The 138476-nt window shown below is 40.3% G+C and overlaps 14 protein-coding genes across 16 annotated transcripts; 7 read left to right on the forward strand and 7 right to left on the reverse strand.

Moving 5' to 3' along the window:
* Positions 1 to 4741: 4741 nt before the first annotated feature.
* Positions 4742 to 13335, forward strand: gprc5bb (G protein-coupled receptor, class C, group 5, member Bb). The gene is made up of 4 exons (XM_074665459.1): positions 4742 to 5450; positions 6183 to 7290; positions 11370 to 11482; positions 11568 to 13335. Exons 2-4 carry the CDS (start codon positions 6183 to 6185, stop codon positions 11610 to 11612), a joined length of 1266 nt encoding a protein of 421 aa, XP_074521560.1. The 5' UTR covers positions 4742 to 5450; the 3' UTR covers positions 11613 to 13335.
* A 1411-nt stretch (positions 13336 to 14746) lies between these two features.
* knop1 (lysine-rich nucleolar protein 1) lies at positions 14747 to 19070 on the forward strand. The gene is made up of 5 exons (XM_074683752.1): positions 14747 to 14841; positions 15984 to 17144; positions 17241 to 17312; positions 17758 to 17826; positions 18144 to 19070. Exons 2-5 carry the CDS (start codon positions 16032 to 16034, stop codon positions 18447 to 18449), a joined length of 1560 nt encoding a protein of 519 aa, XP_074539853.1. The 5' UTR covers positions 14747 to 14841; positions 15984 to 16031; the 3' UTR covers positions 18450 to 19070.
* A 367-nt stretch (positions 19071 to 19437) lies between these two features.
* On the reverse strand, positions 19438 to 23507 carry LOC141786878 (forkhead box protein M1-like). Its single transcript, XM_074665297.1, has 8 exons — positions 23454 to 23507; positions 22231 to 22710; positions 21989 to 22141; positions 21494 to 21663; positions 21284 to 21412; positions 20598 to 20643; positions 20330 to 20499; positions 19438 to 20052 (listed from the first exon to the last, which is right to left on the reverse strand). Exons 2-8 carry the CDS (start codon positions 22670 to 22672, stop codon positions 19438 to 19440), a joined length of 1725 nt encoding a protein of 574 aa, XP_074521398.1. The 5' UTR covers positions 22673 to 22710; positions 23454 to 23507.
* A 1311-nt stretch (positions 23508 to 24818) lies between these two features.
* Positions 24819 to 30743, reverse strand: exosc1 (exosome component 1). Its single transcript, XM_074665535.1, has 8 exons — positions 30660 to 30743; positions 29795 to 29910; positions 29476 to 29550; positions 29281 to 29369; positions 29157 to 29190; positions 26598 to 26648; positions 26155 to 26239; positions 24819 to 25712 (listed from the first exon to the last, which is right to left on the reverse strand). Exons 1-8 carry the CDS (start codon positions 30685 to 30687, stop codon positions 25606 to 25608), a joined length of 585 nt encoding a protein of 194 aa, XP_074521636.1. The 5' UTR covers positions 30688 to 30743; the 3' UTR covers positions 24819 to 25605.
* A 952-nt stretch (positions 30744 to 31695) lies between these two features.
* On the reverse strand, positions 31696 to 34856 carry pgam1b (phosphoglycerate mutase 1b). Its single transcript, XM_074665549.1, has 4 exons — positions 34454 to 34856; positions 32907 to 33181; positions 32617 to 32797; positions 31696 to 32393 (listed from the first exon to the last, which is right to left on the reverse strand). Exons 1-4 carry the CDS (start codon positions 34590 to 34592, stop codon positions 32224 to 32226), a joined length of 765 nt encoding a protein of 254 aa, XP_074521650.1. The 5' UTR covers positions 34593 to 34856; the 3' UTR covers positions 31696 to 32223.
* Positions 34857 to 36427: 1571 nt separating this feature from the next.
* Positions 36428 to 43786, forward strand: pi4k2a (phosphatidylinositol 4-kinase type 2 alpha). Its single transcript, XM_074665408.1, has 9 exons — positions 36428 to 36793; positions 38430 to 38630; positions 38720 to 38851; positions 40660 to 40813; positions 40893 to 40954; positions 41043 to 41142; positions 41347 to 41480; positions 41673 to 41732; positions 41843 to 43786. Exons 1-9 carry the CDS (start codon positions 36455 to 36457, stop codon positions 42002 to 42004), a joined length of 1344 nt encoding a protein of 447 aa, XP_074521509.1. The 5' UTR covers positions 36428 to 36454; the 3' UTR covers positions 42005 to 43786.
* Positions 43787 to 47486: 3700 nt separating this feature from the next.
* LOC141787195 (uncharacterized) lies at positions 47487 to 52988 on the forward strand. Its single transcript, XM_074665484.1, has 3 exons — positions 47487 to 48254; positions 49198 to 49503; positions 49959 to 52988. Exons 1-3 carry the CDS (start codon positions 47768 to 47770, stop codon positions 50459 to 50461), a joined length of 1296 nt encoding a protein of 431 aa, XP_074521585.1. The 5' UTR covers positions 47487 to 47767; the 3' UTR covers positions 50462 to 52988.
* A 1882-nt stretch (positions 52989 to 54870) lies between these two features.
* Positions 54871 to 65724, forward strand: zfyve27 (zinc finger, FYVE domain containing 27). 3 transcript variants are annotated; one of them, XM_074697193.1, is made up of 14 exons: positions 54872 to 55257; positions 58337 to 58577; positions 58696 to 58766; positions 58868 to 59054; positions 60112 to 60207; positions 60356 to 60468; positions 60555 to 60673; positions 61134 to 61205; positions 61598 to 61618; positions 61821 to 61841; positions 63421 to 63562; positions 63699 to 63745; positions 63868 to 63949; positions 64068 to 65724. In XM_074697193.1, the coding sequence occupies exons 2-14, from the start codon at positions 58345 to 58347 to the stop codon at positions 64136 to 64138; spliced, it is 1275 nt and encodes a 424-aa protein (XP_074553294.1). In that variant the 5' UTR covers positions 54872 to 55257; positions 58337 to 58344; the 3' UTR covers positions 64139 to 65724. The 3 variants fall into 3 exon arrangements, with proteins under 3 accessions (XP_074553300.1, XP_074553308.1, XP_074553294.1); XM_074697199.1 differs by lacking the exon at positions 61821 to 61841 and having other exon boundaries at positions 54871 to 55257; XM_074697207.1 differs by lacking the exons at positions 61598 to 61618; positions 61821 to 61841 and having other exon boundaries at positions 54871 to 55257.
* Positions 65725 to 66921: 1197 nt separating this feature from the next.
* Positions 66922 to 71330, forward strand: golga7ba (golgin A7 family, member Ba). Its single transcript, XM_074694780.1, has 5 exons — positions 66922 to 66950; positions 68102 to 68227; positions 69623 to 69775; positions 69867 to 69968; positions 70080 to 71330. Exons 1-5 carry the CDS (start codon positions 66939 to 66941, stop codon positions 70161 to 70163), a joined length of 477 nt encoding a protein of 158 aa, XP_074550881.1. The 5' UTR covers positions 66922 to 66938; the 3' UTR covers positions 70164 to 71330.
* A 2965-nt stretch (positions 71331 to 74295) lies between these two features.
* crtac1a (cartilage acidic protein 1a) lies at positions 74296 to 79629 on the reverse strand. The gene is made up of 14 exons (XM_074694079.1): positions 79473 to 79629; positions 78788 to 78978; positions 78499 to 78695; positions 78272 to 78408; positions 78032 to 78188; positions 77826 to 77960; positions 77404 to 77540; positions 77168 to 77304; positions 76959 to 77041; positions 76500 to 76600; positions 75802 to 75970; positions 75048 to 75193; positions 74838 to 74877; positions 74296 to 74710 (listed from the first exon to the last, which is right to left on the reverse strand). Exons 2-14 carry the CDS (start codon positions 78967 to 78969, stop codon positions 74703 to 74705), a joined length of 1629 nt encoding a protein of 542 aa, XP_074550180.1. The 5' UTR covers positions 78970 to 78978; positions 79473 to 79629; the 3' UTR covers positions 74296 to 74702.
* Positions 79630 to 79728: 99 nt separating this feature from the next.
* On the forward strand, positions 79729 to 85813 carry r3hcc1l (R3H domain and coiled-coil containing 1-like). The gene is made up of 7 exons (XM_074694090.1): positions 79729 to 79999; positions 80331 to 80840; positions 80974 to 81167; positions 81330 to 81400; positions 81809 to 81904; positions 81996 to 82136; positions 84139 to 85813. Exons 2-7 carry the CDS (start codon positions 80352 to 80354, stop codon positions 84189 to 84191), a joined length of 1044 nt encoding a protein of 347 aa, XP_074550191.1. The 5' UTR covers positions 79729 to 79999; positions 80331 to 80351; the 3' UTR covers positions 84192 to 85813.
* A 5207-nt stretch (positions 85814 to 91020) lies between these two features.
* LOC141807592 (lysyl oxidase homolog 4-like) lies at positions 91021 to 115580 on the reverse strand. Its single transcript, XM_074693717.1, has 15 exons — positions 115521 to 115580; positions 114370 to 114638; positions 113686 to 114284; positions 112844 to 113055; positions 102370 to 102408; positions 102071 to 102278; positions 100476 to 100656; positions 98811 to 98965; positions 98549 to 98716; positions 97656 to 97818; positions 97328 to 97571; positions 95731 to 95846; positions 95194 to 95330; positions 91984 to 92095; positions 91021 to 91894 (listed from the first exon to the last, which is right to left on the reverse strand). Exons 2-15 carry the CDS (start codon positions 114635 to 114637, stop codon positions 91824 to 91826), a joined length of 2673 nt encoding a protein of 890 aa, XP_074549818.1. The 5' UTR covers position 114638; positions 115521 to 115580; the 3' UTR covers positions 91021 to 91823.
* A 6609-nt stretch (positions 115581 to 122189) lies between these two features.
* Positions 122190 to 125412, reverse strand: tekt4 (tektin 4). Its single transcript, XM_074698842.1, has 7 exons — positions 124764 to 125412; positions 123950 to 124020; positions 123707 to 123850; positions 123490 to 123576; positions 123276 to 123411; positions 123040 to 123194; positions 122190 to 122873 (listed from the first exon to the last, which is right to left on the reverse strand). The coding sequence occupies exons 1-7, from the start codon at positions 125289 to 125291 to the stop codon at positions 122660 to 122662; spliced, it is 1335 nt and encodes a 444-aa protein (XP_074554943.1). The 5' UTR covers positions 125292 to 125412; the 3' UTR covers positions 122190 to 122659.
* A 4789-nt stretch (positions 125413 to 130201) lies between these two features.
* LOC141784552 (polymeric immunoglobulin receptor-like) lies at positions 130202 to 135771 on the reverse strand. Its single transcript, XM_074662395.1, has 8 exons — positions 135719 to 135771; positions 135298 to 135624; positions 133111 to 133431; positions 132650 to 132946; positions 132489 to 132566; positions 132227 to 132343; positions 131974 to 132044; positions 130202 to 130694 (listed from the first exon to the last, which is right to left on the reverse strand). Exons 1-8 carry the CDS (start codon positions 135753 to 135755, stop codon positions 130533 to 130535), a joined length of 1410 nt encoding a protein of 469 aa, XP_074518496.1. The 5' UTR covers positions 135756 to 135771; the 3' UTR covers positions 130202 to 130532.
* Positions 135772 to 138476: the final 2705 nt, after the last annotated feature.

Raw genomic sequence — 138476 nt, forward strand, 5'->3', positions numbered from 1 at the left:
TTCTTAGCAGGTTAAGCCAGTGTCCTCTTTCAGTTGCATGTCTCCTACAAATCTTTAGTGAGGCTGGCTGTAGTTCTTCAAGCCGGCAGCAGAGGGAGCTAGTGGACTCTGCCACAGCCTTTCATATTGCACAGGCCAACACGTGTCTGACTAGTCGAACAAATAACTGCAAAACAGGCACAGTGTCACACTTTTGTCTCTTCGAGTGTAAAAGAACGACAAGAAATAAGTAAAATTCAGGTTAATGACTCAGCATGCTGACAGGCTCGACATGACATGATGCAGAAGCAGCGCGGAGCTTGGAATAAACAGACATGAAAGCTTGTCTGTGCAGGTAAATTTGTTGTTAAGACAGTCTGATGAAGCTGATTCTGGAGTGAGGACGCATAGGCAACAAAAGAGCAATCACCTTTGATTTTAAATTAAAGTTAGAGCTGAGGATGGAAAAAAGATCCAGGTTAGATGATCTGAGTGGACGAGGAATGAGATAATGAAGGAGAAGCAAGTTAGTACGTAGAGGGATGCAAGAACCAAGGAGATACCGACGGGTTAATAATCTTGGAACTGCTTTTTTAAGTAACAGTAAAAAATATAAAAATATTTGACTCAAAACGGGAAGCATGATATTCTAAATGGGGGGAAAAGCAACAAAATTCTGTTCTTGAGCTTAAGGTCCAAAAATGAAAAGCATTGATTTGATTTAAGTAGATTTCCTGTGAAACAAGATTTAAAAAGTTGTGTGATGCGATAAGGTCATATGTCGGTCAAAGATTATATTTAGATTTTTTGATTTGGCTGATGTTTAATTATAACTAGCCAATAAGCTGTTGGGCTGATGTGGTAGCTATTACCTATAATAATAGTCCTAATGATAAGGCTTTAAATGGAAGATTTAATGACATCCACTCATAGAAAGCAGTGAGACAGTTATGGCAGGGCAAACTGAATTGAGATATTGTTTTTAACAGAGAAATAGATCTGTGTATCATCAGCATAACAGTGATATGAACAGGAAAACAAGATGGTTTCAGAGAACCAAATCCTGGTGAACCTCCCACAATAAAGAAGCAGAGGATGATGTGAGTCTTGATACAGACCTTCAAGTATCTGCCTCCCCAGTGTTAACTGACACAAGTTTAAGTTTCACCAGGAATTTCAACCTAGTTGTGAACTCCATTCAGTAAAGTAGCAAGCCAAAAGGGGATGACATTCCCAAATACTGATAAATACTACTGCCTCCATGTCACATGACTTAAATTGTTGCTGTTATTTGCTTCCCAAGTTGTGAGCGAGATTAATTCACAACTTTGTTCCCGCACCAAACAAGGTGGTTGTGAGTTCCCTAGTGTTTAATTTTAACTCACCAAGACACCAAAGAATGCGTGAGGAGCAGGTGAATGCAGGGTTAATCCAGGTCTCCACTCGCAGGGAAATAGACCCTCGAGTTAATCCAATTTAACGTCATCTATTTGTATAAAGGAGTGGCTTCAATGATGAAGTAAACACACACACTGCAGAGTTTATACTTGATACCTTCAGTTACACTTTCTCTGCTTAATGCCCAATAAATAAGAGAGGAACTGCACATCTGCAGCAGCGGTGGATTTTATCAAACTGTGGACAAACCCAACACGTCCTCACACTGTGACCTGTCCTTGTGTGTGTGTGTGTGTGTGTGTGTGTGTGTGTGTGTGTGTGTGTGTGTGTGTGTGTGTGTGTGTGTGTGTGTGTGTGTGTGTGTGTTTGTGTGTGTGTGAGAGAAAGAGAGAGGGGGCAATGGTAATATCAAGCTGAAGCTGGGATTATGGGATGGGCCATTCTTAACAAAGTCTCGTTAGAGAGTGACCATGGTAACCATTGGATTACCCAGATTAGGATTGATGTCCTCAGCTTGTTATTACTTCTCAGCCCTGTGGTCTCCCTCTCCTCACTTCTTTTTCAGAACAGAAGATGAACAGAAGATGAATTTACTCTATCAAACTCCAGGAAAGTGTCCTCAAGTTTAAGAAGCCAGGGAAACGTTACTAATGCTCTGCTTTATTTATACCCAAAGAAGATGAGGACATTAAAAAGTAATGTCTGTGAGAGGTTTGAGGTTGTTGGGTTTTTCCGGGGGATTCTGAGGGATCAGCTCTGATGTAAAGCAATAAAAACTGCAGACCCTTTGACATGGATCTGCATTATCTGTGATGATAGTGGTGGATGAAGAAAGAGCACAACTGCAGCTAACAATTTTTTTTATAAGTGCTTCAGCGACAAGACTGATGGTGTCTACACTGAAAAACTGAGATTACAACCATTGAGTACAACAGAAAATAACCCTTGCTTATATCTTCAGGAGCTGATGGGGCAGCTGTGGCTCAGTGGCAGAGTCTTTTTTCTCCAGTAAAGGTCAGAGGTTTGATCCAATCCCCTGCAGTTAACTGTCAAAGTGTTTCTGTTCTGTCAGATGTATGAATGTGAAGAGCTAATGCTGATAGACGACAGCAGTCTTTGCCATCAGTGTGTGACTTTGAGTGGGAAACACTAGAAAGGCAAAAGACTATAAATACAAGTCTAGTTTAACACATTAGGGATTACGTACTAAAACTTAGGCTGATTGAGCAGGACTCTAGGGTAAGGTAGAGAGGTCTCATCTCATCCTACATTATTTTGCTCAAGACAAAAATTGGTTGACATTATATATTGATTTTGATAAGATTGTACTGAGAGGTTATAAAAAACGCCCCAATATATCACAGTAATTGTAATTTTAAACAGTTTTAATAGTAACTTGACATTTTCATTCTCAGTGAAGTCAAAACATCATTATGTTTCTGTGTTCAAAGTCACATTTTGGTTCACTGTGAAGCCAAGACACCAGTGTTTAACACTAGTGTTTTGAACGTTTCTTTGCTCCGTATCTGTTGTTCCCAACGTCCCTGACATCTCTCATTCAGGCCCTTGTGTCTTTGTCCCCACCTCCAGTTTCTGCTCTGTTTTCTCTCCTTGTCTTCACTTCATGGTGACTTATCAGCAAAAAGCCATAGATCTTAACAAATCCAGAATTGTTGGAAAATTTTCCTATGTTTGCAGATTTACAGAAGTGTTTTTGACTCAGCATTAAAGTGCAGCAAGCAGGAAACTCTATTCCAGTGATATATGTGTGGTCTTAGGCTGTTAACCTTCAGACTTAATCACTGTAACATTGTTATTGAGTTCTAACCAACACAGACTTGAAATAAAGAACAATGGCTGCTCAAAAAGATTGCAGTGAAAGATCACACAAGCGGCACTTTGTGTGAAGCACCTCACAGGATCTGTCATCTTTTGCTACATATTGTATTTAATTAACATCTGACCTATAAGCTTTAAATATAAAGCATTTTTTATTATAAAAAGTGAATTTCCATTTTTTTTAAACTGTATAAAAATCACCACATTACTTTCATGACTGTTCACAAAATACCAAACCAGGACCGGTTGTTGCACATTGCCCTGTTAATGTTTTTAGTGGGTTTTTGAGGTGCTGCTAGCAGATCACTGTGTTAATTAGGCATGTGTCTGGTTAAGCATCTTCAGTAACTAACCTCAAATACCCAGCAAGTAAAGACTTCAGTTTAAGGGGGGTTCTTCAGGTATTTGACTGGTGATTGGTAACTGGTTTGTTATTGGCTGTTTTGGTTTAGGGTTCATTGTTATAAACTATTGAGCAGCAGTGGTGAAGAACTCAGGTCTTAATTTCAGTATCAGGGTTTAAATGGAAGAAATCAGGTGCCATCCACTCATGGTTAGCAAGGAGAAATGTATGAAGGGAGGGAAATCTTTTCAAGAAATTTGTTTTAAAGGAGAAATAGATTAGTGAATCATCAGCATATGAAACTTCAGGTAACTGACTGAAAAGATTACCCAAAGGAAGTATGTAAAGGCAAAACAGCAAATATCCAAGGATCAAACCCTGGGGACCCTCACAGAGGAGGATACGTTGTAGTTGATACATACACATCACTCAAGTGGGGCTGAAACCAATTTAAACATGTACCTGACATTGCATCCCAGTCTGTTGAGTGGACTGGCAAGACAGAAAGTCTTACACAAGTGCTGTTGCTTACATGTTATTTGTGATGTTGCATTGAGTTGTTGATGTGTTTTTTGCCTCCCTGGTAGAGAGAGGTTAGTTCACTACTTGTCTGTTTTGTTTCAAAGTCCCTGAGGTGCATGCTGGTTCAGTCCCACTGTGTGAAAATATTGACAATAAACTCTATTGATTTTGGAGCGAAAGTTTGTGTGAGTTGTGTGATGAACTGTACATCAAAGCAGAGACACCTGCAGCTTCCTGGCAGGGAAGGACTGAGGACATGGATTAGACCTGTCTGACACAGCAGGATGCAAGTGTGCACTACTTTACTTACATCTTTGTCTGTGACATCATTTGTGTCTCACAAAGCTTTGGCTTCTCTTTTTTTGGCCCTATTTGAGCACATTACTGTACGTCAGCGTCAATCTCCCACACACTGAGTCAGTTGTGTCAAGGAACCGTTGATTCTTGCCTTGTTCGTCCTCACTTTGTTTAACCCTCCAACTGAACGTGCAGCCATCCCTGGGTGAGGAGATTACTCCACTCTAATGGGAGACTTGGCTGAATCATGTCTTCTTGGGGATTATGTAACAATCTCTGTCCACGTGGCTGCAGCGCTCACCTGTGTTTAGAATGACCATCTGCCCCTCCTCATCCAAAGCCCATCAGCACTCTTCACACACTCTGTGCACCGACTTCTCACTGAGAAGACCTCCAGTTGTTTTTGACTGATCTGCGAACAAAGATAAAGCAACATCTCTGCTCTGAGTGTGAGGAAGACGTGGGAGCCTGTGAGATGTGCAAAGGAATGACTAACGCTGGATATCTAGTGAATTATCCTGCTGATGTGCTCTTCTTACTTCCTGTTTCCTTCTTATTTAGCCAGGTGCATGAGGAAACCATGCTCCCTGTGTGTGGGCTGCATCTCTGTAGACACCTCCGCAGATTCAGCGAGAAGCAGGGAGAGAGAAGCACAGACAGCAGACAGTGAATAGAAAGCAGAGGACGGAGGGAGACAGTGAGAGAGGGGAGTGAAAGAGTGGCAGAAGATATATTTGACGATGTGGGTGTGTGAAGTACCCAGGCATGCATCATAATTGTGGATTTTTTTCATGAAGCAGTCGGTTGTGTCACTGCAGCAGCAGGACATTAATGATCCTACAAAGTGTTTTTTTGTTTTTTACTTTGAAACAGTCGGGCTTTGAGCAGTGAAAGCATCATAACAGACATTTTCTGAGACAAAATGGAAACTGCTTTGTTTCTGCAGCCTTCAGGATTTTATTTAGGGGGAATGTAAAGATATTTTTGAAATGGGAAAAGGAATGCTGAGTTAAACATGTTGATGCCTTTTAATTCTCAGTCATCAGGATATTAAGCCAAGAACTAATCTGAGGTAAGTTGGGGATGGTGGAAATTGTTGGATGACGTTACTTTCTGTATTTGTGTGTGGTAATGTCTATTTTTTTTGTTTTCCGTCACACTGTTATTGTTGCTACAGTGTGGATTTCAAACCTGTAAGAGCTACTGGGCTTTAAAAGCTGCTTGTGGATTATTATGTAGAAGGAGTGATTAATGGATAAATGTAGATGAAGGTCCCCACAAATGCGTAAAAAGAGTGTTTCTGTGTGTGTGTGTGTGTGTGTGTGTGTGTGTGTGTGTGTGTGTGTGTGTGTGTGTGTGTGTGTGTGTGTGTGTGTGTGTGTGTGTGTGTGCTTTTGGGTACTGAAACTCGACTTCTCAAAAGCCCAGTATGCCATGTAGTCAGCCCACGCTGTTTCTCGTTTCCATGGAAACCATCGCCCAGTGCTAAAAGCAGTTCTGTTCTGTGAGTGTGCATTTGAGTGTTTGTGAGTCTGAAAGAGAAAAAGAGAAAAGAATGTTGTGATGTATTTTCTGGATGGTTATATGTAGCCCGTGTCGATGCTGCAGAGCTCCCAGGTCCTGTGTAAACTAATGTTGAGTAATGAATCACGACTTCACCTTCCTGCCCCCCCACCCAGCATCCTCCTCCACAGTGTCACTCCACTTGTTTATCTCTCTGTACCTTTCTCCCTCTCTTCCTCTCCTTTAACCCTTTAGGTGCCTCCCCTCATCATTACGTATTTTCTGTCTCTGTTTCTCCAAGATGGCCGTCAGCTTCGTCATCATCTGCCTCCTGTCAGTGAGCGGCTTCAGCTGGTCCCACCCCTCTCCTCCTCCGCCCCGGGGGTGCAGTGTGAATGTGGACCCTCCGTACAGAGTGCTGTGTGACCTGGAGTCAGTCTGGGGTGTGGTTCTGGAGGCTGTGGCCTGCACCGGTGGCCTGAGCTCCCTGGTCCTCGTTGTGCTCCTGCTGGTCCGCCTGCGCTCCATCCCTGAGCCTTCCCGGCGATCTGGCTTTGGGCCTCTCCTGCTGCTCCTTGGCACGCTCCTGGGGCTCTTCTGCATCTCTCTGGCCTTCCTGGTCGGGAAGAACCAGGTGCTCTGTGTGGTTCGCAGGGCCTTCTGGGGGCCCCTTTTTGCCCTCTGCTTCTCCAGCTTGCTGGTGCAGGGTGTGAGGCTCAGGAAGCTGGTGGCTGGACAGACCAGCCCCACGGGGAGCTCTCTGGCAGCTCTGGGTCTGGCCTTGGCCCTTGTTCAGGGGATCATCTCTGCTGAATGGGTCCTGCTAACTGTGGTGAGAGAGGGTCACCCAGCCTGTGAATACCCACCTTTAGACTTTGCTTTGACATGCAGCTACACCCTGGGGCTGCTCCTCATAGCCATGGGGCTCTCTTTGGGGGTGGTGCTGTGTGGAGGAGAGATGGAGGCAGAGGGAGCAGGTGGCAATGAAGAAGAAGGAGAAGGAGAAATTGAGAAACAGAGCTGGAAATGTAATGCCGTCTGGCTTTTTCTCTCAAGTTTGGCATCAGCGCTGCTTTGGGTGGCCTGGCTGGGGTTTTATCTTTACGGCAGCCAGGCGCTCAGGGGCCGAGGGAAGGGGGAGAGGTTCGGAGGAGGAAAGAAGGAAGAAAAGGTGTTGGATGAGCCTGCACTGGCAGTGGCCTTGGTCATCCAGGGCTGGATCCTGCTGCTGTTCCACGCCATCCCAGAGACATACCTGTGTCTCCGGAAACCTCCTCAATCCAGCACACAGAACTTCTTTGACACCTCACACCCGGCCTCTCCGCCACCTTTTGGAGACGAGCATCCTGCGCACTCCCACAGACCCTTCCAAGAAAACCAGGCCTTTTCTATCGAGGAGCACGGCACAAGTAAGATTATGTAATGTGTGTTTCTGTGTGTGTGTGTGTGGTGTGTGTGTGTGTGTTTCCACTTGTGTATAAAAGAAACAGAATCAATCCCCTTTTAAAGCCATTGCTAAGTGCTGCCATTCAGTATAACTCATGAGGTCATAACAAAGAAATATCCACATAAGGTCAAAGCCATAAGGCATTTAATTACTGTCGATCACTGAAACACAGATGTTCTTTTATAAATGTATGTTGGTGGTGGTTGTGGAGAAATGATAGACAAAATAAGCAATGGACTTTCATGGTGGATGACGTTTTCCTGAATCTGACAAGTGTCTGTTAAAGACCAATCTGACGAACTACAGGAAGTGAACATGCTGTCATTACTACAGCACTGCCAAAACTTGAATATAAACAAGTGTTCATACCTTGTTCTTAGTAAAAATAAATGATTAGATTGATAGTGAAAAAGCTGCCTCTGGTGCAAGAAAAAAATTGCTTTTCAAGTTTCTTACTATGAGAATAATGTGTAAATAGAAGAAACTAAAAAGATCTCACACCCTTTGTTTTTTGTTTTTGTTGTTGTTGTTTTTTCAATTGAATCCAAGCGTTAATTTGTATCTTTAAATATTTTTTAAAACAACCTTTTTCTGAACTTGTAGGTTTTTATTGTAGTGTGGCTTCCTTAAAATATCTGCCTGTTTGGGTGCAAGCTGTGTTAAAATGTCATAATTGTTTTACTTTTACCTTTACTTTTAAGGCAACTTTACTGTTAACAACAATGTAGCTAGCATGTAGAAGCCTACAGTTTTCTTTAGAGACTATTTCTACCAAACCTTAGCTCTGTTAACTTTGCACTTGACACGGGACTTAACTCCAGGTTTCCCTGTATGAAAGCAAACACCTAACATAGAATCTTACATACCGCTATTCAGCTTATATGCTGCCTTCCACAAAGGGGGCATGGTTGGCTGTTGAAACGCAAACAAGACCAAGTTTAACCAAGCCAACCTGTACCAAACCGTACTGATCTGAACCAGGCTACTTGGTGGAAACTGGTCTTTAAAGACCATCCTTTAAAATGGATCAAGAAAATTAAAACTTTTGTGGTTTTGCCCCCATCACTGTGTTTTTACCATCTGCTCATTTTGTTGTTCAACACCAGTCAATGAAAAAATCCCACAATCACTACAGACCAACTAGCAACTGATTAATAAATAAGATGCATGTTTCACTTATATTTTAAAGAACTGTGATAATTCAATGAAAATGCTTCATCCATTAACATAGCCAGCATGGCAGACTAATATTATATTACACACAATGCCATCAAAAGTTTGAAGCTGATATGATCAAACTGGTTTCTCAGGAAGATTTCTTGATTGGATCCATCTCCACATGCAGCTGTCACTGCAGGCAGCAGCAGTGGGTTTGTCTCTAAGTTTTGTTGTGGCAGCTACATTTAAGTCATTTACAGCATTATTGGAATATAAATATGCCCATGTGGATATTATTACAATACACTGATACGATCCTGTTAAAAATAAATGAATCAAGAATGCAAAAGGGCTAAGGTTCACAGCTCAGCTCAATGACCCTCTTGATGTAGCAGCCAAAGAGTGTATCAGCTCTGAAACAGTGGTCCCTAGTGGCAGTGAGTGTTAGCTGTGCAAGCTGCCGTCTAAGAAAAGAAGCTCTGTAACTGGTTAGTTTATTTTCTTTTCAGATTGATGCTTTGATCAGTTGGATATCCAAAACTACATTTTTGGCTGCATCAAAATAGCTTTTAGGGGTTGCGTAGCTGATTATTGTCCTCTTTAAATTGAGAAAGACTGACATGTCACTTAAGTGCCATGAAGGTTTGTTATGAGCACACTGTCTCAATTTTAGCTACAGTGCTCAATCTAAAAATCCTATTAGACCTCATGAGAGCCCGATTATGCCTCAGGCTTGCAGGGATATGAATGAGTCATTTCACTGTGACTGCACTTCATATCTGAAGCCAAGTGCACAGCTGAAGGGATACAGCAGGATTACCAAAGATACACAAAGAATAGAGGCAGTGGGAGAAATAGACACGAGCAGAATCTTACTGAAATGAAGACTAATGATACTGATCCTAAATTTTCCTCTCAGGGGTGAAAACCTGAGCTGTAGAGGGACAAAACCATACACTGAGGAAAGTAACATACCACTGCAAAAGACATGCATGTTGTGTAAAATTCTTACTTGTTGACAATCATGCTGCTTTCATGACGGTGAAAAGCTTCAAGCTGTTGACTCCTGTCGGGGCATAAAAGGAAATTCTTTGTGTCTGTAATTTTCTCTTAAGGTCACAGTGGCACAGTATTTACAGTCTGCAGTGCTGTTCTTTCATTTCACTCTTCTTTTCTTCCTCAGACTCCCATGCCAGCTAACCACACAGTCATTACAAAATTGATAAAACGTCATCTGTGGGCGGCTGATGGCTAACTTGGGCCCCTTCTAATTGGAATAATATTTTAAATGCAATGCACATGTTGATTGGCAGCTATTTGTGATACTTTTCTACATGACCATATCAATGAAGCTGTAAATCATTGCCATAAGCCCTAAATCCCAAAATTCAGTGTTCCACATCTTTGTAGTGTGAAACTTACCATCATACTACAGTGCATAGGTAAATAAGATCATATCAACTATGATTTATAAGAATCAAATTGTCTAACTAATGCTCTCTATTTATTCAACCACTAGATGTAACGTGATGCTGGACATAATAATAATTCAAGTGTTCTTCACACTGAATCATATCTTTCTGAAATAAAATCTCAGAATAAAAAGCCTCTTTCCATTCGTCATGAGGCTTTAGTTGAGCAGTGCTGTCACATTAGAGCTCTGCCCACATGAGTGAGCACAACCTCTTTTTCCCAGGGTTTACAACTAAATTGAAGAAGTGACAACAGGGGCAGTTGATTCAGAAATCAAACATGGCCCCAAAGGTGCAGACTCCTTTCATAACTGAGCAGAAGTTAAACCTTATGACCTTCTGAAGCAGTGCACATTGTGGAGCTTTTTTTAAAGCTGCACATTATCCATTGACTTAATATTACCTGCACACACTGAAGACAATCCAACCCATAAAAATACTTCTTATTACTTCAGATTTTTTTTTTTTAACACATAATGAATGTGACTTTTACCACTGGAACTGTGGGCATAGAAAGTATTCCCTCCATGCTACAACTGTAATGCATGAGACCGTTATGTACCAACATGAGTGACACCGATGTGTTCTGGCAAGCTAAAGAAAGCTAACAGTCAGCGAGAAAATCACCATAGACTTTACAAAAAGACGCACAGAGCACGACACTGCCTGAAAGTGAAACCAAAAAATCTCAGGGCTGCTCAGGTTGCATGCTGCAGTACTGGCCTTTCAGCCAGCTTCTTGTATTGCAGTAGATTGAACATGCATCAAACTAGAAAATTAAAATACACATCAGATACAGTTTTTACTGATCTGGTTTCTATATTTGCAGTCAATAGTTTTCATGCTAATTTATGTGACTGTGTTTTTTTTTTTTTTGGAGAGTTTTACTTGTGAATAGTCATTTTATTCAAAATAGGGGGATTAAATACCTCTGTTGTAAGTTCCTATGTTCATTGTTATGTTTGGAAGATAAAAGAAAAGCAGCCAGGGTAAGAAAACACAAAAATATAATCATGAGAAAATTAAAACAGCACAATTGTTATTCAACTTTTTGTTTCCATTAGTGTCTTTGAATCAATTAGGCTGCACCATCCTGAGGTGTCTTTGAGGATGTATTGGTTGAGTTAATTGTGTCTTTGGCCTGCAGAAAGGGTGTCACATTAGTCTTACAGTGTAAGCCAGATCACTTTTTCCCAATACATACCACCATATCACAAGCCCAATATGTCAGTTCTCATCAAATTTGGCTTCTTTTTTTCAAGTACAGAAGATTTAGACACATATAGCCAATGGCCATCACCCACACAAACAACCCCAGAACGAACAACCACAGTGTTAGTGTTTGACCAACACAGCAGGTTTGAATGAAGAGCTGTTACATCATCGTGCTGTTCTTTGCTTTATCGCTCAGCTCTTCGATCTGGGACATATAACAGCAACCAGGGCGGCGTGCGTCCTGGCATCGCCTTCAGAGGTCATGTTTACCAACCCACTGAGATGGCACTGGTCATGAATGGGGGAACTGTAAGTATGGAGAGCAGACACACTTCACAAACCAGACAACAGAAGGGTTGTTCATCACTTATTTCTCTCTTGTGCTCTCTCGCAGATGCCCACAGCTCCAATTAACTACACTGGACGACGGTTGTGGTGATATGGGACAAGACTAAGATTCACTGCTGTATGAGGGTAGAATTTCCTGTTCAGACAGAAAAAGGAGGAGGTATTAAAGTCATCACGTCTCAAAACAGATGGATTTACTAGCAGCTAAATGTATCTAATATATTTGTGTTTCTGCAAATATGTATGGATTTAACATTTTTCAGAATCTGCGTGGATAGTATTTACGCTGAAGCTTTACAGATTTTTCTGGGTTGCAGCTCTGTGGTATAAGCAATCTCAGACAGGGAAGAAACAGTGACATGTTTTTTCAGTTGAGGCATACAGTGAGGGCATTTACAGTGCATTAATATGATCAAATCAACATGTGAAGTCTGAACTGTAACGTGTCAAACAACTGATGAGGAGGCTCAAAGATAATATATAGTTTGATATCAAAGAGCAGAAAAGAATTTAAGAGCTGGTGTTTATTCAAGAGGATGATTTAAATGTGAGTTCAACATTTTTCAGTTTTAAACCAAGCTGTTACTAACCAACAGGCAGCACTCCCTTTTATTTCTACTTGCTGAAATAAAAGCGCAACAATACTTTTATTATATTTATGTTAATTACTATGATACACCCACACTGCTTGCTTTGCTGCTGTTCTACATGCTGTAATAAGGATTCACAGTTTCTATGTCCGCTGATCTCCAATCCATTATCAGTGCTGCCAGGAAACTTGGCACGTTTCAGTGTCATACTTTTCACAGAGTTTTTCACAGGCAGGATTATTTCATGGTTAGGGTTAAAGTTGAGTCCGCAGCTCAAGGATAGCTTGTTAAAGACACAAGCATATTATTAAAAGCCATTTAATACTGCAGCTCCTATAATGCAGTATGAGGTTTACTTTTGAAAGTATCAATTTGCACTTTAATCACAGCTGATTTTTATGTCTAAGCATTGTGGTATTTGAATTGTGTTTGAGATCCTTTGAGATGCATGTAAAAGCAAAGTAAAGAGCTGGTGTTTCTTTGTCTGACTAATGTATTTTGAGTGTTTCAAGTATCCTCTGCAGATGGGCTCTGACTTGGCAAACACCATGTGCAGAGGGGGACCAAGTAATATGACTCAAAGCTTGGAACTCAACAGACTTTGATGTTTCTTTGGATTTATGACAGCTATTGATCATTATTTAAAATCCTGGTGAGATGAACACAGCATCTCATTATGTTCCAGCTTTCAGCATCCCTTTTCATTGAAATACAGAGAAAGCAGCCAGTCCTCGACCACTGTGAATTTTACTGTAACAGTTACAAACACATACACTTTTCATATGAGTGACAGTGCCTCTGTTCAGGCATCTTGCTGACAGCTGCTGTTCAGGTGAAATCTGAAAGAAACGACAATCAAGAAATGAAAACAAATCTGCTGGGTTCCAGTTTTTTTATCCTGAGGATTCAAATACAACTCAAAGAATAGCCCGCGGGTTCTTGGTGTGTCCATATCTTGCTTTGAGACTTAATAAGTTGTAACAACTTTGCTTTTGTGTGGGTGTTTGCCCTTATATTGTAATATGAAATATTGAAATCACATGGTTTTTATGTATTAACCCTATATAACAGAGTTTTAATAATGTAAACTAGCCAAATGTGAAAAGCTATGTAATTTTCCTTGAGATGCTTCTATGGTGATAGCACTGTCACTGTTCAATGGCAGCGTAACATGAATGTCTGTAACGTGATTTGCACAAAGTGGCTAATACATTAGTGCACATTTTCTGGTACTTGTTGTCCTGTTATTAATCAACCAATCATATCATTTTTTAGCCTCCTCACTTATACAGCATATATATAGATATATATACCCAAGGGGTTAAATGGATCAAAAAAGAAAGGAAAAACGAAACACTTCAATTTCTAAAGAACAGCAAGAAGAGCTTCAATCTGTTCCGAGTTATTTTTTCCAGTACCCGGGTTTAGCTGTTTTACTTGGACCAAGCGAAGGTCTGAATAATGTCTCCCTCTGTGCCATGTGTTCAATCGTCATGACTCAGTTCAACTCATATCAAAAATAGAACAGAGCTGTACTGCTCCTCTCAAATCCCTCAGTGCATGTGGGAGAATTTCAAAAGTAACCTGGGCTGACAAGGCACCTTCGAATTTTGGCTGTGAGGAGCTGCAGAAAAGGGTTTGTACTGAAGATGATAGCTACTGAAAGACTGATTTGAAGGCTTTGTGGCTTTATGACCTCCAGCCTTCCACCTGCAGTCAGAGGTTTACAGGAACCACCAACGACCCGAGTTTCCTACTGTTTTAGTTAAGATGTCAGGGTGAAGGCCGTCTGCAGATGGAGTCAGTAAAAGCAAGTACAGACTGAGTTTCAAGGTGGCTTCAAGTTTGCTGGAAACGCTCAATGTGTTAAGAGTATAGTAGCAAATGAGAGACAAAATATGCAAGGGCAGGATCTATCAGCTGGCAACCAAAAAGGATGATTTTTTGCAAAATGTTCTTTAATCTCTAAAACTTCGTTAGGATTTTAACAGCATCATCATATAAAGTGCAGGTAATGAATGATGGATAAAGGTGTACAGCTGGCTTTCAATATTCAAATACATGTTGTCACTCTTAGAGTAAAAACCATTAAAAAATGAAAGGTATCTGCGCCATTCAATGCAAAGAAAGATTCTGATTTAGGCTGTCTTAGGGTATCAGCTCTTTCTTTTACTATTAGTGAGATATTTGTTTTATGGTGGTACTTTCAAATACGACTTTGCATAATTGCTGATCAATTACTCACTTTTAGAGGTACTATCACATGGCGGTACGGCAAACAGTACTGAAGAACCTTACTCTTTAAAAAAAAAAAAGGAAAAAAAATCCGTTTCGAGCATTAAACATGGTTCTAAATTAATATCAATTTTTATTTTAAATGTCATAAACTCGTATAGTGCTATTCTGGGGCTGTGTATCGGTCCTGTCACTGACACAACAAATGAAAAAAAAAAAAGGAGAAGTAAAAAAACGTAAGCTCCGTCTTAGTTTTTTGTGCTTTACCTCTGAGACGCACTATGAAACAAATAAAACTCGGGACTTCAGTTCGGTGGACTTGGTTATTGGTTCGGAACAACTGGGAAGGATCCGGCAAGCTTCCGCTTCTGCGCTCGCTCGCAACCACGGGTAACTACAGACGCTTTTCTTGTTGCTAACAGGAACCGTGAGAAGTACTTCCGGGTCTTGAAAACGGCACCGATATCCACGTGAAAAAAAGCTACTGCAGACGAAGTGAGTAAACATATCATGTTTTTACTTCAGCAATCTTTTGCAGCTTCTTTGACACCATCATATTGTTTGTTTGTCTGACTAAGTGGTGCTTTGTCTTACTTTAATGGCCTAAAGTTAGTTAGCCAGCATTGTTTACCATCAGCGCTTTATTTACAAATCAGCTCATTCTGCATAAAACTTTTGTCCTAACACTCTTTCGTTTGAGTGTATGTGTCGTCTCCGCGGTAGCTCGTTTGTGAGTAGTGTAACCATGTATTAAAGCAGCAGGAAGCTTTCAATGACGACCTGGTCCCAATCTCTGAAAAGGACATATCCAGATCCAGTATGGTCACCCTGACCAGGTTCTTATGTGCCTCATCAGTCCGTTTGGGTTAATTTAATTTGAGCCGAGAAGAATTCGGGGAAGGGGTTCAAGTCCTGTTAACTATGTTAGGTTGTTACAAAGTATCTGTTCAGTGCAAGAGGCTGAGAATTTACTGTTTGTGTATGAATGTCAGGAAGAATAAGGATTTGTTATTCAGACTCTGGCCTCATCATGATCTATGTCTATTAGTAGTCTATGTTGGAGAGGTTACATTCAGAGGTATGATGTCAGCATGTTAATAAGCTATGAAGGTTATAGGAAGGAAATCCACCCCTCTGTCAAGTTTTAGGACTTAATTGGGGAAACTTCCATCTAAGTTGTATGTAATGATCTTTTGGGCTGTACAGGCTGTGCAGTAGCAACTCTTTGTCATTATCTTTAGCTTTTTAGTTAGTTGTTGTGTGCATATGATGTGGAATACAGGTAATATGTTATTATTGTTATTTTTTGTATCTTAACACAGGCAGACACATGAATAATTGTGAATCTTCATGGTCAACTGCTGTATCAAAGTTGAACACATGCAGCTTTTGAGTTGTCTCACACACAGTGTATTACTGTTAAATGTATGTGTGACAATAATGACAACAAGTAATTTCTTCAATATGCTTTGCTATTTGTTTTTCTGCTGTTCCAAACAGGAGAAGCTACTGGCACTGTAAATAAGAAATCAACAGTGTCTTTTGCTTTCAGAACCTGCATAAAATGCAAGAGCCTAATATCTGGATTTGATTTCAATTTAAAGTAACAGTAACAGTTTTTATTTTGTCCCCCTTAGAAAACCAAATGCCTGCTGCTGCCTCAAATAAATAGTGAAAACCTGAAAATGAAGCTGAAGGACGACAAGAGTGGAGAAAAAACTGTACATAAGAAAAACAAAAACAAACAAACATCTTTGCCTGAAGACAAAAATAGTACCGGTGATGACATGAAGCTACCAGAGATGAAAAAGAGAAAGAAGAAGAGTAAAGACGCTAATGCAGTTGTTACAGAGGTGGAGTCCTTTGATGGAGGTGTTGTAATTGAGGAGGAGAAGAAAAAGAAGAAAAGGAAATCTGATGCAGAATCTTTGAATGATGCTCATGGTATTGATGTTAACAACAGGAATGAAGAATTCTCTAAAAAGAAGAAGAAGAAGCTGGCCGATGATGAGAGTTCAGTGGAAACTGCAGAGAAATCAGAACAAGAAGAAATTGAAAAGAAACCAAAGAAGAAGAAGAAAGTAAAGAACAAATCTGTCCACTTGACACCAGAAAATGTAAATCTCCAAAAAGAAGAGGCTGAAGAACAAGATATGTTGCAAGAAACAGAAAGAGAAACTAAAAACGTTTCAGTTGAAGTTGCAGAGCTTGTGGAGAAAGTCAAAGGAAAGAAGAAGAAGAAAAAAAAGAAAGCCAACAGTGAAGAGAATATGAAATCTGAGGATGACACAAGAGTAGAGAAAAAGAAAAAGAAAGCTAAAACAGAAGTGTCTGAGAACGGAGTCGAATTAGAAACACTAGAGGAAGAGCGTACTGTGGTTCAGGAGGTCGAACTTAAAAAGAAGAAAAAGAAAACAGATGGAACTAAAGCTGAATCACCACAGCTTAAAGTGGATGCTGACAGTATACTTGAAAGCCGGGATGAATCCACAGAGGGCAAGACTGTTGTTTCAGAGGAGGGGAGAAGAAAGCAAAAGAAAAAAGAAAAAATAGAAAATAATGAACGAACTTCTCTCGAAGTCAGCGAAATAGAGGACACTGAGCCAAAGAAGAAGAAAAGGAAAAAGGGAGAGAAAAAGGAACATCCAGAGCTGAAATCTGATGAAGCTGAGGAGCAAAGTATGGAAACAAGCAAGAAAAAGAAAAAGAAGAAAAGCTCAACCAAGGAGGAAACACAGGATGAGAGCTCTGAAACTAGCACAAAAAAGAAGGTTAAAAAAAAGGAGAACGATGAACACGTGAGGGAATTTTTTACTGTGTTTATAGGCATTAAACAGTGTTTGTAAATGTTTTGTTTCTATGCAATGGGATTAAACCTTATATTTATGTTCCAGGAGTCAGCCCAAGGTGGTGTGGTGTCTTTGTCAAAGAACTCAGGAAACACTGACGAGGTCAGCATCAACCAAGTAACTGTCGTTGTTAGGCCATCACTGTTTGATACCTGTTGTAGTGTGTAAAGGCTATTCCAACACTCTAATTCTGGTGCTACTCAAACTGGCAAACCATAAATCTTCCCCACTTCTCTAAGGGAGATTGAAAACTTATGTGTAAACATATGATCATAAGATACAGTGAAACGTCAAGCAATGAAAACTACTGGCAGTGTTTTGCAGCCCAGCCTAAAAAGTAGGCCTTGGAAAAGTCTGTTTTGCCAAACATGGTGTCTCGTTTTGGGTGGACAATCTGATTGGGTATCGAGCAACTAGACCCAAGTGTGGGACTATCTCTGTAGCTCACTTATGTTTATGTTTAATCAGCTAAAGCTAATAGCGTTTCAGCAGCAGATTCGTGTCATGATCAAAAATAATGGTCGTATCCTTTCACTTATTTTATTTAATTTTTTGGTTGTAGGAGACAAAAATGGAATCACAGGTGGAGGTTGAATACATGTCTCCACCTCAGAAACCAGCCAAACCTACGGTCAGTATTTGTATTTTTATTTGAAAGAAATTCAAATGACCACTTTTCTCTCTGCCTTTTCCCCATAAAAGCCCCAAGTTTGTTTTCAATCCTGTAAAAGTACTTCACATTACCCAAGAGTCAGTTTAATGGTAGCTTTGTTCACCCAAATCTGTGTTTTTAAACTTCACTCCCTCTGTTTGTGATTTATGCGTTTTACTCCAGCTCACAATGTTCAAGGCTTAGCGTTTTCCTCAAATAAATCTTGATGTCATCCTCAGTGTGTTATACAACTGTTTGGTGCAAAGTTCAAATATTCTGACACCATGTCTCTTCAGGGTTTTGGTCAGTGGAGCACGGCTCAGTTCAGCAGCTCTGAACAGCAGCAGAAGTTCCTCCGGCTGATGGGTGGGTTCAAGAAGAGTTTCCAGGCGTCTTCAGAAAGCACTGGAGGAGCAAAAATGGCATTGGGGAAGGATGCACAGCAGCAGTTGCAGCAAGGACTTATGGGAGAGTTTGAGCGCGCTCAGTCCCGAAGACTGGACTTCAGTAACAGGGGTGCAGGTCTTGGGTTTACAGCACCGTCCAATAAGAAGTTTTCTATTGACATTAATGCTTCTCGGTCAGTCCGATTTGATGACTGAAGTGTGTTTATGTATGTTTTTTTTCCCACACTTTTGGCTTTTTTAAAATAAAATGTTGTTTTGAATGAGATCAAGGTTTTGGAAGTTTCCTGGTTATAGAGCCAAAATTTTGATGTGCTGTTCACCGAGCCACTTGGTTTTAACTTTTGCCTCACCAAACTGTTCTGGGATGGTTGGGAGAAGATGCCCACTGAGGGTGTTGTGGTAACATTCTTCATCCATTGCTGTGCTCTTTGGCACAACAGTGAGTGAGCCCACTCCCCTGGCTGAGACCCAACCCCACGCATGAAGGGTCTCACTGTGTTTTACTGTTGGCATGCCTGATGAGAGGGCTCACCTGTTCCTCTATCGACAAGATTCTTCCCAGAGCCCTAATCACTATTTTGGCCGTGACTGTATCACACATGCATACAAAACATATTTTATGTGGCATTTCTGAAAAAATAATTCACCCCTCGTTCTTTTCCTTAAAGATGGTGCAGCAGAAGTGTTCTGCAGACTGCACGTTTCCCTGTGATCGAACAGGCCTGAGAGATAACTAAAGTTATTAAAGAAGAAAAAATGTTCAGTATTCAGTTTCTGAAGTCTATTTAAATATGGTCACTGTGTGTGACAAAGAAAAAGTGGAAAAAGTCTGTATTGGCAGGTTCAAAGTGTCTTGATGACTATAAGTCACATAGAAAAGACAATTTTACAACAAAGTTCTAAAATAAAAATACAGACACAATCCTACTGTTGTAGTGCAACTTTTATTACCTTATTACTGAATAGAGCAAATAATCCTGTATTAAAATGTAAGATTTTAAAGTGTGACATTGGACACCAGTACACTGTTTTAAAGTCTTTTAAAGTCATCTTTCAATTTACGTATTTAAAAACTTAATGTGTTAAAAATCTGTCATTATGTATTAAACGTACATATCAACAATCAATATCATAAAATTCTATAATTCATATTACTTGAATTTTGTGTATTTGGAGCCTCGTGCTATTTAATCACAGAGAAGACCTCCGACAGACTAATGTTGCAGCTGCTCAGGTCTTCTTCATCCAAACAGGGGAAGCCGAGGTCCACCAGGATCTCACTCAGACTTTCGTTCATCGCGTCCAAACCCTCTCTGACGGAGATGCTTGCTGCTGTTGAGTCTCCAGCCAGCAGCAGCTCTCTGGGGCAGCTTCTCCGGAGGCTGACAACACGACAGCCCTTGGCATCTGTCCCTCTAGAGGAGGTGGATGTGAGCGGCTCCCTGGGGGGGGCCAACAGTGGCCAGTCTTTGACGGGGGTGCTGCTGAGGCTGAAGGTGATGTAGTTGTGCAGTGGCTTGACTGGGGTGCCTATGGGACTGAAGTCCATGTCTTGAAAAGAAGAGGCATCAGGGTCGCCGTCGGAGTCAGAGAAAGTGTTCGCAGTGCACAACAGGATGGGCTCATCTTTTACAGAGTCGACCAGGTTTTGTTTCCGCCTGGAGCTGCTGGACTGCCTCTTCGGGGGGAATTTAGGAGTTTCACATTTGATGGAAATAGGCTCATCATCCATCTCCATCTTAGGCACTTTGGTCCCCTGAGAACACATGGCTGATGGCGGGACGTCACTCTGGGACACCTATCATACATACAACAGTTAGGCATATAATTAAAAACAGTAAAAAATCAAATAAGTTTTTTATATAATTTATATGTAATTGCATAAACTGCACAAAATTAAGTAAATGTGTGTAAGATATTTCTTTGTTTTGCTTCTGAGCAAAAAACATAATGATGAATGATAAACACTTACATGCCCTTGCTTTTTGTGCTACGTTTGTTTTCCTTTCTTAGAATACCAGAAAAGATGGTGAAAACGTGCGTTTTGACTCAGTCATGCATGCTTAACTCTTTACCTTTGGAGCTATCCACACTCTTTTCACCCCTCTTGAAGGGATCTGCTTTTGAGACCATAATGGGTGAAACTGGTCATGAGGGGACAGCATGCACATGGGCGAGATGGCTGGAGGCTGGACTGAGATCAAGCTGGATTTTGTTCTCTGGGGAAAAGACTTCTGTGTTTTCTCTGAGTGAAGAAAAAACAGCATCGATGATTTTTTTTCCCCTGCCCTTACCCTTCTGTCTTTACGCCCTCATGATTTTACTCCAGGTTTCTAAACTCACCAGAGCTGGATGTTGTGTTTCTTATATCTGTAAGAATTTTCCGTTGCTGTAAAAAATAAAACAAGTATGAGTTAATAGTGAGCTCTCTTTACTTCCTTCACAGTTACTCTCGGTTTAGGCTGGTGCAAGTTTATCTAGAAAGAGTTCATGTTAGATCTCTAACTGCTTCCCACTGCTCAGAAGAAAGATATTTCTTTTGCAAGTTGATCTCAAAGCAGTTGAAAGTTTCTCATCCCCTCCTGTAAAAACAAAAAAGTTTCCTTACAGCTTAACCTTCCTGCTGCAGGTACACTGTTTGGCTCAGATGTTCAGGGAGCAGAATGAAAAGAAACAAGTGAAAGCAGACATCTCCTGATTGTTTTGTGTCTCTCTCAGCTCCCCTGTGTCTGACTGCAGAAATGATGACTGATCTTGAAAAAGCAAGAATAAGGTAAATCCATCTTACTTGGTTGGAAAATAAAAGCATTTGGGTCATAAACAGCTGCAGTCATTGGGCCTGTGGAAGAGAATTTGAAGTCAGAGAAGAAGAACAAGCATTAATTCTCTAGAGGACATGCTAACATAAAAAGTAGTGTTCATATCATTCTGCAGCTTTCTAGTGACACCAGATGAGTTTGAGGGACTCTCCTGTGATGTGATGACAGAATATACAAAGAACAATATTACTAAGAATTAGCTGTACTCACCCTGTTCACCTTATCCAGAGTGAGGTATCGGTTAACCTCAGGCCGGATCGTCCAAAGTGAGACTTTTCCAACAGGTGACATCTCACGAACGAACATGCTGTGCAGTGACAGGTTATGACGGATAGAATTCTGCAAAAGAATGACCAGACAAAAAAGTTTGGTCTGTTTTTGACTGTTCCACATTTATCCTTGATCAACAATCAACAGTACCTTCCATCCTGGTTTGGCCACCTCTCTGAAGTAAGGGAAGTGATCCTCAATCCACATGTAAATTTCCTTCAGCGACATCCTCCTGCTCATCTGGCTGTTGATGGCAAACTGGATCAAGTTCATGTAGGAGTAAGGGGGCCTCTCCCATGTTGAGCGCTGAGCTGATTCTGCTTCAGTTTTTCTATGTTTTGTCTGGAAAAGAAAAGGTAGAAAGAAGGGAAAAATACCTAGTGGAATAGTGGACAACATTAAATGCATCATTTCATCATCACTTCTGAAACAAATATTGACATGACTGTTTTTATAGGCTAATGTTTCAACTTAATTAAAGCCTGGTATTAGCCTTCAAGAAAACATGAAAATAAAAACTTTAAATTTATACTTTCCTTTAATGTGACTTTATCTCTGAAACACTATAATACACACTTCGGGGGACACATGTAGACACGTTTTTTCACATCGAAGGTACACAGTCACACTGAGATGACAACAAGCAGCTGACCTGATAATATGGACTGTCTGGGTTTTGGTTCTTCTTGTTAGCCATTTGCTCGGTAGGATCTGATTCAAAGTCACATGCGCTCATATTTCCCAGCCACTGAATATCAGTAAGGCTGTTGTCTAACAAACCACTCTCCAGATCATCAACTATGGAAAAAAGCAAGAATTGTGTGAAGGGTTAAAGAAAGCAGATGGAGTAGGAGGTCAGAATGAAAAACCTGATCTCATTCTCTTACATGGTTTGACTGCAGTAAAAGGTAGAACATCTGAGGTGTTGCTCACAAATTCTTCCTTCACTGGTTGCCCAGCTGTAGTCTCTGGAGATAATTCATTCATATGCTGACAACACAATCCTTTGCCACGACTTCCATTTTCACAAACAAGCATGAACTTGTTCCGTCCCTGAGCACCGCACGTTTTACTTTTATCACTGAGGGCATCAATAACACTCTGACAGTCTATTGTTTTGGGAATGAAGACCACCTGAGTGTCTGACATGGAGGGGTGATCCATAATGCGAATGCCGTCAGGGAAGCACTGACTGATTTCTGGTTTAGTGGGTTCTTTGGGGCGTGATGGAGCAGGTTGTGGCTCAGCTGTTGACAGGTCATTTTGCTGGAAAGGCAACTTTTTTCTTCTGAAGATGAGGGGTCTTGTTGGGCTGCGCGTCATAGTCATCAGATCACTGAAATAACTGCTTGGTTTTCACTTTGATTCTGTGCAAAAACATCACATGGAAAAACCAGACGGACAGCACGTTACATAGACACTCTTTAACCTGCAAACCATCAAAATACAACATGGCTGCATTAAATTACTGTTTTCAGTCTTGTCTTAGAGGGATTTTTTAAGGTTCACAGAACAAGTCTCATCCTATACTTTCATTTGATCAATAAATTTCTATTATAGTTGAAATTTTACTTTGGGAAACATTGTTCTTAACTTGCTCACTAATACAATATCTTAAGTTTTACTTAAATAAAACTCAGCCTGATTTGAGTTTGAAATCCTTTAACAAAATATGTATCCTGTATGCTTTCCCCAGCGTTTTCCCAGCCTGTTGCTGTCATCAAACTCAAAATGAGCAAACTAGATCGAAAATTTGTGTTTAATCATTTGAAATGTTGTCTCTAAATTTTGCATCTTCACGCTCGATTTCAGTGTCTTCAAATCGTCATCTGGTTTGTATATTATGACTTTTCTTTTTCTTTTAGCAAAGTAAACAGGGTTGGACACTCAAAAACATTACTGAAATTTGTGCATCACACTAACACACTGTGCTAACTGTAACCACCCGTAGATTAACGGTTTTTCTTAAGCTACAAGCCGCTTATCAAACTGTTTCATCATAGGCTGGTCGATTTTAAGCACTGAACAGCAAGAAATCAATTTATACCAAACTAAATTCAGAACAAACTGCACTGTTGATCTCTGAATGAACTGATAAACAAAAACACACCTTGAGCTCGTCCGTCTGACAAATGTTAAGCTGTGAGGTTGCTCGCTTTTTCTGTTTTCGATTATGTTTCTTAGTTACTAGCGTACTCTGGAACCACAGTCGTTAACTTTCGGGTCAACAGTTGACGTGTGTTTGTAACGTACGCGGCTGTTCCCCAAGGCCCAAGTATCCATCCATCTTCTGCCGCTCATCCGGGGTAGGGTCGCGGGGGCAGCAGCCTAAGCAGGGTAGCCCAGACTTCCCTCTCCCTTGCTACCTCTCCCCAAGCAGGCACCCCAATTTTGTGGAGTGTAATTATTCTAATAGTCAAAACAGTAAAGTATATAAATAAATATAATCAACATCGACTGAACAGTAGAAATTCTAGCAGTAAGCATCTCTACCATGACCTGGACGGACCCTTCATTGTAAACTGTGATGTGTCAGGAAAGCCCGAGACACACAGGGAGCGTCACGCCGCAGAGAGCCAGCACCATCAAAACCTGAACTTTATGGACCAGAGGACCAACTTTTTGAATTATTAGGATACACAATGTGTATTATTTGTGGCAAATAAATTATTCAAATCTTTGCACCCTGAAACAATCTACGCATAACATTAGGAAAAAAGTGTTTGGTGTGCCATCTTTCTCTTTCCAAAACGGTTTCAGTTCAGCAGTGTTCTTGGGATGTATGTGTCAATTGCTCACCTGAGGTCATGCCACAGCACCTCAAAGGAGAGGACTATGAGGGTTGCTCTTGACGGTGTATTTTCTTGATGACCTTGTTCTTGTTATGTGTTTTATACATTGTGGATTCTTTAACAGAGATGTTAGTGTCAGAGATTAAGTGTGTCATCTCTACAGGGTGACCACTCCATGGGAGAGTAGTGCTGAACTTCCTCCGTTAACTTCCTGTTACTGTAGACTGATGAACATCAAGGCTTTCAGAGGTACTTTTGTAACCCAGTTTCTATGCAACAATTCTTAACTGTAGGTTTTCTGGGAGCTCCAGGCTCCGGACTACAACCAGCGAATGGAGAAGTTATTAGCTGAGGGGTTCACATACTTTTCCACCTTGCAGCATAAATGTTTATGTAGGGTATTCAATTATTATAGCATAAACCATATATTTTGAATGGGTTTGTAGTCATACTCAGAGGTATGATGTGATGAGAGCTAATGGAAAATTTGTTGTTGTAATGCACAAAAAGAGAAGTCAAAATGTCTTTAAGTCATTTATTTTCTTGTGCAATGGCAATCTGCTGTAAGATGAAAGACAGATAAGGAGTATCAAAGTACACATTACTTCAGAAATAACATGGAGCATTTTCTCTGTCTTATTGTTGGCTCATGGTTGTGATCTACTTCAGTGCACCATGTGGTAGTTGTACTGTAATTCAGATTGAATAGAAAGCTCTTAGTCAGCCAATTTCCTTTAAAACTACTGTCTAGACAAGATTTGTCCTTCTGTTTAGCTCAAACAGGAAAATCCTGAAAAGAGAAAGGAGCATGAGAGAACAGGATGTTTCAACTAAAAGCTTTCATTACATTCATGGACAAAGTACAAAAAAACAAGTCAACCACAAAAATGACTTTCTGGTAGGACAATGCATTTCAACTAGACTCCTTATTTAAGACAAAACACCCACTGAATTTTGACTCAGCTTATAAAAAGTGTATTTCTGCCCCTACATGAGCACGACTGTGGGTCTTACTAAATCTCATGTCTGTGCACCCAGTAACGTACACCAACTGCCATCATTCAAGGGACCTAATCAGTCTTTATACTTCAGACTACATAAACCCTGCATCAGCGGCCCCTAAAAGTCTGACAGCTGCTGCTACAAAACAGCATCTTACTGTCACATGCAAAGGATTTGGTTCAAAATGTCTTTACATTTAGATGGTGTATAACATGTCCTCAAAGTTTACTTATTTGGTCTGCTTCTGTGTTTTCTGTGCACAACTAATGATGACATAACGTGCAAAGGGAAAGCGGTTTAAAAAAAACACTCAAGAAAGACTTGAATCAGAAGTAACCAACTTTCTGCATGTCTTCCAATCTCTCAGAAAGACCTGAAACAGAGTCAAGAGAGTGCCCGACAGCAGGTTGGGGAGAAGGGATGGGAAGCTGTGTGTTCCTTGTGGAAGAAAGAAGCTGCAGGGCTCTATCACGCCTGTAAATACTCAGGCTGAACGCGTGCCACTTTGCGGAACTCCTTGGCGTGTGTTCGTGGACACTGCATCTCGCACCAGCTGATGGGAACCATCTGAGCACCTGGTTCAGAGTAAAAAGAAAGAAAAGGTATAGCAGCAGTCAGCAGACTGTCATAACTTCTGTATTTATTTCTTTGTTTTCTACCAAGAACAGACTTCTACAAAGTGAAGAATGCTAGTTTACTAAGTGCTTGTCATGCATATTACTCATTTAAAGGAGCAAAAAACATCTGAAAAGTGCTTTTAAAATAAAATGTTGGAGGCCATGTTTCCTGTTGATGGAGACCATAAACCATTTAGACTATAATGCTGCCATACACTGCAACATGCCTCATCAGGTTTATAGAGCTCACTCCTGTCTCTATCCCCATGTGTAAGGTTACTCTTACACCACCCTGTGGTCAAACCAGACACTACCGAGCTGAGCAAAACATTGCAATAATCTACCAGTTTAATACTGTTGATATAACAGTAAAAAAATTGTTTTGAATCAGAGCACCAACCTGCTTCACTGTGGGCGACGACGACCCCCAGTTCATTTTCTGCTGTTGTCAACAGGTAATTTGACTGTACATCACCGAGAGAGATCTGACATCATGGGTCAAGGGTTGAAAACAAGTCATAAACATCAACAGTACCCACACAGAATCCACAATTCTGTGGATTCACCTATAGCCTACATCTATAGCCTACAATTCAATTCAAAAAATGAAAACAAGATTGCATCACAATCCCCACATTATTTTTAACTAAAACTTAACATTTCTTGACACAGTATGAAACTTCAGAGATCATTGTCTTCCTGATGTCAGCTACTATTCTGAGTTTTGAACAACTAAAACAGACACTGTAAAAAATATCACAATGCTACTTTCCATTTTTTATAGTTCTCATCCTTCCCTTTGAGAGGTTTTCTTTCAGAGCTGTAGCTGCAGCTGAAGGATACCACTTTTGCCAGGACGATGTCACCAGGTCTGAAGCTTTTGTACGTCTCCACCTGGGGACACACAAAAAAAGTGTTACTTCAAGCTTGTCTTTCCTCAGCAATGAAAATTGAGGAGCAAAATCCTGCTGGCAAAATCCTTGACTCGGTACTGACTGGTAACTGCTCCACAGCAGATGTGACAATTACTCCACGAAACCTTTCAGATCATTTCTTGGTCTCTTGTTTTATTTTTTACAGCAACAGAGGCTACAGAAACACTCTGTTCCTCTTTGGTTTTGGTACTGGACAAAATTTGCAGCGCCTGGTGTCAAAACCAGCTAAGAAGAACCCACCTAGTCCATGGCTCTCTGAAGTTATAAAAGAACAAAGACAAGGACTCAGGGCAGCAGAAAGAAAGTGGCATAAATCTCAAAAACCCACTGATTTGTCCTCCTAACAGCTAAAACTTGGATCATTCACTTCCTCCTCCGTGTGACAGAGAAAGCCTTTTATCAGGACAAGATCTGGGCTGCTACTGACACACAAAAAAACTGTGTATGGCATTTAACCCCTTACTCTCTCCTGCTACCACTCAGCCCCCCACTGAACTGACGCCGTACATGTTTGCTTCCTTTTTTACTGAGAAGGTTGCAAACATCAGCAATCAATTCTCTGAGCCTGACCAGCTCAGTCAGATCCAACCTGCTACCAATACCTCATAATGGCATTTTGCTCCTCTGAGTGAGGAGGTTTCTAGACTTCTCCTAAACTCCAAACCCACAACATGTCCTTTCAATTCTATACCTACAAGCATCCCGCAGACCATCTTATCCATAATCAAATCTGCGGTCACACACATCGACAATTACTCCTTGGAACCTGGGGTCTTCCCCACAGCTTTTTAAAAGCTGGGGTCATCCTGCTGCTCAAGAAACCAAACCTCAACCCAGCCCAGGTTGAAAATTACAGGCCTGTCTCACTTCTGCATTTCTTGTCAAAAATACTCAAGTACACCGCCTTTAACCAAGTCTCTGCACATCTGCAGAAAAACAACCTGATTGACTCCTATCAATCTGGCTTCAGGTGTGACCACTCCACTGAGACTGCACTCCCATCAGACACAAAATCCCTGCGACTGGCTCGAGCTGCTGGTCAGTCCTCTGTCCCACTGCTGCTGGACCCGTCTGCTGCTTTTGACACAGTAAACCATCAAATTCTCCTCTCCACTCTCTCTGAACTACAGATCTGTGCTGTCATGGCTCAGGTCCTACCTCACAGGTAGATCCTTCAGAGTGTCATGGCGAGGAGGAGTGTCTAAATCACATGGCTTATCAACAGGGGTCAGTGCTTGGCCCCCTACTCTTCTCCTTGTACACCACCTCACTTGGTGCAGTGATCTGCTCTCATGGCTTCTCCTGCCACTGCTATGCTGATGACACTCAGCTCTTCCTGTATTTTCCACCTTGACGACTAGAGGTAGACCGATATATCGGCCGGCCGATATATATATCGGCCGGTCGATATATCGGGCCGATATTTGGACATTTGTCTCTATCTGCTATCGGCCGTATTTTCTTTTAAAAAGCAGATTTTTGATCAGTTGTATAAAATGACGCAATTTTTGATAAGGCACATGTGCGGGCAGCTAAAGCTGCCCCTCAAGAAAGGACCCCTGTGGCACGCTGGATAACATTCATTTACGTCAGAGTGGAGTGTGCTCGGTGGAATCCAGGCTGTGGAAAAGCCTGCACCTGTTGCATCTACAATGAATAATGGAAAGATTTGTTGAACATTTTAACGATTTTGTGGCTCTATGGCTCTCCAGTCTGCAGCATGTTGTTAACTTCAAATGCTACTTTGTGATAAGTTTTAGCAGTAAGAGATTAGCGTGGTCTAAGTTGACTTTACTTGTACATGTTCAACCGTGTTGGTTGACACGACTTGTTGTAATAGATTTCTTTTAGTTGCTCAGAAATTGCTGTGTTTCACAAAAATGTGATAAATGTATATTTATTTAACAATCGGCCTGAATATCAAATTGGAAAAATCGGCTATGCATATCGGCATCTGCTGCCCAAATTTGGAAAGCATCGGCATCGGCATCAGCCCCCAAAAAACCCACATCGGTCGACCTCTATTGACGACACAACTGTCTCAGCTTGGATATCAGCGTGTCTGGCTGATATCTCCACATGGATGAAGGAACCTTCAGCTAAATCTGCCCAAAACTGAGCTCATTGTCCTTCCTGCTTGTCCCTCGGTTCAACCACAGATCAGTATCCTCCTAGATTCCAATCAACTTGTGCCACAAACTGGGTGTTATGATTGATGCTGACCTTCTTTCACTTAATGGCAGCACCTGCAGCCAAATAACGCAAAGCACTTTGTCGCACTAACTAAGGTTTCCCTTCTGTGTCGCTTTGGACTAAAGCTCCTCCTAAATGACATTGTAGAACTGTAGAACAAAAAAGTGTTACTTCAAGCTTCTCTTTCCTCAGCAATGAAAAGTGGGAGGCAAAAGAAGCTGATAATCCAATGGAATACACACTGTATATCCTAATGTCACAAATTTATAGATACCTTGTCCTTCTCAGTTGCTCGCACATCTTCTTTCCTGTTGATTGAGAGGGAGTGGAATCAATTTTGAAGTAACTGGATGCAAACAGGGTTTCCTTGAGAGGAGATCTTATTTTGGTGGTTTTACCTGATTGTACCTCTGAAGCGATCTTTCAGTGGTGTTGAGCCGACATAAAGGATGTGAACCTTTGCAAATCTGGGGTTTATACTTGTTACCTGCCAAAGCAAAGAATAGTCAAACTCAGAAAAAATCATCTCTTTACCAAGCTGATACTATTGGCTTGAAATAAAAAAAGAGTAGTATCCAATAGTATATGCATACCTTACAGGTAACTATTGCTCCTACATCTGGTAATAGTTGTGTTTCTGTTTCCCTCACCACTGAGATCACTGGTAACTACAAAGAGAGAGGAGAAAAACATGTGCAACATTACATCACAAAAACACAGTTCAGGTTTCATGACTGAAATTCAAAACAGCCTGAAGGTAAGACTTGTCACGTGGTGCACATTTCATCATTAACGCTGAACAGATCTATTTTTGTTCAGGTGTATTCTCAAGCATTGCGCAATTTGTTCACTCTGGCACTCCTTCTGCTGCTTTTCCCCACCTTCCTAACACACACACACCACACCTCTCACCTCCTCTCCCTCATTTTTCTTCAGCACATATCCTGCAAGTGAGGAGTATATGTAGCCATGCCGCAGGTATACTCCTGTGCCAGGAATACAGTCTTCTACACTGCACAGCCTGTCACCTGGAAAAAACAGGGAGGGGGAAAATGGATGAAGTGCTTCAGAAAAAAAATCGGTGTGCTGAACACATAGCCATCTCTTCAAGGCTCAGATTGGAATACCATCAAATCATAACAGAGACCTAGACCAATTTTAAATCACACCTCCAAGCAACAGGCTGACTGAGAAATGTCAATCTAGCACAATCTATTAGGACTAGAGTTAGTGCAGTGAAAGATGATGTTTGCAACGCAGAAGGTTATCAATTATCTGATGAATGGAACATTACTGGTGACATCTCCTACCCCCACCCACCGACTAAAAGTGAAGATTTCACATGGTTGAGTCAAAACAAGTGAGTGAAGGAATGCAGCTGCACGCCTCAGGCGATGGGCAGGGCAGATGAAACCTGTCGTGGAAAGTAAAAGTTACGGGCTAACAGCCCTACGTTTAAGACCTCACAACAACAAAAAGTAACATCCCTGTGTACATGCTAGTCATCCGATGAAACCTGCTACAAACAGATAAAAACATAAATAAATCACTAACGTCAAAAGTGAAAATGCTGGCCAAATGTTACCACGCGCATGGCAGCTGGAAATGATTAGCTGTGTAACGCTGTATTTGCGGCGCTTAACTTCGGTAAATTTGGATCTTCTAGTATTACAGCAACACTCACACGACCCACCGTACACACAAACGCAAATACAACACTAAAAAGACGTCCCAACCACGTCCAAAACTCTAGAAAGTACAAATTCATGAGGCTCACCTGGAACACACAGCTTCATCGGCGACATGTTTTCGAGAAGAGCAGATTGTTGGCTGATTGGCTGTGACGAAGAGCTGTAGTGGATTCTGATTGGTGATTCTTCACGGAGCGGAAATGAAAATGTGATCCAATATGTCCACCATGTTTGATGAGGCAAACTTCAGCACATGTCACAAAATAACGCACTACGATAACATTAATTTCAACAATTGGACGTATGTAGTTGTAAAAATCTTTTAGTCCGACAAAAGCAACAACAATAACTAGATAAAAGCACATTGTGATAACCATAACAGACATGAGACGCCAAATAATATTTAGAATTTAACAGCTAGTTTTGGAAAATCTGCTTCTTAAACTTTTAAGTTTAACCCCTAGAATTAAAAGTTTCACACATGCAGATAATGTCAAAATAAAAATGGTGACCAAAGAGTTTGAGGCTTGTAATGTACAATGTGGATGTTACCAAGCACTTTGTGAGTACATATTATCTTACATGTTAGCTAGCTTATACTTACTCTGGGTAAAGCAAGAGGGAGAAAAAAATGGAGTACAACTGCCTCTTCCTTAAAATGAAATAAGTTTCCAACAATTGTTGATGCCATAGCTTTTCTGTGTCTTGAATATTGCAATTTACAACAGCTTTTGCTTTCTTTTGGAGAATTAGGAAAAAGTAATGCCGAAGAAACTCTAAAAATTGTTTGCTAAACTTAAGTCATGAGTCATAAGATGAATGGAGGTGGTCTTACCAAGTTTTTTCTAAGGGTGATATGAGTTTACTTTTGTTGCCTGTCTACTGAAACTTAACTATTTTCCAAATCATTGTATTATATTTCTGAATCCCATGGAAAAAGATGATTGTCCCAAGGATCCCGTATATTTTCCATACCTAGTGGGATCCTTGTAAAACAAGGTGTTTCTCATTTTTGATATTTATCATGAGGAGCTGAGGACTGATTTCTTCCTTAACATATGATTCATGAGAACACATTTGACAGTTATGTTGGAAAAACTACACTAGACATTGACAAAAAGATTTAATCACATAGAAGCTTGCAATATTTATTTTATTTTCTTACAGTGCCACAACAAACAAATACCAGCAGTGCAGAGCACATCAGCCTACTCTTCTAACAACAACCAGTGATAACACTTTACAGGGTTTACTGATCCCACAGAGCTTCACCTACACTTGGATCTTAAAGAGGAAAGAATACTTGGAATAACTCAGCTGGGTTTGCTATGTTTCTCCCCTTTTGGCTGGTCCCTTGTTTTGCATTTTGGTCAGAGCTTAAATCATAACACAGCAGATATCAATAATTTAACCATGAATGTTGCAGAATGTCACAAAGTTAAGGACAATCAAATCAAAGGCTTCACTTTATGTGTATCTGAGAGCTGCATAATAAGAAAATAAAAGTGCACATTGTGTGTCTGTTTGCCCAACCCTGTGGTAAATGTAACAGTAAATGACCCTGAAATGACTCGATAACTAAACAGCACGTGGTTCATCCATAAAGGGGAGATGGAACATGTATGTATGTTTGTGTGCGTATGGAGGCATCTATTTCTTGGCTTTGCCCTGAGCAGCCACAGCTGCCATGGCTTTCTTCACGGTCTCCTCATCTCCCAGGAACTGCATGGGTCCTGTAGGCTTCAGGTTCTTGTCCAGTTCATACACAATGGGGATCCCTGTGGGCAGGTTTAGCTCCATGATGGCTTCCTCTGACATCCCTGGAGTAAAGCATCAGACACAGAGTTTTTCATTATTTCTATTATTTCTTTTCTGCATCAGAGCAGAGCAAAAAGGAAAGTTTTGTCAATTCCCAAAGAACGCTGCCTGCTCTGAGGCCCTCATTTGTTTAGAATAGAAAAATCAGTCAACGGAAAATCTAACTTTAAAAGGTTAAATACTTTTTCACTTTGCAGTGCTGACAGTCTCTGCTCTGTCTCTTACCCTCAAGGTGCTTGACGATGCCTCGAAGACTGTTACCATGGGCAGCAATCAGAACCCTCTTTCCTTCTTTAATCTGAGGAACAATCTCTTCATTCCAGAAAGGCAGAGCCCTGGCGATTGTGTCCTTGAGACTCTCACAGCTGGGCAGCTGGTCCTCTGTTAAGTCGGCATAACGCCGGTCCTATTAAAGAAGTCACAGTCAAAAAAGCAGACTCTGTTTTAGCCGTTTGGGCTAAAAATAAAGTTTGCACTTGTTTAGGAGAATTATAAAACAACTTCTGTGGTCTTACCTTGCTGATGTTCTGATAGTAGTCATGGTTCTCATCCATGACTGGAGGAGGAATGTCAAAAGAGCGCCTCCAGATCTTGACCTGTGCCTCTCCATGTTTAGCTGCTGTCTCAGCTTTGTTAAGACCAGTCAGGCCACCATAGTGACGCTCATTGAGACGCCAGGTCCTGTGGACTGGCAGCCACATCTGGTCAATACTGTCCAGGACAAACCACAGGGTGCGAATGGCCCTCTTAAGGACAGAGGTGTAGCAGACATCGAATTCATAACCAGCATCTGAATTCAGTGAAAGATGAGACAGAAGACAGGTGTTAATGACTCCGTGACTGCAGAGCTGGTTAACTTCCATTCTAACATGTATACAGTTATTTTTGCTTCGTCAGGGGCAGCAGGCTCTGCAGGATGTGCTTGCAGAGGATTTTTGGGTCACAGAGAACCAAAAGGGGCGTGTGCTAGACACATTGTAATGTGAAGGACTGAAAGGAGTGTCAAGCTTTGGTTTTTTCCCTTTCTCCTCTGTATAGCCTATTGAAATCCACTCAACACATATAAAAGGGGCATGTGTACCCAGTCTTGGAATGAATTAACTTATATTTACATTTCATCATCTCTGAAAATTGTCTTGAAGTACTTTTATACTAAAAACATTTTCTTTAAAATATCCTAGAGATAATTTACTTTTAATAAAGTCATCTGACTGAAACATTTAGTTATTATCTGAATAATTAAATGTTTCTCAATTAGCTCAATCAGCTAATTCGTTTACTGTATTACTCAGTGTTGCGTTCATTTTACTGAGACACAAGTACCTAATTCTCTCCCCTGTCATGCACTAACATGTCTTGGCATGAGAAATAAACATTCCTGAATCCTTGAAGAGATTAATCTAAAGTAGCATGCGAGTACAGGTACAAAAAATTTACATGTCAGTCAGATCTCCATGTGTATTAAGATGATAGCTTTATTCTTACTGTTTTTAACCCCAGGGTTGAGTGCACATGCTTTAAGTTCCTTACATGATGTGTTTAGCCAAATACCTGAGTTACACTGCTATACGTCAAAGAATAAATTACCTTCCACTTAGAGGTCTGATTCCTAGCCTCTTTAGACAAAAAAAATGCTCTTTTTAGAGCATACGATTCAGATAACAAACATACTTCTCTTTTACATTGATGATGTAAGAAAAATCGGATATAAGAAGTCAGTCAACCATGAGGACTGGTGTGTGGGATCATTGAGGGCTTAAGGGGAAAAACCGTCCAGCAGGGCTGTATGAACCCTGCCAAACTGTGTTAACACAGTCGAGTCATCCGCTCCCCCCATTCTGTTACTAACACCCAGCCACTGATGACTCATGGAAAGTATTAAGCCGTATAAAGACAATGATTGAATCACATCTAACCCTGTTCTCTTTCTGCATGCTGCTGGCTCATCTTGTGTCGCAGAAGGCCAACTACCTGTTTCTCCTCGCCGGCGCGGTTGCATAAGCACTGGCTTAATCCAATGACAGAGAGAAGCTCGGTATGACAATGTGACATTATCTGGTACCTTTCAGGGCCTGTCCTCCTCTCTTCGCCTCCTGCTCCCCAGTTTCACTTAGGTCGGCGTCGAACCAGCCGCAAAAACGGTTCTCCTGGTTCCAGCAGCTCTCTCCGTGGCGGATCAAGACCAGTTTGTACGCAGCCATCCTCACACCAATGCCCTCTGCGCTGTATTTCCGGGAAACTTGTTGTAAGCGTGCCTTCCTGAAATGCGGCAACAACGTCCGCAGAGTCGTCCGGATTTCGCCGCAAACACAAATACGGCAACGAAGGAGCGGCCGCAGAATTTTTATTGATCTGAATGTGGAGCTCGAGGGAGCTGTAGGTTCGTAGAGTTGGCTGGTCAGTCCGAACTTGACAGATCTCACCACCCGAGCTTTCTTCCTGCTGGTTTCTACCAATCAGAGAGCGAGATGTGAGCGCTGGAGGAGGAGGGAGGCAGGAGGATGCGCACAGCAGCACGTCCACACAACCAGCAGTACACTTTGTGGGCTGCTGGGCTTATGCAAAAGCATCAAGGGCTGACAAATGACTATATCAATTACAAACCATCAGAATTGTGAAACAAAGATACATATAAATAAATATAAAAATACCCCCATTCTTCTACTTCCACTTCTCAAAAAAGAAAAGAAAAGAAAAGAAAACAAGAAAAAAAATAATAAAACAAAACAAAAATAGCTTTACTCTCACAAAGCAAAAAAGTATCAGAACAAACGCATCATTTTACTTTTTTATTATTTTTTCCCAGATCTAACAATCACAATAGAGTCACAGCAGCAGCAGCAATCTGCACTGATCGCTACCATTATGCCTGTTTTCAATGACCATATAGATATTTAAGTGTAATACACACTACCTAGTTATAAAGCAATGCAGATAAGTGGGGACTGACTGGATTTAAAAACGATTTCTCCACCAATAGAGAAAAAAAAAACGTTTGAGACAGACCAGATGCTCAAATAAGAATAGCAATAAGTTTATTCATAGGCCCAAACGCCATGACAAAGAAAAAACTTTGAAACAAAAATAGAAGAAAATGAAGACACAAAAGTGATCTTATTGAACAGTTACATTAGCAATCTGAGATAGCAGCTTCTCAAAGTGAAGTTGGGATTAATGATGGATTAAAGGTCTTGTGGGGAATTCTCATCCACACATGACACATGTCACTGTATGACTGGATATTTTAAGCTCCTTGGTTTATTTTGAGGTGCTATGGTCACGTGATCAGGATATTGTTCATTAACCTTCTTTCTATCTGCAATCTGTCTGACTCACTGCAGCAAGGTTTTGGTGTGGCATTCAAAGAGAGCACTTACGACCTTTGACCTTACTAGTGAGGTAAAAAAAGAAGAAGAAGCATATTACTCCAATATGTATATTACTCCAAAGAAAATCATGTTCAGCTACTAGTTGTGAATAAATCACTGTCAAAGATAATTAAAAATCTTTACTTTATAGTGGGAAAAAAATCTGAAAAGAACAGAAGGTACCACCTATTTTACAGCCCACATATCCAGGCCTTGGTTGAATAACTGAGTTCCTAGTATCCAGGACCTCCAATCAGATAATTTTTAGATTTAGTTTTGTCAAAATAATTAGGTGGGTTTTGAATGAGGATTTAAAGCTGCTTTAGAATGGAATTTTGTTCTAACCAGCTTACAGTTGCAAGTAAAAGGTTCAAATAGTTTTTATAAGGACTTAATTGATTGGGTTAACTACAGTGTCACATGTCTTCCGTGGGCGGGACTAAAGTATCATCAGCATCAGGGATTTGATCGTTGACAAGAGAAAATGAACGCTGATTGGTTACAGAACAAAACTCTCACCAGGTCCCGCCTCTTTCCGGAAGCTGACAGTCATCTGATTTCCCTACTGTGTTAGCCAGCGTCAGAGCTAGCCAACAAAACAACCGTCCCACTTTCTACACATCAACTGTCGATCTATTCTCTCGTCTTCCGTTTAATCAAGGAGTTAATATAACTCCTCACACACCACCAAAATAATGGACGAGACGAGTCCGCTTGTCTCTCCGCTGCGGGACTCTGGCGATTTCAGCTACTGTCCCACAGAGCCCACCAGCCCCCGGGGCGCGTTCGGAGGCACACCGGGCTCAGTGGTACGTATCCCGGCGGGCAGCCCTGGGCTCAGCCGGGAGAGACAGCCGCTTCTGGATCGGGACCGTGGCGGCTCACCACGAGAGCCACACAGGAACGAGTTCCCGGAGGATCCCGAGTTCAGAGAAATCATCCGAAAGGCCGAGAGGGCCATAGAGGAGGGTATCTACCCGGAGAGGATCTACCAGGGGTCCAGTGGAAGCTATTTTGTCAAAGACGCACAGGGGGTAAGAGGAGCTGTGTACTTTAACCTACTGGTTTCCAGTGTGTCAATGTCAGCTGTTTATGAACTGTCAGAGTGTGGAAATGACTTAAATGTTTTTACTTTGTTGTCTTACCGTTATAAAAATCAACAGTAAAGGGCCTCTACAAACTAGCCTGCGATGACTTAGCAATTGGGTTGATAGGCAAGCAATCACACCACGGATGTAGATTCTTAAGTCTAAAGTAAATCGTAATCAAAGCAACCAAATTGGCTGTTGATCACAATGAAGATTCATCTTTGGTCCACCTGGAAGTGAGAGATTAACACCCACAGGGCACTGAACAGTTGTGTTAATCGGGTGACAGCTCAGCTTTAGTTTGTGGTAGAGCGATACAAAACCACAGTCAAAACTAATTGATAAAATTCTTTCCCCATCCCCAACATACTGGACATTACATCGTCGTTGGATTAAACTAATTTCCCCAAACTTTTCTTTCCATCAGTGCACTTCGTCTGAAGTGCTTTCATCGTCAGATTGACTTTTGCTGTGCTGGCTGGCCTAGTGATCGTCTTGTCAGCTCTTCCTGCTGAGCAGGTAGTCTGTCAGTGAAAGGTAGTCTGTCAGTGAAAGGTAGTCTGTCAGTGAAAGGTAGTCTGTCGCTAAAAAGAGGTCGCAGTGACGTCAACAAAAACAACAGTCGCAGATAAGATGCATGGCAACCATTGTGTCAGGTTGTAACAGTAGTTTGAGCAAAGAGTAAGGTCTGAAGTACTAAATTTAAGATGTTACACTCTCAGAAGTTGCTTTTGTTTTCACTTTCCGTTTGGCATAGCGCTTCACAGGAAGAATCACAAGTAGCTCACGAACCATTTCAAAGCATTCATTTGTCACTTATGTAATTGCTCTTTATCGTCATGATCAGATAATTGACAGCAAACTTTGCACAGCAGTGCTGGAACCGGCCAGTCAAAGTCTCAAGCAAGCCAGAGTCACTGTCCAATCAATTTGTATTTATCCACAGTGTGTGCTGAGCTCTGGATCTTATTGAAATAAGGAAGTGTGTCTTCGGACCATTGGGCTTGTTCCTTCTAAATATCCCCTATGGTGTATTCAGTCCATTGAAGTAAAAGTGTGTCTTCCTCTAAATGACAATTGCACCACCCCTATAGAAGCAGAAATGAGTAAGTTTAAATGTGTGAGGCTATTATCCCCCACCTCAGCTTCACCAGTTTCCATGGTTAGTCACCAGTGTGCTTAGTGGTCATGTGCTACTTCTCTGTGAGTGTATAATTCTCTTCAAGGACCAAGTTTCATGTTGTAATCAGTGTGTGAGTGTGTGTGTAAACTGGCGTAACGTAACATGTGATTTTCTATATGCAACTTTAAGTCACATGGAACCCAAATGTTATCTTTTTGTTATACTGATTCTCGACATGCTCTGAGATAGATTTAGATTCTAATGTTTCAACTAGTTGTTATTCATTTCATTTAAAGTGGGTCACATTTGTGGGTTTTTGTGTGATTACAAAGTAGTTTTAATCTTTTGTTTTTCTAAAATAAAGAATGTTGTAATTTGATGAAATAGGCTAAATTTCAAAAATCCAACTAAGCATTTCATCTCACCTCTCGATTTTCTCCAATCTGTATTTCTCCACAGAAAATCATTGGTGTGTTCAAACCTAAGAATGAAGAGCCCTATGGCCAGCTGAACCCAAAGTGGACTAAGTGGCTGCAGAAGCTGTGTTGTCCATGCTGTTTTGGACGTGACTGTTTGGTCTTAAACCAGGGCTATCTTTCAGAAGCCGGGGCCAGCCTGGTCGATCAGAAACTGGAGCTCAACATTGTTCCTAGGACCAAGGTACAGACATGCTCTACTGTCTACTACCTCTACATCATCAATAACAATTTCCAAAACCCTCTCTCTTAAAGTGTAATATTGTCCCTCAGGTGGTGTACTTAGCAAGTGAAACATTCAACTACAGTGCCATAGACCGGGTGAAGTCGCGAGGAAAGAGGCTTGCTCTGGAGAAGGTGCCGAAAGTGGGCCAGCGCTTCCACAGGATTGGGCTACCACCAAAGGTAATTCTGTGAATTGTATCTCACAGGTGATTGCATTTAGGGGTGAGGTCCTCTGTCCTTTAAAAGTATATTATTGAAACTAGGGATGCCCATTAGTGGTATTGGTTATCAGTGTATTGGATATCGGTTGTATCGGATATCGGTGTATCAATGTAGGCTCGATCACTATTGGTTACAAGAGATCGATGGTGCCGATCCAGGCAAACAACAGCTCTGCGCCTTTTCTTTTTTTCCAGCGCTCTTTGCTGCTTGATTTGAAATGTTGCCTCTGATGCACTTGCTTTGTTTTTAGCTGCATCACCAGTCGACAGGCCATAAAAGTTAACATTTGAAAAGAACCTGTGTACATTCTGAAGAACTGTTTTGGTGGTAAACATTTAGATATTGTATACTTCAAATAAAAATTAACTTCAGTAAGTAAGGATTAAACAACGAGGAAGCGTGCGTTAGAGCGTTCTAAGGCACGACGTTGAGTGGGAGGTTGAGTCTAACGCACGCTTCCGAGTTGTTTAATCCGCTCATACCTCAGTCCCACCAACTGTAATTTTTAAAAGAAATAATGAATAATTGCTGTAAACTTGCTAAATGTGCTCAAATATTTTTTGTTAGTCAACCAAAAAAGTTTTTTTGTCTTAGCAATCGTTGTCAAGATGAATAGAATGCCATGCACCATAAATGCTGCTTGTAACGTTGCCTAGCTTGTTCTATTTTTGTTTCCTCTTCTTCCCATTCATCACATGTTTTGTTTGGTCCAAAAATGTTGAAATTGACTTCAAAATCCATCTTTCAGCGCTCTTGTGTTATCCTCACCTGTTGAAATGTGTGTGATGCGTTGCTATGGTAACACGCACAGCGGAGTGATACAATGGTGATTTAACTTGCTGAACTGTCAACTGGCGTGCATTAGACCAATCTAAAGCACGCCAGTTGACATTGGAATTCTCACTGACCATGGTATAATTCCATATGATCATTTTTTGCCTTTTACCCAAAACATTACTAGTCTTATCCCACAGTAGGGCATGCAGGTTATTATTTAACGCTGGTATCTGTATCAGTATCGGAACCAGAAAAGCTGGATTGGTGCATCCCTGATTAGAACTGTTGGATGATGTTAGTTGTTAATTGTTCATTTCGCTCTTCGCCGAATCAGTATTTGGTTTTCCTTAAATAACTTTCAATATCCCCAGAAAAGCTGGAAAAACAGTCATAGACATGTAATTAGAAATAAGCATTTAATGCGACATTTACTGTTTTTAAAGATTTGGGTTAGCTGGAAAAACACAGAACTACTGTATAAAGCTCTTTTACTTAGGGTTTTCTGCAGCAGCTCATAAGAATACTCGATTGTTACTCTGGCTCTGTAGTTTTACTCCAAACCACCCAATGCCTTGATATTCATGTTCCAGTGTGTGATTCTTCAGTGGTGCAGAGTTTCAGAAGCACATGAAGTGCCATGTCTATCAAACAGTGCAAACCTCATGTATACACACTCAAAAACATACAGCCTTGTACTTTCCTCCTAGCTCACACAGACACTGTTTTGTCTCTGTTAGATCTTTGTTTCTATCTTTGATGACAACTACCATTGTTCCTCCATTCTAAGTCCAATAGTCTCACCTTAAACAGGCAATTAAAAAAAGGTTTATCTTTGATGGACTCACTATAAAGTCCAAGAAACAAAAAGGCCAAGTCACTTTATGTCAGGGCACAAAGAGCAATCTCATTAGCAGAGCAATATCATTACACTATCCTGAGGAAAGTACTGCATCTAACATGATGAGTCTGATCTGTTGCTTGATATCCAGGTTGGTTCCTTCCAGCTCTTTGTGGATGGATATAAAGATGCAGATTTCTGGCTGCGGAGGTTTGAAGCAGAGCCTCTGCCTGAAAACACCAACCGTCAGCTGCAGCTTCAGTTTGAGCGACTTGTAGTCCTCGATTACATCATCAGAAACACAGGTATCTGCTTTCCCAGCTCACTAGTGTGTAACTGATCTGAATGGGGTGGAGTATTGAACTCTTTTGTTTGGTGCTCTAGACCGAGGAAACGACAACTGGTTGCTGAAGTACGACTGTCCAATGGACCCTGTCAGCAATAGGGTAAGGACACAAAACTGAAATCCAATTGGATGTGATTTTTTTTTAACACAAATCAGCTCATGTTTCTGTTACACCTGTATCTTTGTAGGACGCAGACTGGGTGGTAGTAAAGGATCCTATCATCAAGCTGGCAGCTATAGACAACGGCCTCGCCTTTCCCCTCAAACACCCTGATTCCTGGAGAGCCTGTGAGCACCTACTCTGTCTTATTACCAAATTTAATCAATCAGCCCTCACTGCAAGCTTTTAAGAAACCAATTCCCTGTTGTTTCTTCTACCCATGTCTCTAGATACAAAAGATCACATATTCCATCACCTCATTATTAACTCTCCACCCCTTCCCAAGATATGTATTTGATTTGTAAGCCTTGGTTTCTTTCTTGGATCAACAGATCCCTTCTACTGGGCGTGGCTGTCCCAGGCCAAAGTCCCTTTTTCCCAGGAAATCCGGGAACTGGTCCTGCCCAAACTCTCCGACCCAAACTTCATCAAAGACCTGGAAGAAGACTTGTATGAATTATTCAAGGTACAGAGTGTCTCTGGTTGTGTTTGTCATGCTGCTTAAATGGCAATCATGTTAGCATGTGCAGTGTGAGAATCTGGATGAGAAATGATGCAAAATTAAGTGAAAAACAAACAAAAGGAATGAAAGTAAAGACTTATATCTGTGTATTCAAACATGACACGAATAACTTGGTCTTTTCCTCATGCTTCACAGAAAGATCCTGGTTTTGACAGAGGACAGTTTCATAAACAAGTCGCTGTCATGAGGGGACAGGTAAGTCTCCTCTTTCCTTGCTTAACAAAAAACATCTTAATGGATCTCTATTATCTTTTTTAAAAGTTCAATACTGAGTATGTTTTTGTGTCCCTTTTTTTAATTCCAAGATCCTGAACTTGTGCCAAGCCTTGAAGGACAGTAAAACTCCCCTGCAGCTGGTCCAGATGCCCCCAGTAATAGTTGAAACAGCCAGAGCACCTCAAAGAGCCAACAGTGAGTCTTACACACAGAGTTTCCAGAGCAGAAGACCCTTCTTCACCTGGTGGTAGGAACACCACAGTGAAGAGGAGGAACAGCAGGAAGCAGGAGCAAGGACAGAAGCAAGGAGTGCGATGTACTGTGAGATGAAAGGATGCTATCTAAGAGCGCATGAGTCTGCTCTGGAAATGGAAATAATTCATCACCCGTCCTGTGTAGAAACTTTGTTTGAGAGACTGAGTTCATGGGTGGAGAGATGAGGCCAAAAGAGAGGAATCTCAGAGCATATCTTCTCTGTTCGCCTCTGTGCCTTGTGTGTGGATGTCAGTGAAATACAAACTTAAAGATGAAGATTCAGTACCTTCCTGTCAGAAAGAGAGATTTCCATAAGAGGTCAGACTTTTCTTTCAGACTTCCTGGGGTGCACGTAATGTTTGCTCACACAAAAGCCTCTCGTTCTTCCTTTTTGGATGGAAGGTGTTTGCATTCCGTGTTTTTTGTTTTCTTCATACCTCTTTGCCTTTTAATATTTGCCTGCATATTCCCTCCTGTGCAGTTACAAGCCCTGGGCTGGTGAGAGCATTAATGCAACTACTGAAGATCAACATTTTGTTCCACAGAGAAACAAAGAGAAGTGTTTGATGTGGGAAACTTTTGAGGATTTAGGTACTGGTAAACTTAATGAATACAAGAATTGTGAACTGGTTTCACAGTAACTTACTGCTCCTCCTAACGGTTTAGATCGGGATCTATGAGTCCACAGGGTGATTTGATAAAGTGGAGGCACAGTGGAGGTTGAAAACACAAGCTGTTTGTTAAGCTACGTGGCTCACATAATTGTCCTTCTGTCACTAATGAGTTAAACCACTGGTGAAGAAAAAAAAAATCAAGTCATCTGCAATCAGGCTGAGGACAGGTCAGCTGTCCTCAGCCCACATGCTCCTGTTTGTCTCGACCATGTTGATTTTCGTTCATTTCCTGCCTGACGTGGGGTAGGCTGAAGCAAACAACAAAGTAACTTCCTGCTGTACTGACTGACATGAAATGTATTGTGGCAATGCACTGTATAATTTGTATGTAATATTTAATGATAGATTATAATTAAAACATATTCCATTAACACAGAATGTGTGTTTGTGATAAAGAGTTTACAGTAATGATCACAAATAACTAAAACAAAGAAAGTCTAACAACATGTCTAAAGTTCCTATGATACTTTTTCATATTAAAAATGAAACCGCATATTTATAATATGGTGACTGTTTCAGGGGTAAACTATGAAACTTTTTCTACTGTGCATTTATCTTTTCTGCTCTGTTTCAGTTGATGTTCATTAACCTTCTAATATTTTTTTATTGGTTCAGTTTTTCCACTCACTTCAGTATTATTTTCACATAGAACAAGCAAATGTTTCCAGTGCTCTAAAAAGAAATGCATATACAGCATCAAACAGCAGAGCTAGTATCTAGCTCATGAAATGTATGGAGCTGCTCATAAGATGGTTATTTCCCACAGGATTTGGTTGACACCAAAGTTAAGCCAAAAAGAAACAGACTATTAGATTTACTGTTGTCAGGTGGCCAGAGATGTGACTTTACTCTATATGAATATTGATGTTGCTATTCACATACTGGATGTTGTTTGATTTGCAAACATAAAAGTTGGTACAAGCATTGTGTTAGCTGTTTGTTTGTGTTGCCTAAAGTGATCAGAGATGGTTGCACTGCTTTAGCAGAATGTGAGAATACTTTAAGTTATTGTGAGACAATGAGAACTCCAAGCATCCTTTGTTTGAAAACCTATGGCATTGAGCATAAAATAAATTACATCAACACAGGACTTTAAAAACCTCATCTGCTACACAATGACAAAGAGTTGAAATCAGATGCTTTGTTTATACATACTTAATTATCTGTCTCAACTTTGCAGTACACTCCGTCAACGGATACCCATCTAGATTTTGGGTAAACAATCGCTAACGAAGGATTACTTTATTTCTGTAGGATTAAGTTCAACATGTTGAGTGTATGGTAGCACACATTTTCCACAGTGGTAACACAGTTTTCCTTTTCCTGTAAAATCATTTATGAATTATGATTTAAGTTTCATTGACTCCATCACGAAGCGACAATCCAAACCCCAGTCTGCTTTTAATGAAGGATGCAGTGTAGGTAGAGCTCAGACTGTCTGGCATACTCCTCTCTTGACAGATCCAGACTCCATGAGCTGGCTTTGAATTCCCTGATATGTCTTGATGAGTATCCAACAGACAGTTCTCTTTCAGGTTACAGTTGGATAGTAGCTCCACAAACCTGAGAGACAGATAATTTAACTCTGGATCAAAACTACAAATAGTGAAGGTGTAAATCCTTTAGTGTAATTCACAACAAAACTGTTGGTTTTGTTAATGTGTATTAGGATTGTGAAAAGTGTAAAACCACTGACTTAATATATACAGAAATACAATGTAACTTAAGTTAATAGGTATAGTGTTTCCAATGTTCACCATCTTAGTTCAAGAATTTTAACATAATTTTTTTAATTAGCTTTAAAATACACCTATATTTATGTCCTTGGTTGGAGGGTTTTTGTGCTTAATGAATCTAATGTTTTACAGTGCTATGAGGAAATAACCAACTAGTTATGAATAAAGTCACTCCTTGAAAAAACATTAATATCCTAACCTAAAGTATTGAAATTATTTCAGGCTCTGTCGAAATGACAAACTGAACGTCATCAATGCTAGCCTTGCTGAAAAAAAATGACTACACCATTTTGTCATGACTCCACAGCCCTGTAAACCCACACCAGCACTTGACTATTCTGTGACACGTCTTTACTTCTGCAACTAATCTAATTTAGTATCAGTGAGGAATGTCGACAGCAAACTATAACAATTTGTGTGTGTGTGTGTGTGTGTGTGTGTGTGTGTGTGTGTGTGTGTGTGTGTGTGTGTGTGTGTGTGTGTGTGTGTGTGTGTGTGTGTGTGTGTACGTGCAGAGACAGGAGGACAGTCTTGTGAGGTCATGCTGAGTTTGTTAAGCACATGATAATTTACACACCCCATTTCAGACGCAGAGGGAGTCTGGAATCAAGTCAGACAGGATCGGGACTTGTGATTTATAAAATGAATACATGCATTCTATAGTTTTATATCATTTTTCTGACTGTATCGTCTTTATTTTATGTTATATACTCATCTGTGCATAACTTTTCCCCTCCTCTTTTTACTTTTTGCAGGCCTCTTGACATTTGACACAATCACTAACCTGAGATATCCTGATCCTATGAACCACCGTGGAGATCCACCTTTCCTCCCCTTTCTTCCTTCTCTGATACCTCTGTATCTCTGTCCATCTGCCTCTACACCAGCGTCTCTGTCTCATGCTGTTCTGAACAGTCTGTGCAGCTAGTGTAGGTTCCCAGCATGATTTCCTTCTGTGATTGGAAAGTTTCCCCTGCACAGGCAGACTAGTCTCAGAGGAGAGGAATAATTGGGCCTCCAATATGATGCTTATAGTGGGGTTGTGTTAAGGATGGGAAGTGCTGGCAGGTGATGAAGTGGGAGAGTAGGACAAAGAAAGAATAAAACAGTTACAATACAGTGGACTATCCAGAAGACTCCTGTAGAGGAAGTAGGTTGCCTAGCTGTCAGCCCCATACACTGTTTCAGTGAGTTCCTGGATTACAGTTAGTAGGGGAGAACGGGGTAAGTTGAGCCTGTGGGTAAATTGACCCACCCCCTGTATCTGGCAAACAGTACACATCAGTGGTCACATGACTCTGGATTTAGGTAGCCCGCCTCATTTCAAGCTCTCTGTGGTGAACAGAAACACAAGTTGAAGTGTTAAGTAACTTTTATTCTCCAAAAATCATTTTTTGCACGTCAAAGTAAATTTTCAACATATCGCGAATAATGAATATAAACTCAAAATAATTTTAACTATATTTAAAACATGCATCAAATGTGTACCTGAACTATCAATGTATAAAACCATGTGAATCGTGTAGCTAGGTATTAGGTATTAGTCTGAATTGCTAGGCTAGGTTGTTTTTAACAAAATGATTGCTGTGGGGTAAAGTGAGCCAAACTGCTTGGGGTAAATTGACCCAGTGATTTAACTTACCCTGCAATTAGGGGAGTGTCAGAGGTAAAACATGTTGATTTTTTTTTTTTTTTTTTTTAAATATGTGTAACATTGTAGACAAGCTAGAATGCCGAGGAAATACAGCAGGAAGACAAACTGGGGCTCAACACCCCTTGATGCAGAGAGCAGCAACCAAAGTCCGGGGAGGAAAATCCACAAGAAAAGTGGCCACAGAGAGAAATATCGACAGGTCAACCTTACGAAGATTGCTAAAAAAGAAAGAGGGAGAGGAAGTGACAGTGGCAGGCTACACAGGGACAGCAAACGCAAAGAGATAATGGAGGAAGACCTTGCAAACCATGTGAAAAAACTGGCTGACCAGTCCATGGTTTCATGGCAAAGAAATCCCATGATCTAGCCAAGGAAATGGCAGAGAAAAACAATATCCCTGTCCCCGAGAGCTGGAACGCTAACGGTTCAGCAGGTAGTGTAGAAGAGATTGCAAATTAACTCAGGTAAACAGTTGGTCTTGTAGCTAAACAGATTCTTAATGACGTCCCTATTCTTTTAGGTTGAGATTGGTTCATCAACTTCAAGGAACACTACCAAAAAGTCAAAAGGTCAACTCACCGCCATGTGGTTCAATTTACCCCTTAGCTGGAGCAAGTTGAGCCACAAAAACCATGGTCAAACAATGTAAAAAGTGGCTCAGTTTACCCCGCTCTCCCTTATGTACAGTTTCTGGAAATTCTCTAGCAAAAGAATACTGAAACAGAAAAAAGGCATCAATGTCAAGTCATTCAGCAGTAAAACGCACAAAGTATCAGAAAATTATTTGATTTCTGAATTTATGTGAAAAACAAGTAAGAGTTAGTCAGGGGTTTACTTTTGCAACTTTTCTTTTAACAAATAGTAACTGAAAGCACTACTCACCCAAAAGCTGCGGGGTTTCCCATAGACCCTGAAGCCAGCCTAATTGAACCTCTACACTGACAGGTGTGTCACAGCACGGCTGTGATTAAGCACGCGCGGACGCAGCCTCAATTCTTGACAGTCTACGTCGTGTCTGAAAGAGATTTCCAGGGCTTCTTCATCCATAAACGGACATGTGTGGGCTTTTCACCGGACTACTTCGGTCTCGTCGGGCTCTTGCTCCCCGGGCAAGTGGACTGATTCAACAACGAGCAGGTTACATTAATAGTAAACCGCCTAAAGACAATATTGGTGTATTGGTGAGTCCAGCCTTCTCACTTCGACAGTTTCCGTAAGAACTGGAAATAATTTAGAATTTAAATATTAATGTGTTTGTGTAGAGTTTCTGGCAAGCTAAATACTTTTACCAAATTAACAAGACCATACCCTGCAGGAATCTGCCTTTGTGATGACTGTGATGACTATGGCCGTCCTCGGACCCTCTGGTTGGATCCTCTCCCACCTTGAAGAGTACAAAAGTCGTGACTGATGGATCAGGCCCCGAAGACCTCACTGACTCTTTTTTTTAAAGTGCTTTCTGAACTTAATTTGATGCCATAATAAACTTCCTCTTCTCAATGCACCTGTAAGTGTCTCACTATTTGCTTAACGGCTGCAGTTCAGCGACTTCGCCAGTAGATGTCAGGAGCTGTTGCCGGAAGTAAAACCTTCGGCGTGGCTCACAAACAGTGTCGCTACCAAAGCGTCCATAACAGAGAAAGTGGGGAGGAATATTTTAAAAGGGAATCGTAGCATATTATTTTTGATTGAACCATGAAGACACACTTGACTGGGGCTAGAAAGCGGCCTTCTGAGACTAAAGCGGGCGGGACCGAAGCCGCTGTGTCTCTGCAAGAGGAGCTCATCGCTGCAATCCATGGAGCCTTTGAGGTCGCGGTGGAGATCGCAGTGCGGGAGGTGTCGAAGCTCGTTTGTCAGGCAACAGGAGTCATCTGTGAGGAGATGCGACAAGAGAACGAGTCCCTCAAACAAAGACTGCAGGAAGCTGAAGCATTGCTGGACTCAAATGAGCTCCTGAATGCAGCCAAACAAAAGGATCAGCCCACATGCTCTAAAGACGTAGTGCAGAGCCCAGTCCTCACTGTGGGCAATGGGGTCAGAGGTGTCAGCAGAGCAGACCACCCCACTCCTGACCGGAAAAAGGAGCGCAGATCAAGCGATGAGGTGGACACACAACATGTCAGTGTTGCTTCAGAGAACGATTATGGATGTGCTGTCCCTTGTGAACCAATGGCTGCAGGTGTGTAACAGCTTTCTGATCCCACCATCATGATCAGTTAATATGAAAACTGTATGATTACACACACTGCTGGCCATGCTTTGATTAACACTTTTGGTCCAAGACAAAAGCCTAATCCTATACAGAAATGCAATTCTAGTTGTTTAGGTTAGTCAGCATTTCAGTTCCAGTATTTTTCTTTTCATTTCTGACTTCACTGAATTTTTCTTGGTTCTCAAAAGCTGTTAATAAATGTCAGAGCTGAGTGGTGAAAATTAGCAGTACTTCAAGATTACCATCATGTGATTTCAGTCCCAAAATTTTCTTCTGGTATACTAAATACTAGGGATGCACAATATTATCGGCACAATATTGGTATCGGCTGATAAAAGCTTAAAAACACGTTTATCGGTATCGGCAAATATGAAAATTTCTGCCGATATGCACAGCCGATAAGGTGCTATTCAGTTAGGATTATTATTATTTTCCATCTGAAAAATAAGCTCCTTAAATAAAATGTAGCACTTCATTTATTTGCACTGCAGAGCTCTGTGTCTGTCACCAGGTTGTTACAGTAGCTCTAAAATAATCAAATGCAACTTGGTTATGTTTAAAAATGCATTGTACATTTAAAGTTCATGTGATCTAAAGAAATTATATTTCTGTATTTCAATACTGAATGTCTTGAGTTTGAAAAAATAATACATTACTTTTTTATGGTAAAATCAAATGTTTTTGTCTTGTTTCATGTGTGTTTCTTAAACAAATAAGACCGTCACAATTAGAGTAACATATAAATTTCAGTACAGGATAGACTTAGCTTTCTTTACAGTGAAAAAAACAAACAAACTTGTGATTATCGGTATCAGCCAAAAGGGGTTTTGATATATCGGATATCGGTAAAAATCCAATATTGTGCATCCCTACTAAATACGTTATATGTCCATGATGTTTCCTTTTACAGAAGCCAGTGAGGAGACATCTGGTGTGTATGCATTGAGAGCAGACAGCAATGAGCCAGCATCTCAAGACCACCACTACTCCCCTCCACATCCCTGTAGGGATCACAAGTCCACTGTGGAGCAGATAAGGATTAAGCAGGAGACATCAGAAGAGGAAAGAGATGGTTCCAGTTGTATTTTAGACTCAATTAAGGTGGAGGACTTCAGCCCTGAGTGCATGTCAGTGGTTCAGAGTAAAATGCTGGAGGAGTGGAAACCAGAAGTGCCACATAACCAGAGTGAAGACTCGGATGCGGGACTAACTCGGGGTAAGACAGATGAACAAAACACCACCAATTTTCCTTTTTAATAAAAAAAAAAACCCATTGATTTAACTTTTAAGATCAAGGAGGAGATGTTTGTTTATATATCAAGCTCATAACAGTATGTGACACTATTCAAGTATCAAAAAAGGAACATAACTGACATCTTTGATAACGGATGTCGCTGTGCAACAGAATATTTTACCACTGATTACAAATATAATGGTTAAATCTCATATACTTTTGTCTGGAATGACATTTCATGCATTTGAATATATGTGCCATTCATTGCTGATTTTACTCTGCAAAACTCAGCCTTGTCCAAAGTTAATTGCTTTGTGAAATGTTTGAGATTTTCCCTCTGAATGACGTCTATACTGAACAATTTTTTTACTGTATTTCCTCAACACGTAATTCTTTAAATTTTCTTTTCTTTTTTACACCTCCACCCCTCTCTACAGAGTTTCCAAACATCTTCCAGGCAGCAGAGCCCATCCCCATCCCAGGAGCCCCCTCACAGATTTATGGAGTTCGGGATCGAACCAGCCGTAACCTCAGCAACCTGTATACCTGCAAGTACTGCAGTCAGACTTTCCACCTGCCCAGCTTGCTGCGAAAGCACTATGGCCAGTGCCAGCTGAGGCGCCAGTGTTTCCAGCAGCCTATAGCAGGAAGCAAGAGGGCCAAGCTACAGCTTTACCCACCAGGCTGCAGTCCTTTCCGCTGCATTGAGTGCGACAGAGAGTTCAATCGCATGGAGAACCTCAAGACTCACCTTCGCATCCACACAGGAGAGCGGCCATACACCTGTTCAGTCTGCTCAAAGTGCTTCCGACACTCTGGCGCATTAACCAGACACTTCCGAATTCACACAGGGGAGAAGCCTTATGTCTGTGGACAGTGTGGAAAGTCTTTCAGGAACTGTGGGGGACTTAAATTCCATCAACGAACACACAATCAGTAGCATCGGTAGAGTGGGACTGATTTCAGAGATAATGCTGATATCTGATTTTACACAATGTTTAATTTATAACTTGTTTAAGGAATAAAATGTTTGCTGGGGCTTTTCAGGCTGCAAACCACGGAGCTCATGAATGTTGCTTCTCAATTCTATACAGAAATACAACACCATTTGCTATTTGTCTTTTACAATGATGGAAAATCTTGATTATCAGATAGTTTGGACATTTGGGATCACAGACATACCTCAAATTAGAGTACGGTGAAAGTTGGAAAGGTAAAACTCATATGGGTTCAGTACACATAGAGAGAAGTATTTCAAGCATCTATTTCTTAGCTGTCATCATAATGGTTAACAGTTAATAAAATCCCCCAATTCACTATCTTAACAAATTAGAATATAGAAGACCAATAAAAAATATTTTAATTACAGAAATATTAGCCGTCTGAAAAGTGTGTTTGTTGATATGCATTCAGTACTTGTTTGGGGATCCTTTTGCATAGATTGCTACATCACTGTGGTGTGTCATGGAGGCGATCAGCCTGTGGCTCTGCTGAGGTGCAATGAAAGCCCAGGATGCTTTTAAAGTAGCTTTCAGCTTTGTCTGTGTTACTGGGTCTTGTCTGGTGTGTCTTGTCTTTCTCTAGACATCATCCCATATGTTTTCTCTATGATGTTCAGGGCCAGCAAGTTTTCCAGCCAGTCAAGCATTGTAATATCGTGGTCATTAAACCATCCCTTGGTACTTTTGGCAGTGTAGGCAGGTGCCAAATCCTGCTGGAATATGAAATCAGAATCTCTGTGAAGCTTGTCAGCACAACGAAGCATGAAGTGCTCTCAAGTTAACTGGTTAATAGTTGCATTGACTCTTGACTTCAGAAAACGCAGTGAACCAACACCAGCAGATGACATGGCACCCTAAACCATCACTGACTGTGCAAACGTGGATTTGGTGCCTCTTTGCTCTTCCTCCAAAGTCTGGGTCCTTGATTCCCAAATGTAATGATAACGTATATTCTAAAAGGAGGACTTTGGACATCTGAGCATTTGGTCATTTTTCTCCTTAGTGTAGCTGTAGTTCTGACTCTGTCTCTGGTTCAGGAACATTTCAACACGAGGGCTGTGACAGTTGCAGCCAAATTCCGTCAACTGTGTGCAGTGGCTCTTGGTGCTCTCAGTCCAGCCTCAGTCCACTCCTTTTGAAGGTCACCCAAACTCTTAAATGGGCTTTGCTTGACAATCCTCTCAAAGCTGCAGTTACCCACCTTGCTCATGCATCTCTTGCTTCGATTACTTTTCCTTCCACTCAACTTTCTGTTAATGTGTTTGGATACAGGACTCTTATAGATAACCTTCTGTACCCTCCTTGTGGAAGGTGCCAACGACTGTCTTCTGGACAACTGTCAGTCAGCAGTCTTCCTCATGATTGTGTAGCTGACTGAACCAGACCAAGAGACCATTTTAAGGCTGATGAAACTTTTGCAGGTGTTTCCAGTCACTTAGCTGATAAGAGTGTGACAACATTATTTTACAATTTTCAACTCTATGAGATACTGAATTTGGGGTTTTCATTAACTATAGACAATATCACCACAATAAAATAACTGGATGCTTGAATTATTTCACTCTGCGAGTAGTGAATCTTTTGAGTTGAAATAAATTAACTTTTCCACCACATTCTGATTTATTTAGATGAACCTGTATGCCATACTCACCCTGAAGTTAACCATACTGTTTTACCTCCCCTCAGGTTTGCACATTGAGGTACAGAGTATTGTTTTTAAGCTCTCATCCAGAGAGCAGTTCTTCCTCAAGTCACCAAGTGTTATCACTTTACTCTTACCAAACCAAAATTCATTATTCTTTGAGTTATCTGTAAATCATCATCCTCCTTTAATTATACAATGATGAAGAAAGTAAATATAATATAACAATGTGATAAGTATAAAGCCTAATGAGTGTGTTTATGAGGGTATACTAACCCCATTCACTGAAATGTTTTCTGTGTATGTACCTTTCATAACTTATTATGAGCACAGCGTTTAAAGTTAACTTCTTTGAATTAAAGTATTGGAAATGCTCAAAAAGTGGTCGTACTATATCCATTTTGTTTGACTTTGCCAATCTCAGTACTTTCTACATTGAGAGTCCTAAATATAAGATCTAGTGGTAAATCTGGTTAGGGGTGGGTTGATTTCCCCTTGGTGGTCCCTGGTATAAGCAACAATGTTACAAAAGGGCATTTACCGATACTCAAGACAAAGCAGATTTTCATTCGGGGGTGAAAAATATCATTGCAAATGTAGTATTTTTGATAACTGCAGCTTCCTTTGTAATTATTTAAGTGTCCCAGAAGGTAACATACCCACCTGTCACCTTGCCTGATTGGGTTTCTGAACCTGAACAGGATCTCTGAACTTCAAAGAACTGCTCGCTCAAGTCCTCAAAGACTTATCTGTTGAATGTTAGTACCCTGACACTTTGTATGACTTGTGTCTGTCTCAATCAAAGTACCATCTTTTTACATCCTCTTTGTATTGATTTTAACACTGTTTAAACTCAGTTTGATTCACTCAGCCAGAGTGTGCTCTGTTGTGAAGCTCCAGGTGTTTCTGCAGAAACAGCTGTTATCAAATTATTTAAGCAGCCCAAGAGCAAACCTTTTCTGCTTTGAAAGATGAATGACTTTAACCAATGTTTCACTCAAATCTCATGACACAGCAAACAAAGCTCATGGTTAGACTATTTGTGTTCACTTGATGGGAATCACTTCCTCTTTCGCTGATAACACTGACTGTTTGTCCTTTTGTCTGCAAAGTCCTGAGTAAAAGGATTCCTGCCTCCTACTAAAAAAAAATGTATTACGAAACCTAATTTCATAAAATCAGCTTATCCATCTAGTATCACTCTCAGCAGTCTGCAGTTATCTAAACTTAAAAAATCCCCAAAGATAACTTGACAGTCAATGTCCTATCATGAGAAAACAAATCTTTATCTATTTCTTTTTATTTCTGTTGACGATCGTCAGAAAGCAGGCGCTCTATTGTGAAGCAGCACTGAAAGGTGACAACTGTTGCCCCTTAATTTAAAGAAAACCCATCACTGATCTCTTTACCTTAGGCTACTGTACTTCAGTGAGGGTTTTCCAGGCTACTATCATGACGAATAGCCAAGGTGTGTTAAATGAACCACACACTCATTATGGAGGTCCAAAGGCGATGATATGACAGCTTCTTTAGTAGATGTATCACTCTGCCTCAGTCAGATGTTTGAATTACACAGAAGACAGTGTTTTTCAAACTTAGTTGGCACTGCTCAATCTTACAACGAAATGGTTGTTAAATTATCAGTATAATATCACAATCTCTGGTGAGATATCGCATAAAAGGTTATGAAATGCACACTGTTGTTTCATATCTTTTTAGGTTTATTTTTTTTAAATCTTATTTTAATTTTAAGAATCACTGACAGCGGCAGACTGTTTTGACTGGGTGAGGCCAAACTAGAGCACTAACTTTTACAGTTCTGTGAGAAACATTCGGGGCTCACTCTAAAACAAACAGAGCTATTTTTAGCTTTTAATATGAAAAAAAAAACAGATGTTGTTGACTATGTTTCAGCTTAAGGGATTTCAAAGAAGATGTTTGTTCAAAGCTACCATTTGAAGTTCAAACACAATACAATGTTCCACATAAATATAGAAAGAAGCTATGCTGCCTGTTGTATGCTGCCCATAGCTGTAAACCCTATCTTTTTTTTTTTTTTTTTTTTTTTCAGGACAAAATTATTTAATTTATTTTTTGAATGAGCTTTCAGCTTTCCAAAATGTGTAAGCCAGATAAAAAATTAAAAGGAAACATATAAATGTTATACAAAAAGAAAAGGAAAAATAATTTTAATGATAAAAATGGTAAGCCGTTTTTTTCTTAGTATATTGTGATAATGACAAAGTATTTTATGATTATTAATTAGTATCCTATTTATGACATACCATCTTAAATCATAATTATAACGTAGCTTCTCATAATTATAGCTAAGCATCTCAAAATTATGACTTGGTATATAATAATCATGACATGCTTTCTCAAAATATGACTTAGAATTTCATTATTTTGACTTGGAAACCTGTTATTATGACGGTATTTCATAATCATGACCCATTATCTCGCTATTATAAGAAAGTATGCCATTTATGTGACTAACCAAATTAAGCAATTTATTAATTTGTAACGTTTTATGTTTTTACCGGTGGAAATTGGTGCCTTAGTTAAAAATCATACACAAAAAAAGAAAAAAAAAATCAGTCCCTGCTTTGCACTTTCTTACATAAGCCAAGTCAATGTATTTACCTATTTAAATAATTGACAAAATAGCTCTGTACATTGTCCCTGCTGGTTCAAATCATCCTGCTCTGTGATCGACTGCATCACACGTAATCCTATTTTTCTGCTTTCGATTATACTGCCTGGATCAAAGGAGGAAGCGGACGTTCCCAGAATAACACGGAGCTAAGGAGGCCAACAAGAACAACACAAACCTACACATCCAAAAACTGTTTTTAGTCGTTTTTTTCTTCATGTAACTTCACAGTTTGACTAACGACATACTTTTCACTCGTCCACACTAAGGCAGCAGTGCAGGCTAATGTCATGTTAGACAGGCCGGCAGGATTTGGAGGCTGTTCCTTCCTCCAGGCTGAAGATGTCGGTGAGACTCGTTAGTTACGCCTGAGCTCATCTCAGCTCCTCTGCTGCTACAGCTTCTCCTCAAGTCTGCTGGGGTGGTTCACTCAGCTCGGGGTAGGTTCCCTCACCTCTGTACACAAATGTCACTTATTGTTGTGCAGAATTAGCATCATGTCTGTAGTGCTCCTTTTTAGCAAGTCCGGTTAACTTTCCTGTCTGACAGCTTCTCACAGGCCAAAGCACTGGACACTGATTTCAGGAGGTACTGATCCTCTCTGTAGTTGCTCACAGTTAAAAATGATGAAATTTCACACGCTAGATGAGGGTGGTCAGATGGAGAGCAGTCGAAATGACTTCCAGTGTATTTATTTATTCTCTCTTTGAATATGATTGCTCGTGATGAACACAGAACACTTTCTTCGAGGAGAAAAAAGTACAAGTAGCACTTTCGAGGACGTGGTTAGATCCCATGTTGGCCAAAAAACAAAACAAAAAACGAATATACTTAACATAAACAAAATATGATAACCTATTGTCAATCTGACCCCTGTTAGACCATGACCATATTGCAGTGAAAGTTACCTTGACATTCCCTCTCCCTTTTTCAAAGCTTTTCTTTAATCCCAATCCCTGTAAATAATAATTATAATAATAAATAATACCACTGTTTCCACAATTCTTTGTTAGAAGTACAATCATTCTACAGCACCTAGGCCTGGGATCTGCTGGTAAAAAAAGTGTCACAATTCAATGTCCCTCATGTTTTCTATTATTTGATATTAGTAATTGCTGGTAGTCAACACCAGACTAATAAACTGCACCATCTGGTTCAGCTTCAAAGTGTGCTGCACTCATTGGGTGTGTTTAGAAATGTGCTATGGGTGTGATTCAAAAACCTGAACAGCTCATTATAACAAAAACAGACACATTCCTTGTGCACTCATGTGAACTTTGATACCTTGTTGTGTGTACTGGACATTGGTATTTCAACCAAAATACTATCATATAGACACTGCTAGATATTTGGATGATTAATTGATGGGCACTTCAAACAGCAGCAATCTTGTCTTGAACAAAGTAAATTTGTTCCTAAACAAACACATGCCTGGCTGAAAGTCACATTTGTACGACAGTGTGTGAGACTCCAGGCCAGAAAATGGCCAGGCAGTCCAATTAAAACAGATCCTCCTCATAGCATCTTTAAGTTAAATGGAATTTTATGGGTTTTTCTTTCTGTTATTAAATAGCAAAAATTGAACAGCTTGTGATACCCTCAAGAAGCAACATAAGATTTAAAAGTATTATACTCATGTGGAAGTGCTAAAAACTGCAGTGCACAAAGAATCCACCTAAGGATGAGTGCAAAAAAGACCAGCAACCACACACCAAGCTAAAAGAAAAAAACACTCAACTTACCTTTACAGCATTTAAAAAGAATTACTGCTGGGTTCAAAAATAGCTTGGGTCTGAATAGCTAATTTTTCTATCGGCACACTGTACAGAGCGGTTTAAAAGATATTAAGACCACGAGTTTAACTAATAACTAACTAATACAGCCTACAGGCACCCAATAATAGCTGCCTGCCAGGGCCAGGCATGAGTAAAAACAAATGAAACTCCTAGATTTTTATTTATTAAAAAAACATTCACATTCAAAATCCATACTCTACCACAGGGCGACAATGTCATACAGAATGCAGCATGATGAAAATAGATTTTAAAATATGATATCTGAAACCCAAATCTATTTCATTTATGATGTAAATGATGAAGAATGAAATGCTCTTTCAGTCTTATTAGTCAGCGGATTACCAGACAGTTCTGTTCATTTGCTTTCAAATGACTCAGTAAAAGGTGTCAGCTTCCCTGCCTGACATGCACTTGTCTCAGGGGCAGGGTCTTATAATCCCACTATGGTTCAGTTAAACATTACATTCATGTGGTGTCAGACAAATCAGAAAAAAAAGGATATGAATTAAAAAGGCTCATTAAGACCTCAGAAAAACTCTGAAACAATGTAAGAAATTTGGTGCCAACTTACTGACTGGATCATCAACACAGTGGGCAAACTATGGTTGTTTTATGACATGAAACTTTTTTTCACGAATTGAACTGAACATCAACTTAACTCTCTTTATAGGTCACACATCATCCTTATGGCATCCGTGCATGTCAATACAACACTCTGACTTTCCAAGTTGAAAGCACGTGAACTCACCAAAGTTGGAAGAAGGACTACCTAACTAGGAATCTGGGACCACTCAAAGAGCACATACATGCAGAATAATATACATGACCCAGAATAACGATAGTATCACAGCACAGTAATTCTGCAAAGCTTGAAATGCTGCACGGGGATCAAATGAAGAAACATCACAATATCTGATCAACTGAAGAATGCAAAATGCCCTTAAAAGGTAAAGTGCAGGATTAAGGGCATTAGCCTCAACATGGGACTTCTTTGAAGTTGTTTCACAGTGTTGTATAAGTTGTAGAAACCATCTTTCAATTTTAAATGTTGATCTGAAGCTCCAGCAATGGGATCTCATTGGTCTTTATACAATACAAGTTGTTATGACCTATGAGAGGGATTGTTTCATGAAACTGCTCTACAAAAACCTGATATATTATGGGGTCCAGATGAGTAAAAACTAAAATGACAACTAAAGCTTAAAGAAGCTGTGAGAAGTTTGAAAGTGATCTTGAAAAAGTCCTCCTTCTACATGTATGCCTGATCATAATCCATACTTTAAATTGAGATTATCAGTGCCAATATTGCTGGTTACAGGTTATTTTAGATTAAAACCTCCTAGCATCCAGGTTGGGTTGACCAGGACTGGATTGATTTATGGCATATCTAGGTCTCTATGACAACACCATGCAGGCTGACGAAGTTAAGTAGAGAGAAGAGTTAAAACACAGAGATCTGTGTTTTTCTCTTCTAAAAACGATTTCTGTGATTAATTTTGTACTGATGGTGGACACAGTAGTCTTACTGTTGGACAGAAAAAGGCAGAAGAGCAGAAGAAAGCTAAACGAGAGAGTGATACAGCCCGAGCTAAGGGCTAATTAGCCTTTAGCCTGGGCTGTTATTACCACAACAATGAGTAACTAGAATAATCCCATCACTCAGGGATCTCCAGCCTTTTCACCATTTGAATCCTGCCTGTCCTCCTTCCCTCTCTCTGTACAGGACTGACGATGCACAGCCCTGCTTTGTCCCAGGAGTCCTCCCACAGTGCAGTGGACAGTGCTGAATTAGTGCACACTTTATCCAAGGAGACCCCCGGGTCACCAGATGCCTCTGAGCTGGGGAGCCCGCGGTGCACGCCGCCACACTTTGACCTTCTGAATATGGTTGTGTCATACAAGCGAATGGCTCTGTTTCTGGAACCTGTCACAGACACAGTGGAGCTGATGCGCTTCCTCCTCGGGTGTGTATTTTTATCTGTGGCTGGCTTAACACATCATATCATTGCTTCTGGTAGTGAGCAGAAAGGTCAAAGCCACATTTAAAGTTAATTTAATTATGCCTCCTTTTTAATCCCTCAGATGGAAGATGCCTGTGTGCTCTGTGCTCGTCTGTTTATTCCTTAACGTCTTCTTCTGCACTGTCACTGAAGGTAACATGAGACATTAGTATGGATTCAGCTTTTGTGTGGGGTTATTAGAAACACCTTAATAATTGAGTATTTTGTTGCTATGTCTGCCTCTCTTGCACCAGTGGGTTGGTTTACAGTGGGTCTGGTGGCACTGTCGGCTCCAGCTGCCCTGGGTTACCTGCAGGACAGGTGTGGGGGCAGAGCCTCAGAAGCAGAGCTCCAAAAAAGACGCTTCCATGCAGTGCACCGCAGAGACCTGCAGACTGTGCATCTCACCAAACAGGAGGCCATGCTGGAAGTCAAAGACTTGTAAGGATGAATGCATGTTCTGCAGGGCTGGAGCCAGGGTCACACTGTTCCACACTGAAATCTGCTTCCAGATTTTGATCGTTTTTGTTAAGCTTATGTTTATTACTCACAATTCTGAAGCAGGGATTGTTCCCCAGCCTCACATTTTAAGTAGGGATGCACCGCTCCATCTTTTTTGGCTCTGATACTGATACCGATATTGATACCAGTGTTAAGTTATAACCCACATGCTCTGACTGGTAATTTTGGGGGTAAAAGGCAAAAAATGGGTACAGAAAATTACTGAAAATAATTCTTATTTAAACAATGAAATATTTAAATGTTTACCAACAAAACAGTTCTTCAGACTGTTAACAAGTTCTTTTCAATTGTAAACTTTTGTACCCTGTAAGAATGGTAATGCAGCAAAAAACAAAGAAAGTACATCAGAGGTAACATTTCCAATCAAGTTGCCCAGAGTGCCAGTAAAAAAAAGGCATACAGCTGGTTACCTGGATCGGCACCATGGATCAGTCCCTTCCGATTGATACCGATCCAGCTCTGAGGGGCACCGATACCGAAACCCAATACCACCGATCAGTATCGCTGCATCCCTTATTTTAAGTACTACAAATATAAGAATGTAAGAATGAGATCCAGTTTTTTAAACAAAATATTAGCACACCTCACATTGCAAAATCTGGTTTTGTGCATCCAAAACATATTTTCTTATATAACATGTAGGTTTTTATTATTCCTTATCCCAGAAAATGTTTGGAAAGCCATTAAATATTAAACCATGTACACATTACCCTTGAGCTTGGCTTGTGGCATAATATCAACAGGATAGAGTAAAGATAAACAAGCTCAATAAATAAACAATTGACTGTTATTTCACACTAAAGGTAAAGAATGAACCTACTAATGAAGGGGGATATCTCAACAGGAAAAAAAACAGTGTGTTTCTACTTGTCATATGTTTTTATGTGATATTTGTACAGAGTGTTTGACCATGTGTGGGTTGGAGTGTGTCTTTGTTCTCACACTGTTTGTGGGTGTGCTTCTGTTTCTTTGGCAGGTTGAAGCACCTAGATGACATGCTTTCATCTGCCTGCCTGTCAGCTGAAGCTATTTACAAGGTCCTGTACTGGGATAATCACACCAAGTCATCAAGGTCTACACACACACACACACACAAACACAAACACAAACACAAACACGCACACGCACACGCACACGCACACGCACACAAGCAGGTATCTTTAGGTGCACAAGTTGTTACAATAAGCTAAAACTGTCTTTTTTTTAATCCATCTCCCCAGGTTTTATGGCGGGGTGCTGATATTAGTTAGTCTGCTCTATGTCGCTCCTGTGGGCTGGGTGCTCGCTCTGCTAAACAGCACCATCTTCCTGTGGAATAGAGACTTCTTTAGAGGTTAGTTTAACCTCTTCCAAAGGAGAACATGTTGACACTGAATCAAAGTAATGAAACAAAGTAACTTTCTAAATCTTACACCCCAGTTCTGTTGGACCTTCGGAAGCTGACCCACATGGGCCAGACTGAGGCCTTGGAGGGGACAGTGGAAGACCAGGAACTGAGTAACTTGTTGGATAGGACGCCTACACCAACAAGTCTGGAGGTTAGAGAACAGAGCATGGTGGAGAAAAGTGCATGCTGGTGTTTGTACAGATAGATTATTAAGCATCTTATCCATTTTATGCAATGCTCTCTCAGTATTTATTTAACATTAACAATGCAAATCCAGACACACTGTTGCACAGATTTAATCTGTCATGTATGGAGTGGCCTGTATCTGCTACAGCACAACAGTGGAGACATTTTGTATTTACCCATAATCTGTTAAATAACAAACTGTTACAGTTTTGAAAAGCACCATGTAACATGAATTTAGAAAACTCCTATGTGAATTGAGATATGATAATAATAATAATAATAATAATAATAATAATAATAACAACAACAACAACAACAACAACAACAATAATAATAATTATTATTATTATTATGTGTAAAATGTAACCAATACCCTTGTACTGAAGTACTAGTTTCATTGTGTTTCTGTATATGTTCAATGACAGGACCTGTCTCCTGGCAGTGTGGAGGAGGCTGAGGAAGCAGAGCCTGATGATGAATTTAAAGATGCCATTGAGGTGAATACGACTTTTTCTTTTACATTTTTCTGTTACGCCATTTTTTTCTTTTTTCTGTAGATCTCTTTTCCTTTCTAGAACAAAATACGTTTTTATCATGATATCAGATCACATAAATGATCTACTTTGAAGATTTGCAAGTTTCTTTGGATTATCGTATTTTGTTGCTGCGAACAGACTGAGCGCTACATTATCATTTTGGTTTAACTAAAATCCTTAGCAGAGGTGTAACAACAGACAGGGTAAATACCAAAGTCTTTGTTAAACCTGTCTGGAAGAACTGTGATTTTTCTTATTCCAATGAAAGTTGTAGCTGCCACCACTAAGCTAGAAACTTCCCTCTCTCAACACCCTACATCCTCTCTTTTTTTCCTGCTCACCTCTGAACTCAGGAGCAATCATTGTCCCTGCAGGTAAGTGTCGCTCCCTCTGTTATAACCCCCCCATGAACTAGCTCTGTAGAACCACCCAACGCATGAACGATACGTCATGTGTTATAACCTTCAGTCCTGTAATAACAAAGCATGGTTCGGGTAGACTCTTGTCAGCACTGACACTTTAAAAATCTGTGTTTGTGTAACATTGTTCTCATGTCTTGTACTGCTTCCTGGTTAGGAAACCCCTTTGGTCTTAGTGGTAAGTGAATTTCATACATGTATCCATTCATCTGTGAGGTTATGTGTTTGACATATAAGCATTACTAAGGTGACGGTGATGATAGTTAGCGCATCATTCATTTCTAGTCTGCATCAGTCATGACACATACTGCGTAAGTGGAATCAGTTTATTAGTGTTTATACAGCAGTTGCTACTGAATTAATATTTTTTTTTTTTTTCGGGCTCAAAAAATTCAGCTCTCAAGCACAATGACTGTGTTTTCATTTAGCTCTTCTGCTGCAAACAAGGCTTGAGGTATGACACCAGAGGGCCAGCATGTGCTGATTGCTTGGCTAACGTGCTGATCCATTCATCTAGGTCAGAGGTCTCAAACTCAGATTACTTAAGGGCCGCCAGGCATCCAATCCTGTCACAAATGGGCGACTTCAGGTGTACAACTGTACTTCTCAACATGAATTACTTTACTGTCATATTTGGCTTTTCTTGCTGAATTCCTGCTGTGAGACATCTCTAACAGCTGGGCCACCTTTGCTCTGGGGGAGGCGGCAGGTGAAGCACTCAGTATGGCTTGAAGATGACATCACTAACATCACTGGACCTACTCTTTGATTTGCCTCCTTTCTTGCTCTCTGGAATAGATTTTGTTGTGTTGCTGGCTCTTTCTTTGGCTGTGCAGCTTGTTGTGTCTGCTCATCTCCCTGCAGAATGCTTCACATGTTGGGTTTACTTAAGAACGGCAACTTTTTCTGTGCATATGTAACGGGTGTAATTCCCCTTAAGCTCTTCAGAAATATACATTCTTTTACTTCTCCTGAAACACTCTCTAAAACATTTCTTTTGGCCTTTGAAACAGACATCTTGATTAAACAATGTTTTTAAGGACGCTGGCAGCATGCCAAGTTGTTTTTTTTTCTACACACTTGGGTTCACGCAGTGATAAGTCTGCATTCAGAAATCAGATGTTTCTTCCACACCATGAACTCGGCAGGCCATAGTTTAAAAAAGTATTTTGAAGTTTTTATTCAAGGTGGAGATTTCAGTAATGTAATGTGTTGTACTACTCAAGAAATGTGTTGTACCACAAAAGAAATCTGCAACTCCAGGTGCTTGTAGCATGAGCTGCTCATCTACCAGCACATGATGTGGATTTCCATTTTTTCCCTCCAGTCTAGCTGTTACTCCCAGAGAGGAAAAAGAAAAAAACATTTGCTGTTTCTTCCTCTTTGGCTCCTAGCTCTGTGGTCCTACATTCTATAAAAGTGTTGTTGTGCCTTTAGTTTACATTAACCTTTAAATACTTCATGTTCCAGAAATATAAAACCCATAAACTTGTCCCACCACCTCAGGGGCATTGGTTTCATTACTTTTGTTAATGTGGCTGTAATTTCATTTCACCCCTTCTCGTCATTATCATGCTTATTTATGTGCCACAGATCTCTGAGTCAAACAGATTAAAATCACCTCCAGGTGTGTGATTATTTTACCCTTCTGCTGGGTTGGGCTCTGCAGGGCCAGGTCTGAATACTCCTGAGAACCAGCTTGTGTTACTGTTGCTCCTGCTGTATCTGACTCCCTTCTTCCTTTCTCCCTCTCTCAGGAGGATGATGATGGGCCTCTTGGTGCACCGGAGTATGACACCATCTCTGAAAATGGTCTCTTGAGCCGCAACGAGCCAATACGGGCTAAGGTGTCCAAACTGACGGAGAAGTTACGCAAACGCTACCCCACCACCAGCACAGGTCAGTGTGCTCTGAGTCATTCTGCGGTTTACTTCCTCTTAGCCAATCACAGTTTGGGAAAAAAAGACGAGGATAGTCTCATATCTTGGATCTCAAAAGATGGGTTTCATAATATCTTGTCTTTTTTTTCCCACAGGCAACTGTTCACACTGCAGCGCCGTGTTCTCCGTGCTGAAGAAAAGGGTGAGACTGAAAACTTGTCAGAAGAGCTGGGGATATATTTGGGCAGCATGTCATCATGCATTTAATTTTATCTCAGTGTTGGCTTGGCCTGTGCTTCAAAACAGTGTTTCTTTGCCTTACAGAGGAACTGCAGTAACTGTGGCAACAGCTTCTGCTCTAGATGCTGCTCTTACAAGGTGCTGAGATCCAGCATGGGTGCTACAGGTGAGAGTAGAGATTGATTGTTACAGTTATGTTTCGTCACACTGCGATACACTGACCCTATCACTCCTGCTCTTCCTCTGAAATAACCTGATTCTCTCATACTTTGTTTGTTCTTCAGCTCCAGAGGCTCAGAGAGAGACTGTGTTTGTTTGTGCTGCCTGTAATTCCTCTCTCAGTAAGTTACAGTGAGCTGGCACATCTCCAGCTGGAGATGATTCACCGTTTGCCCCCAAGGCCTACTCCAAGTCACTGAAGCCCTCTCATGCCTATGTGGTCGAGCTAAGGCTCTTTTGCCCATCCTATGTTAAATTACACCCCCTTCTATCGACCTACACACATCTTACCTTAACCAGCTGCACCACCCTCAGGAGCTCCTTGTGTTGGTTGTTGGACTTTTACTGTTCAAAGTCCGTCATATCCTCTTTCATCTCTCATATGAAGAACTGGACCTTATGAATCAAGACTTTTTGCAGAGCATAACAGCTCCAGAATCAAAGGAGCTTTTCTCTTTGCTGAGCAGAGGGAAGCCTGCCAGGAGGAGACCAGAGCTTAGCTGGTGGTGTCCATTGTTACACATAAGGTTATGGGCTTTCTGCTCTTTCACGCTTTGCCGTGCCACAAAGCTGATTCCACTTGAATGTTGATATCTATCAACCCTGTGTAGCAGATGAACTGTACTGTAATGCTGAGGGGACTTTCTGTGCAGACAACACTGTACATTTTCCATGTGACAGTCTGAGCAAAGGCTGGCAGGCTTGTTCTGATGAAAAACACTTCTTTATGTGTAAACAAAGGGTCTCTACATGTGTCTTAGCACCCCATTGTTCAATGGCCTTCAAGCCAAATTGATCAGAGTTTTAGCTCGGCTTCCTTACCATCACTACAATCACAAATTAACTCGTCAACAATATCATGTGATTAGTTGTAGGTTTGTCTGAGGCTTTCAGTGCAGTGTTATCCTTCAACCCCTGGTTCCCCTGCTGTCAGCTACCCAGACTATTCCTCTTACTGTGCACATCTTTTACCAGGTCTCATGTTGGTAAGTCAAAGGGCATTTGCTCAGAGAGCTACATTCAAGAGCACAAAGCAGTTTTAAACTGATCTTTTTGAGGTTTGTTTCTTAACTGGTGTTTTCGCTGGTTAGAGAAGCTTGTAAGACATGAAGGGAGTAGATAAAGCTATGATAAATATCATTTATGGATAAATGAATGGACTACAAAGAATCACATTACATTTTTATAGATTGCCTCTTTCCTAGAGTACAATGAACAAGTGTTTGTTTTGTCGACCAACTGGGTCTGCTCACACTGATCAAATTTGTGCTTCAGTCTGGGTGTGATATTTCCTGTGATGACAGGTTAGACTTTTGAAATAATGATGCAGAATACACTGTAAGTAATGGAAAATGCTAGGACCCTGCACCTCTAACTGGATCAAAGTCGACCTAACTGGACTGAAGTTGTTGACATTAGCCAGCTCAAGTTGTCGTAGGAGCCTCACACTCTTGCAAGCAGGACTTAAAAGAACTGATGTGGGGAAATTAAGTTGTTTTAATCATGATTCAGACACAGATGATTGTAACTGTTTGCTTTTATTGTAATCACACATAAACTGTTATTATAACATGTTCTACTATATCTAATATATTTAATTTAAAACTCCAGAAAGTGCAAATTATTGTTATTAGATCCTTTTCACTCTGTACATATTGTCCTTGTTTTATGGATGAGAAATGCCATTATCGAAATAAACTGGGATGGTTTGATTACCTTCAACCTAACAGTGTTCAGTTTATTTTATTTTGCTTTAAGCCCTCTGGTGGTAGAGGCCTAAGTAATGACACAAATAATGACATGCAAATCTAAAAAGCTTCTCTTCTTAAAACAGAATAGGAACTAAGAGGATGGAGGGTGATTTTTTTTGTTGTTGTTGTGGATTACCAATATGTCAACTGTACCCTGCTTTTGGGTCAAGATAACCACCAACTCAAAGTTCTACTACTTGAATGGTAGTTTTTCTGGACTTTATAAATTTATAATGAATGACTCTTGTTTCATTCTTTTTTGACAGCCAGCTCTGTGGCCAATAAAATAACCTGCTATTCAACTGAATCATTTTCAGTCTTTAAGACTATGTTTTTGTAAAACAGGATAATCAGCTTTCTTTAGACCTTAACTTAGGTTGTTTTCTGACAGCCAGCAAATGTTTAAAAGCTGAAAAAGATCTCTTTTTAACCATCTAGATACATTTTCTGTGTACAAAAGAGCCCACAAAAGCATCAGGTTGTTGGACAAAGCATTTAAGCTGAATCATCTCCTCATGTGATGAAACAGTAAAAGACATTCATCCTTTATATAAGTATGGAATCCCATTATTGCCAGAATAAAAGGCAAAAGTAAAAATAAGGTAAGTCATAATAATTACATTTTGGCTTACAATTATGACTTACTCGTAAGCTTAATTTAATTTTATTATTTATGCATTTCATTATTTATGTATTTATTTATTTATTATTTTATTTATTTATATATTTATCTTTTTTTTTCATAAAAAAATAATAATTCTAACGTTGGAAATTAACTTTACTACATAAATACAAAGTGGTTACAGGTACTATCCAAATAAATAAACTATCTCAAAAAATGGGAGACTTCAATTTTCTCCTACATGGACCGTCCTTATCCAGTAAAAATAACATCTATGATTTTTGTTTTAAAAAGTGGGCTTTACATTTTGTTTCTCTTAACCAACCATCAAGACTTACCAACATTAGTCACTATTATCGTATTGTATTTCAGGGGCAGTGTATGTTATGGACAGGATACAGTGGTCATTACAGTGCTCGTTTAAGCCCCGCCCCCTCTGCCTCCCTTGCCCCTCCCTCTCCTCTCCCGCCCTTCCCCCCTTCGCTCCTCCAATCCGTCCCCATGTCCCACTAAAGCGATTTCAGCGCATGCAGGGACTCGTCCCTGCAGCTACGGATGGCAACATGGCGACAGAGGTAAGCCTCTCGTGTTATCTGTCCTGTCTTTGACCGAAGCTTGTGTTCTGAGAGAAAACAAAATCACCAGCATTGGGAAAGAGCGGGCGCGGGGGCAGTGAAGACGGTCAGTGAGTGCAATGAGGCTGAACACGGTTTCTACTAAATCTTAACACTACCGGCGGCACTGTCCTACATTAACACGCCACTTCAGTCCGGGGCTGGCCGTTTTTTGTCTCCTTACTGTAAGCGTGCTCTGAACATTTGAAGGCTAAACGCGTAGGGCAATTCTGAAAGTCAGCTGTGCCTCATTAAAGCGGAATGAGGAAAAAAACGAAAAACGTTAAGCTGTTTTGGTGAAAGCAGAGCTGTTGTTGTCTGTTGAGACGCCCAGTTAATCCGGTGATGGGCCAGTGTATGGACACTGACCACACACACACACACACACACACACACACACACACACACACACACACACACACACACACACACACACACACACACACACACACACACACACACACACACTACGCAAAGACACAGTGACGGGAACACACACGTAGAGGAATCAGCACCATGGACAGCCGCCCTGACCTTCCTCACTGCATTTTTCTCTCGGCTCCATCTGTACTCTCACTTATGATTAAAAAAAAAAAAGTAATTTAGAAAAAAAATTATAACCCTGCCTGCTCTGTGATGCAATCAGCATAATATCCAGCATTAACACCAGATCACAGGAGCTTGTGTGTGGCTTTTATCCATTAGCCTCATCTTGTTCAGCTGAGATCGATCTGTTGTACTAAAATGTTGTCCATCTCCTGCAAGCTTTACTTCCCAGCAGGACCAGAGAAAGTGTGTGTGAGTGTGTGTGTGTTTGAAAGACAGTATAGTATGTCCAATACTGGGCTGTGCTCCAACAGAAGACATCAGCAGACACCGGGCCACACAGTGATTGATGACAACTCGTTTGCTTCTCCTCCATCATTCAATACCTTTGAATCAGCCTTTGTTTGTACACATTACAAGTGAACAGGTGCACCGAGAGCTGGAGCTCACTCTGAGGATTTACTGAATACACACTTTATCAAATTTACATTTTTTCCTCTGTGTGTGTGTGTGTGTGTGTGTGTGTGTGTGTGTGTGTGTGTGTGTGTGTGTTTCATCCTGCACAGTTCCATAATCTGCAGGAGTTGAGACACAGTGCATCTCTGGCAAATAAAGTCTTCATCCAGAGGGACTACAGTGAAGGGACCACCTGCAAGTTTCAGACCAAGTTCCCCTCTGAGCTGGAGAGCCGGGTGAGGACTCTGTATAAATAAAGTTAATCATGCATGGGAATGTGGGTTTGTAGCCTGCAGCATGTTATGCTGTGTGAGTGTGCATGCGCTTGTTGTTAACAGAACAAACAAGAACCAGCTGAACGCTTCATCGAGGCTATTTTAATTTATTGATGCTAAGAATGAATTTTTGTAAACTTAGCAACAAAACAAACTCAAAGCCTCTATATAAGGGTATTTGGTGTTGAGAGTATTTGGTAAACCTCTGCACCAAATCTACACCATATTAACTGTAGGCTCATGGAGCCCTTTGACGACATATAAACGGATGAATATAGCCTGATTTACCCCTCCTGAAAAGTGTAAGAAAATGTTACAATTGCAAACAGCAACATAGAATAAGTAGACTTAATGTGCACCGGTTTTGTTTCTCTTCAATGGCCAAAGATCAACCCTAACATTTGCAGATGACTTAAAGTTCATTTGTATTTTTAGGCATTTATTATCTTCCAGATCAAAACCAACAACTTCAATAATAAAAGCACTAGTTAGGCCTGTCACGATAACAAATTTTGCTAGACGATAATTTTCCAAAATATTATTGCTGATAAACGATATTATTGTCAATATTATTTTGATTTTTTTTTTCATTTTTTCATTGATGTAATTATGATAAATGGGATAACAAAGTGAGTACACCATTTCAAAAGCAAGAAACTTCAATTTCTTAAGAGTATTTAACTGTAATTAAAAGGTCAGGGTCTTTTAAATAAAATAAATTAAACAAAAAATATAATAAATTTAACAAACAAGAAAGAGAAAAAAATACAATGAAAATGAAATGGATTCTCTTTTAGAAAAAAATACATGTCAATGAAAATAATGAATACTAATCGAAAAACAATAAAACATAGACCCTGTCTCTAAAGAAAAAACGAAACTCCAAAAAAAACAAAAAAAAAACAATAAAAACTATAGCCTAAATAAAAGGGAGTTTATACAGTTCCTGAATTGTTTGTAACATGTACTTTTTCCCAGTCAATCCGTACTGTCTGTCAAACATTTGACACAATATTTTTGATGTAAACAATGTATGCAAAGACTGTTTCAGCAGCTTGCAGTAACTCACTTCCTCTGACACCTATCACGAAGAAGTTATCGATCCAATCACTGAAAGTCTTAGTTTATGTCACATGACCAGCTAATATCTCCACACAGGAGCTTTAAAATCTCAGTGTTGATCTGGGTCCTTGTGAAAAACTCATTTAACAATATAATGTGAACGATTGGTGTGGGCGTCTGACCCTAAAGCATGCCACCCCTGTCAGTACTTCAGCTCTAAGTATCAAATAACTACAAAAGATCAAATCACTGCCATTCATTACTTGGCTTCTCCTGCCTATATTTTGTCTCCAGATCGAGCGGACACTATTTGAAGACACTGTTAAAACGCTGAATAACTACTACGCAGAGGCAGAGAAAATAGGAGGCCAGTCGTACCTGGAGGGATGTCTGGCCTGTGCCTCAGCATATCTCATCTTCCTCTGCATGGAGACACGCTATGAAAAGGTAAGACTGGTCGAATGTTGAACGTTACAAACATGCTAGTTTTCCACATCATCATCATCATCTATCTTTTATCTCCTGTTTGTGGTTCAAGGTGCTGAAGAAGATAGCTAAGTACATCCAGGAGCAGAATGAGAAGATCTATGCTCCCCGAGGGCTGCTCATCACAGATCCAATAGAGAGGGGCATGCGTGTTGTATCCTTCATTCTGTTTTTACCTCAAGAAGACCAGAGCTTTGAAATTCATACCTTCAGTTTAATAATCTCTCTGCAGTGGGTTCTTGTTCCCTAACTCTGCTCCCATCAGATAGAGATTTCCATCTATGAAGACAGAGGCTCCAGTGGCTCCAGCTCAGGGAGCAGCTCTGTTTCTGGCAGCACGGCGCGATGACTGAGTGCTTCCTAACAACCCTGTCCGCCTGATCACTCACAGCCCTGGAGGAGAACTTAGGACAATAATACAACTCCTGTTTCCACACTTTGCTCACACATCCCAAAGCTACCCTCACACAAAGGATTCACTTCACCGTCAACAAACCCAGGCATGATGCTCCTGATGTGCCAACACGTGCTTAAATTGTTCAAGCTTTTCCCACAGTGAACGCTGAATTATGCACTTTGGTAGGCTTTTGTGAATACGCTGACACAATTTTGTTAATGTAGGATGCAATGTCTCCGTGAAAAGTTCTTTTAAATGGCTCTTTGTGTGATTGTAACTTTAACTCCTCTACCAAGTTACCACAGCTGCGTGTTATCTGGCGAGTGAGAAATGGACAGAAGGGTGTGGAAGGAGGAGAAAGTGCTGGGGCAGGAAAATGAACCACACACCACACCAAAACCTCTTACCTCAGCTGCCACAGTTGTGGCGTGTGGCTCATAGCCTGACCCCAACCAAGCCAGACCAATCAGGAAGCTGGAACTCATCACCCCCCACTCTGCACACCAAGCTCTGGCTTTATGGTTTAATCTGTAGCTTCTTCCAAGTGTCTAGCTTTAAGTTAATGTAAGTAGACTGACTAAGCATTAAAGTACTAAAGTAGTGCAGCAGGAAGTGCCACCTCCCTCTAACCTTCACCATCTATATAAAACATCTCCTCCTCCCTGCTGATGTATATTATACCATCTGGTAGCAGATGAATGTCAGCTGACCTGTCAGTGAATAATGTAGCAAATCTTCCATTTTCACATACAAAGCCTGTATTTAATTTTTTAGACATTCAAGCACAGCCACGTGCACAAATCTAATCCCATTGGTTTCAAAATATGAGACCAACGCTTCCTAAATTGTGATTATGCAAAACTATACTGTGCATTAGGAGCAGTAGACAAAGGATGGGTCAAAGAGTCTTCCTGTATCTTACCTGACTCTCACCTTAAATATAACCCTTCTCTGTGATTCCTACAAGCTTCCAAAGAACGAGGACTGCCAAAAACTGGCTCAGAAATGTGAATGTCTCTTCTTTTGGTGACATTTTGTGTAGGAATAAACTTTCATACTGCTTATTGTTTGATACATGTGGCCATGAGGTATATGACTGGTGTACAAATAAAAACTCTTCCATCAAAGCTGTACCAATCCAAATTTTTTCTTGATAAAATGTGAACAGGGTTTAGTTCTCCAGCTTGTCACAGGAGGTAGCATCTCTTTATAAAAACTCTAATCTTTGGATGGGCTTTATCAGGATTTAGCAGCAAACTGTTTGCAATCCAGCATGTAATGTAGCAAGGCTCAAGACTGATAAACCTACAGCAAACAGTCACCCCCAGCTCTTTTTGGTTCCATAGTGGGTAATGCTCATGAGACAACATTTATGTTTTCTACTGTGTATGGCGAGCACAGCGACTCTGTGCAGCAAAGAGAGACATTTTTTTCCTTAAGAAGGGATCAACAGTAGAGTGAAGAGAGAATCTGTCCCACAGCAAATAATTCTCAAATATATGATCCCACAGCATGTTCTGACAATTCACTCTGTAGTAGTAGCTGTTAGCAACCTTAGAACGTTATAAGACACATGACGAACTTCTGTTAACTCTACAGTTGCTGTGGTGCAGAAGGCTCAGCGGTCAGGTCACACCCCATGAGGTTTCTCCCTCAAACAGGTAGACTGGGTTCATATCCAACCTGTGGCCCCTTTCTCGCATGCCACTCCCCTCGCCTATATATACACAATATACATAATATATATACACTAGTATTCATATTAATTATCAAGTAAGTTTGTAAAATTGATATTCACATACATTTTTTGCTTTAAACTCAATGTGACTTTTAGGCTAGCTACACTGCCTTAAAAATGCTATCAGGCACTGGACTAGAAGAGAATAGAAAGTACTTTATTTATCCCTGAGGTGAAACAAACAAACAAACAAACAAAAAACAGATCATTGATTCAGCTTTACAGTGAATACCTATAAATTCTGGACCTAACTGTTTTTTAAACTGTATATGATGCATTTTGATTCAGTCGTATATGGACTAATACAACATTTGGATTCTTTTATGTCCAATGTTTTTCATTTGAGAAGACCATGGACCACTTTATGTTAGGACTGAATTTTGGAAAATAATCCAAATGCTTTTTTTGGACCAATATAGCAATTGCAATTTCGCATGCAATTTTTTTTTCTTTGAGTGTGTGTGTGTGTGTGTGTGTGTGTGTGGGGGGGAGGGGGGGGGGGGGGGGGGGTATCGTCTACATTATACACTTAACACAAATAATAAACAGTTCTGTGGAGTGACCAACACAAAAAGAATACTGTTAACATATAAAATAGTATTTCCTGTAGGCCAGGCCCACATGTTCATGTTAATAATAATAATAATAATAATAATAATAATAAAAATAATAATAATAATAATGCATTTTATTTGTCAAAGCGCTTTTCTGAACACTCAAAGACGCTTTACAATGGATAAAAACAGCATATAAAACAACACACAGTAATAAAACATGAATGAAAAGAAGCCAAGCAGAAAATAATGGGCATTTAAAAGACAATCAAACATTAAAAGCTTTTTTAAAAAGTTGGGTTTTGGTTGGTGTTTTGAAGGTGGGGAGGTCGGGACAGATACGGATGTGAGGTGGTAAGGCGTTCCAGAGAGTGGGGGCGGCGACAGAAAAAGCTTGGTCCCCCCATGTTGTGATGGAATGAGATGAATTGATGCATGAATTGATACAAATAGCACATCTTTATTTAACCATTACAATCACAGCAGAATATTGACTGATTGATTTAACTTCAGGTCTTGTAGACTTGAAATGATATTATGATTAATTTCCTGAGAGAAAGCAACGAAACACTGCAGATCAACAGGCCTGACCAATAATCCGAAAAACAAATTTGAATCCTCTCTTCTTTGAATCTTTCACTAAATAATGTGTGGAAATGTGAATGAGACCAAACCTCTAGCTCAACCACTGAAATATGTCAACATGTGGAGTGCACTTTTTTCTAAAATGAAAAAACAAAACAAACATCAAAAAACAGTGAACATTCATATCAAATGTATAAAAACTTACTGATCTCTCATTAGGTACCAAAACACAAACTTGAGTGCAGAAATGTAAATGAAAAAGTTTTGGCTCAACCAAAATATGTCAACCTGTGGATTGCACTTTTTAAGTGCACTTTAAAACTTTGCAGCCTTTGTTATTTGAAAATTGCTCTCTATTACATTGCAATGTCGGTTTAAATTCAATTAATTGTTCAGCCCTACTTAACATTACTCCTGCATAAGTTAATGCCCCATTTTAAGCCAAACATGTAAAAAAAAGTCTGTTTCTTTGGAAAACTTTTTTTTTTTTTTTACACTTTGCCCTTTTTTACTGTCAACAGTTATATTTGCAGAGCTGGGGATAAAGATACACTCTGAAAGCAAACACCTTTTAACTTTGCCATTAGTCAGAGTACGTGCAGTAACATCTGAAAACATGTCAACATGTGTCATAAAAAAAGGCTTTAACCGTTCAAAAATGTTAATATAACATGCTATGGTCAGGTGAAGTCCTTCATTTCTGCGTACATGCACAACAGGATCCTCACCCCTTCTCTAGGTTTGATTAAGACTGTGATACTGCTTATTGTATTACAGTCTCATAAAATGGGAACGGAGATGCATGCATCCTGCTCAACCATGCTCCAACCCAGGCCAAGTGTGTCCACTAACTGGACCTCTGTTGTGTCCCACAGAAAGTCTTTTAGCTTGACACAGGCTAAAAGGAGAATCTGACTCACTGCACCATTGTTAACCTCAAGACAACCATCCTCTGGAAAGGGCAAGAGCACAAAGCGCCACGACACAGTGTGGTAAAACAGCTCTAAATGAGGACGCTTCAAAGGTAGTCACAGAGGCCGAGCGGATACCATCGTAAAATGGAGCCAGAGCTGCATTGATTTTGGATCAGAAAGAGAGACAACAAGGAGAGAAACAGGAGAAGACATACATTCAGTCAGAGAGTGAGAGTGGCACGAAAAAGACGTGAAGACACAGAAGTCACAGAGAGGTAAAGGATCACCACATTTATTTCTTTGAACTAAAATCAAGTTCTATTTCTAGTTCTTACAATCATTTTCTAATACACATTTCTGTGAAAGCTCAGTGCATCTCTAAGTCAGTGCCAGCAGCATTAGCTTCAAAAGCACCGAGGACTAAAAAGTCTTCTCCATGAAATGATAATCTGACCACACTGATTCACTGCAGTTTATTCAAAGAGTTTGCAACAGAGCAGAAGAGGAAAAACAAACATGACCCAGTGGTAGCAAAGTTTTAATGATTAAAAGTTCAAGAAAAACAAAAACATTAACATTTTCAGACTACTCATAGAGTAAAGAAAAGAGAGCCTTTGCTAGAAGCACACACAAAGTGAAGCATTTTAAAATCATCTTATGTTCTCCCCGGCAAAGTTTAACTGGCTTCTCCTGACAAACCTCACAGATCTGTTGAAAAATCAAAATAATGAAAATTAAAAAAATAAAAATAAAGTTCTTGTTTATTTTTTTTCCCCTTAGACAAACCCTACAGCAGTCACATTGAACCAGCTTAATTTGAAAACAATTAGCTTACCTGTGCAGCGGCCATCCCTGACAGTGAATCCTTGGCCACACTGAACAGAAAGAGAAACATTGATGAACACACAGAACAATGATGGCCATGTGTTTGTGTTCACAACTGATCAAACTTGACAATCAAGGAGAAAAAGAGACTGTTGTTGGTTGTTTCCATTGTAAACTGACTGGAGTACAGTATTACCAGTGTTTAGAATTCATGCTGTACCTGTGTGTCATTGGCAAGCACAGCTGTCCCCCCCTCTGTTGGGTAGGCCACCTCCAACACTGAGTTCATTTCACTAGGCTGCACAGCTCGGGTGTAGAAGCTGCCATCAGGCCAAGTGACCGCAAGCACTGTCACCATATCGTTTCCTGATGGGGGGAAAATACCAAAGATCATCATCCTTGGTTAAAATGATATATAATCAAAAAGCATCAAAAATTACACTGCAAAGGGACTTTTTGCTTGTTTTGCTGAGAGCGAGAGGGAGGGATTTTACTCCCCCCAGAGGTTTTATGCTAAACTCTGTAGACAAAATAAATACTACTTGTTTAATAGTTTAAAAAAGGCCTAATCACATTTCTTTCTTTTTACATTTTTTTTGTTTAGATTTTTTAAGAACACTTTTCAGCACCCAACTTTCTCTGAACAATCTTTTTGTGTATGGAATAAAAAAAAGGAAATGCACTTTCACTGAGGAGTTCTAGAGGTCAAGAAAAATGAAGTTTCGACTCAGGTAAATTGATTCTCCCTGTTTTATTTCTTTAGCAAAACAAAAGTTAAAAAAATATTTTTGGTGTAACACTCAGCAAATTAGAGAAAAGCCTTAACAGTTACAACTCAATTTAATCTGCTTCTACTTATAAAGTGTTATTTTGTTTAAGCAGCATTGTTCCACTCGAGTTATTGGTTGGAGAGTACTGAACAGCGTCTCATTTTTTTCAACAATAAATAAACTTGAAACATATGAAGAGGTTACCTAAGCCAAAGTGAGCAACAGGCTCCATCTCACACAGGTACCCTGAGCCTCCATCGATGATGTGTGTATGAGCCCCGCTCTGACTGGTGAAGGCCGTGACCTTAGCTCCCCGGGCATAAGCGCCAAACTGGGTGCGGGGGATGACCCGCAGCCATTTGTTGGAGGAGCCCTGATGAAGATATGCGGTTAAGATTGTTGATATCAAAAAAAAAAAGGAAAAAAGCTTCAGGGATGGAAAGAGACAACATGCATTTAATATAAACACCTGAATTGAATGTACCAAAGGTTACTTTTAAATCTACTTAAGTCTGGATGAAAGTGCATTAATTACATTGAATTGAGTGTTAGAGTTTTTTTTTTTTTTTTTTTTTTTCATTTTAAGAGTTTTCTTGATCAACTCTTCAACTGAGATGAATTTCTTGACAACCTGAGAGGTGCCGGCCCCTTGGGTTATGTTGGCTTTAAAGCCAACTTAACCTAAATGTTGAACTCTTCCTCATTAACCTCAGCAGAAAAAGAAAAGATTGATGCATCAATAAAATTGAACTGAATATAATATACCAGCTCATGTAGCAGTAAAACACAACATTTGACTGTGGGTCAGAAGAACTTGTATTATTAACCTACCATTATTTTTTCATTTGACTGAAGTAACTACAGATGTCTTCAAATGATGAAACACACACGCAAACACACACCTGTGTGACCTTGTAGACAGAAATTGGCTGCTCAGAACTCTCGCCATGTGCCAGCAGCAGCTCCAGCTGTCCGTCCCCATCCAAGTCTGTCACAGTGCCACCTGTTTGAAGCAGAGAAACAGCTTTCAGTGACCAGCAGAATAACAACACTGTGCTATGAATAATGTATCTGTTTCATCTTTTTCCTCTCACTGTTTCTGAGGCGTTTTACCTCTGTCGAAAAAGGCAGGGTGAGGGAGACAGGAAATGCAGAGATGAAGAGGAAAGATGACATGCACCAAAGCATGTCAGGAAAACAATCTTTCATCTAGCCTGATGAGGGCTGTAAGACGTTTCTACTAACCGATTCAAAACAATACATCATCTGGCTTTATCTTTTCCAAACAGAGGGGTAGGGATGAAAAAAAATGAAAGTTTTTACAGAACATTGTTGAATGTCTTAGCTAAAACTAAACTGACCTGTTCCTCGTCCCTGTGGCTCAGCAGCTTCTCCCACATTGAGCTGCTGGATCACAGGGTCTGCACCTGCCCTTCTTGACACCCTGAAAACAAACACACAGGACACTTAAGGAAACACTTCAGTAAACAGTGTGTGGTATCTGTTTTTCTTTATGGTTTGAGGCCTCTCTCATTGGGCCTTAAAATCATACAATGATCAAAACATTAACCTGAACACTCTGTTGGGGGAGTTTCCATTGTAAGCAATGTTGTTGAAAAACACTTCCAACTCCTTGTCGTTGTCAAAGTCAGCAGCAATGACTGTGCGTATGGGTGAGGGATCAGCAAATGCTGAATTGGCTATATTCTGCACATCAAAAGAGACACTTCAGTATTGTTATATCGACTCATCCATTGCAGAAATTCCTATCATATAATTTTTCACATTTCCTATCTATGTCCCCACCCTGAATTTAAAGTCGCTCCCCTGCAGGTAGAGTCTGTGAGGGCCGTTCCAGTTGCCATAAACAATATCTGTCTTTCCATCGCCGTTGAAGTCTGCGAGTGCCACACCTCTGCCATGCTCGTAGCGGTCAGCCACCCCTGCAAAAAAATAGTGCAGGAAAATTAGAAGTTAAGAAAAGCTGTCAATACTCATGCAAGATGAAAATCTTTCACCATTAATTTAAGATGTTGTCTTTTGACTGCTTTTTTTAAATCCACAAAAAAAAAATCTTTCCAGATTTTAGAAATGTAGTGTTGAGTTTTCATAATGTACTTTGACTTGACAGCTGATTTAATGTCAGAAATGGGAGTTAGGTCTTGGTTGATAATACCCAATTAGAGGTATTTTTGGCCTCCTCTCTTTCTTTTTATTTTCATACTCACCTGCTGTACTGGCCACATCCTCAAAGGTCCCATCTCCTTTATTCCTGAACAGGAAATTGGGTCCATTCTCATTGTCACAAAACACATCAGACCTGGACTCATTTAAGATCGGTCCAACCACCACACCGCGTCCTCCTGTATAGCAAGAATACAGTTGAGTGACAAGAAACTTTGAAAATTTATACTCTTAATTTCCCCAACCTGACCTGTAAACTTGTGGACCCCTGCCTCAACAGACACATCTGACAGAGCAATGACACCACTGGTCACATTACTGGCAGATTCATCCATTTCCAAGAGAGCATGTGCACCAACATTGCGATAGGCATAGTTAGCAATGTAGATGGAATACCGGCCTGTTCCCTGTAGGGCAAAGAAAGGGAGAGTGTGGAAATAAGAAATCTTGGACCGATGACAAAAAAAGCTTATGAATTGGTTTCTCTTACCTTCCTGTCAACACATGCCACTGAACGCCCTGCCATCTTTTTAGCAACGCCCCTGTCTGTATTGACTTCATCCCTCAAAACATCTTCGAAGCTGCCGTTACGGAACTTGAAGAGCTTATCAAAATAACTGGCAGCCCCTGCATGATAAAGGTGAGAAACCCTTTAGTCAGCTGATTGTATATCAGGGGCGAAATACGTATTGTTTTTGAAAAGAATTGACCATTTACCAGAGTAGGCACTGTTTGTGTTGAGGAAATAGATCTCATCACGCCCATCTCCATCGACATCACAAGCAGTAACTCCAATAGCCTTTCCTCTAATGTCCCTCAGGGCGTAGTATGGAGAATTTGAATCATCGATGGCAATGTTGACCAGTTTGTTCTGTGTGCGATCATATTTCAGCACAAGGTTTGGCCCGTTGTACCTGAGGGAGGGAATTACATGTTAGTTCTGCTTATTGCAGACTTTCAACTGAATAATTCAAAAGCTATTTACATCGTTTACTTTTCAACTTACCCTGCCACTACCACCTCCAGATCACCATCACCATCCACGTCTGTGACAGCCATGCCGTAGTTCAGCTGTGTTGGGTTGTTCAGACTGTCAGGGGGTAACATCCTCTGTGTTACATCCTGGAACATGGGCTCTGACTGATGCCAGAGTCCAACCAGGAGGAGCAACAGACCCAAAACCTTCATCACTGCAACCTGGTGAGGCACAGAACAGGATTTGATCATGCAGCCCAAATCAATATGTTGATGATGCATGCGCATTTTGAAACAATGTTGCTGCATAGAAATATTAAGGGTAGCCTACAGTACAGGAGATCAACAGAAATCAGAGTCCCACAAATCTCTAAGAACTTAGTGTGGCCATCAAATAAATTAAAACACAAAAACCTTCCTACTACTATGTCTTAAACTATAAAAGTAAAAAGACACGGTTTGTGCCTGTTTCTTTCTAGGTGCAGCAGAAAAAAACAATTTGTTACCCATTGAGAGGAAGGAAATAGTTAGAAAACACATTTTTTTCCAAGATGTACTTCCCTTAAAATAATTTATGCAACCTTACTATATAATTTCTACTGTTTGACACATTTTCTACAGCCAAATATTTCTGAATATAGTTTGTCAGCTTTTGTCATTCACAATCCATTTTTGCATTTATTACATGCTTGAATTTCGATGGTTCTGCAACTTACCTGACAGCTCAGTCACCGTGTGGAGATGGAGGACGCTTTGCTGGAGCACTGTGCACGGATACAACACCCGCAGCTTCTCCACTTGGCAAATTCTTCGCTTTACACAACTACTCCTTGTAAACTTTACGAAACAGCTTGTGTAACGTGAGGAGGACCAGCCAATCAACGGAGATCTGTGTGAATTATCAGAATGTGGTTTGCCTGTGCTTCTGTAGGCGTGCACGGAGAACCCGGATGTTCCCTGGTGTAGTCACTGCGTTGCGGGAATAATACAGCCACGACATGGAGGAAATACATTCATGAGACGGTATATTAACGATTTACGCAGTGACAGAACTTATGACTAACAAAGTCGTCATATATTCGTGTGAAAAGTTTTTTGAGTGTGACAGAAAGAGACTACTGCTCCGAATGTCTCAGCCTTAAGGTCATTAATGAACACCACTTCCCAGAGTGCACTGTGTTCTCCCACGCTTGCGTTAGATGTGCGACGAAAATCTGTTTCTAAACAAGCCAAACAAACACGGGTAAGCTATTGGGTAGCACTTTCCCTGCAACATTTGGTTTCAAAGAACGAAAGAAATTGTTTAACATATCCAATTAATATGATTTGCTATATGACTATTCCATACGTCTTTATGTAGATAATGCAGCTGCACCAGAAAGCTGAGCCAAACTAAGCCTTAGCTTTTGAGCTAAGCTAATAGCTAACTATTGCTAACAGTACATAAGTAGTTTTGGTTTCTTTTGATTTGATTGTGACACGCCTTTGTAGCAGGAGAAGATATGGTTACAGTCGCTTTCTTAACGATATTAATATATGTGACGGTATCGTTTTCTTCACTTCCTGTGTTTCAGATGTTTTGACATAATTTCACAATGGAGTTGGAACAGCCCAAAGAAGACTCTGCTCCAGCCCAGCAACCTGTAGTACCTGCACCTCCACCCCAGTCAAAGAAGCCTAGTCAGGCGTTATATGTCCCCAAAAAACGGCTTAATGACTCCAAAGATAAAGCACAAACTCAGGGTGAAGGCAAACCAAGACCCAGACCTCGCTACACTGACAAGTCTCGAAAAAATGCCAAAAATAAGAAGGACAAAGATGGAGCCAGGCAGGATGGTGCGCCTGTAGTGGGAGAAGGTGGAGGTGTGACGCAGGATGGTGGCAGTAAGCCTGATGTGGAGGGAGAACGGTTACAAGACTCAGACGTTCAGGTGAATGGTCACCCAAATTTAACCTGTGTGGAGGTTGATGCTACATCAGAGTTGGAGGCAACAAACCCTCTGGAAGAAAAGGGAGAAGAGGATAGTTGGGACACCCTGTTCAACGATGATGGGGATTGTTTGGATCCACACTTACTTGAAGAGGTGAGAGCTCATGGGCATCTGTTACATTCCATCATCTATTTGTCTGTTTATTTCTGCTCCTTGCTCAAACTAATACTTACTACATAACAGAATTTTAAGTAAACTTGGCCTTTCTTTACTCACTCTTCTCCAGCTGGCTGTAAATGCCGGGAAAAAGAAGGAATCAATTCAGGAGCCCAGGTTTGATTATTACAACATGGACCGATATGGCAGCGATGAGGACGACATCGATCTCACAGAGGATGAACTTTCCCACATTGTAGAGATCTATGACTTCCCTTCTGAATTCAAGACGGAGGACCTTCTAAAGCTTTTTCAGTGCTACCAGTATGTATAACCCAAAGTCCTGCTATAGGCTTCAAAAAATGCAGTTAAAATACTGCTCTTTCATTTTGTTTTCTTGTTCTCAAGACTGCTGTATATCCGTAATCCTTTTTCTGACACTTTATACAGTGATTTTTTTTCTTGTCCTTTTTAATGTGCTTTCAGACAACGAGGCTTTGACATCAAGTGGATTGATGACAATCATGCTCTGGGCCTCTTCTCCAGCCCCATAGCAGGTTCGAAAAGTGCTGACGTACAAACAGTACTTAATGTTTGGTGTCAATGTGTATGTGTAGGTATCTTACAATGATGTGACTGTCCACATTAGATCTTTTTGTGGCACTTATCCCAGCTCCAATGGGAGGAAATCTATCAGATACATTGGCTCAGTATGAACATCTGAAAACAGCATATTTAGCATAACGTGGTTGTGAAGCTATGATGCAATCAGAAGTCTTTTATTAATTCTTGAGGGGAAATTATATTTCAGCTACATCCTGTCCAAGAAACATGAAAGACATTGAACATTGGGAGGACAGGAGTGGGAAAACAGTCTTTATCTGTTTTAGACACCATAATTGAATGAAAGGAAGTACATTTGTTGATCAGCATTTAGATTCTTTCAAAAACATGTTCTTTTACAGCCCGGGAAGCTTTGAGATCCAGAAATCCACTCATGAAGTTGCGACCACTTTCCAAATCGTCCTCTGCCACCAAGGCCAAAGCTCGCAGTTGCTCAGGTACAAACGAAGCCAGAGTGCATTTAAGTTCATCCCATAAATTTAAAGCTCTCAATCAACCCCCACCATTTCTCCTTTCCTTTCACATCAGACTACCTCCTGCCGGCCAAAGAGAGACCTCAGACTAGTGCAGCACTTGCTCGCAAGCTTGTGATTGGTGCGCTCGGTGTAAAAAGCAACCTGACGAAGGAGCAACGAGAGGCAGAGAGGAGGAAACTCCAGGAGGCGAAAGGTAGTTTGAAATATGTTACTTCATGAGTGTAAAATATCTGTTTTTCAATAAGAACCTTGCACCACTCTGAGATAACATTATGCCCACTTACAGATGAAATGAATGTAATTGTTATTTTGTGACAATAGCACCCTCCAGTGGGTGAGAGATGTTGAGCAGCAAGGGAACATTTTGTTCTTGAAGCTGATGTGGTGGAAGAAGGACAAGGCATAGGAGAAGGAATGTGAGCAACTTTGACAACGGACAAAGTTAATTTAAAAAAAAAAAAAAAAACTTTGACAATGGCCAAATGGTGATGGTGAGGAGAAGAGATGAAAGTCGTTTCACTGCACCAGTTCAGCAGCCGTAGCAAGAAAATAATGCAGGCAACACACACAACATACACAAGGCCATAGAGGGAGACTGACATGTCAGACAGGCGTTGTCATTAGCCTGTCAGCATGGTGAGGTGTCATCTTGTGCCGTCTCTGATTGTCCTTCATGGCACTGGATATTGAGTCGATGAATCAATGCTTAGAATGTTTAAGCATTTTGACCCATCTTTCATGGCAGTAGAACATACCAGAACACCAGAACGCACCCGTTTGTGACCAAAAACTCCAGCAAACAAGCTTTGATTAGCTTTTAGTGCTTGTCTCTGAAGCTCCATCTTTTGATTCTCTCCATGATCTCTCTCTAAATAAGTGAACTCCAGCCAACTTTCATTGCTCTAGCAACTTTCATGCAAATACAGTGCGGTTAAATATGCATCACATTGATTGAACAAAAAATCATTAAATACATACAATAGGCCTACAGAGAAATAAAAAAGGATTATTGCAAAAATGTAATTGAAATAGATATTTTACAGTCGAAATTAATGGAGCCAGATGCAAACATCTCTAGATTAAAAATACTTATCTGATGTGGATATTTTGACACTTTTTTTTTAGCTCAACTAGGGAGCGCTCCTGAAGACTGTTTCTGTGTTTCAACAGCTGTTTTAAATCAACAACACAGCTCAAGTCTCTAGTTTACAGCATCACTCTCTAAACTGTAGCACCAGGGGCTAATAGAGATGCATTAAGGTTATGGGGACTATTAGCAGGGACTTTTTAGGGGAGAAAGTACCTCAGGACAAATTTCAGGCCCTGGTTCGTTCAGTCCAGGTGTCCCTCATGACCTATGTAGGAGCCAAAGACTGAGTTCAGGGTCTTGACTCTTGGCCCTAATTTTTTCTTTTAATTCAACTGAGCATCTTGAGGCTGTGCTAGACCAACAAGTCTAATCCATGGAGGCTGTTTCAGCCCTTATTTGATGAAAGGGGGATACACAATACTGGTTTGGTGGCTATAATGTAGTGTTTGAGTAGTGGAAGTTTTTGAGAACAGACTTTTGTTGAGAAATCCTCATGTAATGTGTTGCTTAAGTGAGTAACAGGTTAAATGTGATTGCGCGAGTGCCCCTGTCCCAGAAAACCTTGTTATGCCTTATAAAAATGTGTTATTACACTTTTCCATCCTAGGTTTTGCATTTCATGGTCTTTACCACATGAGAGAGCTATTGCTGTGCTTTACTGAAGGAAAGGAAAAGAGCAATTGCCAACTGATGCCAAGAGAAGTTGCTCTCCATTCACTGCTGAGCAGGTCTATAATCAGTCAAGCAGCCATTTCCCTTCACGGATGGAACATAAGTATATAGGCGCAGAAAACCACAGTTGGCTGTCCAATCCAGAGCTAGTCAGGAAGTCGGGACTTGACTATAGAAAACTAAAAAAAACTCCTTTGTTCTCAGGCTGGGCTGACGGCTGTGCTCTTTATTTAAGATCACAACACACAGGGTGACTGTCAGAGGAGACGTGCTACATGTTCTGAACACAGTGTCCTCAGGATGGATGCCACGTCAGATTTATCCAGAGATAGTTAACAGATGCTTCTGTGACAAATCTAGAGCAACAAATCACTCTAGTGTATTTAGTTTGGTGCATTCACTGATTGATGCTGGTCTGTGTTTTGTCTTTCAGAACAAAAGCGTCTAGCAGCAAAGCAGAAAGAAGATGCTTGGGAAGGGAAGTGACTTCACAGAAAATGATCCCCCATCCATGGACTTTGTGTTGGCTTTTTTTTTTTTTTAAGATTCCTTGATTCAGCAAAACGAGAGCTCGTCTGTGTCCTCTCTTGATCTGTCTTTCCTAACTGGCCACTCCTTCAAACCACCACGCTTCCCAAAAATGGATTCCCACAGTTTTCCTTTCCTTCTGCCACAAACCTTGAACCAACTGCAATTGAACTTCTCATCATACATTTCCCCGCAGTGTTAGATCAGATAAGAGCGTCCTCCTATCTCCTCATCTTTATAGATAATGAAACACATCTCATGATCCATCCATGCAGGAATTTTTGCCTCTGGGCCACAGCTTCAACACGACCTCACTGGACATCCTTTTATATTTCCTAATGATATTGTAGCAACTTTACAGTAAAGCACTGAGTTCAGGGTAACAGATCTTTTGTGATACTTAGTTAAGTGTTTGTCTTTTATTGTGAGATTTTTATAGATGACGTGTAAATTCACATGTCAACATTGGGCAGTTGTGCTTTTCGTTATGACCATGTGTTATCAAATCCAGTAAAGTCTACAGTGGATCTTTGTTACTGTGTAAAGACTGAACTGATTTTCTTTTTTTTTAATACAGGGATGAAAGAAAAAGTTCTTGGCCATTTAATTAAATGTTCTCCTGAAAACCAGGTATGTCATCTGTAAATGGCTTTCCCATCTCATGAGTGTTTCCTTGATATTTGGTGTTGGATAAACACATCAGCTCTGAGATCCAAAAGTGACCAATGGCATGCCAGGCTTTATGCCAGTTAATTAGTGAGATATGGACTAGGGGTGGGTACCGAATTGGGTGCTTTTATAGGTGCCGACCGTATTCTGTCTGTTTCATCAAGTACAGATTTATGTAAAATCAAAAGGAACCAGGTCTAGGTACCAAAAGGCATCCTTGTGACCATGGGAGAGTGAAAGAGTAGGCCATTTTCCATGCTTGACATGAACACAGCACTGCAAGGTTATATGTTTAAGAAAAAAAACTAAAACAATATTTGAGATTTTATTAATAATTTAGAATTTAACACTACATAAACACACACGAAAGAAAATTGGTACCGTTGAGTACTGGTACTGGTTGCCAGGTAACCAGCATTGGTACCATATCGTTTCAAATGTGAAAGATACCCATCCCTAGTTTGGACGACTAAAGACGATGGGTTGTCTGTCGACTAGCCACTGTGGCTAGGTTGGCAGGCTAGGGCTAAATTACTTTTATGTTATCGCAAAGACAAAAAAAATTAACTTTTTAGACACATGGGAGATCAATGAAAAGTAAAAGTGCACTTTGTTGTCATTAAATGTGTAAAATGAGGAGAGTCGAACATGCTCCTGATCCTCCAGTCTGGTGCCATTCGCCACTTATTGATCTCACTGTGTCAAATTTAGATACAGATGAAAGCACATCTCCAGCTTCCCCTTGGTCGATAGGAATTAAATCTCATCCAGTTCAACATGGTGCAGTAGGTCAGTGAATTCAACAACACTGCAGTTTGAATATAATCATTTAGATTGCTTTAAATAACTTGTGGTTGATTTTGATTTCAGTGTTTTTTTATTCTTGAAGTGATATAAAGCCTTTCACAAGAGAAGGTCAATGTCTATTTAATAAAACTAAACTTTTTACTTCAACCTCTGCCTCATTATTCAGACCCAGCTTTTGTAATTCAGCTTCCTGAAACCCTCTGTCACAAACTCTGGAGACATTTGGATGGATGCTGGATGCAGCTGCCTCCTCTGAGGCTTCACCCAGCCGACCACAGACCATGTGGCTCTGCATCTCCTTCACCTTCTCAGCCAATAATTTAGTCTTATTCTTAGAGATGTCGGAGAATGCTACAAATTTATCATTTTACGTACTACTGCAAATGGTTGAACTTTTCATCAATGTCAACCAGAAACGGTTTACTTTGGTCTCCCAGCAGTAAGTGGATATGTAAAGACTGTGGAACAGATTACTGGGTGTAAATGCTTCGAAAGATGATCATTCATAAGTTAATTATAACATCCAAAGAAGCTTAGCTTGGATACTTCTTCCCCAAATACTGCATGTGCTGTCTGTCACTGCTACAGCTAACCCCATTTATACAACCGTTCAGACCACTGGCTGACTAAGACACAGTGCCACGTGGCTAATTAAAGTGCTGCAGCATCAGAGGAGGCACCGCTGGGTGTTCAGCCTTTTGTTTTAAACACCCTGTGAGAATTTATAAGGAATCTTGAGATAGACTCACTTTTATGTATTTGTCTGATTGTAATCCAGGTTGGGCTGCATGGTGGCGCAACGGTTAGTGCTGCAACCTCACAGTAAGAAGGTCACCGGTTCAAATCCCCACCTCAGCCGGTGGGCCTTTCTGTGTGGAGTTTGCATGTTCTCCCCGTGCATGCGTGGGTTCTCTCCGGGTACTCCGGCTTCCTTCCACAGTCCAAAAACATGCTCACCAGGTTAATTAGTCACTCTAAATTGTCCCTAGGTGTGAGTGTGTGCGTCGGTTGTCTGTCTATGTGTCAGCCCTGCGATTGACTGGCGATCAATCCGGGGTGTACCCTGCCTCTCGCCCAAATGATTGCTGGGATAGGCTCCAGCCACCCGCAACCCTAAAAGGATAAGCGGTACAGAAAATGGACTATCAAGACACAAGACTATCAAGGAAAAAATGAGTTATTTCTGAATGCTATTTCTCAGTATCTGTAGTCAGGATTTTTCTAAGGTTTTACTTTTTTTATGATCGGTAAACCATGAGACCTTTAAATGAAACTATGCTTGCAACAGTATTTATCACTGAAAAGTGAGAGCATATAGTCTCCTTTGTCACCTGTTTGTTAGAAACAGGTTTAAGGCGGGGGCCATATGGGAAGTGGGGTGGGCTTTGAGCCGCCTCCCCAACAGCTATTGCACACCGACCTGTCAGTCAGCTGAACTTTACCTCTGATTGGGCAAACTTGTGTCTTCAAAACTGACAATTAAGAGCCCCCAGGCTGTAAACACGCTGTAAAGATGGTCTTTTTTGGCCTGGTGTGTATGTGGTTTCCTGTACTTCAGGAGCCTCCCTCAAGTGGACACTCGACAAACTGCAGATTTTTTAGAACTTCCACATTGCCTTATATTTTTAGACTGTAAGATGCATTATCCGGCTTTTGTTTTTTCTTTGTAACGATTTCTTGGATTCATGGCTTCTTGAATTGTTGTAATGACGGACTTAGGATTTAGTCCTCAAAAAGCAAAAGTACACATGAGCAAAAGAAAGCTAAATGGAAGAGTGATAGAGCATGAGATAAATGCTAAAACACTGGTTTAACTGTTTAATGGTGCACATTGGAAATAAAGTCTTTATATCTGGAAAACCCCACCGGTTCAAGCCAAAAAGTTTCACGGCAATCAGCACCAAACTGATAGTCCTCACATCATCTCGAAGTTCAGTATGAAGAAGAAAGGTCTGTAATTCAAAGTTTGGCAGGTGTCATTCCAGAGATTTCTTGCTTTCAGGTCTAACAGCAGCAGTGTATGAAGACAAATAGGCGGAAAAGATGATGAAAAATCATTTTCTTAGCTGTGACTGTACTGATGTCACATTTCTTTACAGTTTGACTTTGATTCTCAATTACCAACATGTAATGTATCTAATGCACTATTTTCCAATCATCAAAACCTCTTTTGAAGACAGTAGAAGTTAAAAAAGGTTAAGTTAAATAACTTTTCATCACTAAAGCTTTCTTTATATGTAGAATGTGTTTTCTCATTAATAGAGTTTATCATGTGTTGATTAAGGATGGCATATAATTTTTCCTTTTCCTGTTAACTTGTTGATTTTTCAACAGTTGAAGCTACATCTCATCCGGTCTCCTCACACCAGCCAAGTCCTCTCGACTTATCTCCTTACATGACTTTTTGGTGAGCAGTAAAACCAAATGTGGACAAATTTTCATAGTGACTCTGCCAGATGAGCGGTGGACCTCCCTGTGCCTTGTTGTACTTCCAGCGGCGCAGCTCTTACAGCTGCTGCTGTGCTTCACCATCTTCGTGTGAGATCTCAGCACTGCCTATAATCTCACGCTTTACTGTGGCTTCACGAGGAGGTAATGTACCACAGAGCAGCCAAGTGGGTACCTCACACACAATTGCTGGATTTACTACACAAACACAAACCACGACTGAGCATGTAGTTTAATGCAAACTTAGACCTTCTGTTGTGACAAACTGTTGTGTCATGGAGCAAATGAGAGGAGAGACATGGTTCAGATTAAAGAAATATGTCATGTCCCACCACAGTTAAGGACTCTGGTGGCCTGGGGTGTTACATTTCCATGCTCCTACCACTGCCAGCTCACACCTTACATCACTCTCCTCTTTTTGTCGAATTCAAGTCTTGGTGAGCTAATTGATCTACTGGACCTATTGATGTCTTATTGCTTTAATGAGCACATTTTGTTTAAGACTCTCATGAAGTTTTTATTGCTGGATATGGAACAGATGAATTGATGATTCTTAATGAGCGTCAAAGGCCATGGAGACTATTAGTAAAAAGACGTTGTTTTTATCTATCTATCTATCTATCTATCTATCTATCTATCTATCTATCTATCTATCTATCTATCTATCTATCTATCTATCTATCTATCTATCTATCTATCTATCTATCTATCTATCTATCTATCTATCTATCTATCTATCTATCTATCAACTGCACTGATTGGCTAGTTGAACTTATCTTACCAGAGGCTTACATTGGGTAATATATGGTCATAAATGTCAAAATTTTAAATGTCAAATTGGTAAATGTTGAATGGTGGGTAATGCAAGCTAACATGAAACAAAAAGTTTCAGAATGACCCTGAACTTTAAGTGTGTCGGTATCATTGCTCTTCTCCACACATGCCTTCATTGAAATAGCATAGCACAGAGGTGGTATCTTTTAAAATTATCTTGTGGCACGGCAATGCCACTGTATGGAAAATGTTCAACACCTCTACCTTCACCATTAAACAAATAGATTGAAATGTAATAGTGAATAAGATTGATCCAAGGAAAAGCCCAGTTCAGAATAGATTAGAAAGATATTTGTTACCAGGTACAATAGCACCCACACAGTGCTCTTTATTGAAACCTCCTTTCAGGGAAAATGAATTCCAGCTTTACCCCAGAAAAAGGAGAAAAACACCCTCGACCAAGCCTCTGTAAAACATCATATTGGTTAGGATTCTGTGCAGCACATTTTGTGGCTCTATGAGTATTTTAAGAACTTCAAAAAACAGACTTTATATTTAAAGGCAAAAAAGCGAAAGCATTGGATGTAGGCTTAAGTGCCTTAATGTGAGGTGGGGTAAGGTCCTGAGGTTTATCAGAACTTTTAGTGGTGTTCGGCTAATCAGGTATGATTTGACAAGTGTTTTGTGGAGGCTCTAACTTTCTGATGCCAGTTTGTGGCGCTCTGATTTTTTTAATGTTTTGCAAAGATGGATGTGCTAAGCCTGGGACCATGCGTAGGCACAGCTGCTTTTGTTCAAATATGTAATTGTGCTGCTGAACTGGAGGAGTTTAAAATTTTATTGCATGATGTCCAAGTAGAAATTCACCCCACGGCACTGACCACACCCTCTGAGGAAACTCACAGCTTTCGTCTCACATCAGGACCAACATGTCAAGACCTTTCTGACATTAAAACGATCCCATATCAAACTGTCTTGCAGATGTTGCTCTTTAGGGTAGCAGTATGACTTCTCCTGCTGCCACCATGGGTTGACATGACTGTGATCCAAAACTATTGCATTTGTGTTTTCAAACCTGGACTCTTATTAGGCAAGATGCTTTTGGGTCTTATTGTAGCACGCACGAATGGGACAAATACTTCCTGTATCTTGGTGAAACACCCAACTTTGAATGTTTGACACAGCAAAGGCTTTGTCCTCAGACGTTTGTATAATGCTTATGTGTTTTCTATCACTAAAGTCTCTTCTACCTGTGAACCTCATATCAAGTTGATTGGACAAACCTCTTTGGAGAAGAAACTTTTCAAACAACCCTTAAAATGCCCTAGTTTTCCCTAGCTGGCATGTCACCTTGACTCTCTAACAGACTTCTTTTCAGGCTTCAGGAGCTAAATATGTAACAAACAAACAAACAAACAAAAAAAAAAAAAAAGAGAAGACCAAAATGACCTTGCTGGTTTCTTACAGCCCACTGGAGGTGATATTGAGCCAAATTGTCCCTGCCTTTATTTTGAACAATGTATTCACTAATTTTTTCCCCTGTCAAGTGAAACAATAATTCAAGACTTTCAGAACACATTAGAAGCACAAAATTAGGGATTCACTGTATAATGAAATAGTGAAAAAAGCCTGAACAATAACAATCGGGTCTGTAAAGCCTCGATTCTCTGGCCGTAATAGGATCAAGGTTCAACAGATAGTAGTTGCACTGCCTGTTTGAAGTAACTATGTAGGTTTCCAGGGAATGAGATGAGACAAAACTTTTAGTCTGTGGCTAGCTAAGCCCTCAAATTACTTACAAGTTCTTTTTCAAACCTGCTGGGGGAGTGTACCTGATCACTATATCAAACTAGCCTAGTATTACATCTAACACTGACCTGTTCTTCCAGTTCCTGCTTGGGTAACGGTCAATTCATTGTAGCTTCTTTCAGTTGAATTAGCAATATTTTGTCTGCATTAGCAATCTCTACTCATCAAATAACCATGCCTCGAATAACCATCCAGTTTGTCAATCTGACGTTTATTCTTTCACTACCATTACCAAGCTCTGTTTAAGACGCATTGAGGTGTTAAACCCAGATCTCTGCTGACGTCACTGATGGTAAACAGGTAGAGAACAAACAAGTAAAAATGATTCATTGTTAAAAGTGACAATACAAAACACAGCCACACAGGCACAAGTTTCCACTCAAAGTACATTTAAATTCTGCATAAATTAAACCTAAAGCACAATATTCCAGAGAGGTAATATAAAACTGTACATGGCAATACATTTGCAATACATTACAATATTTATTCAAATAAGGCAAAAATAGCACCATGAAATAAAAAATAAATCACCATTCAAAACCAAAAACCACACAGTTGAAACAGGAAATACTGCAATTGTAATGTGAACAACGAAAGCACAGGAAGCATGTACAGAGTGGACAGTCTGTTATCAGCTGATATTACATGGACGACAGATTGGTGACTGTAAAAGTAAAGGATGATTCGTTCTCATGTGCCTTCACGTCATTACTGTCTTAACTATGGTTATGTTTTGATCAAGGTAAATAAAATTGTTACACAATTTAAGACACAGTTTTCAAATTGTAAACTACGTTTTATGATTGTGACATGATGCTTGAAATGGCCAACTTCAATTTTTTTTTTTCTATTTTTGACCTCTCTTTCTCCTCCTGTGTTTGTTTTTAACTTTTGAACAGAACAAGTCAATGCAGATGACAATTAAAGGGATTGTATGAAGTCCCTGATTTCCAGCCTCCCACCATCTTGTACGCCACTGGCATGTCATCATCATCATCATCATTCACCCTTCTTCCCCTGACATGATGAGATGTGCTGAGGAGTTGTTCAGTTGTTTTGTCCTTAAATCTGCTCGTTCCTAATTCACAGGAAGTTGTTGGAAATCTGACGTTGATGGTCAAACAAGTCCTCCACCTCGGCGCTGTAAGCATCACCTAAAAAAGTGGGGACAAATGAGTGAATGGGAATTGAATGTAATATATTTCAGAACGAAATGTGTACTGAAAAAGTCTTTACATCGTACCTGCGTGGCATCCAAACATGTAAACTCGTGCCCCGTCATACTTGCAGCGACAACGCATCACATTGTTCTGGAAGTCAGACTCAGCCATGTCTAAGGAAGGATTGACTTCCACCTGTAAAAGAAAAGAAAACAGACCAGAGGTAAGATGGCACGCAAGTGTAATGAGTTCTGCTTGACTTGGTCAGTGATGATCGTTCATTCAAGTTTCATCAGCCTGTTTGATTGTGAGAGGCAACATATGAAATGTTGAGGCTGAAAAACTGTATTCTTTTTAAGAAAAAAAAAATTGGTGCGACAAACAAAATCAAACAAAACAAAACAAACATACAAAATGGCATATTGATTGATATGAGGGTTAAATTATTGCCTGATTGAAAATATCCGCTCCTTAACAGTTCTGAGTTCTGTTAATCTTACACTGTTTTGTTTTTATCAGGATTTGCCATGGGTTTTATTACTTTTTATTTATTTATTCATTTTTTATTTTTCAAACACCTCAGGACTTCAGACAGGTGGGTTTAGCAATCTAACTCGAGTACAACAAATCTCAATTGTTGTAATACCTGCAAATTAAGGTCTTCCCTGAAAGAGGCATTACCACAAAACATGTATGGTACATTGTTCAGCATTAATGGTGTATGAGCCAGCCATGCCATGGACACTTGGACATCAAAATGCCATCGCTCATGCTGGCTTTCAAGTGTTATAAGCCAGGTGGTCCCTCTCCTTTTAAAAGCACCCTTGCTTTTGTCCATGCTTTCCCAAAAAATATGAAGTTTCCCCTCCGTCAATATTTACGGACTTGGGACTTGAGTCCAAAAGCATTTCCAATATATATATATATATATATATATATATATATATATATATATATATATATATATATATATATATATACATGTTTTTTTTCTTTTTCATCAACCATCAGTGTATCAGACCCTGAAATGTCAAGATTTTTTTGCCCCAAAACAACATGTTGGTAGGGGCATTTGATGAGATTAGTGGCTAAATCATACATGCTAGCGTTAGTCTTTGAAGGTCAAACTCCTACACCTGACCCTTTGCTTAATGATAATCCCCTGCACTCTCTTTTCCCTCTTCTTTCTAGAATTAAGATAAAATCCTCTCACTAGAAGGAATCAAACAAAACCCAAATAATCTTAAACAAAAAGCTTGCTTTTAAATGCATTAACACAGCTTCTCAAATATCTTGTCTATTGTCAACATCAGCATCAAGACTTCAAAACTTCAAGCAAGGATAACTGTCATTCTGGATGGAAATAAAAATAAAGCAATTCTGAATTTAACTGACAAATAACATGTCCTGAAAGTATGTGTTTTAAATTAATAGTCTAAGAAGTGTATAAATTACATGTTTTGGTTTATGAGTCTTTGTTTGTTGCCAGAGAAATATATTTCTGTCCCAGTCTGGACCAGAAACACAGCATAGTGTGTATTTATAATAAATAAGGGAACATATGAGAAAGTAACAGTTCACTTGAAACTGTTAGGAAACAGCTGCTTTTCCATGAGACCAACCGTGAAGCCACAGGATTATTGTTCTCTGTACAGCTCAGGATGTATAAAAGCGGGGTTCATGCATTTCATGACATCACTTTCCAACGTTATCTCCGTGCAGGATAAAAAAAGGAGCAGAGAGGCAGATGACAGTTTAGGGTTTGAGCTGAAGTTGAAGCCTATGATTAGGCTGTAGCCATGGTTGGTTGCCATGGTTTGTTGTTTTCCACCCTGTCTGCCAGCGTGCCGTATATAAGAAAAGCACACAAATGAATTTTCCTGACGCACACTTCAAACAGATAACTCGACCGCATATTCAACAAAGCAACCTAGTTTGATTTTTTTAACATACAGTTTAAGTTTTGTGGCTCAAATTATATTTAAAAGCAGCTTTTTCAAATGAAAAATGTTTATAATTATTATTCTTTTTAATTATACCTCCAGCCCAAATTTGGTGTCAGGAAGTTAATATATTTTTTTTATCATGGCATGTTGAAAGTGGCCTGTGATTCAAGCATATATTTTATAGCCCTGGTTTAAAACAGTATATTAACTTGGTGGTGGTTGCTGTTTCTTTTAAGGCTCTTGTAATAATGTGAAACAAAGAGCCCATGGCCTGTTTTACAGAACAATGAAAGGTCGTCACCGTCCTGTTAAAGAGTGTGAGGTTGTGCTGCTGATTTTCAAATGACGGAGCAATCAGGAGCAATCACGCTGAGGTGGACGTGACTCAACAGCTTTAATGTATGCTCCTAAAAATGGCTGCCACTCAGTCATTCCCGGTACAGACGACAAGAAACACCCAACTGCATGGAAGGCGAGTGTCTTCTTACACAAATTTATGAGCAGCTGAACTACTGCTGAACCACAATCATGACCACAAAGTGCAGCTGGGTCACGTTGTGCATCGCTGCTTTATGACATGTATTTGGTTTTATCTCTCAAAACGTCGCTTGTCAGGCTCATATGAGGCCATGCAGTGCAGTGGAGCCACTCCTATATGTAGTTTACATTCTGTCCACTAACATACACGTGTAAGTCAAACTGAAACCTCTTGATCTCATGTCAGCACTCAGAAAATAATGGCCAACAGCATCACCCTGCCTCCACCAAGCTTTAAGGCAAAAATAGAGCAAATGATACAGAGGGATGACAGATGAGTGGGTCAGACATCAGATTGGATGTCTAGAAACAGACGAGCCATGAGATGTCCAACCATCAAACATAAACCCAGCTTTGTCTGAATGTAATCTGCTGAATAAGCTGTTCTCCTGCCAATAAGCCTGTACTTTCTGGAAGGGTGGACTAATAGCAGGTCTACTTTCCATATAAACCAGACTAAATTTGCTTTCTCTAAATATGCACACACCCTTAAAACTACATACATGCTGTACACCTGAAACAGCCAAGAGCTATTTACTGAAATTACAGCTTTTTATCACAGCTTTTATCTCATGTGCACCTTCAGAAGTTGAAACACCAACCCACACATTTCTTTTTTTTTTTTTTTTGCTCTAATTCCTGAAGTGAGAGGTTGTGAAACCTACTGTAATGACTCTGTTTCTCCGTGCAGATTGTGGAGCATTTTTTCCCTCTTCACTTTCATTTGACTTACCTCCACCGACAGCTGTGCAGACATTTAAGCAGAATCGAATGATATAAGACTGTTAAAGGTGTGTTCTTGTTTCTAACCTGGAAGATGTATTCACCAGGGCGAATGTCTGTAATATCAATCCACTGACAGTCAATATCGTGGCGGTAGGTGTCCCAGCAGCCCACAGAGATTCCTTGTTGTCCCATGTTGTAGCAGGCGTAACGTTTATGGATACCTGGCAGGTAAAAAAAAAAAAAAAGAAGTATAGGCGGAGCAACACATGTAGAAGACGTCAGAATGATGTGTAAATTTTCTTAGCTGTCAGTAACTGTGGATTATAATTTCTACCAACAGCCTGAAATTATGACAAAATGATTTAAAAACCCAATCTTTTTTTAGAACTCTAAAATGAATAGAAAGGATCTGGGCTGCATAATCCTGTCTGTGTTTTCTAAAGCCAAGATCAATTTAGGTTTGGCCTCTAATCTTACAGCCAGCAACCGACTTTGAATGCTCATTATGGGATTTGTGCTTTGCGCTTTTATGTCGTCTCCTTCTTGTCACAATCCGGCTCTTGCTGCCAAATTCCCCAACAAAAGCAGATCTGTGTAACACTTATCCGTTCCGTTTCTTACCATCAGGGCAGTAGGTGTCCTCCAAGCAGAAGCTGGCTTTGTGACCTTCAGCCACCTTGGTCCCATTGAGGGTCAGCAGGTCATAGTGGGTGAACACCTCGATGCTGTGGTAGTGTCTGAGGAATGGACCAGAGTGCAAATATTAATGCAGAACAAGGGCCTGTATCCACTGACGGCATTTTCTCTCTCCCTGATTGACCAATCAACTTCAAGTAGGGCAAAGACTTCTGGGGTCACCTTTGCCAACATCAGTGGAAGTGGACGAACCAATGGGATATGTTTTTTTTCTGTTTTGGGCAGTGGCATGCAGACTTTTTGAAAGGCAAGGCAGAAAAAAGACAAATGCAGTGTGTTTTTTTTCTTGCCGCCCAAGAGGGCAGTTAATCATATTTCAACCAGCCAAAAAAGTATTTTACTGTGTTTTTCTATGTGCACTTGAGCGCGCGTCTTGGCTCCAAAGAGGGCACCTTAGCATGTGTTTTTCAACAACTGGGCTGGGGGGGTGCACACCACTAGTTATGGGTAAAGTTTCCAGGCCTGGAGCTGCCAGGACAGAAATCCTTTCTATTTCTATGTTTTCTCTATAAAAGTTGCCCAAAAGAGAGGAAAATATGAAGCATACATAGCAATTTAAAAAGTCTGAACAGTCTCTGCTGAAGGAAGTGGAAGTGCTTTGAGATTGCTTGTGTAACTAAGTGACAGTGAGCATCAGTAATTCAGGTTGTGGGCGCGCCACTATACAAATTGCTGTTTGTGGACACAGGCCCTGATTGAATTTGTCGTGAGCTTATGGATACCATGAAATATTTCCAACAGAAAGATAAAAAAAACCTTTCTGTTTCTATAACAATGACAACTGCTGCCCAGCATTCTGTCACTTTCCTAGGGAGGTGTCCAATAGGCACAGATATCAGTGGTAAAAGCATCAATCTGCAGACAGATATCAGCCTGGTGTTTCTCACGTTATGAAACCTTTCCCAGAACACAGTCCACCAAAAGAGCTAAAAGTCAAACCCTGTGTTTGCTGGTTGCAGAGGTAGTGATTGGGCTGTGGCTGAGAGACACCAAGCTGTGCCTCTCCACTGAGGACACAGAACCACAACCGCCGAGATAAGAAGCCAGGCTGCTCTGAGTGCAGTCAAGGTTTGTGACTGTAACAACTGGGTCTCAGGGAGGAGGATGTTTATTGTAAACAACATTTTGAAGGATAAAGATTGTGTTTTTATTACGTTTAATAACAGACTTTTAGTTATTTATAGCTCAGGTCTTAAAATATTACCAGGACTTTCTGGACTCAGTGAACCCATTTCCAAACTTTAAATTCCCATTCATCCTTTGCTGCAGGGAGTTCATTTTATGACTAAGTTCCCTCTAAAAACCTCTTTTTCTTGTGCAACCTGTAATGAAGCCAAATGGTGTGCTATGTTAGAGATTCTGCTGCTTTACTTTTCCAGCCAAACCCTGCAACATCTAAAAATCACCACATCTGCTGCATCTGGTTGAAGGCATAAAACCAGCAGCTGTTGGTTTGAAATAAAACCTTAAAAGCTTCTCTTCGTGACACAGCTGCACGGATCAAACTCAGAAAAAGTCTTACCTGTGACACTGGTGCCATGTCCAGCTTTCTCTGGAGGCCCGGGGCCTGAAGTCAGCACGGCCCAGGTTCATGATGCGGGAGGAGAATCGAAGCAGGCGGCGGTGTCCGTAGGGCCAGTTCATCCTGGCTGCAGAGGATGACAGGCAGTTCTCTTCATTAGCACAGGTCAGCAGGTGCAAGGGCCGGTCCTCCAGGTATGCTGTCTCTTGGACGAGCTGTGCATCCAATACAAGGTCAGGAGCAGCTGTGAGGGCAAAGACAGGATCAGTTTTTAGCTTTATTGCACCAAAAACACAATTCCACTCACGCTTGCTGGTTTTGGACTCACTTTCTACACACGTGACTCCTGCAGACCTGCCGTCTCCTCCTCTGGGACAGTAGACATTTGTGTTCCTGCGACACTGCTGGATAGACATCTCAGTACCGATACAGTGAGTTCCACTTAGAACCACTTGACCTGCATCTGAAGAACCAGGCCAGTACCAGGTCTCCTGAAAAGAGAGACGGGACCAGAAAGAAGAGCTGATTAATGTAGAGCTAGAAGAAAATAGAAGCTGATAAGTTGAAAATGCTCCTAAAGCCATATACAACAGAGTGAGTGTGTGTGAATGAGCTATAAACCTCAATGGGTTGGCTGGCTGCCTCCACCAACGTGTGTGAATGGGGTTAATGTTGAAATGTAGCACAAAGCCCTTAGAGTTAGCAAAGGATTGTGGGGGCATGCCATAGAAACGCAGGTTATTTACTGTGTGAGAAATGTCACAGCTGAAGGCAAATAACAGCCTCTGCTATAAACAACTGGACCCATATTTTTTATAGGAACTATCAGCACATGTTATCACATTTTCCACTCTTTTTCACATTTCTCAAACTGCCTGTTAAATGTTCCTCGCAGCCCCCCTTCGTCGCACACTCACGCTGCCCTTTCCATGCACAGTGCTATTTTCAGTTTGTTTGCTCGGTGAATTTCTCCTGATCTCTCTTCGCCTCACTTTCCCCCTTTTATTTTCAGTGTGCTGGAAGTGGACGTTTGAGAAGCCTGTAATTACCTCAGGCCTCGGTAATAACACAGCACAGACACACAAACAGCAGGACGAAGAGAGGGAGAGGGAGAAAGAGGGAGAGGAAAAAGAAATATAGGAGCACAAAGGACAAAAGCTTGAAGACAGAAGCAGAAAGTTGAGCAAAAGAAAACACAACCCCTTCTGTTTCGTTGTTTACCTGATGAGCTCTCGCAGCAAAGCCCAAGCCGAGCTGTCGACACACCACCATGGCCTCGTTGATGCCCCAGTTCTCACTGCAGACTGAGCCCCAACGTTTCACCCCTCCCACGTCCATCAGCACCTCCACACGGCCCTCGGCTGGCTCTCTGCCTCCTGCCAGACGAACCTGAGGGTTAAGGAAAGAAAGAGGGTAGTCCTGTCATTCTGTAAACACTGGTACATGCTTCTCTCTGTGTTAAAATCATTGCTTCTTCTCTCACTGTTGCCTGCAGGCCAGTGTTGGGCACGTTGCAGCGGACTGCCACATCCTGGTTGTGTTTGCAGGAGTAAAGCGGGACTGGTCTGAAGGTACACTGAGTGAGGGACCGCTCCCTGCCTGTGCACTGCACACTGTTCATGTGGATGGGACCGGTACCTTCAGAGAAAAAGAGAGGAGGTCACGTATCTCACTGACTATAGGGTAAAAAAAAAACACAGGCCCAGCTACACACACACACACACACACACACACACACACACACACACACACACACACACACACACACACACACACACACACACACACACACACACACACACACACACACACACAGTACATAAAAGCGTCTTCAACCTGATGGCTCTGCAGCCACAGATGTCACCAGAGCTGGATTAAAAACCCAGACATGATCCAGACCTCTGATGTGGCTCTGAAATGAAGCTCAGCCAAGGAGCCCTCTGACTGAATTACTGTATACTCAGGACCAAGATTTATAAACCAAAATAGCTCCCAACATGGAGAAAAACCTTTGAACACATCTCTGTTTGCGTAGGTGTGTGAGGACCGTGCTGAAGCACCTATGCAGCCCTATAATTAGGCCTTAAATAGCTCCTGATGTCATCAAGCCTCACTTAAGTCGCTCTTCTTAAAGCACTGCCATGAGCTCTCACAGTCTTTGCACGTTTTTATATGTTCACACAAGTCTGGTAAAATGGGCTGAGAAAACTCAAGCCACAGTGCTCCAATTTGACTTTTAACCATGTTCATTATTCAGACATAACAGCCCCATAGCACCTACTTTAACAGAGCCCTTAAGTGAAACACAAGTGGTTTCCATGCGTTACTTAATTAGGTAAAGTAGCGAGGAGGAAATGCAGCTACAGGACATGCTATGCGCTCATTTGTGCAGAAAGATAATGGGAGGAAATGAACGTGATTACAGAGCAACAGGAGAAATTCAGCAGAGACAATAAGTGAGTGTGTGAAAGTGGGATTGAGTCCTAGAAAACTGCTCAACACAGTTTGACACAGCTTGTTGGCTCTATTTTTATTCCCAGAACAAAGGCGATGTCAGAGAAAACACAGTCTTGCAATCATGCTCAGTGATAATAGATTGGCATCCTGGTTTCAAAGCTGTTTCAACTTTTTACATGCCATAGGTTTATTTGGACAACTGCACATGCCGTTGTTTGGGTCACTGGAACCTCCTGAAGTAGTTTGCTCTTTTGTAATTTGGTCATGGGGAGATTTCTTTAACAATCAGCTTCTCTGATAGAAGTAGAAGTCCGAATGTAAACACTCCCTCTGAGTTTATTTGTCCACTCAGATTCATGGTTCTTGGAGAGCTGAGTTTAGAAACAGATATTTAGGAAAAGAAGTGTTTAGTCTGAAGGATTAAAGAGCTCAACTGATCATGTGCACGGTGCATGGTGAACTCAGGCACTCATACAAAGTCAATAGCACAAAACTGGTTATCAGATCTGCAGCACAGGATCATTTTTAAACTCTTTATGTTTACATTAATAAGGTGATTTTCCCACCATAGAGAAACCATCACCCACTGTGACCTCACCAGTAATATGAAAATGTATCAAAACAAAATTACAAAGTGCAGTTTGACTAAAGCACACGTCGTGTGTGGCTCTGTCGGAGCCTCTGATCTTACCCTGTCCCAGCTGGGCCTTGGTGAGAGCTTCTTTAGCCGATCCAAACCCGAGCTCTCTGCAGACCACGCTGGCTGCAGGAATGTCCCACAGGTGGTCGCACACAGTGCCCCACTTCCCCTCTCTCAGCACCTCAACACGACCCTCTCCAATCCGGGGCCCGGCCTTCAAACGCACAACAGGCTGGGAGAAAAAGAGGAGAGTGTTGAGACATGGGATCTGACATGACTGTTTTACTCAACTAGTTTTAAGTTTAATTTCAACTTTCATTTTTTTTATTCCTATGTTTACACAAGCACAAAAATATTTAATTAGTTGTTAAAAAAGTTTTCTTTTTCTCAACAAAGTATAACAGACAGAAAAAATGTGAAAGGGTTTCGCAACAAAGAGGTTGTTTGCTCTGCTTAAAACTGCTCGCCTTAAAGTTACAAAACATGCCGTAAAATGACCTGAGATACTGTAATTTGTTACTCTTAAAATGCTCTCTTTGGCCACGTAAAAGAAAAAACGAGAGAGACATATCGTGTTAATTGATGAGCGTTTAAGGCGCTGGGAGACAGATTATGCAAAAATAGAACAGAGCCAAGTTAGCGGTTTCCCAATGTCAAGCTAACCAGTTGCTGGTTGAAGCCTCAGCTGTAATTAACTCAAAGATTTAGGACTGGTTTTAAACTTGTTATATAACTCTGAAGAAGAAAGGGAGTAAGCATTTACCGACATGCTGAACCATGCCATTTCATTCCCTTTAGGAGAGACACTTCCTGTGGTGTCTGATTTATTCATTTACAGTTACTCCTATAAGCACGTATCCCTGACTGGAAATGTGCTTCAGTTTTCAAATGTAGTCTATGGTAAAAATAATATAAGATACTTTGATTATCTTTTTCAAAAATCTGTTAGTCAGCAGTTCTAAAGTTTCAGACCGTAGCTAAAAAAAATCTAACAAAAAAACAAAACTAAAATAGAAAAAAGGAGTCTGTAATGGGTAGCACCACTGTTTTTGTTGATCACTTCAAATTGTGGCAACATGTGGCTCTTTGCCTTTCAGTGTGTGGCTCTTTGATCCATTCATCCAACATTAGGTTCAGTATTGATCAATATTCGGGTGATGAGATTGATACTTAAGTTTCATTTTCTCTTCTCTATATGTGATCCTCTCAATCGCTCATGTGCTCATAGCTACCTACGTATCTAGATAGATAGATAGATAGATAGATAGATAGATAGATAGATAGATAGATAGATAGATAGATAGATAGATAGATAGATGAAAAGACAATAAATCTTGGTTTGAGAATCGGGAACTTATTGATTTTCATTTTATGTAATTTTGTTTGTGTTTAAGAGGAAGTGTGTTTGTAAGACCACGTGTGTGATGCGGCTCTTTGTAGTGTCATGGTAATTTTTGTGGCTCTTGGTCTCTGACTGGTTGGCCACCCCTGTACTATGCTAATTACTATTTAGCTATTTCTTAACTGTTAACCTAGACTGGAAAACAGTATCAACCTTCTGGTGGTATTTTTCACAAACACAGGAATAACACGTTCTCCTGAAGAAAGCTAATCATGCATTGTTTGACTTCTGTCTCCACACTCACTGGTACAGCTGGTGGTGCAGGTACTCTGCCATAGCGTGCAAACTGGGATCCAGGGACGCAGCGGACCACAGCGTGCATGCCACTTCTGCAAGGGACGTCACTCCTGGGCAATGAAAGTTGTGCCTGACACTGGGAGAGAGAGGACTCCACGCCCTGACACTGCACCTTCTCCACCCAGTAGGCCTTCTTACTGATTAATGTCCTCAACCTGAGCAGGGAGGATGAGGAGGGAGAATATGTTGTCAGAAATCAAAATTCTCTTCTATACACATGCATCAAACAGCAGAGCTTGATTTTACCTGGAGGATGGGTCCGCTAACTTGGAGTCCCACTGTTTCCTGAAAAGAGAAAGTATCACACCTTAGAGTTCAGACTGAGCATCTTTACACTGAGTAGACATTCCCATACACCCACAGTCTGCCTCTATGTTCCTTCATTCTGCACAATCTCCTCTTTCGCCCTCATTCAGCTTTCCTCCTCTTTTCCTCTTCTCCATCAATCAAATCTTGAATAAACAAACTGAAAAACAACATACTGGGCAGCCAGTAAACACAGCCCTCATGTAAGGGACAGAAAGTGAGAAAGATTGAGATTTACAATAAAGGATCACATAACTCAGTTCCTCTTTCCTTCTTTCCTCTCACATAACCACCCTCTCGTCCTGTCTCTTTTTTTAACCTCCCGTTTGTACATTCATGAGTATTTCTGTTTCAGTGTTTGTCTATATGTCTACAGTGGATGTCTGGGTTGGAGCATCAATGTGGAAAGAACCAAAAATATGAATAAGCCACTATACATCAGTCCCAGGGAGAAGCTCTGTTGAGGTCTGCCAACTCCAACAGGGTTTTGTACACTGTGTCGAGTTTCAAGGATATTACCTTAAGTAAGAGTCAAATACCGGACAGAAACAGTGAGAGTATACACAAAGTGAGGCCCCCTGCTTCCAGGCACAAACACACACCATATGTTCAAACCCAATAAAGAAGAAAAAAAAACGAGGATTCAATAAAAAGAATGATTCACAAACCAGGCAGAGTCTGGGAAGTGTCTCTCTGTGACGAACACACACACACACACACACACACACACACACACACGCTGCAACCACAGACAGGTGCAGTGTGACTGACGCCCTTCATGAACGTGCCTGAAAGAAGTGAGTCAGAGCACCAAGTATAGAAAGGAGGAGGGTTTGCTGTCCAACCAGAGTCATGATGCAATTAAATATTTGAGAAACTAAAACTGGAAATGTTTCCTCTCCAGGAGAACCCCAGTATCCTGCTGTTTCACTGTTATGATTGGCCCCTGCATTAAATGAGCGATGTGTTTGAAGCTGGAATAGGTCAATAAGGAAACCCACAATAGGAACTCTGACCCAGAACAACCCACAGTATGGAACATGTGCACTGAAAGTCATTCACCACCAGGCCAGACAGTGAGTGTTTCCTTTTACAGTACAAGGAACTTTCCATCCTAAGATAAGCTTACACTTTCACATATCATTACTTTGTAACTTTTGCTGCTTTTTTCACAGTTAAAAATGTCTTTTACACCCTAGGTTCGGACAAAAGGCCTCCTGTGGCAGATCCATTTCGCTGTTTTTCCTGTTCTGCACTAATAAACTCAAAGTATTGAAAACTGTCAAGACCTTAAGCTCCTTTTCATCAAGTAGCTACTGCATTTGAAATATAATAAACTGTCAGCAAACATAGGTCAACCAATAAATATACCAAAGGCTGCATCAAACATGGAGGTCCCTGATGGGTTTCAACAGAAGCCCAAACATGGCGGCTGCTGTACTACAACAACAATGACTCCAGCCAACCTCTGACTTATTCAGAAACAAACAATCCAGCAGTCCTTCTTACTATGTCTATGTTTTGCAAAACAAAGCTTAATCAAGTCAAAACAGGCAAGCTATTAAAAACAAAAATGAAGGTTGACATGAAGACAATAAATATTTGTAATTTTACAACTTTGTCTTTTAAAGTTGAAACTTTGTTCCTGCAACATTATGATTATAATCCCTTAAGATTAAGACTTGAGTCTCAAAATATTTGTTTGCCCAAATTCTCCATCTGCTGGAAAAGCATTTTAATGTGGAAAGAAATAGGACTTCCTGACTTTAGGAGTCAAGAAAAGCATTTGTTGAATGGGGTTTATAAAACTATAGCACAGGTTTCACTCTTCAGAGGCCAGCTCCCTTGTATCTCTATTTTTGGTCACCACCAAGTGCTGAAGAAATGATGGGTCCTTTATCTCCTGAATATCCCAAAATGTCCAGCAACTGGTCACTAGCTGGTTGTGTTAAGTCTTAAATTGTCTCAGTTGCATTAGTTTCTCTCTTTTATTCAAACCTGTGCCTGTTCTTTCCAACTTTTTTCAATTTTTTTTGATTCCCTAGTTTTTTACTCATTTTCTCATCCATTACTTTACTTTCCTTTTTTTCCCACACTGGTATGTACTTTTACTGTAGGGGTTTGGGTTGCTTGAAGGGGAAGCTTGGATAATTATCTTTTTCTATCTTTCTTTTTTCCAAGTTGTTGTATGAAACAAAAATTAAGTATGCACAGGGGTTCCCAGTTAGCTCTGCTCCTTTATCCAGAAACCAGCCGGTGAACCAGCACAGAAACTGGGCTATTAGCTGCTACAGACGGGGTCACCTTTTACCGCAGGACTTAGCTAAGAAAGTCTGACCCAAATACCACTGTGGGTGTAAAGCTGTATTTAGATTTTTTTTCAGTGTTTTATTTTGCCTTCGGAAAGCGTCTTTGTTTTACCACTATTTGTGAACATAACACAGAGTTGAACAGTCACAAAGACATTAGTGTTTCAGTGTGACTCTCTTAATTTTAGCTTGAATTATGTGGTGCTGCTGACCCAGTCTGAAGTGGTGTTGCCTAGCTTCCGTCAAGGTTTTCCGCTCTGTCTAACTGGGCTGAGCTGGCTGTCGTCCTCAATGTCTCCTGACAAACCCCTCATACATCCACACTTAACGTCAAATAAAAACCTTTAAACGAGTATTTCTTCAAAAGTGAGAACTCTTATTTAACTATCTGTTGTAAGCATGTCTGCACAGTGTGAAAAGACTGCTTCACTCAGTGTTAAATCATAATTGGAGAGATAGGGAGGCTGTGGTGGAGCAGGAGAGGAGGGGAGAAAGGGGGAGAGAGTGTTACCCATATAATTGCCTGCTGCGCTTGGCAGTGTCTGCTGTGCGGTCGAGCAGTAGCATGTTGGTTCACACACACCAGACATGGAAATATGCACGTACATATCCACTTTCCCTGCCTTAAAAAAACAATGCTCTTTAAACGCCAGCATCGTTACCAAACTCTCAAACTGCATGCTGGGAAACATGGAGCACCGTGATGTAAGGGGAGTCTCTGAGAGCTTGGGGAACTTTTATGAGCATCGCTTAACTTTACAGGAAGAAGGAAAGCATGTTTTTGGTTAAGAATCGTTTCAGTTGTCGTGCTGACAGCAAAAAGTGAAATGTGTTTCACTTTGTCACGACAGACACACAGGTTGGGGCTGAGTTGAGACGCGTTCAGGGGAATTAAAGAAAGGAAAGAGAACCACAGCATCAGGCCTCAGGCTCAGCTAACAGGTTGTGTCTGCAAGTCTACTGAACTCCTCTGACTTGAATATTTCTTTCTTACTTCTCAGGATCTGAAGCTCATTGCCAGGTTTTTTATGCAGCTCTGACCACACAATGAGCCACACCGTCAAGAGGAGCTGAGAAAAAGATAACCTGTTATTATACTGCATGAATGCAAAACTGCCTGGGTGAAACAATCCCTCTCTAAGGAGACAGCAAGTTGCCACACTGACTGCACATCAGCCCGGAGACAACCCCATCATGGAACGAAAACTAAAAGGGGTCATAATGATGTACTTTCCATGAAATGTGGGTTTTAGTATAATTGCCACAAAGGCATTAAAAGACTTTTAAAAAAGTTGTGACTGAAGGAGGAGAGAAGGAGCGGGGGGTAAAAGTAAATTAGAAGAACTGAAGAAGTTGCCGTCAGCCTCAAAGAGAGTTTGGATGTGATGAAACAAAGGGGGGGATGGAAAATAACTTTAACACTTTGCCTTTTGTGAGAACAGTATTTAAACATCTGTAAAAATGCGCTGAGCAACTAAACAGGCTGAGACAAAGGCAGTCATGCGCAGGGATAAAAAAAAAAAATGAAACAAAGAGAGAAGTGCTGACGCAGCAAAGGGTGTGCAAGAGGTTCAGTTGAGAAACAACCCAGATTAGAGGATCTCTCAGACCATAATTGCAACCATTTCAGGGGACAAAACTGGGGAAAAGAGCAGAAATAGATCTTGGAGAGGTGTGTATCACATCTTATATGACTTAGACACAACGCTAATATACACACTAATCTATCTCATATTGTACAGAAGAAGCTGCTGGAAGTGTTACTGGTTTAATAACCAAAGGATGGAGAAAAAAATGAAGTGTTTGATTTGAGACAGATTTTAAATACAAATTGTTCAGCTCCTGTGGCTATTATCCTGAGGTCATCAATGTCTGGGCCAAATTTAATGACAATCACTTCAGTAGTTGCATTTACCTCAAAATAACTGTTGATAATGTTGTTAATGATGGTAGATCCTCTGGGAGCTCAGACGGATGGTAAATAAACTTGGGCAGTCCATCTGTTTCAGGTAAAGTTGTCAAAAATTTAGGTATCAGCCTGATGGCTGCTGTTGATAAAAAGGTGTTAAAATCTCAAAAGCTAGTGTCTGTCAACAGTAAGAGTCTGCAATTTTGTGCCAAATTTTAAAGTACATATGGAGATAATCCACAGCTGGTTGCATCAGACGAATAGAAATGGGATCAAAATAATTATGGACTATCAACAATTACCTGGTATCTTTATTTACTCTTAAGAAACAGACCTCTGACGCTTCTTTGAAAACCTTTTAAATGTTGCATTTAAGGGTGGGAGAAAAAAATCTATGTACAATATATCAGGATTGTTTTGTTTGACAATACCAAAATCGGGACTGTTTGTGAAAATACCTTTTTTTAAATTTATATAGAGGGATTATCAGTCTACATCAGCACTCTTAACCTCAGAAGTGTTTAGCTCCATTCATTCAGACGAGTTAGAGTTTTTAAACATTAAATTCAACCTGTTATCAGCATAAAAATAGAGGCAACGTCCATCAAGTTCTGACCATAGACTGTATATAGAGTGGACAGCGTGGCTCCGCCATTTATCATTGTACGGTTTTGAAGCCAAAATACCACCGTCTCAGGTGCCGCCATTGTAGCAGTTTGGAGCCAGAGTCTGCGCAGTAGAGACGATGAGGGATTCAGGGAGAATCTGAGTGGAGCTGGGTGACAAAAAATAATAATTATTTTTTTCTTTCGAGAGTCTGATCACTTCCTGACTCTACCTTCCGACATATTTTACGATCCCTGAAAAAAATACACGAGAACGGCAGCTGTCATTCATTGTTAAACGTTGCGTAGAGCCTCGTTTTTTAATTTCATATTACTAATAAAAACAAAACCTTTAAAAAAAACAAGAGGATTTGGATACAAGACTTGAGAAACATTTCTACGAGGTGAAATAATTTTTTTAAGTTTGACCACAGCCCATCTGGAATGGCTGGAAAGCCTGATTTTTTAACCTATACTGCAGCCAGCCACCAGGGGGAGCAGTTTTTGTGGAGACCTCACTTCTAACTGAGCAAGCTGACGTCCATTCTTTTTACAGTCTATGACAGTATCAGTGGTTATCAGCTGAGAATCACTAGTTAAAGGGGTCACACTTTACACTGAAACACCAGCGATATCTGCAAGTAAATAGTTAAATGTGTCTGTTAAGTGTCCTCGGATAAAGCAGTCATGTCAGGACCATCGAGTGACAGTTGTGTGTTTAAATTGCTCTTTGGATACACGTCGGATTTCTCCACTAAAAACGTTAGTCCACCTGATATCTGTCCACTTGCTGATGTCTTCTGTCCACTCCAAGGGGCAACATCCGGTTAGTAAAAACGAAGCCGGCACAGAAGTGCTAAAAGTTCGTAGAGAATCTGCTTGAGGCTGGCTGCAGAAAGACCCAAAGTCACGTACACACAGTAACGTTTTGCGGCATTAAAAAGCAAATTTACAGCTTGGTTCTAAAAGCAGCTTGGGTCTAAAGTGCCTTTTTCACTTTCGCTCCTGTCACTATCCGTTTTCACACTGTATGGTGAGTGAATTTTTTTCTATCTCTGTGATTTAGAAGTAGCTAGAATAATTTGATTTTCCTATCAGAGGCACAGCTCAGGTCACGTGATCGCCGGGCACCCTGTAGCTGCTTGAAGAAAAACTCACAGCCGGCGTCATAGCAAATGTGGCTTCTTTTCACGGTTTTAGGAATAAACGGGTGACGTCGCGGATGCTTTGTCCATGTTTTATACAGTCTATGGTCCACTCACTGCTGTTTCACAAACCTGGGAGCCATTTGCCAAGTGATGATATTAAGTTTGAAAATGCTTTTTTGGTGGTTAACTCCTCCACGTCAGTTGACAAACCATTATGCTCTGCAGTGATTCTGCACCCAGGTTACGCGCCCATCTGGCATTGTTCATAAACAAATTATCCCTCTATTCTTCATTTCAGTCTTTGTTTATTAAACTGGATTGGAAAAAAGTTACCACTTTTCTCCAGCAGAGGGTAAAATATTTCTCCCTGAATTACATGATGAGAATTTTATGGGAAAATATGGCTCCTGGTATAGTCCGTAGACATCATCATCATTTAACTTTTTCACATGGTCTGGCGTTAAAAAAGCAAACTAAAAACCGCAAAGTCGTAACTATCAAAGAATTGCAACTTGAATCGAATTGGCGCCCCAAAAACCGTAATAGAATCGAATCGCGAGAACAGCATATTGTCCCATACCAAGTTGCGTTAGACAGTCTTTGTTGGAGGACTCATACTGCTAACATCTTGCTACGGCAAACTGTACGCCATTACTCAATTGAACTCAATTGTTGTCAGCAGCACCCAATGTGGGGATTACATCTGGCTGTCAGCAATAATCCTCTGGTGACCATTAATGTACGAAATAACACAGCAATCCAGGTATTAGTTATGTCTCTCATGTTGTTGCAGAAGGAAAAAAAGACAACCATGATCCGTCCTCATATTCATCTGTTATATATTTTAAGGCAATCATGCTCAGTGTGTGTGGGTTTCTATTGCATGTAAAACAAAGTGGGTGACTAACTGATGAGCCAGCATTGTGTTTTAAAGCTACAAGCCAGGCCAAAATGGCTTTAGTTGCTCAGTGGATAAAATATGTCTGGATTTCAACAGTATTGACTTCAAAATATGCAAACACATGAGGCGCCACATGCCAAAGATTCACCTCATCCTGCTTCTTTCTGGAGGAAAAAAATGTTGTCCTTTCCTTAACTGTTTACTTCGGACAGAATTGGCTGCCCTATTCATCTCCCACGAAGCTGGGCGGAGGCTGTTGAAAAACAAACAACATTCTCTGGCCTGGTTTCGTCTGTACACAAGCATCTGGTTGGCTTCTTGGACAGAAATATGATGTTTCTCCAGACAGCTCTTCTCTCTGATTTCACATGAGCGTCAGATTCAGAAAGTTAGCATGATGGACAAGCAGACTTGGTCTCATTCTTGATGAGATCTTTGCTCCTTCGTTGGTGGAAAGTTCTTCTGCACAGACCAAAAGAAGCAGCTATGTAAAAGCGATGATGTGAGAATAATTTTCTATCACTATATCTAATGTTCAAAACTCAAAGGAAGTGTCATTACAAGACTGCGGTCAGGGTGGTGAATGGGGCAGCTGAGGAAAAGCACTCTGTTGAGAAGCAGAGCAGGACACTTGGTGTAATTATTGGTAGCACTGCAGACAGATGGTGGAGGGCAGACCAGTGGTCAGTACAGTCGCCCTGTTGGCCCAGCCAAAAAAAGACGTCTGTGGGCAGACGCATGGACACACAGAGGGTTGTGTTCTTGTCTGAACAAGTGCGTGTGCTTATTTGTGTTTGCACATGGACCTAGTATGGACCTTCACCTCTCATATGAAACTGAGCTAGGAGGCTGGAAGGAGGAACGTGTTAGCATTTGTTTGTAAAAGTGGTATTGAGGTTTTAGTGGCATGTGTATAATAGCTATGAAGGTTTGTGTTTGTGGGTATTTGTGACTTTTGGACGAGATGGAATTATTGAGCTATAACGACACGAATAGTTGAACAAATGATGAGTGAAGTGTTATTAAAGTATGAAGCAAATAAAAACATGAAGTCCGGTTTACTTTTCCTACAAAGCTTCTGCAGCAGCTTTCTTTCCCTCTGTAGGTCACTGGAAATGTATTTTCTTGTGGTCAAGTGTATTTGCACTTTTTACACTTTTTTTTGTAAAATAGTGACATGCTTGATAGAAAAGTTACACTAAGATCTTTGGTCCTCATGAACTACTACGTTTGATGAAGAAATAAGCAACATAGATAACAGAAACAAACATATTATTCCTGGCAGTGAACCCATCATTGCTCTTTAAACTGAGTGTTTGTATTTAAAGACCAGGGGAGCTACAGCAGTACGTCCATATATCTATCAAACTTTGATCACAAAACTTTGTTTGCACACATCCTTAATAAGTTGTAAGGTAAAAGTTAAAAGTTGATTTAAACACTTTTGATCAGTATGAGCTGCTGGGTGAGAAGTGTCAGCTGGTGACTACATTGAGCCGTAAAGCTGAGGGAAACTACATCAAAGAACGAGGACTATATCTAATCTGCAGTTCTTGAGGTATCCACATGGGGAACATGGGGACAACTAAGGGGTAAAGTTTAAAATTTTCATCCCTCTTGACCATATTAATACCAAAAATTATGTACAATTAAGTATAATTAGAGTCATGGCTGATCTGGCCAAAAAGGTTTTTTTTAGCTGTTTCCCTTGCAACAAAGCTTTTGTTTAACTCCCAGTTTCTAGCTTGGCCCTAAACAGAACTTGGCACATGTCTGTTAATCCATTACTCACTGCCATACCATAACTCTTTAAAATCAACTTTTATTGTGGATGTTCATATGAAAACTGATTATTAAAACTTCAGCAAACTGAGTGCTTTTCTGTCATTGTGTTAGTTAGACATGTACAAAAGGCTGGAGTGCTCAGTGATGCATCGCTGAGGACCAAAGATCTCAGTGTAACTTTTCTTTCAGGTTCAAGCTCAGGCTCTCAGAGCTGAGTCATTCGCAAGCGATGCATGCTTGAACCTAAAAGATGTCATGAAGAAGGGTTTGGTAGCTGAATGAGCAGGTTCTTGCTAAGCTAAATGATGTAAAAAGAGTCAAAATTCTGTCAGGAGAAGCATCTGTACTATGGTTTTTCACACGTCATCTGTGAATCTTTTATATTTTACTGGACATGAATCGTGGTGACGATCTCTGTTGTTGCTCCAAGTTGTAAATGAAACATAAATGCTAACATGTTGTTTTTAAGACGTAAAAGAAAATTGACAAAGTTACAGGTGTTAGCTAAACTCTTCACTGTTCAGCAAGCTAGCTGTCTTTGTAATTTGCTAAAATTAAAAACGTAGGTGATTTTTCTTAGTAACAAATTCAACTGCTTTGCTGAATTACGCGGTGATGTGGTGATTTTAATAAAAAACACAATGAAAGAGCAAACTGCAGAATACTAGTGATGGGAAGTACGGCTCTTTTCAGAGAGCTGGTTCTTTTGGCTCGGTTTCCAAAGAAGATCTGACTCTTTTGTATCCTGAACAGCTCCTTATTTAGTAATACTTGTATCATCATATTTTAGCTTAACCTGGTTAATATGAATGAGATGCGCCTTGATAAACCCTTATGTAATCAGTGTTTTTGTGAGAAGCCTCATAATTGCCTCATTTTGCGCATTATTGCTTTTTAAAAAATATTTCAACAAAATTTATGTTCACAAAAAAACAAAACATGTAAAGATGCTTTGTTTTTAAGGACGAGATGCTTCACCTGACTGAGTATCCCTGATCTGCTGTCACATTATGGTATGATCTTATATCCTTACATGTATGGCCACCATACTGTCAGTCAAAACGAAAGTTCTGCTTTGAGCCATGGGAGTCAGCTCTTTCCATTTACTACAAAGCATCGGCTCTGACACCTGCATCTTTTGAGCAAGACACATCACTGGTAAACACTTTGTTTCTCCTAAGAGAGAAGAAGTGAGCCCTGAAACTTTCCTCTAGACATTAGAAAGTGCTGCTGCGCACAGTTTTCACTGGGGGTTCTTAATTATAGGAGAGGAAACCATATAATGGAGGTTTCATGGAGGAGACACACCATGATGATGATGATGATGATGATGATGATGATAATCTTGTAGTCTGGATCTGACATTAATAACATGCTCTCTTAGACTATTTTAAAGGTCTCCATTGAGGCCCACTCAGGCAGAGGGACAGGCAGGCTTGGTGGACGGCCGGCTCGGCTGAGGCCACAGTGGACGATTTGAGCCAAGTGTGGTTTGACTAATGACAGCCATCGAGGTTAACCTCTACTACAGGGGGGACAGAGCAGCTCCGCAGGCGTAGGGTCGCCTAATGCCTGGAGGGATGTGTAGTCCACCACAGTTTTCCATCCTTTTTATAACCACATACACACACACACACACACACACACACACACACACACACACACACACACACACACACACACACACACACACACACAGTTTGTTGTCTTTCTCCTCCTCCTCTTTCACTCAGCCGTGTCCACGCTCACATACTCACCTGTAGGCGTTCTGGTCAAACGCTTCAGCTGAAGGGAATCCTAACATGCCACAGACGACACGACTACTACTGAGGTCCCAGCCATGGCTACACACATGACGCCACTTCCCAGCATGCTTCACTTCCAGGACTCCTTCTGTAACCAGCCCCCCATTGTTGCCGGTCAGCACAGGCCTCAGACGAGCCTCTTCCAAGTGAACCCTGTTAGATCCCTGTCCACGAGATTGAAAAAAACAGGTTTGTTTGATAACTCGTGAGTTTTTAATCCTAAAAATACATTTTATTCCAACCAGAGTCCTCCGCAGGGTTAGAAACAGGCCTTTTTCACTTTTTTAGGGCTTCTATCTCAGCCCACATCAACCGCGCTCTTGTCATGCACAATAAAACAGGATAAACTTGAGACAATAAACACGACTTTGTTTAACTTTATCTCCACAGACAGCACGCAATCAAGACAACAACAACGTGAAGATAAGATGACATACTTAGTCTCTAATCATCACACTCTCTAATCATCTCTATTATGTACTCGAAGCTGCAGGAAGGAAACTAATGGTTTGTTTAATGTGTTGCGCAGGCGTGATGAGCATTACAAAGTGACAAAGAAACCCTGCATGTTAAAAAGAAAAAACTGAACAAAACTTGATTTTTATTTCCGTTTGGAGCATAGGTCTAAGATCTCCCTTAAACTCTAGCCTTAATACTAAAGAAGTTCTGAGCCAGGATCAGCCTCTAATTATAGATGTCCACTGGCTCCTCAAGTCACGTTTATCTACAGGAGTCTGAATATAGCTCGATCTGGCTACTTCCCTGGTTTTGTTAGAAGTTTTTTTTTTTTTTACCTGTATGTTATATGCATCAGTCTCCAGTCCCATGTCTGGATAAACAGGGTCTGCGTCAACATGGTTCCCACTCAGCTGCTGATTCCTGTCACCCCTCTGGGTTTGGTACTGCCTGTCCACCTCAGCCTCCCTCCTCACTGCCTGTGGACCGCTCCTCGCTGCCTCCTGCCTCTGCCTGTATGCACTGTTTGCCAGGTGTGACGGTAACTGGTGCCCCTGTGGTGATGCTGAGCTGGCATGCAAGCTACCTCGATTTCTCCGCATGATCTGGATCTCATGGCCGTTTTCTTGTGGGGTTAAGATGCTCCGGCGAGAAGAAGATGGGCTGCGGTTGATAGCGATCTCATGACCTCTTGCAAGAGAGGCGGAGATGTGAGCTGGAGGACCTGGGGGAGATGCTGACTGTGCTCTTGGCTGGTTTCTTGAGGATGATGGAGCTGGCTCAGGAGCAGAGGGGCTGCCATGTCTTCTGTGTTGACTGCAAATGACCCCCAGGTCTTCAGAGTGTGTGCAGTCGTTGATTCCCCAACCATTGGAGCGACACTCTGCAATAGAGAGCTCAGTGCCTTTGCAGCGCACATTATCCAACCAGATCAAACCTACAACAGAGGATGATTGAGGGTCATAAAACAGACACACAGCTCCATCATTAACTTGTCTAGAACTATCTTTGACTGGACAAACCTTGTCCCTCGCCAAATTTGGCGCTGTGTGCCCAGGTTAGGCCACTTTGAAAGCCCAGCTGTCTGCAGACCACGTTGGCAAGGTTGAGATCCACCTCATCGTCACACACAGTGCCCCACGCACCATTATAGGACACCTCCACACGTCCCTCAAACGAACCACGCCGGCCCTCACCTGCTAGGCGTACGCGCACTTCCTGCGCAGCCAGTGGAGGGGGGGAGATGAGAAGCAGGAGGAGGAGTATGGACAGGGAGCTGAGGCACAGCATCCTGCAGGTAAAAAGGGCACAGTGCAGACTGCTGAGGGGCTGATGAGAGTCAAACAAAAAGGCTGGGTGGCATTAGCTCAAGAGAAATAGAACTTTACGGTGAACAGAAAGGATGCACGTAAAGCAGGAGCTCCTAAATATATATTCACATGTTACCACAAAAATCCAACAAATCACACAAAGCCATGAGACCCACATTCCAAACTCTGAACATATAATTACAAACTCCTCTTCAGGCTCTGCTGGGACATTCCACAGTAAAAGAAAGATTGATAGATGTTATTATCCGTTCAAATAATCAAAGTCAGTCAAAGGGACAGTTAAAGGCTTGAGAAACGTGGTAAAAGCCGTCAGTCTGAACCAGTCAGAGCACAGGGAGTAATAACCGTCGCTAAAAGTAGCCTCTCCATCCAGCCAACGGAAACTTTGGCTTTCCGCAAACCCTCAAGCTGAGCTGCATGCCTTCAGCCAACAGACACAAAAGCAAATAAACACAGCCGTAAAAATGTTCTCACACATAAATAAAGCAGCAGGTCTACGAGTGTCAGACATTTTGGTTAATGAGCAATGATTAATGCGTGCTCAGACCGGCCCTGAAAACTTTTTCTAAGTGAGAGGGTGAGGTGAGGAGATAAGGTGCAGGAGGCGAGTGCATCTAGAGGATGGGGAGAGACAGTTAAAAAAAAAAATCCTCAAATTCTGCTGTAAATATGCTGTGACATGCAGTTTTACAGGCAAAAATGTGAAAATAAAATCTGTCACCACACAAGACTTTCAAAGTGAAATAAAAAGTAAAAGACTTGAGACAAGTGGATGAACTCTGGAGTGATGGAGAACAAAAGGCAGAGGATAAAAGAGGATACAAAGTTAAAGTTGAACTCACCTCTCTGTTGAACTCAGCCTGGAGTCACTGAGAGAAAGAAAGGACAGAGCACTGGAGGAAAAGAAGGCTGTGAGTTTGGTCCTGCTGTCCCTCTGTTCTCCTCTATCCCTCCCTCTTTCTTTTTCTGTCACTCCCTCAGATCTGCTGCTTCATCCATCCCTCCCATTTTTGTTGTTTATGCAACTTTTTGTCTTTTTTTTTTTTTTTACATCTCACTCCATCATTAAGCAAAAAGTAAAAAAAAGATATACATAACTCAAAACACACATAAGAAAACCAACCCATATGTCATAAATGAGTTTTATGTCCTTCATTCTTTAATTAAACCTCATGATTGAGATAATTCTATGAAAATGTTTGCATACCTTAAGACTTGTTATCACTTGTTTTTTCTTTCATACAGTATGTGTCAGTTCTGCAGCTACAGGTTGTTAAAATCAAACCAGCCTCTCTGTGGTCACATGGTCAGGATGCACGGGACACGTGAGCTCAACCTATAATAAACTGTGATTTGACAAAGATCCCTTTTTACCCCTCACACTCTGGATCCACTCAATGAATAAAAGTTTGTGTAATGAATGTTTGCATTTTGACCCATAATGAAAATTAAATAAAATGAAATGAAATAAACCCTTTCCCCTCTGATGTCTGAAGGCAGGGTGTGTGTTTCTTTTATCCCCCGCAATGGTAAAATCATATGCAGGAAAGCTTATACACACACACACAAACAGGGTTGGCAGGGTACCATGCCCACAGTTATAAAGACAGTGAAAGGAGAAGCTGCCTGTCTGAACTTTCTCTTTGCATAAAGTTCAGTTTCATAACATCCTCAGTCGTGGCAGCTCCTCGCTCTGAGGAAGCTCTCTCTAAGAATAGAGACGAGCCGAGCTCCCTGCTCAAGAGAAGAGGAGCAGATGTTGATACAGTGAGGGATGCAATACCTTCAGTTAGATATGACAAAAATAAACCAACAGTGATTTACTATACCAGTTTAAAGATACTTTATTTGATGGAATGGATTGTTTCTTTATTTATCTTCTAGAAACTTTCCATTTTTGGTAGCTCACATCTTCACAATCATACTTGTGAAGCTTTGTGTGCTCATCTTGACAGACGGGTGCAGAATGTCGATATCAGTGACACCAGTATAAAAGTTAATGTACCATCTTACTGTGAGTAATTTAAGCACAACAAACCTGTGTTTATAAAAGATAATACTTCAAATTGAATTCATGAATAAACATTCATATGAGCTGGTTTTGAATCAGGTGGTGGCTCACAGTCACCCCCTCAAGAAAGGACAGGAGAATCTGAGGCGTGTGCTCCCTCTGGTGGTAAAACAAAACAAAACAGACAAACCAAAGAATCAACAGGAAGCAAAGAACTGTATGAAAAATGCATGCCATACTTTTAAAAGATGGTACCCTAAATTAACAGCTTATTGCCGAATATCAAAACATTTTTCATGGTTCTTTAACAGTAAATCCAATCCAGCAGCACAGGCAAGCTCTTGATTTAAAATGATGTATGACAAGTATGTTGCCATCAAAGATACATACATACATATATATATATATATATATATATATATATATATATATATATATATATATATATATATATATATATATATATATATATATATATATATATATATATATATATATACATATATATATAAATATATATATATATATATATATATATATATATATATATATATATATATATATATATATATATATATATATATATATATATATATATATATATACATATATATATGTGTGTGTGTGTGTGTGTGTGTGTGTGTGTGTGTGTGTGTGTGTGTGTGTGTGTGTGCAGAAAATCAACAAATACATAAACAAATAAATTATATTAAATTAAATTAATTTAAATTGAATTGAATGAGAAGGCACATTATTCTTTGATTGTCAAATATTTAGTTGTTTACTTTCATTCCTGAACAGGAAAAATGGTTTATTGGGAAAGAAAAAGTTATAATTGAAGCACTGGGTTTTTAAATTTTATGACAAGTGGTCAAATAAATTTGTTTAGCACTGTTTATATAAATATTTACATAAAATTCTTTAAATCTAAAGTCAGTTTTGTCTTTACATTAGTCCTCAGTTGAATGCTGTCCCTAATTAGAATATTTGTCATTATCTTATCAGTGTCATGAGTGGATCAGTCCGGAGAGCAACCCTACTCATTATGTAGGAGGAAAAAGTGTGATTGAAAATTTTTGACAGAGTCCATATTAGGGGTGATATTGTTTTTTTTTTTTTTTTTTTTATGTAATGAGTCATTTTAAAAATATCCAACAAAAAGAGTGGTCGTGGTTCTTTTCTGAAGAGCCATTGTAAAAAACAAAACTCACACAAGACTGGGGCTCTCAAGAGATGTAACATTTGACTTCATGAACTGCTCATGAAGCCTATTGTTCCTGGGAACCCACAGCTTCTCAGAGCACTAATAGACAGGTTTGACATCTTTAAGTACTGTTGTTTGTATGTTTCTTGAATTGAAATGATCACATCACCACAATTGTGCATTTGCACACCTCCATGTGACACCTCTGTATTACCAACTCAGTATAACTATTTTTCTGCATAAACTCAGATTATAATTTTTATTTTTATCCAACAATGGATGTTGTTACTATAATGTAATGTAAGTGTAATTTTTGAATTGATTAGCCTGAATTACTAACATTGACATAGGCTTATCGACAATGGTAAGATTATATACAGAGCATCAGATTGTGGAGCTGAGAGTAACACATACAAAACTGTTACTAATCTGGATTTCTGAGGGAGAATCTCATGTTTTTAGCGAAGGTGTACCTTCTTCATTTCCAGTGTGCAGAAAGTGAAGAAAACTAATCTGGTGGAACAACATCATCATCACACATTTGGTGCTATTAACACCACAGGAAGTATATGTGGGTTTGACAGCTCATTTTAAAAAAGAACATGGCAGAAAAAGGGTGTGAGAGTTCTGACAAGTTTTGCTTCTTCTGCTTTTTTTGTACTGAGATTGTGAGAACAAACTTGTTTTGTCTGCTTTTGTGTTCCTTCCTCAGCTCTAACACCCCATGGTGACAGTGGTACGCATCCTGCCTGCCTGGTCATGAATTTTGAATTTAAATGTCACAAAGGTCAAAGTATGTTTCATGCAAACACTGACACACAATAATAAACATGTTGCAAGAGTGTATTTTAGTGTGCTATTTTCCAGGAGCCCATGTCAACATGAATGGAACAACAGTAACCTTTGCTGCCGCAGGGGAAGTGACATTAGGGATGGTACAAGGCTCAACACTTCTTGACTGAGGTTTGTACAAACTGCAGGGTGTGAACAATGTACAGAACCATGCTGAGCGGAAACAGATGGAACAATTAAAGTTAGTCAATCAATATTGCAATGAATGAATAGATTCATGTGTTTATTTTTCGACTTCACATAATAATATAGATTGAATATGTAAATATATATATATATATATATATATATATATATATATATATATATATATATATATATATATATATATATATATATATATATATATATATATATATATATATATATATATATATATATATATATATATAAGTAGTTTGACCCCAAGGAAAGGACAGTCATACTCGCCCCGAGTGACCGCCGATGATGATGATGATATATATATCTTCATGGTGAGGAAGATAGGGGTTTGTGATCACTGTAGACAAAGTTATACAGACAGGCTCCCAGATCTTCAAATGTCAAACACAGCTACCAACTGAAAATGCTGCTCTTGTCAGTTGATCCTTGTAGCACTAGATGAAATTGCAAGTTCTGGCACGACTTGGTCCATGTCCTTCCCTCCACTCCCACCCCACATTTCCTGTCTTGAAGGCGGTTCCTATCTAAATTCAAAACACAGAAAGCCGAAAATAACATTACCTTAAATTAAAAAAAAAAAAAAAAATGCATCAGTTCACAAGAAAACATGACAGGCCAGCAATGTGACAAAATTTACTTCCCCTTCCACTTCTGTTTTCTGCCTTTCTTTAGGTTTATGGAAATGTTCTGTGAAATTGTGAAGCAACACACTTTGATGGAACATATAACATCTACTGTAATTTAACAACTGTGTCAAAACATCAGTCCAAACACATGTTACTGCTCTTAAAGATAAAGTCTGTGTCTCAAATCGGATAATTCTACTAGTACACTTACATAAAGTGCACTGTGTTCACTCTGTACCAAAGTAGTGTACAAAATCTTACAGGGTAGTGTTGTCTCAAATCAAACTCTACAGCTTTGATGCAACCATCAGCCATTGCTTGGGCCATTGCACTCAAAGGTTGCCAGTTTGGTGACCACTGAGTGTGAGAAGTGTCCACCATTCCTCGCTCAACTTTTTGACTGTTTTGAGTGCCCTCTTTCTCTCTCTAGATCGTCCTCAGATGAGCCTGCTATTGTTGATTCCAGTCATCCCTGTCTTCCATGCATCGGGCCAGCTTGCTCCTGCGTCCTCTTTTGCTCCTGGTTCCCATAGAACCAATTTGGAGGCTGGCAGTTCTCTGTGCCTTTGGCAGTGTCCTGCGAGACTCATCCTCCTGGCAGCTACTTTGTCGCTCACCCTTGGAATTCCTTTGTACAGGATACTGTTGGGTACATGTGCGTCCTTGCTGGTGTTCAGTGCTACACGCAGCATCCTGGTGTAGCACCCGTTTAAAGACTTCTGCAAGGTCGGCTTCAGGGTCCAGCATTCACTGCCATAGAGTAGAACAGATTCCACTGTAATGAAGAAGAAGTTTAGTTTGATTTGGGAGGTAGTGTGGAGCTCCATACACAGGTCATGCCGTTCAGCGCCTGCCATGCTAGTGCTTTCCTCACTTTAAGGTCCTGCTCGGTTGAGCTGATCTATGAGCCAAGGTACTTGAAGTCCTCAACCTCTTCCAGCACAGCCCCACTGATTGTAGTCAGTGGTTGATGCTCAGGAGAGATGTTGCTGGTGATGACCTTTTTTTTCTTTGCATTTAGCCAAAGGCCAACCTTGGCACACTCTAGCTCCACACTGCTCAGGAGCTCCTGTGCTTGCTCAATGTTGTTGGAAAGCAGGCTGATGTCATCCGTGTAGTCAAGGTCTGTCAGGACCACTGTAGGCTGTCGTCTCGACTTCCTTGGAGTAAGGGTGAAGCCAAGATCCTGCTCTTTTCCGTTGATGGCCTTCCTGAGCGCAATCTGATAAATCGATGTGCACTACATTTTTCTTACTTTCACTGTGAACGCACATACAGTTTTTCACTGTTCTTAACACACGTTTCTCTAAGCACTAACAGATTCCTTCACATTGTACACACAAACCTGAAAACCTCACACACAAAAGGCTAAACCTGACACTCCCTTTTCAAGATGACTCTTTGCCACCAAATCTCTTAACTGTTCACAAAATAGAACTCCTGTTCTCATTGGTATACACAGCCACGTTCTCGAATGACACACACATACCAGCCAATTGGCACACACTGCTCAGCATTTACTGCACACTATCAAGAATTCACTGCACAATGAAGTGCAAAATTAAAAAACCCAATCATACAAATGCAACACACAATGTGAATGGCAATCACTCTTGAGAATTACCCATTTTTCCTTTTGGAAAATGTCTGTGTAGACCACTTCTTTGAACATTAAATATCACACAAGTATGAAGCAAATCATTGTTTTATTTACAGGCATTTCTAAAGAAAATGTAACTACTGTCAGCACACTGTATTCTGTTGATATGTAGTTGTACTGTACAGTAGAGATGACAAAGCAAATAGATTTACTGTAGTACCTGTTCTCGACTCTGAGGGTCCTGATGATTCCAGCGACTGTGAAATGGGCGAGGTTTGACTGGACTCTCAGGCCAGCCTCTCTCAAGCTCAGACCATGATTCAGAACATGGTCAACAATAGTGGCCCAGATCTGATTAGCAATGATTGCTCTCCTCCTCCTTTCTCCTCTTCCTCCTCCTCCTTCTTGTCCTCCTTGTCCTACTCTTCCTCCTCCTACCTGTCATCCTCCTCCTCGACCTCTTACTCCTCCTCCTCCTTGTTCTCCTATTCCTCGACCTTTTCCTCCTCCATCTCCATCTCCTCCTCCCTCTCCTCATTGTCCATTGTTCAGTGCTCACCAAACAAAGCAGAGGCTCAAGGCCCTTTTTATGATGCAGTTCTCCTGATTGAAAAACTCACCAGACCTGGGTGTTTAGAGATTTGCATTATTGTGGATTGATGCTTTTAGATTTCAGTTGGTGTGTGTGTGTGCAACAACTGACTATTGTGTGTACAGCTTTGACACAAGGTGATGTGTAGTTGACATGTGTAAAGAAGGAAAGTCAGAGTCTAATGCAGATAAGGGAGTGTTTGGATGTGGCAAACTGGGCCAAGCACTTGTTACTTGAAGTAAGGGTTTTGCAAACTGTGCCAAGTTATTGGTTTTTGTGTGTTAGGAACTGTGAAAAACTGTAAAAAAGTGTGTTGAAGTGCAGAAGTACTTGACTTGAGAGATACCCATAGTCTTCCTTTGTGTTTTGGCTTTGCTTTCTTGTGTAAACAGAGTTTAAGACCAGGAAAAAAAAATGCTTTTCACGATAAAGATATATATATTTTTTTATAGTTGTGTGGGCAGCAAAAAAAAAAAAAAAAGTTTTGGAAATTTTGTGCATTACAATTATTGTTAACCTATAGCACATGCATCAAGATGGTGGAAAACCTGTTTGTCTCCATCAGTTTAAACAGTTAGGTTTGATGTTCAGAAGGATGCCAGGGCCTTTTTTTAAATGTGAGATTTATTTTTTTAAATATATCCTATGAACAATATCTTTTCTGATTTCTCTAGTTTAATTATGAAGGAAATGCAATAAGAACACATGTACATGTTAAAGCCAAATCAGTAGTAATCAAAGTTAGAGTGTAACAGAAAATGTTTTGATGTCATTAAAAACATTACAGTAATATGGATACGATCTGTGTTCAACTAAAATAAATATCAGGGTCCCTTGTAGCAAACACATTCCATACAACACTCTGTGACTTAGTGCCTTGAATTATTAATGAAGTAAAGTACAAGCAACTTAATCTCCACTCAAACACCACCCTTCAGTACCCTGACAGGGTGGAGATGTTCGGGTATCGTTTTCGGTGAGTCATGCACTTGTCTCTGTCGATGAACAGGGAGTTGGTCTTACAGTTTATATCCTTCTCAATTGTAACGCGTGACTCCTCCAGGTGGGACAGAGAGCCCCGGGCCTCACTCAGCTGCTGGTGCAGAGACGCCAGAGTGGCGTCAATCTGCTGCACCTCTCCCTCCAAACTACACACACAGGGAGTGAACAATGAGACAGACATGAGAGGTGCTCTTAAAAATGATACTGTGTGTTTGTGTGTGTATGTATGTGTGTGTGTGTGTGTGTGTGTGTGTGTGTGTGTGTGTGTGTGTGTGTGTGTGTGTGTGTGTGTGTGTGTGTGTGTGTGCATACCTGAGCTGGGGTTCATCTCTGCAGAGCTCCATGCTGGGTCTGAGGGAGCGCAGGTACAGCCTGGACTGAGCGACTCTCAGTGGGGCCTCTTTGTTGTGGATGGCCTGCTGTAAGGCCACAATGTTTCTCTCCTGGGCCCCGATCTGCTCCAAGGTCTGCACATCACCAACACACAGTAAACAATCCCCTCATCTTGAGCTTGGCCTGTGACTCTTTGTTGTTGTTTACTTGTTTACCTGTGTGTGCTTCATCTCCAGCTGGGTCTTGGCCTCTATCAGCTCATCACAGCGCAGACTGAAGGCCCGGTCCACACAAGAGCACTGGACCCTCAGGTCCTCGGTGGTGTCCTGCAGCAGTTGCTCCACCAGTGCTCTGACACACAAACACCAGTACCATGTTATCGTGTGTGTTAGATGAAACCTGATTATTTGGGAGCTCAAACACACTGACCTAAGACTGGTGGTGGCTTGCTCCTCTTGCAGAGCCTTGGACAGGTTGTCCTGAGTAAACTTGGTCCATGCTGTGTTGTTACACACCCTGACAAAGACCAGGCAAGAAACTGTGTTCATGTTTTTCACTTTTTCTCAGAAAGTATGATTATAGCTGCACTCTTTGCAATCTTTAAGTTCTGAAATGATATTAAATACATTTTTAGACAAAGACTCACTGGTCCTGCATGGTGGCTGAGCTGGGGTGGTGCTGTGTGTCTGGGCTCAAGTTGCTGTATCTCCCACTGTGATCATCAAAGTTGTACGCCTGGTACTTATCAGACCAGTCCATCTCTAGAGTCTGTTTAGCCTCTCTGTTCATCCTGACCCACACAAAGACACATTTACGGTTACCAATCCATCCTTTGAGTATTACGAGGACCGCCTACAGGTGCTTTTGTGTTTCTGAATGTTTCACTTACTTGATCTGAGTGACGACCTGAGCTGTGGTTCTTTTCAGAAGAGTCTGGATGCTCCTGATTAAATCCACCTCCTACAAATGACACAATGACATGACAGATCAGTGTGACCTCTGCTAGTGCTGGCCATCATTTCACTTATCTGCAGTTATTCATTTCAACATTAGTTAGACTGTTCGTTACTGTCTTGTTACTTGTGATTGTTTATTGAAGCAATAGATCACAAAAAAGCATGAGGGCTCAGTGGGTGAACAATGTCACCCAAAAACAGACTTGAAAAAAGAAAAGCAAAAGAAAAAAGCATTTGTTAGAAAGATGAAATAATAAAATCTTGAAAACACCACATTTTGATAAATGTTGACCAGAATGGGTAGGCAACGGTAGTGTGCAACTTCTCCCTGCAAAAGTTTTAAACAGGTGTGAAAATGCAAAGTTAAACAGCTTTGAGAAATATAAATAATGTTTATCCTATCAATTTACAAATCTTCAAGTGTCTGTGTGGCTTAATTGATAAATAATAGTTGAAAATAAACTATTAACACTACAATTTTTTATAGAGGTCTTAATTAAAAGCATTTTTACCACTTACTTAAAACTTTCCCTCGCCTAGCCTACTTTTTGTGCAGTCTTTGGCATACAGTGTAATTTTCACTTTATTCTATCAATTTTCAAACAATTATCAAAAATATTTGAAAATCTAATAAACTCATCAGCCCTTGTCATACTCAGTGATATCCACGTGATGCCTTGTCTCACCTTCGTGTCTCACCTCCACGCACATAGTTTCATACAATCTAACTCTAACTGTATTAATCACCTTCAGCAGCTCCTCCTCTACAGGGTCTCTAACCAGATCTGGCCCCAGTCTTCTTGCTCTGCAGGTCAGATTATCGGTGGCGATGGCGTACGGAGTCTCGGTGGCGTCCAGCGCCTTCTCCAGCCTCGTCTTTAGCGCCAGCAGCGCCTGCGTGTCCGCCAGCAGCTGCTCGATGTGCCGCTGCAGCTCAGACTTCCAGCAGTGGATCTCCTGGAGCCTCTCCCCGAGGAGGCGAGTCCCCTTAGCCTGGGTCTTCAGCGTGGCCGCCTCGGTGTCCTGGTACAAACTTTTGGACAGTCGTTGGATGCTGTGGGCCTCCTGGCGGTCGGTTCCCGCCTGCTGGAGGATGGAGCGGTAGTTGGTGAACCACTCTGCCGGGCTGTACTTAGCGGAGCGGAACCCCGCTGTGGCTGAGCCTGAGGACGGCTGCGGCACCTCCAGCTCCACGAGAGGGTCCTTTTCTGGACCCCTCTGAGCCACAGCTCTGCTGTCATAGTGTGGCATTGACACCAAAACATCTGAGCTCATTTTCTAATGATTTAAACAAACCTAGAATGAGAGAAACCCTTACTCAGCTTGTTGTTGTTTTTAATAAATTAAAGTTAACTTCAGTGCTGCAGAGCTCCCTGTCCTGGGGCAGAGCAGGCTGTGTTTGTTTTGTGTTGCCTGGTGACACATGTTGACAGCAACTCAGGGTCAAGTGACTCGGGATCAAATGATGGAGATGGTTAAATGATGCCACACATACACGACATAAAACAAAAAGGTAGGTAGATGACAAATAAGTAGAGATGTTTTTCTTTTTTCCTCCTTAAATGTTGCATCACATCGGACATAAAAAGACATATCAGGACAGTGCTCGCTGTGGTCATTGGCATGTCCTCATACAACTACAGTTCTTTATAAGATCTTTGCTAGACATGATGTTTTGAATGTAATCAGTCACCCTAGTGTGATGCTTTTAAGGACTACGCTTCATACAGTTTTTGAAGCTTTTAATCTCTCATTCGTCCTCGAACATCCTGAAAACTGCAAACACAAAGTACAACTAACTCAATGAATTGCTCTTCTCTTGATCAGTATCAAGAAACTATTTACGCAATATAAAACAAGTATAATTACTGAGTGTGCCTGTCAAACCATGTGCATAAAAAGGTCCTGTTCCTGAGCTGCATGTCTTACTCTTCTCTCAACTCTCCATTTTGATACACAGTACGCAGGGGATCACACTTTGACCCAACACAGTCATGTGTTAACTTTGACCTCAGATGACCTTACATAATGTGAATTAATAACTTTTTGCGGCTACACGTTTAAAATATTTTAACAATTATTTATTCCATTTGTATTACACTGCATTGTTTTGGACAACCTTTTAATATGAGACTGTAGATTAATACATTTATGAACTCATGTACAACATTAACTTGTCTCTAAAACAGTTACACTGAACAGGGTTCCTCTTCAAGTCATTGTCTTCTGCAAAAAGCTCCCCCAAAGAAGTCAGCTTGGCCTTTTTGCAGGATTGAAGCTAAAGTAATATAGAATAATATACATAATATATTTATATAATATATTTTGTACCTGAGTGTGACTAGATGTAGCAACTGCTTGCTGCATTTTGGTAAAAAGGAAACCAAATTCCATTGGAATACAGTTTATCCATTTAAATTCATGCTCTGTTGGCGTTTATGCTACATTACAAATAATGTGACTTCTCCCTTGCTGTGCAATGCCTACTGTTTAATACTACATAATGCTAATGTAAAAATGGCACAGTGGAAGAAGGAAAAAAAAAATCTGTATTTGCAGGCTGGAATTTTCTCTAAGGTTTAACCTGACAGATAAATGATGATGGTTGAAACTGGAAAGAGGAAGCAAAATGCACACATGCCTAATCAAATCCACAGATCTCAGAAATTTGGTTCAGGACCCTACACAAGATGCAAGGTTGGTCAAAATGCCCTGTCAGATGTAGTGCATTACTGTTTCTGCCAGACAGGGAGGTGGGATGTAGCTCCAAAGTGAGGAGGTGACTATCAGAAGTACAATTACTGGTCAGACAATAGCCTTCCAAATACTCGGCCTTCACCCGTCACTAACAATCATGGAGAACAACTCACTGGTTAGTTCACAATCACAAAGGAAGCATTTTCACATATACATCTCATTATTCATTATAAAAGACTCAAACGGGCTGGATGAGTAGCTCTCTTCACTGTCATGAAACAACTTGCCAAGATGAGCGACATTTGCTCTACATTAAACATTATGGGAGCCCTGTGCAGTTTATCAACAGCACCCTGACAGCCCACCAGCAGAACAACATTGAGTTTTTTTTTCTCTTTGGGATTTGATTATTTTTGTGAAAATACAAAAAAGTCTTTCATTTCTATAACTACACACACTTTTTTCTTATTTAATGCGAGTTCTGGGCTGATCAATGTCAAATGCAGTGTTTATTCAGAGTCACAGTGATTTGCTGTAAAATGACTGTGAGAAAAAAGTTCACACGGGTCTGAAGATGCTCTCTGTGTGGTCTTTGTTTGGAATAGATATGTTCCAATTGTATTCTTTCTCTGCTGCTTATTTCACACTTACTGACAGCTAAAACTTAGTGTGGTTTCCAACCACTCTGTGAGATGTAAATGACACTTTGACCTCCTGCTTTCAGTACAGTGCATTTGAAAGAACTACTTTTTTGTGAGTCAAATAACTGGTAACAAAAGATTAAAAACTAACAAAACTGATGAGATGTAGTGGAAAAACATCTTCTGAATAAAGCAAAGTGGGGGTGTAAAGTAGTTTTACCGTTTCTCTGCTTTCCACTGGGATGCTTTTAACGTTGCTCTTGGCTGCTCTTTTACACAGACACAGTGTTTCAGGATAGAATAGTTTGAACTAGATTAATCCCAGAAGTACCAGTTACAAGTTTTTTAAGGGATTTTTATTATTATTTAGTGTGAAAATAGTGACCTCTCATCCCATTGAGTCATAGGTTGCTTCTGAAAGGTTTCGTTTCCTCTTCATTTGGTGGCTTGATTGTCATATCCTGGAATACTTTAAGCTTTCTTTGATGCCACATCTTGAGGTTTTTATTTGTTGTGTTTTCATTATTAATTCTTATTTAAATGTTTTTGAAGTGTTTCCAGTTGTATTCTTGGTGTATATGCATGTTGTCTAATTTGACCTCTTGCTTTGTGTTTCCCCTCCACTTTGTTCACGTTGTGTTTTGTGTCACACCTGTGTCTGAGTACTTTGAGCATATTTTTCTTTCTAATCCAGTCTGTTTGATCATCCTCCTTGTGTTTTTCCCGATTCCAGTGTTTCCTGTGGTTTCATAGTAACCCTAACCCTCTTTGCTTTTCGGTATTTTCCTGTTACAACATTTAAAGTACTTCTTTAGTTGTCTGGTGGCGGCTGTGGCTTAATGGTAGGGGCGGTACCAGTCAAATGCCAAAGTGTTTGCTCCTGCTGCTGCTCAGCAGTATTGAATGTGTATCACTGAGATTAGCTGATACTGATGGTCTCCTACTGTTGCCATCAGTGTGTAAATGTGGTATGAATGGATGAATAAAACAGGGCTTGAGTGGTCAGAAAGACTCAAGTTGCTAGTCCAGTTAACATTTTCCATTTTTTAATTAGATAAATCTTCAGCCATGCACAGGTCTTCTTCTTCTTTTTTTTTTATCAAATCAAGCAGCTAACTCCGATCTTAAAATTTGACACCAATATAGAAGCGCTTAAAACAGCAATTTATCAATCAAATAGAATAAAGCTGATCTTCATTGCTAAGATAAATATGTTCACAGCCTGGTTCAAAACACAGCTCTAGTCTGAAAAGCTTCCTCCTCTATTGACACACAAATTTCTGGGGGTTGAATATCTTTAAATTTAATTGACCTCTTAGTTGGGTTTTCACTTTTAAAGGGCATGGGTGGCCCAAGCACACCAAAGTTGTTAGCAAAGGTGCCAAAGGCTTATCAGCACTCTGCTTACCACCTACCACCCTAACCTGGTTTATAAAGGTTGAATCAGACCTTTTTTGGCACCTGTAGAAAAAAGGCCTCAAGACTTGCACCAGAAACAAATGGGTGACATCAGCAAACTATCACGTCCAAAAGGAAACAGCCAGACCCACAAAGTTCCTGTGTGGGTCTGGTGTGTGTACGAATAGGGTGTGAGGTGTGTGTGTGTGTGTGTGTGTGTGTGTGTGTGTGTGTGTGTGTGTGTGTGTGTGTGTGTGTGTGTGTGTGTGTGTGTGTGTGTGTGTGTGTGTGTGTGTGTGTGTGATAAGGTCATGCTGTGAAGATGTCGATGTTGGTTATCTCACACATCAGCATGCCACTAATTTTCCAGTTTGACAAACTAACTGAATGGTGAAACGTTCTCAGTTACTTTCTCTGAGAAGTCAAATCAAATGAGGGGGCACACAGATACTGCTCGTCAAAAGGACTCAAAAAGACTTTGAAAAGGGTAGGCGAAATAAGCAAAGGCTTCGGCCTACACCTTTTCATCTTTCAGGTTTTGTTATTTGTTATGTAGATTTCTTTTTCCTTGTTTTGTTGCTGTTTACTGTTTGGTGTTGATGCAGAAATAGCATTATCACAACATTTTTTGATTTTCACTTTATTGTGTTTATCAGTTTATATGTTCAAAGTGACCAAAATAAAGCCAACTAAACTAAACTCAGGGTTTGGAAATTATTCTGGGCTTAAGCTCTGTCAGTCAGACCCATGCACATGGCATGTAGTTATCATTCAATTTCACTCCAACAACCCACAATAGATAAATAAATATATAAAATATATTCATTCATCATTAACTTTTTAAATGCTGTCAGTGAAATACACTTCATGTGATGAAGCATTTTGACATTTAGAAAAAAGGGGTTTGGGCCAATAAATGCTTCAGAACATTTCTCAAAAAGCAATTCTGTAAAGTAAGAAGATGGATTCAAAATGAGAGGTGTCTTTATCATAGTTATAATTATATTAGAAATAAAGCAGAACTTTAGTTAATCTTAATTGTAAGAAACCAAATCTTTTTCTGATGATTACAATAATTTTGAGAACTGTGATGAAGATACATGAAGTATAAATTTCCAAAACTTAGTTTTATACTTAAGTATCAATAAAAACAGCCTGTAACCTAGCATACTGTGATCTGGCTTGATAAAGGAGCTTTAATAAAGTTATCTTTATTAAAAGTAATTCTATGATATATTCTTGGCAACAGGGAGCATGCCAGAGTATTTTTATTTGATCGTTTTCTTCTCCTAGAATTATTTTGGGAGACATTTGTACACAGAACTGGTTGCTGCTGTTAAACAAGACAAGTTGAAACAATCATGAAAGACTTTATTTTTCACATTTCAAAATTGGCTTCAAAGTACTTAAAAAAAAGATTTTTGATAAAAAAGGAGAACTAGTGGAGGACAAGATTAGAACTATAAAAATAACAGAAAACTGTTGTTGCAATTGATTAAAGATAAAAGGTTAAAGATCCTTCCTGTGATACTTGGATACTTTGGACGGTTATATCTTGTACAGGCTCTGTTGACTATTTGTTTAAAGATCTGCAGTAGTCCAGATGAGAGGACGCTGAGGCATGTATGACAGTCACACTCTTGAGATTATTTATAGATTTAAACGACACAAGTTTGAATGTTTTCCGTCACTGCATAAAACAAGACTGCAACACTACAAGAATGTTTTATGCACAGATTTTCCTGAGAGTACAAGGTTTAATTGACAGCTGATGCAGCTATCATCTCTTGGCTTTCTTGGTAGTATAATCTTCGTTACAGTAGATGTCGCCAATTGAGGCGCTGTTTTGGTACACAGAGTCTTGATCATTCTGGTAATGGGCACGAAGCTGCTTGGAAGTCCCTTGATTTGAGAGCACAACCATATCACGATTCTCATACACCTAAAAAATCAAAAGAGGGGACAAAGAAGGAAATGAGATGCAACAGAGCACACATTTAAATTTAGGGTCACATTCGATGTTTATTTAATGTGCAACTGCAGGAGTATTTAAATCTTCTCCTTCTTTCTTCAGTACTTGCCGATCAGGACTTTCCTCATTACTTGGTTAAGTTTCACTGAAGGCATTGTTAACTTTGTTTCAGTGAAGGGAATGCATTATCCCCTCCATAAATATTAAAAGTCCCATATTATGCAAAATTCACTTAATTAAGTCTTGTTGTAAAATTTGTGGGTCTTTGGCTTTCCTCCCAGCCCACAGAATGTGATATTTAATGACATAACCTGTACTTAGTTGTGCTTGTGAATGTAAAATCCTGACCTAAAACGAGCTGTTTGGATTTATGGGATTTGCCAACATCAGCAATTCCTTTTTTTGACCAATCAGGAGCAAGTCTGACCCCCCTCCCACCCCACCCAACAGCCACATAGTTCAATGCACAAGCTTCCCATTTGGGAAGAAGACAAGACTAAGTGGCTAGAGTTCATTTATCAAGGAAATGTGCCAGCTACACTCAGTAAAACTGTACATGTGTGTGCTAGTCACTTCACGGCCGACTGCTTTTCCAACTTTGGACAGTACAACAGAGGGCTAGTGAATAGACTGGTCCTGAATCCAGGGGCATTATCAACCATCCACCAACAAACCTCGGACCCTGGAAATGTGAGTATTTTAAATGCTGTGTGCTGTGGAGCAGATGTAAGAGCTTTTCCTCAGTGTCCCCCCTGTCTCTGTGTTAGTTTCAGGATGCTAACATTAGCTGCGGTTAGCCTGTTGTTTTAGCCTGTAATGTTACAGTAAACAAGCTTCGCTGTTTTCTAAACATTGTGCACTCGGAGCTCGTGGCGCCGCTCTCAGTGATGCTGAAGAGCAGGTTGGTATCAGCTGTGGCTCATTTACATATGAAGGTCACGCCCACTAAATCAGAGCGTTCTGAACAGAGGGGCTATAAGAGCCTGGAAACAATGCTGCTGTGCTTGATTTATTGGCTTTTTGGACCAAAACAAATTACTACCATTTCATGAAGACATCAATCATCCATATTAAACTGCAGAAAAGGAGCATAACATGGGACCTTTAAACCTAAGTTTGGGCAGACTGCAATTTAATCTTACTGTGGTTTGAGGAAAAATACATTTTCAACACTCTCTGAATTTAGCACATGAGGAGCTTTGTGTTTAATGTTTCCACAAAGCAATAAATCAAACTTTCGTTTCCTTACATCTGGAACACTGATCACATCATCTACTTCTGCTTCCTTGGTTTGGTTCCACCTCATCTCGACTCCAGCCCCTCGAAGCACACAGACACAGAAACAATGAAACAAGCTGTCAGCCCCTGGATGTATACAGTGTTTGTCTGTAGAGACTTATTTTTATTTAATAAGACACTTATTATTACTAGCTTTATATTACTGTGAAAAATGATAGATTGGAGGTGACATGCTTTGAAAAATTTGTAGTTGTAAAACATACCTTGCACTTTGTGAGACTTGTATTTGCAAAGTATGACTGAGGAAAAGGTTAGCGTGAGCAGCACGATGACACACACAACTGGCACGATGACACCCACAGAGAGGAAGTGTGCTGCATCTTGAAGAAAAATAAGAGGGGGGTTTCAACCACTTCTTGAATTCAGCTAAAAGAATTACACTCACATTTATTTTAATCACACTTAAAAAAAAATGCTGTCAAAAGTAGTCATCATGTGTCTTAACAGTGTGCACAACACACACACCTGTGACATGTTTGTCAGGGGGAGATGTTGGTTTTGACCCTACAGTGGTCACCACAGTGGAAGTCTGATGTTGAAAGTCTGTCAGGGAAAACACTCTGGTGACTATCCAGTGAAAGCACTTGAATCTTATTGTATCTCTGTGGCTCTCATTGTAACCTTACCTACTGAAAGCTGAATCTTGGTGTAGTTTCCCACCCTCCACTGTGGGTCTGAGCCACACCAGTATGTCCCAGCATCCTCTGCTTTCAGCTTCGTGACTCTGATCAAGAAGGAGCTCAAAGAGACGTTGTCTTGCAGTGAGAACCTGTCGTCACTCATCATGTCGCTACAGTTTTTCCGCTGGTTTCCCTTGCAGATGAACTTCCTGTTATATCTGTGCTGTGGTGGATAGGGACACTGTAAGGTGACTGGATGTCCCACAATGCCGCTCTGTTGACTGGATTCCTCACAGCACCACTCTGTCACAGAGAAAATGCTTTTAGGATTCAAAATATGTTGCAGTCTATATTTTTGTGAGATGTGAATTTGGTTTGACTTTGAATCCTTTTGGAGTTTACTTAAACTCTATCTGACTTCTTAACTCAAAGGATTATTAGAATATAACTGAATTATGACCTCTGACCTTTTACTTCAAGATCAACAGCTGTGAAAACATCCAGTTCGGGTTTTCTGTGGACACCACAGAGGTACGACCCAGAATCCTCTTGGGTCAGACTGGTAATGGTCACGGTGAATTTCCTCGTCTGCTTGTCATCAGTCAGGTTGAATCGATCCTGCTGTTTGTTGTCAGATGTGATCAGTGCCTGCTCCAGACATGTGGACGGCTGCCTTCCTCTGCAGATGTACTTCAGCTTATTTTGGTCCTTAGACTCGTATGGACAACTGAAGGACACAGCGCTTTCCTCATAACTTTGATGTCTGGTCGACTGATCACAGCAGCTGTCTGAAAGTAAAACAGTCAACATCAGAGAGGATTACAGGCAGAGCCCTGCTGGGGCCTGTGTCCAGTCTGAGTCACAGAGGAGAAACTGAGTCCAGTCCTAGAATCCTAATATTTACTACAAGGTGGACCACTGTTTTACCTGAAACCACTCACTGTTAGACCTTTGACTGCTTTTGTAGGAACTTCTAAATGAATAGAAAACAAATTTAATCTTTTAACATTACACAGACTGACCCTGCCACACAACAATACCAGCAATCAGCTCACTATTTAAAATACCAAAAATTTTGACTTAGAAGCCAGGCCACTAAAGTTGATAACATTTTGGTTATTGTTACAAGTAACATTATCAAGAAGTGACTTTAGCACCTCATTGTTCTGGTGCATCATGGACGGATGTCTGCCAGAAAATCCGTGTTAAATTGAGAACACAGACAAACTGATAAAAATAAATAAATAGATAATGGGCTTATTACACAAAAAGGTACGGACCTTTAAAATGTCTCATCTCATCTCATCTCATCTCATCTAATCTCATCTCATCTCATCTCATCTCATCTCATCTTGTTTTATAGGAGAACAGAACAATATGAACAAGATTGTACAGCACAACAAAAGACAAGAAATGCAGACGACCACAAACAGCTGGACTAATAACCTTAAAATGGGTACAATCACCAAAAGGAACAGAAAAGAATAGTGAAGCATTATTGAAAACATAAACAGCTTGTTTTGAAATGAGAAAACAGAGGACACATATTTCAAGTCAGGAGGAGCCTGAAAAAAAAGTTTTTATTTTATTTATTTATTTATTTATTTATTATTTTTTTATTTACCACTATACTTGGTTGCAAATGGGATCATTCAAAGAGACAATCTGAACTTCTCAGTGAAAAACTAAAATGAAATGTATTAAAAACAGGTTCTAGCAATCAGGATGGTTAAAAGCAATCAATCAACAACATTTTAAGTCTGGAGGGAGCCGTTCAAGTCTATCATACCCTGTACAGTGTTGTGTAAAATAAGACGCACCTAATAAATAAGTAGAGCCTGTTGTAGAAAACATTAAAAGAGTGAATAATCTATTAACTGTTATGTAAGCTGTTTCATTAGTCTCTTTCTAAGACTGTAAGTAAAACAAGGCTTGAGGCCATACAGGACAACAAAAATTCCCAGAAACAATGAAGCATCTGCATCACAAATTTGTCTGAGTCATCCGCTCTATCTTCTGAGTCCCAATACAATCAATAAATAACAATAATAATAATAATAATAATAATAATAATAATAATAATAATAATAATAATAATAATAATAATAATAATAATAATAATAGGAAGAAGAAAAAAATTGAAGTACAGCAGTGTCCAAGTATTGTCAAATTAGTATTTTTTAATATTAATATGTAAGCTGTGATGATCTGTCTTTTTATATATGATTATTAGAAAGATCATAATGAGTTACTAGAGAGAAAACAAAGAGTACTGGTTGGTCAGCAGAAATCATGTTCTTCAGTGTTCAGTTTTTTTTCTTTTTATTTAAGTTTCTGCCTCCCTCTGTCACAGCCTCAGGTCAGCATGGTTGTTTTGAATTTTGCTCCGTAAGTAGATTTTTCTCTACATTTCATTTTCTAATAGGTTGAAAACTGAAGCAGCTGATTATTATTATTATTATTATTATTATTATTATTATTATTATTATTATTATTATTACTATAACATCATTTTTGAGTCTTTTCATTTATTTGTTGTGTGTGTGTTTTTATTGTGTGTGTGTGTGTGTGTGTGTGTGTGTGTGTGTGTGTGTGTGTGTGTGTGTGTGTGTGTGTGTGTGTGTGTGTGTGTGTGTGTGTTTATTTATTCCTACCTTTTCCAACTTCCAGCTTCACCTCTGTATAGATATCTTTCACGATCCCAGTCCTGGTCACTGCACACCAGTACGTCCCAGCATCTCTCCTGGTCAGGTTCGAAATGGTCGTTGTGAAGATTCGTTTCTTTCTGTCATCACTGATGAAGTATCTGCCTTTCTTTGCCTCTGTCGTTGTCACAAGAACATCATCACAGCTGCTCATGCACAGATACTTCTCATAGTCTTCATAACCCTCAGAGTAAGAGCAAGAAATGTTGACTGCATAGCCCTCATATCCAGACACAATGATCAGCTGTGCTGCTCTGGTGACACAGGTCAGAATAACTGTAAAGAGATAAAAAAACAAAATGAAAACAGGCAATCAGAACATTTTTTATAAAGTTACACTTTTACACAAAGAAAGAGAAAAAACACTTACTGCACAAGGCAAGCACAACATGTTGAAGGCTCAACATCTTCAAACTGTTTCGAGGAAACAGAAACTGGAGAGGAAGTTTTAAAACGTAGCACCCGTAAGAAACATCGGGGGTTGTCGAACCCTCTCACTTCTGCATTTAGGTCACCAAAAATAATAATCTGCAAAAAGGAAAAGAAAAAGAAAAGTTGAGACCATGTGACTATGTGGTGAAACAAAAACAGCCATCCTCACTTAACTGAGGATGTTCATGTTTGTATTCATAGTTAAATAATCTAAGTGCAGAAGTGACTGGGAGTGGGTTTGTGGAGCACTGGCTGAAACATGACACATTTTCTCATTTTTTGAGTCTCCACTACCATATATACTTTAAACAAAAACACCAAAGCATCACACAGATGATATGTGTATTTCTGTGCATCATTTTCAAACACCAAAAGCAACACAGCAGAGAAACGACACATTAATGTCTCAAAGCAGACATTGGTCCAGGGTAACAGTTTGGAGCACCTTATAGTGTCTGACACAGAAACATTTCCCTGCAGCATTGGGTAGTGAAACATCCCCACCACCTGTTGTTTTGACGGTGTGCAGGATTTCTATTGCAAATATTATGAACCTACTCATTACTCTGTCTAGTGAGGTGAATGATTGTGCTGCATTGACTGTGTTTACACAAACATTCTTTTTAAATAAAATAATGTGTTCACAGATTCACAGAACTGTCATACACTGATGGGAGAGGCTGCTGTGTAGAGTTCCCAAGAAAAGTGACTCATCCCTCTGACACAGTAATGACACAGCCACTGGGAACAATATGTCCACTCAAACAATATGCTTTGCTATATGGACTGTAAGACCTGGGATCAATCTGCTGATCTTCCTATTGAGAAACAACCTATATTTAGCTCATCTGTTGTGTTAAATATTTCCTTCCTGCAGTCTGTCAAAACACAGTCCAAACTGTTGGATTCTCATTTTGGATGCCAACGCAGCAAATACTCAGTTATAGTTGCAACTCTGGGGTGGCCGATCAGGTTTCTATGTGGCAATAAGTAGCATGTCACCGCAAATAACTTTTGTCCACATGTAGCTCTATAACATCAATTTTTTTTCCGCAGATTTGGAGAAATATCTGTCAAATAAATTTCTCAGATATTATAGATAAATGTTGAATATTGCATCTAAATGTTAAATATTTTATCTCAATGTTATATGTTATTTATAAATGTTATAAATCAATGTCCTGCATCTAAATATTTAGCTATGTTTCTGAAAATTTAGTTTTCATTCTAAGTATTTAGCTAACACTAATTATTTATTAAAGTTTTCTTAAGCAAAAATTTCTAAATCTTGAGCAAAAGTTTCAAGATATTTGCTCAGATTTCTAAAACTTGAAGTATAATTTCTAAATATTCAGCTAATATGCAAATTCACACTCTCACCCTCCCCCCGGATAGACCAAAATAAAAGTTTGAGGAAGCAATTTTGAGAATGTCAAGCTCTACTTCTTCAATGTGGCTCTTCATCAGTGCCATCACAGCACTTGGAATGTTTATATTATTACAACTTATTTACCCTACTGTGTTTGACTTCTCGAAAACATCTAGCTGGATCGCTTGCTTGAACTTCTATTTTGGTACTTCCGGCGGGCAGGAGTGTGAATTTGCATGTTAGCTAAATATTTAAAAATCTTGACTTATTTAGAAATCTTAGCAAATATCTGTAAAACTTTGCTCAAGATTTATAAATGTTTGCCTGAGATTTAGAAATCTTGACTACATATTTAAAAATCTTTGCAAAAAAATCTTTGCAAAAGCTAAATATTTAGACTGAAACTAAATGTTTAGAAACATAACTTAATATTTGGAATTAGGGCATTCATCTGTAACTTTTATAAATAAAATTCAATATTTAGATATAATATTTAACATTTAGATGAAATATTCAACATTTATAAATTTAATATTTGACAAATATATTTCACAAGTACTTCTCTAAATCTGCAGAAAAAATGATGTTTTAGAGCTAAATATGGAGAAAAGATGTTGTTATTTGCAGTGTGTGCAACTTTACAATCGTTGCCACATAGAAGTCGAGTCATTGTGTTCACATTGTAGCCACCACGGTTATTCTGTTTTAGGTAAAAAGGTGTGAGGAGGCATCTGTAGAGTAATGAACTTTTCCCATACAATCCACATTGTTACACTGTCCTGAATTCCCTCAGAGACTGTCCTCTACAGCCCTAAAGCTGAATCAGTTTGTCTTTTACAACAGCAGGGGGAGCTACTGCCCTTCATCTTATACCCCATCACTCAGTGTCTACTAAGTGAACTGTTTCAGGCACTTCCACACGTCATCAAACACCTCAAACAAAACAGTACCTTCAGTAAAACTGCTAGAGAAGTTTGTAATTATACTTTTTTTTATACTTTCTGAATTTGAGTTGACCTCCTCTCATGTGTCAGAGCTTTAATGTATTAACAGCATGATCACATTAATGACAGATCAGATTACGTGGAGTCTTACAGGGAGATCAAAGAGCTGCAGATATGTCATGAAACAGATTGATTCTTCTCATTGGGCAGTGAGGAAAGAGTGAAACCCTCGGTTCAAAAAAGTGTTTTTCTGTCTAAACCAGGAACTATTGGCCTTCAAGAACACTCATCAAGTACATTAGGACACTAGGCAGGTAGTGTTTGTTCAAACAATAATATGACTGAAGAGGATTCCATATAAATGATCCTGTGTTTACAGTCAG

This window comes from Halichoeres trimaculatus, unplaced genomic scaffold, assembly GCF_033239565.1.
Source record: "Halichoeres trimaculatus isolate MK-OKI-2021-1 unplaced genomic scaffold, fHalTri1.1 fHalTri1_scaffold_2, whole genome shotgun sequence".
NCBI lineage: Eukaryota > Metazoa > Chordata > Actinopteri > Labriformes > Labridae > Halichoeres > Halichoeres trimaculatus.

What these genes read in the sequence shown, in the direction of transcription:
- crtac1a (XM_074694079.1), bottom strand. Translation starts at nt 78,969, where the DNA reads ATGAAGGTTTTGGGTCTGTTGCTCCTCCTGGTTGGACTCTGGCATCAG. An exon ending in AGGGGTCCACAAGTTTACAG is followed by an intron (nt 77,961 to 78,031) that starts GTCAGGTTGGGG and finishes CTTGCTATACAG; the next exon opens with GAGGACGCGGTGTGGTGGTT. An exon ending in TCCCCCAACAGAGTGTTCAG is followed by an intron (nt 77,042 to 77,167) that starts GTTAATGTTTTG and finishes GTTTGTTTTCAG; the next exon opens with GGTGTCAAGAAGGGCAGGTG.
- exosc1 (XM_074665535.1), bottom strand. Translation starts at nt 30,687, where the DNA reads ATGTCGCCGATGAAGCTGTGTGTTCCAG. An exon ending in GAGCAACTGAGAAGGACAAG is followed by an intron (nt 26,649 to 29,156) that starts GTATCTATAAAT and finishes GTGTGTCCCCAG; the next exon opens with GTGGAGACGTACAAAAGCTT. An exon ending in CGTCGCCCACAGTGAAGCAG is followed by an intron (nt 25,713 to 26,154) that starts GTTGGTGCTCTG and finishes ACTCTGAACCAG; the next exon opens with GTGCTCAGATGGTTCCCATC.
- LOC141787195 (XM_074665484.1), top strand. Translation starts at nt 47,768, where the DNA reads ATGAAGACACACTTGACTGGGGCTAGAAAGCGGCCTTCTGAGACTAAA. An exon ending in TTGTGAACCAATGGCTGCAG is followed by an intron (nt 48,255 to 49,197) that starts GTGTGTAACAGC and finishes TTCCTTTTACAG; the next exon opens with AAGCCAGTGAGGAGACATCT. An exon ending in GGATGCGGGACTAACTCGGG is followed by an intron (nt 49,504 to 49,958) that starts GTAAGACAGATG and finishes CCCTCTCTACAG; the next exon opens with AGTTTCCAAACATCTTCCAG.
- knop1 (XM_074683752.1), top strand. Translation starts at nt 16,032, where the DNA reads ATGAAGCTGAAGGACGACAAGAGTGGAGAAAAAACTGTACATAAGAAA. An exon ending in AAAAGGAGAACGATGAACAC is followed by an intron (nt 17,145 to 17,240) that starts GTGAGGGAATTT and finishes TTTATGTTCCAG; the next exon opens with GAGTCAGCCCAAGGTGGTGT. An exon ending in ACGAGGTCAGCATCAACCAA is followed by an intron (nt 17,313 to 17,757) that starts GTAACTGTCGTT and finishes TTTTGGTTGTAG; the next exon opens with GAGACAAAAATGGAATCACA.
- LOC141786878 (XM_074665297.1), bottom strand. Translation starts at nt 22,672, where the DNA reads ATGACTATGACGCGCAGCCCAACAAGACCCCTCATCTTCAGAAGAAAA. An exon ending in TTTTACTGCAGTCAAACCAT is followed by an intron (nt 22,142 to 22,230) that starts GTAAGAGAATGA and finishes TTTTTTCCATAG; the next exon opens with TTGATGATCTGGAGAGTGGT. An exon ending in CTCTGGATAAGGTGAACAGG is followed by an intron (nt 20,644 to 21,283) that starts GTGAGTACAGCT and finishes TATTTTTTACAG; the next exon opens with CAACGGAAAATTCTTACAGA.
- LOC141784552 (XM_074662395.1), bottom strand. Translation starts at nt 135,755, where the DNA reads ATGTTGAGCCTTCAACATGTTGTGCTTGCCTTGTGCA. An exon ending in CAAGATTCAGCTTTCAGTAG is followed by an intron (nt 132,567 to 132,649) that starts GTAAGGTTACAA and finishes TTTCCCTGACAG; the next exon opens with ACTTTCAACATCAGACTTCC. An exon ending in CCCTGACAAACATGTCACAG is followed by an intron (nt 132,344 to 132,488) that starts GTGTGTGTGTTG and finishes TTTTTCTTCAAG; the next exon opens with ATGCAGCACACTTCCTCTCT.
- tekt4 (XM_074698842.1), bottom strand. Translation starts at nt 125,291, where the DNA reads ATGAGCTCAGATGTTTTGGTGTCAATGCCACACTATGACAGCAGAGCT. An exon ending in CAAGCCACCACCAGTCTTAG is followed by an intron (nt 123,412 to 123,489) that starts GTCAGTGTGTTT and finishes TTTGTGTGTCAG; the next exon opens with AGCACTGGTGGAGCAACTGC. An exon ending in TGGAGATGAAGCACACACAG is followed by an intron (nt 123,195 to 123,275) that starts GTAAACAAGTAA and finishes GGTGATGTGCAG; the next exon opens with ACCTTGGAGCAGATCGGGGC.
- zfyve27 (XM_074697193.1), top strand. Translation starts at nt 58,345, where the DNA reads ATGCACAGCCCTGCTTTGTCCCAGGAGTCCTCCCACAGTGCAGTGGAC. An exon ending in CTGATGCGCTTCCTCCTCGG is followed by an intron (nt 58,578 to 58,695) that starts GTGTGTATTTTT and finishes TTAATCCCTCAG; the next exon opens with ATGGAAGATGCCTGTGTGCT. An exon ending in AATCACACCAAGTCATCAAG is followed by an intron (nt 60,208 to 60,355) that starts GTCTACACACAC and finishes CCATCTCCCCAG; the next exon opens with GTTTTATGGCGGGGTGCTGA.
- LOC141807592 (XM_074693717.1), bottom strand. Translation starts at nt 114,637, where the DNA reads ATGCTGTGCCTCAGCTCCCTGTCCATACTCCTCCTCCTGCTTCTCATC. An exon ending in ACATGGCACCAGTGTCACAG is followed by an intron (nt 95,847 to 97,327) that starts GTAAGACTTTTT and finishes TCCATTCCTCAG; the next exon opens with ACACTACCACAGCATCGAGG. An exon ending in CTGGTGAATACATCTTCCAG is followed by an intron (nt 92,096 to 95,193) that starts GTTAGAAACAAG and finishes TTTCTTTTACAG; the next exon opens with GTGGAAGTCAATCCTTCCTT.
- pgam1b (XM_074665549.1), bottom strand. Translation starts at nt 34,592, where the DNA reads ATGGCTGCGTACAAACTGGTCTTGATCCGCCACGGAGAGAGCTGCTGG. An exon ending in AGGAGGACAGGCCCTGAAAG is followed by an intron (nt 33,182 to 34,453) that starts GTACCAGATAAT and finishes CACTGAATTCAG; the next exon opens with ATGCTGGTTATGAATTCGAT. An exon ending in CATCGTCAAGCACCTTGAGG is followed by an intron (nt 32,394 to 32,616) that starts GTAAGAGACAGA and finishes GCTTTACTCCAG; the next exon opens with GGATGTCAGAGGAAGCCATC.
- r3hcc1l (XM_074694090.1), top strand. Translation starts at nt 80,352, where the DNA reads ATGGAGTTGGAACAGCCCAAAGAAGACTCTGCTCCAGCCCAGCAACCT. An exon ending in CTTCTCCAGCCCCATAGCAG is followed by an intron (nt 81,401 to 81,808) that starts GTTCGAAAAGTG and finishes GTTCTTTTACAG; the next exon opens with CCCGGGAAGCTTTGAGATCC. An exon ending in CAAAGCTCGCAGTTGCTCAG is followed by an intron (nt 81,905 to 81,995) that starts GTACAAACGAAG and finishes CTTTCACATCAG; the next exon opens with ACTACCTCCTGCCGGCCAAA.
- gprc5bb (XM_074665459.1), top strand. Translation starts at nt 6,183, where the DNA reads ATGGCCGTCAGCTTCGTCATCATCTGCCTCCTGTCAGTGAGCGGCTTC. An exon ending in TATCGAGGAGCACGGCACAA is followed by an intron (nt 7,291 to 11,369) that starts GTAAGATTATGT and finishes TTTATCGCTCAG; the next exon opens with CTCTTCGATCTGGGACATAT. An exon ending in TGGTCATGAATGGGGGAACT is followed by an intron (nt 11,483 to 11,567) that starts GTAAGTATGGAG and finishes GCTCTCTCGCAG; the next exon opens with ATGCCCACAGCTCCAATTAA.
- pi4k2a (XM_074665408.1), top strand. Translation starts at nt 36,455, where the DNA reads ATGGACGAGACGAGTCCGCTTGTCTCTCCGCTGCGGGACTCTGGCGAT. An exon ending in CCCTGATTCCTGGAGAGCCT is followed by an intron (nt 41,143 to 41,346) that starts GTGAGCACCTAC and finishes TTGGATCAACAG; the next exon opens with ATCCCTTCTACTGGGCGTGG. An exon ending in TCGCTGTCATGAGGGGACAG is followed by an intron (nt 41,733 to 41,842) that starts GTAAGTCTCCTC and finishes TTTAATTCCAAG; the next exon opens with ATCCTGAACTTGTGCCAAGC.
- golga7ba (XM_074694780.1), top strand. An exon ending in TGGAGACACGCTATGAAAAG is followed by an intron (nt 69,776 to 69,866) that starts GTAAGACTGGTC and finishes TTGTGGTTCAAG; the next exon opens with GTGCTGAAGAAGATAGCTAA. An exon ending in TAGAGAGGGGCATGCGTGTT is followed by an intron (nt 69,969 to 70,079) that starts GTATCCTTCATT and finishes TGCTCCCATCAG; the next exon opens with ATAGAGATTTCCATCTATGA.